At 40.3% G+C, this 105,161-nt stretch overlaps 2 protein-coding genes across 7 annotated transcripts; one reads left to right on the top strand and one right to left on the bottom strand.

Moving 5' to 3' along the window:
- Positions 1–3,423: 3,423 nt before the first annotated feature.
- uprt (uracil phosphoribosyltransferase (FUR1) homolog (S. cerevisiae)) lies at positions 3,424–77,077 on the top strand. Of its 5 annotated transcripts, none has more exons than XM_072270913.1 (7): positions 3,424–3,776; positions 16,060–16,102; positions 16,830–16,899; positions 21,618–21,680; positions 23,746–23,907; positions 24,779–24,877; positions 77,020–77,077. In XM_072270913.1, exons 1-7 carry the CDS (start codon positions 3,568–3,570, stop codon positions 77,058–77,060), a joined length of 687 nt encoding a protein of 228 aa, XP_072127014.1. In that variant the 5' UTR covers positions 3,424–3,567; the 3' UTR covers positions 77,061–77,077. The 5 variants fall into 5 exon arrangements, with proteins under 5 accessions (XP_072127014.1, XP_072127011.1, XP_072127015.1 ...); XM_072270910.1 differs by lacking the exon at positions 77,020–77,077 and adding an exon at positions 73,148–73,290; XM_072270914.1 differs by lacking the exon at positions 77,020–77,077 and adding an exon at positions 60,103–60,137.
- Positions 38,002–93,642, bottom strand: zdhhc15b (zinc finger DHHC-type palmitoyltransferase 15b). Of its 2 annotated transcripts, none has more exons than XM_072270908.1 (12): positions 93,163–93,642; positions 74,343–74,369; positions 60,711–60,805; positions 59,218–59,338; positions 57,863–57,932; positions 55,759–55,791; positions 53,005–53,125; positions 52,167–52,299; positions 50,295–50,421; positions 48,373–48,482; positions 47,711–47,774; positions 38,002–44,215 (listed from the first exon to the last, which is right to left on the bottom strand). In XM_072270908.1, exons 1-11 carry the CDS (start codon positions 93,278–93,280, stop codon positions 47,728–47,730), a joined length of 1,002 nt encoding a protein of 333 aa, XP_072127009.1. In that variant the 5' UTR covers positions 93,281–93,642; the 3' UTR covers positions 38,002–44,215; positions 47,711–47,727. The 2 variants fall into 2 exon arrangements, with proteins under 2 accessions (XP_072127009.1, XP_072127010.1); XM_072270909.1 differs by lacking the exon at positions 93,163–93,642 and adding an exon at positions 81,957–82,083.
- Positions 93,643–105,161: the final 11,519 nt, after the last annotated feature.

Here is a 105,161-nt window from a genome sequence, read left to right as displayed (position 1 = left end):
AACATAACAGTGAACATCTTAACTGAACCAGTCTTAACTTTCTCAGAATTGAAATCACTTTATTATTGCGATACTTTTGTATTTTGTAAAAGTAATTGAGTATTTTTTTTGCCCGTCTTACATCATTCTCTTTTTGTAATTCAAAACTGGATGCGTTTGTAATAGCAACAGGGTCAAAAGCTTGCCATTCTCTTAACTCGTCGTCAGAAGATCTATTATCCATGTGTTTACAGGCACGTTGAATGAATCGGATAATAGGCGCAGTATCGATGTCACAATTTATCAATGCAAGCAGAACTTTTACTTTGTTTCTCCAATAAACAGTATCGCTAAGATTCTGTGACTGTAACTTGTTTTTTTCTCTTTTCCATTCTGCAGTGCTTCAATTATATTCAAACAGCTTTTCAGAAGGAATTATTAAAGTGACGCCAGATATTGTGCTACTCAATATTGTGGATTGGTCAAAATCTTCAGGCAGTAGTTGCTGATTGGATCGTTACATTCATTAACTAGCTCCTTGCAATACTGGATCAAAACTTCGTAATTCCTCATTAAAGCAGTAATTTTAAAATTACATTACCATTATTTAAAGGAAAATCCCAGCTGCTTGGCTACAAAAGCTATGTGTGCGGGAATATTTCAGTTACTGCACAGCCCGGTGCAGCTCAGAGGGAACAATGTTCGCTACCCTAAACAATCATGGACCAGGTATTTGGAGGGTTTAAAAATATCATTGTTTTTTTTTTGGATTGTTTGGTATTCGCTTCCCAAAACAGTATTTCATTCAGGACTTTGTAATAGTAATTCAAAATTTTGTGTCCTTACTTGCAGCAAGAATTTACACACGGAATTAGCATCAGTATTCCAGCATTAATATTAAAATGCACATCCATTAAGACAAAATACGTTATGTGGAAAACATCAACGGTGCAAGATTTTATTAGATTACCACCAAAAGAGAAGAATTTGATAATTGAGTTAACCACAAATATCTCCTTCAAGGAGAACTCCTTGGAAACATCAAAAGCTTTGACAAATTTCTATAGGTGCGCAGTGGAAAGCGTATTGACTGGCTGCATCATGGCCTGGTATGGAAACACCAATGTCTTTGAACAGAAAATCCTACAAAAGGTGGTGGATTCCCCCCAATCCATCGCAGGTAAAGCCCTCCCAACCGTTGAGCACATCTACCTCAAACACTGTCCGAGAAAAGCAGCATCCATTATCAAAGATCCTCACCACCAAGGCCATGCTCTCTTCTCACTGCTGCCGTCAGGTAGAAGGTACATGACCCTCAGGACTCGCACAACTGGGTTCAAGAACAGATTCTATCCCTCAACCATCAGGCTCTTGAGCAAAAGGGGGTAACTACACTATCTTGCCATCCATGCAGATGTTACCACAACCAATGAGCCTGCGGACCCTCACAGCTACCTGGACTATTCCTCTTCGCACCCTGTCTCTTGCAAAAATGCCAACCCCTTCTTGCAATTCCTCCGACTCTGGCGCATCTACTCTCAGGATGAGGCTTTTCATTCCAGGACGAAGGAGATATCTTCCTTTTTTAAAGAAAGGGGCTTCCCATCCTCCACCATCAACTCTGCTCTCAAACGCATCTCTCCCATTTCACGCACATCTGCTCTCACCCCATCCTCCCACCACCCCACTAGGGATAGGGTTTCCCTTGTCCTCACCTACCACCCCACCAGCCTCCAGGTCCAACATATAATTCTCCGTAACTTCTGCCACCTCCAACGGGATCCCACCACCAAGCACATCTTTCCCTCACCCCCCCTTTCTGCTTTCTGCAGGGATCGCTCCCTACGCGACTCCCTTGTCCATTCATCCCCCCATCCCTCCCCACCGATCTCCCTCCTGGCACTTATCCTTGTAAGCGGAACAAGTGCTACACATGCCCTTACACTTCCTCCCTCACCACCACTCAGGGCCCCAGACTGTCCTTCCAGGTGAGGCGACACTTCAGCTGTGAGCCGGCTGGGGTGATATACTGCGTCCAGTGCTCCCGGTGCGGCCTTTTATATATTGGCGAGACCCAACGCAGACTGGGAGACCGTTTTGCTGATAACCTACACTCTGTCCACCAGAGAAAGCAGGATCTCCCAGTGGCCACATATTTTAATTTCACGTCCCATTCCTGTTCTGATCTGTCCATCCACGGCCTTCTCTACTGTCAAGATGAAGCCACACTCAGGTTGGAGGAACAACACCTTGTATTTCGTCTAGGTAGCATCCAACCTGATGGCATGAACATTGACTTCTCTAACTTCCGTTAATGCCCCTCCTCCTCTTCACACCCCATCCCTTATTTATTTACTATTATTTTTTATTTTTCCCCTTTCTCTCTTTTTTCTCCCTTTGTCCCTCTCACTATATCTTCCTCTGGTGCTCCCCTCCCCCTTTCTTTCTCCCTAGGCCTCCCATCCCATGATCCTCTCCCTTCTCCAGCCTTGTATCCCTTTTGCCAATCAACTGTCCAGCTCTTAGCTCCATCCCTCCCCCTCCTGTCTTCTCCTATCATTTTGGATCTCCCCCTCCCACTTTCAAATCTCTTACTATCTCTTTTTTCAGTTAGCCCTGATGAAGGGTCATGGCCCGAAATGTCGACTGTACCTCTTCCTAGAGATGCTGCCTGGCCTGCTGCGTTCCACCACCATTTTTTGTGTGTCACTTGAATTCCCAGCATCTGCAGATTTCCTCGTGTTTGCGATCTCACTTTAAGGACTCTTTATCTAGTTATTTCATGTTCTTGTTATTTATTGCTATTTATTTATATTTGCATTTGCACAGCTATGCACTCCAGTTGATCTTTCATTGATCCTGTTATAGTTACTATTCTATAGATTTGCAGGGTATGCCCGCAGAAAAAAATTGAATCTCAGATTGTATGTGATGACATATATGAACTCTGAAAATAAAATTTACTTTGAACTTTGAAGTCTTCTTGCCCAGATGGTGCTGCACCCAATTGCAACGGCCTATTTAACTCTAAATGTCGATTTTCTGTAATATATTTTATTATTTGTTAATTTATTTGTGGTAATATTACTTGATGTATTGTGTGTATGTGTGTGTGTTTGTGTTATATGTACAGTACTGTGTCGTGCACCTTAATCTGGAAGAAAGTTGTTTAATTTGGCGTATACATGTAGTCGGTTGGTTGACATTAAACTTGAAGTTGAAATTTTCTAATTTTAAGTAAAAGCGGTCTTTCTTGCCTTGATGAAAAGAATCAGCGTAGCGTGAAAGGACACTAAGTAGAATCAAATAAATGAGTGAATACTTAACGCTTTCTCTGTTGGTATTTGGTAAACAAATTTCGTGAAAATGTAAATCAAAAGAAAAAGTGGGAAATAGGGGTGTTGCGGCGGTGAAGAATCAGAAAGGCACCGGCCAGCAGATGGAGCTAGGATATAAAAGGCAGAGTCTGAGATAGCAACGGCAAGAAGTCTGGAGAATTTTTTTCTTCTCTCTCATCTTCGCTGCCATTTGGCTTCATTTCACGGACTGCGGAAGCTGGAGGCATAAGGAGGAGTGGACTGTTGTTCTATGGAAGCTGATTCCCCCCTTTCTAGGATCATGCCTTGCCAAAACACCCAGCAGCAGCAACTCAACAACTCCGAGCGGAACCACACGCTGCCCAAGCAAGTGAGGTTCGCGGCCAGCGTGGAGCCGGAGCCCGAGCCGCTGGGAGCGCAGCTCAAGCTGCTGCCCATGAACGACCAGATCAGGGAGCTGCAGACGATCATCAGAGACAAGTGAGTGGCAATCGAAGGGCCTAGAGGTGGGGGGACGAGACCGGGTGCCGGTGCTGGCGACGTTGGCCTCTTCTCTTTGTGTGCGGAGCCTGGAGGTCCAGGCCTCCACTTCAATGGGGACACCGGCATGAGGAGGGGAATGAGTCACATCCCTGTCTGCAAGATCAAGTTCAACCGAGAGCATGTGTCAAGTGCACAGCAGCCAGTATATTCTCGGGTTGGAAGGCACAGTGTCTTAACTAAGAGAATGAAATGTGTACAGAAATGTTACTTATCTGTTTATTCAACGGATAGTACAAATCGTTCAGTCATATTTTCTTTTTCAATCATTTTATTAGTTTCATAAAATATAAACATAATAATAGTACAAAGTTACTGGGAATACATTGTTATACTTAACATGAGTAATTATAAAACCAAATAGTATTTAATTAACAAAACTCCCAATCATATAGGATACCAATGAATAATACAGAACAAAAAAATCTAGACAAAAATCATGAAAAAAGAAAAAAAATATAACCCCCTCAAAAAAATCTAAACTAAACAGAGTTAATCAACTAAACTAAAAAAAAGACCTGGGCTGTTTTAACATCGTAAAAAATGGAAGAGAAGAAAACCTTAGTGTCGACGACTCTGTTCCTCTCAACCAACACTACAGAGAAGTAAAATAAGTTTGGAAATAGTCAAATTACATCATATGAAAATGCTGCATAAATGGCCTCCAAGTTTTTTTCAAATTTACTGGAAGGGTCATAAACCACACTTCTATTTTTTTCCCAAATTTAAACACAACATAGTTTGTGAAAATCAGTGAAATATAGTATCCAATTCAGCAAAATGGATCTTCTAGCCATTAAAGTAAGAAATGCAATCATCCGACGAGCTGAAGAGGTTACAGTCATATTTTTACATGTTCTTATTTCCGCCTCCGAGCCTAACTGGCCTGATCTAATGCGCACGGCAAGCCGATTTTTACTTTACTGTACAGTACGGGAGGTGTGTTCGCTTACTTCCTGAGGGGCAATTCCCAAATCGTTTGAATAACCCATGTGTCATATAGTGCGGTCACTGGTTTCAAATAGAATAGGAATGCCGGTGGACTTCCGAAGTAAGTCTGCACGTTGTGTTCTAAAAGCGCCGTCCCCGCTATCGGCATGAATTACTTGCAAAAACAACTCGGGGGTAATTCATTCACTTTTATCAAACGAGCCAATTAATGGAGGATATACCTATTTTGCCACTTTCTACCCTCTTCATTGCTGAGGGTTTGCTTAGACCCTGAAAAATCACGAACGCCTCTCTCCAATACTGCACGGGAGCTGGCCCTTCGGCCCCACTTGTACATGCAGACCGGGCTGTCATAAACATTTCCTATGCATGTATCTAACCAAGTGCTTTGTATGGTGGTTGAAATTTGTAACTTTTTCAGTTATTATAAGGTGTGTATGGGGGGGAGGGAGCTGAAGAGTATTATCGGAGGATAAGCCCAGTGGTATGACTTTGTTCTGACTTGAATTCTACGGGGTGCATTTAGGTCAGAGGTCATTTGACAGTGATCCAGAGCAAGAATAAAGTAGTGGTTCTGCTACCATCCAGGCAGAGATGGCTCAAAGCACAAGTGAGAGATCTAAACGGGAAGCAACTGGTTTGAGTGGTGGTTTTACACCAGCTTCTCTTTGGGGAGCTTACACCAGATTTGTGGCAAATAGTTTTCCTCTGCAAGGTTTTGTCTTTGAAACAAAAATGACATACCACCTTAAAAGTTTCTTGAGGCAGTGAATCTGATCAACCATTCTAGTTACCCCCCACACACCCTCTCTATCTATTACTTCTGTTGCTACACTGATAAAACTTCAAACCACTTTTTATTATGCTGTAATATAATATTCCAACTGTATGCACATTTATTCCATATACATTCTTTAACCTCTGGCTTTATTTATAGACAGAGCCTTGAAAAATTAATCAGCCACCACAACTATTTTCACATTTTATTGTTTCATTTTCTATATTTTAAATATATTGAGGTAGGATTTTTTGAGCTAATCTACAAAACATTGGGCATCACGTCAAATCAAAAGAAAAATTCCAAAACCTGTCAATAATTGACTAAAAATGTAAAAAAAGCAATTGAGGCAAAAAATTATTCATCCCCTTTGTAATTACTGCACAACTTTTTTCAGGTGCAATACTGTACATTACCTTACCAACTCACCCACTTTGATGATGCAGAAAATTGGAGGGTCACCTGTTTTCAATGAATTCATGAAAATAAATGCCTCTTTTGTCTAAGGTCCAACAATATTGTAGATTTTCAACAGACCAAACCAAAATGAAGACACAAGATCATTCAAAACAAATCAGGGAAATGATAATAGAGTAGCACAAATCTGGGGAAGGGTAAAAGACCATCTCAAAGTCACTGGACATACCTTGGAGCTCAGTGCAGTCCATTATGGAAAAATGGAAAAAATATGAAACCATAGCCACATTGCCTAGGTCAGGCTGCCCCTCTAAATTTAGTTACCGGAGAAGAATGGCACTTGTAAGAGAAGTTACTGAATTTCTCTTTTTAAAGCAATGAATAGGGGAGACTGCCTTTTGATCGCTGACGGGGTCGCTCTGTTACTGAAAAGGGGAGACTGCCTTTTGATCGCTGACGGGATCGCTCTGTTACTGAAAAGGGGAGACTGCCTTTTGAATCGCTGACGGGATCGCTCTGTGACTGAAGAGGGGAGACTGCCTTTTGAATCGCTGACGGGATCACTCTGCTGCCGCAGAGGGAAAGGCCTACTACTGTGCCCAGCGAATGTTATCTAGGTTTTTGACATTTTGGGTGTGGACTTGGACTGTAGACTCTTTTCAGTCTTGTAGTTTTTGATATTCTGTGTTTTTTGCTTGATCTTTCCAATTTTTTTGTGTGTGGGGAAGGGGATTTGGGGGTTGATGTGCTTGTTCCTTTTTTGTTCATGTTTTATGTGGGGAGGAGGGATTTGGAGGTTGATGATGGTGCTGCTGTCCTTTTGTTTCTTGGTTTTGTGGTTATCTGGAGAAGAATTTCAGAGTTGTATACTGTGATAATAAATGAACCTTTGAATGGACTGTGACGCCAACAGTCACTCTGAGTGAGCTGCTGAAGTCAATGGCTGCAACTGGAGATGAAGTTCATGGCTCCACAATCTCTAAAGGCCTTGCACAAAAAGGCAGAGTGGTAAGGAAGAAGCCCAGGCTTTTAAAAAAAAAAGCATATCCTTGGCCATGAAGACTTTGCAAAGCATCACTTAGAAAATACTTTAAAGATATGGAAGAAAGTTTTGTGGTCATAACTTTTTGGCTGTAACACTGTACATGTGGAATAATCAAATACTGTGCATCAGCCAGGTAACACCATCTCTACTGTAGAGTATGGTGGAGGTAGCATCATGCTATGGGGATGCTTTTCAGCAGCAAGGACTGGAAATCTGGTCAGGATTGATGATGTTACGTAACCGGCAACAATGAATATCAATCGAGACAGGTTATATAAAAACAACCAAACATTTATTAAATGCGGATAAACGATAAAAAAAAACAAACGAAAACTTTAACCGGAAGTTAACTGATATGCAGCCATTCAACAAATCGTCACTTGGCACTGGTTCTTAAAGCGTTAAATGCTAAAACAGTTATTAAAGCGATAAAGTCAGATATAGTTCTTAAAATGGTAAATTCGAAAGTCCAGCAGATTTATACGTTCAATTGAGAGAGACTTCTCTGGAGAAGGATTTCTTCATAGACGCGACTTTCTTGCTGGTTCTGTCCAAAGGATTCACAATGCAGTAAATAAACAGTTTAAAACAACTGACTTTAATTTCTTTTAGAGAGAGCAAACGTTTGCATGAGCTCTTTGCTCTTTTGGCAAGAGTTATCTCGATGCAGGTCGCTACTCCTTCAACGAAGACTCAATAAGGTCGATCCTTTATTAAATTGCCAAACGATGCCGACTCCTCTCAATCCTTCAGTCCTGTACTTTGATAAAGTCTTCACTCTCCCTTCTACTGCTGGAATAGGGTAAATCAGCACATCTAGCCAGAAATTTCCAGTCCAGTAATATTGTATCTTGCAACAGAACGCACAACCGTTTCAAAAATGAAACTGCGTCACAAAAACAAGCACGCAACAGAAACGGAGACACAGCACGTTCTACCTGGAAACCTACAAACTAAAAACTAACTGCGTCATCTGGGGTCTACCCCTATATAGCCATGGTGCACATGTCATCACGTGACCTCACGTCGGTAGGAAAATTACATCAGGTGACCGCCAAAAGACCATTACATCATTCTCACAAAAAAAACCACAGATCTCCTTTAGGCATGTAACAATGGGAAGATGAATGCTGCTAAATACAGGGAGATCCTGAATTTAAAAACCTGCTAGCCTCTGCCAGAAAGCTTAAACTATGGAGGAAGTTCTCCTTTCAGCAGGACAACGACCTAAAACACACTGCCAGTGCAGACATGGAGTGGCTTCAAATGAAGAAAGTTGATGTCCTTGAGTGGCCCAGTCAGAGTCCTGACCTTAATCCAATCGAACGTCTCTGGCAAGATCTCAGGATTGCTGTCCACCACCGCTCCCTAACTAACCTGAAAGAGCTTGAGCAATTTTGCAAGGAGGAATGGGCAAATCTTGCTCCATCTCATCGTACAAAGCTAACAGATGCTTATTCAAAAAGACTACTAGCTGTAATAACAACAAGAGGTGGTTCGAATACGTATTGAGCGAAGGGGGTGAATACTTTTGACTGCTGAATTTTCAGTTTTTGAATGTTTACTTTTTCATGCTTTACAAGTTTCCTTGTTTTCTGGGTTCTGTGGGGAAAAAAGGAACATGTGATTCACAACACACGTCAAAGTTGCTGGTTAGCTGGTTAACTTCTCTAACATTGACTTCTCTAACTTCCGCTAATGCCCCACCTCCCCCTTGTACCCCATCTGTTATTTATTTTTATACACACATTCTTTCTCTCACTCTCCTTTTTCTCCCTCTGTCCCTCTGACTATACCCCTTGCCCATTCTCTGCGTTCCCCCCACGCTTGTCTTTCTCCCTGGGCCTCCTGTCCCATGATCCTCTCATATCCCCTTTGCCAATCACCTGTCCAGCTCTTGGCTCCATTCCTCCCCCTCCTGTCTTCTCCTATTATTTTGGATCTCCCCCTCCCCCTCCCACTTTCAAATCTCTTACTAACTCTTCCTTCAGTTAGTCCTGATGAAGGGTCTCGGCCTGAAACGTCGACTGTACCTCTTCCTAGAGATGCTGCCTGGCCTGCTGTGTTCACCAGCTACTTTGATGTGTGTTGCTTGAATTTCCAGCATCTGCAGAATTCCTGTTGTATGTGATTCACAAAGAAGTTCTCAAGTAAATTAATCAAAATCCCTAGTTATAGTACTCATCTATGTGAACAAAGGATTGGGAGCTGAATACCTTTACAAGGCACTGTAATTCTTTATTCTTTATAATTGTTGAATGTTGTTTTTTATTGCATGTTGTACCAACACAGCAAAGTAAATTCCTAATACATGGAAATGTATATGGTGAACAAAATTGATCCTTGATCCTTGATCCTTTCTACCAATGTTAATTGTAAGCCATAAACTAGTCACTAAAGCCTGAACTGTGCAGAGAGCTGAACATTCTGGATTTAGGCAGAAATTACACTTTAACTGCTGTGTCAGTGCAGAGTGAATTCACAATACACTGGCCTTACAGATATTTTATTGTGACGCTTCTGTGGGATAGTTTTCTGCACAAGTGACACATTTCAATTCTATTCAAATAATTTTGAGTTCCTAAACGAACAGGAAGGCTTTGCAATGGGCAGTTAAAACGTGCCCAACACGTCACTGGCACCAGCCTACCTGCCATCAAGGACACATATACAGAAAAGTGCTGGAAAAAGGCCAAAAATTTCACGAAGGATCCCCCCCCACTTCCCCCTGCCCACTCCTTCCCCCTGCTACTCTTTCCTACTCCCATCAGGGAAGAAGTTGTGCAACATCTACGTCAGGACCACTAGGCTCAAAATCACATGGTTCTCCTAAACTGTTAGGCTGAATAACAACTTCTACACATTAATTGGTCCCAACACCACAGCATACGCATCACCTAGTGTCACTTTATGTGCATGAACTGTCTTGAGATACATAAAGTGTATAAGATAGGTAAGGGTGGATGTTGAACCACTGGAAAATGATGCTGGAGAGGTAGTAATGGGGGACAAGGAAATGGCAGATGAACTGGATAAGTATTTTGCATCAGTCTTCACTGTGGAAGACACTAACAGTATGGTGGATGTTCCAGGTGTCAGGGGTCATGAACTGTGTGAAGTTGCTATAATTGGAGAGAAGGTTCTTGGAAATTGGAAAGGTCTGAAGGTAGTTAAGTCACCTGGACCAGATGGTGTACACCCCAGAGTTCTGAAAGAGCCCACAGTGGCTGAAGATGTCGTGGAGGCATTAGTAACGATTTTTCAAGAATCACTGGATCCTGGAAAGGTTCCAGGAGACTAGAACATTACAAATGTCACTCCACCCCTCAAGAAGGGAGAGAGGCAAAAGAAAGGAAACTATAGGCCAGTTAGTCTGACCACAGTGATTAGGAAGTTGTTGGAATCGTTTATTAAGGATGAGGTTTCAGAATACTTGGAGGCATGTGATAAAATAGGCCATAGTCAGCATGGTTTCCGCAAGGGAAAGTCTTGAAGAAATAACAACCAAGGTTGATGTGGTGTACTTTGATTTTCAGAAAGCCTTTGACAAGGTGCCACAAGTGAGGCTGATTAACAAACTACGAGCCCATGATGTTACAGGAAAGATTCTAGCCTGGATAAAGCAGTGGCTGATTGGCAATGAGTGGGAATAAAGGGAGCCTTTTCTGGCTGGCTGCTGGTGACTGGTGGTGTTCTTCAGGGGTCTGTGTTGGGACCAGTTCTTTTTGTGTTATGTCAGTGCTTTGGATAATGGAATTGATGGCTTTGTTGCAAAGTTTTCAGACAATATGAAGATAAGTGGAGGAGCAGGTAGTTTTGAGGAAGTAGAGAGGCTACAGAAGGACTTGGCCAGATTAGGAGAATGCACAAAGAAACGGCAGATGGAATACAGTCTTGGGAAGTATATGGTCATGCACTTTGATAGAAGAAATGATAGGGTTGACTTTTTTAAAAATGGAAAATGAAAGGGTTGACTATTTTTTAATTGGAAAGAAAATATAAAAAACTTAAGTTGCAAAGGGACTTGGGATTCCTTTTGCAGGATTCCCTAAAGGTTAACTTGCAGGTGAGAATGTGGTGAGGAAGGCAAATGTTAGTATTCATTTCAAGAGGACTTGAATATGAACACAAGGATGTAATGTTGAAATTTTTATAAATAACTGGTGAGGCCTCACTTGGAATATTGTGAGCAGTTTTGGGCCCCTTATCTTAGAAATGATGTGCTGAAACTGGAGAGGGTTCAAAGGAGATTCATGAAAATGATTCCAGGATTGAATGGCTTGCCATATGAAAAATGTTTGATGGCTTTTGGCCTGTATTCGCTGGAATTCAGAAGAATGAAGGGTGATCTCATTGAGACCTATCGAGTGGTGAAAGGCCTTGATAGAGTGGATGTTTCCTTTGGTGGGAGAGTCTAAGACCAGAGGACACAACCTCAGAATAGAGTGGCATCATTTTAGAATGAAGCTGAAGACGTATTTCTTTAGCCAGAGAGTGGTGAATCTGTGGAATTGTTTGTGGAGGCCAAGTCTTTATATTTAAGGCAGAGGTTGATCATTTCTTGATTGGTCGAGGCATGAAGGGACACGGTGAGAAGACAGGGGTTTGGGGCTGAGGGGGAAATTGGATCAGTCATGATGAAATGGTGGAGCAGACTCGATCCATTAACAATCATTATGTTCTCCTTTACACTCGTATACTGAAGAATGACAATAAACAATTTGAATCTAACTTGTATTCATGAGGCTTGGAAGTTAGTTGCTTTTTATAGTACACACCTCTGACAATTCTGTCTAAAAGAACAGGGATTAGCAGCGGCAGCAGACGCAGTAGGATATTCTGGATGGTTTAGTGGGGCCACAGGGAGTGCTATTGTCAACACAGCTCTGGGGACTTGGGTTCAATCTTGACCTCTGATTATGTTGAGTGGAGTTAGCATGTTTGTCCCTGTGACTTCCTGGGTTTTCCCTCCATGCTCCGGTTTCTCTCCCATGTCCCAAAGAGTTGCTGGAAGGTTAACTAGCCCCGTGGTATAGTTGAATGGCAGGAGAAATAGAAGGCGATCGATGGGTAGATGGGGAAAAAAAACAAGTTACAGGGTCGAGGATGGGAATACTCTGAGAGTCAACATTGATTTGGCATCAATGATCTCCTATGTTTTGTAAAAATAGAGAGCCAGATCTGTTTAAACTTTCTTTGCTAATCAGTTAGATCATGGCTCATTCATTTTTCTGTCCAATCCCCATATTGTCTGACTCCCTTGCTGTTAAAATTAGCCTTAAATATAATAAACAACTGGGCATCTGCAGCTGTCTAGAGGGAGAGAATTACTGAAACTTAGAAATCTCTGTGGGAAGAATCTAAGGCCTGTTATCCTAAGACTAAGCTCTAGTCGAGACCTTGAGCTGTTGCAAACAGCTCTTGTGATTTACTATCCATCATTCTCAGAATCTGGGAGACACAAGACTGTAGGTGCTGGAGTCTGGAGCAGCACACAAAGTGCTGGAGGAACTCAGCAGTTCAGGCAGCATCAGTGGACAGTTGGTATCTTGTTGAGAGCATAAGATATAGAACCAGAATTGGGCCATGTTCCCTCTCAGCTCCAATGTCCTGCCTTCTCCCTGTAACCCTTCATGCCCTGACTAATCAAGAATCTATCAACCTTTATATTTTTTTAAGGCAAAGACTTGGCCTCCACAGTCACCTGTGACAACAAGTTCCACACATTCACCACTAGCTAAAGAAATTTCTCCTCATCCCCGTTCTAAAAGGATGCCCCTCTATTTTGAGTCTGTGTCCTCTGGTCCCAGACTCTCCCCACCATAGGAAACATCCTCTCCACATCCACTCCATCAAGGCCTTCCTTTCAACAGTCGATAGGTTTCAATTAGGTCAGCCCCCATTCTTCTGAATTCCAGTGAATATAGGCCTGGAGCCATCAAATGCTCTTTTCTGGATTCTCGGAATCTGTTATGATTCATTAAAATTGCCTCATATTCCTTGACACTCTTTATTGCATGGATAATCTTTTTCTTCCAGAGGACAATCCCTTCATTACAGGAACCAGTCTAATGCATCTATGCTGCAGTAATCCCAAAGCATTTTATTAGTTAGAAACAATCATTTGGAATAGTTCTGAAAGCCATTGACAGATTTGTTTTCACTTAGAGCATTAACATTTGCTGATGCTTTTAAAAATATTGGATTGTTTGTCCTTTAACATTTGAAATAAGCTGCACTCAACAATTATCTTGATTGTAAAGTGGTTTAGGTCTTCGCCCATAAGAAATTGTATTCCACACGCATTGGAAGGTCTCATCTGACATTGTATGCATAAAGGTTAAGTGATCACCTGTTAAGAGTTCTTGTGCGTCACAGTTTGTTGCACTCTCTAAACTCAGTCAGGTTTATTATCCCTGACATATATCGTGAAATTTGTTGTTTTGTGGTGACAGTACAGTGCAATATATAAAAAATTATTACAGGTTACAATAAAAATTAACTGGTGCAGAGGAGGAATAGTGAGCTGGTGTTCATACTGTTCATGGGATGAAATTGTGTGGAAAGAAGTTCAAATTCAGAAAGGATATGATGGCAACACCTAAACATCTTCACATGAGTGAGATAAGACACACTTAAACTTTTTATCACCAGCCTTTTGACATTGACAGGAGCTGAAGAGCGAACATAAAGCTAATATATATATATAGGTGATTTCTAACAACATCAAGGGTGTATTCAACAATTGAGAGTTAGCACCGTGTAAATTGTCCTGCGTAGTTTTTTTAAATATAATGTCTGAGTGCATATAAAAAAAAGCCTGTGAGATGATCTGAAAATGTCAGGAAGCTCCATGAAAGAGCTAATTCGTTCCAAGTCATTTTCAATCCCTTGTTTAATTATGTTATTTTGTGGTTTCAAATAACAAAAAAAATCCTTTTTAATATATCATTTTAATTTTATATGTTCAAAAATTAATGACAAATCTCATAAAGACATAGTGGGCCAGGGTACTACAGGCTGAAATTCTGTCAGCTGGCATTCTGTGGCCTGGTAATTCCCATGGTCCAGATCCATACTAATTAATTCTAATGAAGGTCTTAAAATTAACTAAAATTTGTACTCGTTAGTAGCTAATTAACCTACCAAATCAACTTTTGCAACCTCAGCTGACGTTTACAGATGCTTTGGATTACGGACAATTGCTGGAACTCTCACATGACCTGGGGAAGCATCTGCACTTAGGAGGAACAGGTCTGCTGGGATTCAGGGTAATTTCTGTGGTCTGGCACCAACTGGGTTCCAAGTGTGCTGGACTAGAGAGTTTCAACCTGTAATAGGTTGGTCAGGGGGAAGTTTTTGAGGAGCATCTTAAAGTATGAGATAGCTATGTGGAGAAATTTGGCAAGCAAATTCCAGAGTTTAGGTCCCATGCAGCAGGAAGTACGGTTGTCGGGAGGAGTGGGGTATCAATTGTGCTGGAATTGGAAAAGGTGGAAGTTAGTAGGACTGGGAATTATATGGGTGGGGAGGGCTGAGGTCATGACAGGATTTGCCAGTTCCCAGCTTGAGGAAGTGGGAACTTCCTGAAGTGAGATGGTGTGTCATGGTAGTGTAAAGCTATTACAGTGCCAGCGACCCAGGTTCAATTCCCACCACTGCCTTTAACGAGTTGGTACATTCTCAGATGATCCCGTAGATTTTTTTCCCAGGTGCTCCAATTTCCTCCCACATTCCAAAGGCGTATGGATGAATTAGTAGGTCATGTTTAATTGGTCATGTGTGTAAGTGGATGGCAGGGCTCACTGGGCTGGAAGGTCCATTACCGTGCTATATCTCTAAATAAAATTTTAAATTCAGAATTGGGTTTATTACCACCGGTATGTATCGTGAAATTTGTTATCTTAGCGGCAGCAGTTTAATGCAATATATAATATAAAAGGAAAAAAAAAACAAAATAAAATAATAAATAAATAACTCAATTATATTATACATATATTGAATAGATTAAAAATCATGCAAAAACCCCCAGAAATAATATATATTAAAGTGAGGTAGTGTCCAAGGGCTTAATGTCCATTTGGGAATCGGATGGTAGAGGGGAAGAAGCTGTTCCTGAATCGCTGAGTGTGTGCCTTCAGGCTTCTGTACCTCCTTCCTGATGGTAACTTAATTAAATTAAGTTCTTCTTGTGAGCAGTGACACTTGATCTTCCTGACAAGAAATGGTGAGTGACCCAGAATACATCAGGAAGGGAAAAGAAACTTAAGACCAGATTCAGATCCAAAGTAGATGGAAAAAATGTCTCTTCACTTTGACTCCAATTGCTGAGAGCCATGAGTTCCTCTTGCAAATCTCCTCCTAATTTGACTGTACTTGATAGCCTTAAGAGAATTCATGGCATGGCTGCTGTGTGAATTAGATAATATTGTATTAGTGCAATCCTAAATTGAGATGAGATGAGGTCATTGGCTAATTCTGCCATTGATCAGGTCTTGGGAGACTTGAGAGTGAGAGTGGCTGTTCGCCATGGAGAAAGTGTGGCATTTCCTGGCACTGATAGTCCTCACATTGAAAGGGCAAAGTGCATACAGGAATTGATGTTTGTTTTTGATCCAAACCTATCTCGTGATACATTGCCGTGTAGGCCCTTCCAACCCTTTGAGCCTTGCTGCCCCAGCAACCCCTGACAAACCCGATTAACCCTAACCTAATCATGGGACAATTTACAATGACCAGTTAACCTACCTGGCATGTCTGGACTGTGGGAGGATCCAGAGGAGATAAACACTAATTCCATGGGGAGGATACCCTTGCAGAACAGCGCCAGAATTGAACTCTGAACTTCAGAACTTCCCAAACTGTAACAGCATCGCACTAACTACTTCACTACCATGGTGCCCATTGAAATTGCTTTGCTTTGGCTTGAATTGCAATATAATTTGTTGAAGGGTTAAGGGGATGCACTAAAATAAGATTTGTCTCGGTTTTGCCTACATCTAAAGAGGCTGCTACTTTTCCTTTGTCCCCAGAACAACAAGCAGAGGAGACTTTGTGTTCTGTGCTGATCGCTTGGTGAGTAGAAATATAAAATTAACATAAATTCTGTTTTTTTTTAAAAAAAGAATTAATTCTCCTTGAAGTCCTCAGTTGAGATTCGTAGTAGTAGTAGTCATACTTTATTGATCTCGGGGGAAATTGGTTTTCGTTACAGTTTTTCGTTTCATTACAGAAATTGGTTTCCAAAAAAGAAAGGAGTAGGTGTGGCGATGGTAGAGCGTGGCAGGGCTGTAAGCATAGAGCACTACAGCACAGAAACGGCATTTGACTAATCTAGTACATGCTAGCTTGGTTTTCTGTCTAGTCCCACCTAGCTGCACCTGGCCCGTAGCCCGCCATTACCTCCCTTATCCAAGCTTCCCTTAAATATTGCAATCGAACGCGGGTCTGCCATTGCCGCTGGCAGCTCGTTCCACACTCGCCCTACCCTCTGACTGAAGAAGTTCCCCATCATGTTCATCGTTCACCCTAAACCCTTTGACCCTCATTGTAGTCTTGTTCAACCTGAGCGGAAAAGACCCTGCACCTACTCACCCTACCCATCAGAATCAGCACCTCTGAAATGACAATTTTTTAGATCATGGAATGCCATTTTAAAAACAAAACTGCATTTGACATTTTTCTTTAATGGCCAAGAAATAGGGATTGTTGCTGGATTTGTTTTATAGTCCTGCCGTAAAATGGTCATTAAATCTGTCAATGTAACTCTACGGACAATATCACCTGGAATATTATATTATAGATCAGACTCGTTGTCGAAGAAGGACTGAATCAGCTACCATACACTGAATGTACAGTTACAACTCCAACAGGTATGAAATAAACGTACTGATATAACTTAAATGTTGCCATACTTGGCATGTCTCACTGCTATACTCAACACATACATCTTGGGGCCTAAAATGGGAGACATGCTCAAGGTTCTTTTGTGTGGCTTGCCAATGACTATTTTGGCCATGGCCATGTGCAGCATAGTTTTAGCACCATAGGCGGTGTTGCACATTAATGAATGGGACTTGAACATTTTCACTTGCATGTTGTGTCATCGTTGAGTGCACAGGTAAAGTATCAAGTAAGTATACAAGCAGGTTTGGCCTCTGGTGGGGATTATGGGGAAGAGAGGCCTGTGCTTAGGATTTGTTTGGGTCTCAGATGGGTATTGTTCAGGTTTTGGGGTGGTGAGGAGAAAAGGAGTTGAGGCTAGCACACACAAAATGCTGGAGGAACTCAGCAGGTCAGGCAGCATCTATGGAAAGGAATAAACAGTCGACATTTTGGGCAGAGGCCCTTCTTCAGGATGGAGAGGGAAGGGAGTAGATGCCTGAATAGAAGGGTGTGGCGGTGGGGGTAAGCGGCTAGCTGGAAGGTGATGGGTGAAGCCAGGTGGGTGGGAAAGGTCAAGGGCTGGAGGGTGGACAATAGGAGAAAGGGAAGGAGGAGGGGACCCAGGGGGAAGTAATAGGCAGATGAGAAGATGTGAAAGGTCAAAGTGGGGAATAGAGGAGGGGAGGGGGAGGGGAAATTTGTTTTTACTGGAAGGAGTAATTGATATTCATGCCATCAGGTTGGAGGGTTCAAAGATGGACTACAAAGTGTTGCTCCTCCACCCTGAGGGTAGCTTCATCTTGGGCCAAGAGGAGGCCATCAATTGAGATGTCAGAATGGGAATTGGAATTAAAATGTTTGGAGTCAGGGTGCTGTTGTGAGGATTTGATAGTGCGGGGATGAGTAAGTTACAGATCCCGAGTGGGATTCCAGTTCTAAACTGGGGCCCGCTCTGAAATGGCATTATTAATACAACCTTCGTTGGAGAGCACCCAGTACAGGCAAATTTCAGAACCTGACTCCATTTCCCAGGCAATGCAGAAATCTTGGTAACAGCACAATTAGTTTCTAGAAGTACCTACTAGCTTACTCTTGGAAGCAAATCAGTGCAGAACCCTGACTGGTAAAATGACCACCAGCATCGGGCAAATCTCTCCCTTGTGACTCCTGCAACTACAGAAGTCACCAGCCGGAGGAAATCAATCAACCATTAACCGATAAGTATTGATAAACAATGCCACTGATAGGACTTCTGGATGATTTATGGTTCCTATATTGGAACATCTCTTGCTGATTGTATGGTAACCTCTGGATGTCATCTCTGAAGTAGCAGTTGTGGTGTCATTTCAGAGTTGTTTGCCTTTGGAATTTTCTTTTAAAAAATTATTTTTATTTACTACAAACAAACAAAAAAAAAACAGCACATCTGCAAAAACCACAACCGTAACAAAATCAAATTAAATATTGAGCAGCAAAAGCGAGAAAAATATAAAGGTAAAAGTAAACGTACACAGCAGAGGTTCACCGCACCAGAAAACCTCAGTCCTCACCCCGTGAGAAAGTCCAATACAGGGGCCCATATCCTTTCAAAGATGTCCCCTCTGTCCTCTTTACATAGTCTCAGTCTCTCCAAATGTAAAGTATTTGCCAGTTCTCTCAGCCACAGATCGTACCGTAGGCACAGAGTCCATTTTCCACATTTGCAGGATTAACTTCTTAGCAATCACCATTCCAAACAATACAGCCATTTTTTCATACATATTGGCTGAAGATAGGGAGCTTGTTGCTCCAAGGATGGCTATGAGTGTGTCTGGTTCCCACCACTTCCCAAAAGCCTCAGAGAAACAGTGAAAAATACTTTTCCAGTATGCATAAAGCTTACAACATGACCAGAATGATCGTGACAAGTTACTGTTCACAGGTTTACATCTATTACAAACTGATGAAACATCAGGGTAGAAACTGTGCAACTTTTCTTTGGAATAATGGAGTCTATATATTGTTTTAAACTGTTTAAGTCTGTGTCTGACGTTGAATTTTGACCTGCCTACTTTACTTGCCCCCTAACAAGTCCTTACCAATATAGAAACATAGGAAAACCTGCAGCACAACACAGGCCCTTCAGCCCACAATGCTATGCCGAACATGTACTTACTTTAGAAATTACCTAGGGTTACCCATAGCCCTCTAAGCTCCATCTACCTATCCAAGGATCTCTTAAAAGACCCTGTGGTATCCGCCTCCACCACCGTTACCGGCAGCCCATTCCACGCACTCACCACTCTCTGCGTTTTAAAAACAAAACTTGCTCCTGACGTCTCCTCTGTGCCTACCTCCAGCACCTTAAAACTGCTCTCTCGTGTTAGCCACTTCAGCCCTGAGAAAAAGCTTCTGATTATACACACGATCAATGCCTCTCAATACCAATATATGGTATCCATTGCGACTTGTCCTGCAAGTGTACTTTTGCTGTGGGTCCTGTTTAGCTGTTTAAGCACATAAGTCACCAGACAATGGACGCCACCATCCAAATTGGGTATCCAGTGAATAGGAGTTTACTGAGCTCCATATTGATGCCCAGCTGGGACACAGCAAGAACTTGCTCTGATCAATGTGTTTTACTGCCCTTCATAGTATGGGTAGATTTGCAGGGCGGTTCTTGAAGTGGAAACGGCTTCCTTCAGAGGCTTGGGGTGTGGTGCTGACTGTGCGCTGTCTGAGTGGAGTTATCATACTCTCCCTGCGACTGTAGGTGGCTTTTGAATGCTTCAGATTCCTCTCACGGCCCAGAGGTGAGCTGGTTGGTCAGCTGGACATGTGAGGAGCCACGACCAAAGGTCACAGCTTACTGCGGATCACTAACTCAGTGAAAGACAACCATTGGTTTGCCCGAAACCTGTTGGTCTGGCAGCACGTCGTGGAGGCACGCTGTCGACTGCAGGATGACTTGCTGGGGAATGCGCTGAAGCTTGGTGCAGCGACTGGAAGGGCTCTGGAAAGCACCACAGGCCATGGCTCTTCCACTATTGGAGAGGAAGGACCGGGCTGGATAAGGAAGCCCTTGAATTATTGTAGTAGCATACTATTGGCATGGGGCCACATGAGTGGCACAGTGCTGTTGATTTGTATGAATGTAGTAGAACAGTATGAAAGCATTTACTATGAATGTGAAGAATGAAAAGGCATTGCATGGTTTATTCTTGTAAATATTTTATTATGAAGTTTATTTTGATATATTTAAAAAAAAACATGCTGGGCAAGTTTGAGCTGACTGGAATTCCACCTGCTCCGTGCAGTGTCTTAATTAAGGTGACTTTCGATATTGTAGTGTGTCAAAAAGCATAAAAGGGAAGTTTAGAGAGAATCAGTTTCGGGGAATAGAGAATTAAAGAGAAGGGGGAATGGGACTAATGGGGTTGCTTTCTGGGTGTAACTATCAACTCAATGGGCCAAATGGCCGCCTTTGGTAATGTTATAAGATTTCTTTTAATCCTTCATTCTCCATTTGAGGAATATTAGTAAATTAGAGGAGTTTCATTGAGCAAGTCAGAGATGTTTCATCACAGCCCTCCTGAACACGTTTGAGTCAAAACTTTTAACATGATGGGCTTTGACTAGCTTCCCACTCCTTGTGCAGTCAATTGTAGAGAACAGCAGCAGAGAGCAGAGCTGCTCCTGTGACAGCCAGTGGAAGAAGCTGCTGAATTTAAATATATTTGTAGTGAAATGAGCACCTGCATGTTTCAAAGAACGTAAGAAATAGGAGCAGGAGTCGGCCATCCGGCCCGTCGAGCCTGCCCCGCCATTCAATAAGATCATGGCTGATCTGTCCGTAAACTCAGCTCCGCTTACCTGCCTTTTCCCCATAACCCTTAATTCCCTCACTAGGTAAAAACCTATCTAACTGTATCTTAAATATATTTAGTGAAAGCCTCAACTGCTTCCCTGGGCAGAGAATTCCACAGATTCACCAATCTCTGGGACAAACAGTTTCTCCTCATCTCCGTCCAAAATGTTCTCCCCTGAATCTTGAGGCAATGCCCCCCAGGTCTAGTCTCACCTACCAATGGAAACAACTTTCCTACTTCTGTCTTAGCTATCTCTTTCAAAATTTTGATCCCTTCTCATTCTTCTGAATTCCAGAGAGTATAGTCCCAGGCGACTCAATCTCTCCTCATAAGTTAACCCCTTCATCCCTGGAATCAACCTGGTGAACCTCCTCTGCACTGCCTCCAAAGCCAGTATATCCTTCCTCAAGTATGGAGACCAGAACTGCACACAGTACTCCAGGTGCGGCCTCATTTTATTACATTTATGCATGAACAATGTAACTATGATATTTGTCTACTCCAGACAGCCGCTAAATACAGAAAAGACATCAACTTCCAACCCTTCCCCCCGCCCAGCACAAGAAAGAAAAGAAACAAAACTCTCAAGCCCAAAGTGCCCTCCTCCCCCACAGCAAAAAAAAACCCGGGCCAATAACCATCTGGACTCGCAGAAAAAAGCGGCAATAGTAATAATCCCTGACTGTTTGATTGTCCGAACTAAATATTCTACTTATCCAGTGGAAAATAAGCGGACGTCAAATGATCTGATATCTACTTGCAGCTTGTGAGAATGGTGGCATAAGAGCGGGAAGGACTGTGAGGAATTTGGACGACTTGTGTGGTGCTAACCTCAGTTAATCTTTAATCTTATACAGGCCATAAATATGAAGGAGTGAAGTTTGAGAAAGGAAACTGTGGTGTTAGTATTATGAGAAGTGGTAAGTAATCATTGTCTACAAATTTTTGTCAGCCAGCATCTTGCAGTAGGCAAATATTTTGACATGATGGAGAGGACAATAGCTTGATTGGAGTTGGCTGGGGCAGGAGTAAGGCAATATCGAATATCAGCCTTTCCCCATCCCTCAGTGTGCCTTATACTCTTTTTATCCTTCCTACTTCAGTGCCTGTCGACACGGGGAGAACGTCCAATCTCCTCAGACAGCAGCGGGAACTGGATCCCAAACTTACAGCTGACACAGTAAAGTGTTGCACTAACCGATACACTGTTGTGCTGCCCCCAGCCAAATATGACAGGAATGTTGTCCAGTTTCATTATCCTGATATGCCTGAGAGTCTGTTGGTTCATTACTATATCAAGGAAAATGATTGTGATGTGTTAAGCATTTTTACTGCTGGATCAAAAGATAATTTAACTGGGAATGTTGGTGTGGCTGTTTTTGTGCCAGAATTACAGGTAACAATAAAGGAACATCTTACTAATCATTTATCAGGTTTATACAGCAGAACTGGTTGCAGTCATTTTGGGCTTACACTGGGTGGAGGGAGTTTGTCTTTGCAAAGTTGTAATTCAGATTCTTTATCGGGTTTCACTAGTATTGAAACGGGTCATTCTAGCAGTTGGTCAGATTTACTGCTGGAAGCTCTTTGAACTTTATGTCATATTCAAAGTATTGGTTTACATGCTCTCTTCTTGTGGATCCCTGCACGTAGAGGTGTTGAGGGGAATGAGTGGGCTGATTGGCCAAAAAATCTGTTAAAAGTTCAGCTGTGGATGTAGACCTTCCACTTGGTGAATCAGAAGCCAAGGGGTTGGTGGGGCTAAGAATAGGGGATTATGGCAAGACTTGCAGGATAATGGGCATGAGGGGAGACACCTTTACAGTTTACACAAAACTGTTGGATTGATGGGAGAAGAAGGTAAAACAAGAAGGGAAGGAATTATATTTATTCGATTTAGAATTTGGCATACTATGCTTAATTATTCCTTGTATTTGGAAAACATCACTCTGGGGTGTGTAGGTTTTGTCATCATTATGAAACGGTTGAACACATTTTACAATGTGAAGCATATAAGGTTGAAAGAAAGGAAATGCAGGCAGCACGACTAGCTTTGGGCGTTGATAGTTCTTATTTAAAAACTAAGTTTCGGAAATGACTTTAATTCACAATATTGTCTTTCATTATTTACAATCTTTAGAGCTTTTTGGGGTAATTTTAATTCACATTTGATAAAGAACTAGTAGGGATTTTTATTTCTGAACTCTCTGCACCACACTCCAGTCTAGTTGGTGGTGGTAATCCACCTTTAAGTTGGACTGCCAACCGCCATTAAGAGTCATCAGAAGAAGAGACTCTTATATAAAAGTTAATAAAGTTAAATACTCTTTTAATTAATACTCATTTGATAAAGTAGAGTATTCAAAAATACATGCCACACTGAGGTTCTCCTACCAAGTTCTGCAGTTTGATGTGTAGGGTTAATCTGAAAGGACTCGGAGTTATCGATTCATACAGCATGAAAACAAACCCTTCCACATCAGTCAGCCAAGATCTGTATCAGAGCTAGTCCCATTTGCCTTTGTTTGGCTCGTAACTAGGTGTTCCCAATCTTTGTTATGCCGTAGACCCTTACCATTAACCAAGGGGGTCTGTGACCCCAGGTGGGGAACCCCTGCTCTAAACCTTTTCTATCCATGTGCCTGCCCAATATCTTTGAAATATTGTAATTATACTGTACCTGCCTCTGCAGCTTCCTCTGGCAGCTCACTCTACATACTCACTACTTTTTTTTGTGAAGAAGTTTCCCTTCAGGTCCTTTTAAATCTTTCCCCTCTATATTAAATCTGTATCTTTTAGTTTAGACTCCTCTACACTGGGACTATGACCAATTGCCTTTTTTTTATTCCACCGTTGTTTTCTAATTTACCTCTAAGTTACCCATCTGTAACAATTTCACGCAATGAAAGCTAACCAGAATTCACAACTAACAGTTCAAATGTCTGCAATAGTTGGAACAGAGACTAAATCAGAATGTTCATACAGGTGAAGCCATGGAGCAGGGTTTACGAGATTGTTGTCGATCAATACGCATTGGAAAAATCCTAATCCAAAGTGATGAAGAGACGCAGAGAGCAAAGGTCTACTATGCAAAATTCCCACCAGACATCTACCGCAGAAAGGTGCTTCTAATGTACCCAATATTGAGTAAGTACCATGTGTTTTTTTGAACACTTTGAGAAAGGAAAGATCTATATGGATGAGAAAGCTGGAAATGAGTTTACACCAGGCATGTACTTGGTATAAAATTAAAACCTGTTTGATCCAAATCTGATCTTAAAACTTTTATTTTAAATTCTGACCATAAAACTAGGTCCAGTCGGGTTTGGGTCAGGTACCTGATGTATCACATTGGGGTCACATGCAGCGTGATGATCCTTTTCACAACTAATGATGCTGGGGAAATCAAGATGAGTTGACTGTTCAGATAGATCTAGATTTCATGGGAAAAGATTCCAATTCAGGAATTACTGAAGACTTTGTCATTGATTCTTCATGTTTAGCTATTTTAACTGAATGCAGCATTCCCATATCAACTGTGGATAGTTGCACAACTTGTCTCTGACTTGTATCAGAGAAGCTGTAAGGATGGATTATCCAGTTAGAGGCCTGGATTTTCCTGTCACTAATGAAGGAATGACACAATAAATTTGGTGTCTCTGCCCTGCAATTTGTGGTAATTAGAAACCCAGTTAGTTGCTTCCCAGATCATTCATTATCCTTTCTGCTGCCAATACTTTTTGGAGGTGCAAACATTATGTTGGCCTCAGTTTTGCAAAATAGTACAACCTTAACATTGTTCTTGTGTTTTCACCATTTATTCAAAATAGGTTTATTACTTTACTAGATTACACCAAAAATGTTCGCACTTTGATAGTAATTCCATAAAAATGAGAAACTCTGAGAACTACTGATGATCCAATGGATAATTCACAGCTACAAGGATAAAATGGCCTGGACTGATCTGAGATGAAAATTTCCATTCTGGATAATGGCTGGTCATCTATTTATACTGCAGGCACAGGCAACACAGTTATAGAAGCTGTGAAAGTTCTGATCGAGCACGGAGTGCAGCCAAACCATATAATCCTACTCAGTCTTTTTTCAACTCCACATGGTAAGTAAGAAACAGACTTTAATATTGGGATGTACACACAAACTTTTTTTTTACATAAAAGGTGCAAGAACTAAAAATGTATTTTAAAACTAAAATTACTGTCTCTAAGCATTGTACAATCAGAATGGCTACATGGACTTGTGGCCAGTTTTCTCCTTCACTTTGTTGTAAAAATTTTAAAGATTAGACTTATTTTGTCGCTTGCATATCGAAGCATACAGGGAAATATGTTGTTTGCGTCAGCAACCGACACAATCAAAATATGTGGCAGGAATTACATGCAAATGTCGCCATTCTTGTGGTGCCAGCGTAGCTTCACACAATCTACTAACCCTAACCTATAGGTCTTTGGAAAGTGAGAGGAAACTGGAGCACCCGGAGGGAAACCCACACGGTCATGTACAAACTCCTTACAGACAGCGTCAGGGATTGAATCTCGATAGCTGGCACAGTAGAGCATTACACTAACTGCTATGTTACTGAATCCATCCAGGCAGCCGATGCTAACATGGTCAATTGTGAAGTGCAGCCAAATTTTAATTTTCACTCCTCGGCCGAATAATACAGCCGTACGTTTCCTCTCCAGAGGAAGTAGGAGTGTGCTGGAGTGAATTTGGAAATATCAGGTCTGCAATCCACTGATGTCAAATAGGTTTCCTTAAACTGGTAAAACCCTTTATATTTATACTTCCATTGAGCTGGTGTTTAAAAGTATCTGAGTGGTAGTGTATGCTGGATTATTCTTCACTCAACTTTGGATATCAGGAAAATGTTGCATCAAAATTAATGGATGAAGATTCACTGCAGTTTTCAGGCATGTAAAAACCCTCCGTTTTCTATGTGACCATCAAGCTTTTCCCCTTTAACCCAGTCTTGCTTTGCTCTCCTCTGCTGCTGCCAGCATTTTCCTCTTCATTTGCCAGGTTCCGTTCTTCAGTTATACAGAGGAATGCCATCTTTTCCCATTGTCAATTTAGCATCTCAGCCCCAAAGAAGTATTTCTTGTCCCTTGTATCTGTGTGATCCTGCTTGGCATCCACATGTTCTGTACTATTAGGTTGTTTATAATCAGATTATAATATTTCCCGCTGAAGATTGGGAAAACCCGAGGATAAATCACAATTTTCTTTTCCTTCCCACTCATCATTCATCATCTCAATCCCTTCTAGATTCCCTGAGATGAATATTTTAATACAGCCCTTTGTTACTGACCTGAATCCAAAAGACCTGGATTACTGATCCTGAGGCAAATCCATTACATCCATTGTTGAAATTAAATATGAATAAGTTGCGTTCATAATGATGAATATCAGACTACTTAGTTAAAAACCCAAGTTATTAACTAATGGCTGACAAGGTAGGAAATTGCCATCATTACTATTTAGGCCAGTATGTGACTTCAAACCCACCATTGAAGAGTTTGGCCTTAAGTGCCCTCTGGCTGTTTGGATATTTCATGGCCTTCCAGACCTCATCCAATGGAAGACTATTGAATTGAATTTCTGATCTATGTGATCAATTGTAATTTCCAAATAGTTCCCCCATCCACATTGCTTGGTACCACTTTAGGCAAGTTCAAACATAATTCCTGTATTCTGATATGATCCACCATCCCTCAGTACAAATTTTAAATTCTACCTTCTTGCTATTTCTCACCTTAGAAACCTTTTCCTCTGAACTCCTGGTCCCCCCCCCACCCAACCCCCCACCCCCAATCATTAATTCTGCTGTTTGGAGCAATTGTTTGAATTTCTTGCTCCCCACTCTTTGAAATTTTCTCTTTTTCTGTTAGCTCTAACACCTGTTTAGAAATATTTTGAAACGTAAGCCATATTGCTCAGGTGGGTATTGGGAGTACCTTTTAGCAGCAGCTGCGTTGTGGAATTAGTGTATATGGATTACATATACATCGTTGAAAGTGAGTGCGTTGTTGGTTATGCTGCAATAGTGACACTTGCTTGTTGTCCAGTGTGAATGGCTGCATAGTTTGCTTTTCAAGTACAACACTTAAACACTTGCACTTTGCGCTTGTAACTCCGCAAAGATGTGTAGAATTCTTTATCACCAATAGAACAGAGATTTCCTGTGGTTTTCACAAATTACATTAAAACATCAATTTGGTTTATTATTTTCCCCTATAAAGGTGCAAAATCTATAATAGAAGAATTCCCTGAGATCACAATCTTGGCCACAGAGGTCCATCCAGTGGCACCCACCCACTTTGGACAGAAGTATTTTGGCACGGATTGAAGCGCAGATGGGATCCAAGCAAAATCTTTGAATGCATCGTCACTGCTTCCATGGATAAAGGCCTAGTTTGATTCTAGTAGGTGTGTTTTCCCCCAACCAGCTCCCAACCCTACTCTTTGTGGCAAGACAAAATGACAACTACACATCTGAGAGCATTTGATCTAATTTTTTTTTGCCTCAAGTTCTTTCAAGTTACTTTTATGAGATGTCAGTTCTCTAAAGCACATTCCAATTCCATCATGTTTGCGCTGTGCTTGCATGTGTGCTTTGACATTTATTCATTTCAGCATTATTTATTGTTTGCAGCTAGAAGCAGTGCCTAATTGTAAATTAAACTATAATTAAATGTTTTTTTTTTAAAAAAAAGCATTAAATTGCATTCTAATTATTTTGTGGTTCCCTTGTCCAGTTTTTCTATTTTCCACTTGAGATTATAGTTTCACCTAAGTGTCACTTTTCACTGTAGCTACAGAGTGAACTGGCTGCCTTTCAGGTTATAGACAGGATGGGCAAGTGGAAATCACAAATGATTCCGTTCACAATCTTAGACACACAAGTGCCAAAGGGTCTAGAGGGGCAATTACAATTGCCCTGATCTGTGGAAAGAAGGGGGTAGTCAGTGGTTTACATTAGGACTAAATGTAGTTGCAAGATAGTTAGAAAGACCCACAAAATGCTGTAGGAAAACAGCAGATCAGGTAGCATCTATGAGGAGGAATAAACAGTTGATGTTTTGCCTTGAAGCATTAACTCTTTACTTGTCTCCAGAGTTGCTGCCTGCTGTGTTCCTCCACCATTTTGTGTGTGTGTGTTTGTGTGTTACTCTGGATTTCTTACATCTGCAGAATTTCTTGTGATTACAATGAATGTTTCCTCCTTTTTTTAAAAACTGCAATAATAGAAACCAGACATCAAACCTGGGATCTTTCTAAACATTAAGTGCAGTGCCACAACAGAGCTGCCTCCCAGTCCTAATTGTTCATAATTTTTGCAACTGTGTCTTACCAAGGTACAGCTAAAGTTAGTTAATAATTTATCTACATTTCAGGATATCAGATGAGAAGGCATTGGAGCAGGAGTAATTCCGTGTATATAATCTGCAGTGAATTATATTGCACATTTGTGGCAATGAATTCTACAGATTCACCACCATCTGGCTAAAGAAATTCCTCATCTCTAGTCTAAAGGGACATCCTTCATTTCTGAGGCTGTGCACCCTGGTCCTGAACTTTCCCTGCTATTGGGAACCTCCTCCCCACGTCCACTCTATTTAAGCCTTTCAATATTCGATAGGCTTCAATGAAAGTCCCCCATTCATTCTTCTGAATCCCAGCCTGTATGGGCCCAGTACCAGCAAACACTGCTCGTTCATTAACTCTTTCATTCCTAGGATCATTCTTATAAATCTCCTCTCCAATGCCAGTACATCCTTTTCTCAGATAAGGGGCCAAAAACTACTTTTGTTCCAAGTGTGGTTTGACCAGTGCCTTACAAAGCCTCAGCATTACATCCTTGGATCAGTAAGATTCTCTCAACGTTTACTTGAAAACAGTTCGGCTTTTGTGCAGCAGTGCTATTATTACAGATACTGCCCTGCTGATGGAGCAAGTTGAAACAGCCACTGACAGCTGAGAGCTGAGTTTCCTCCCCATTTTCAGTGGGAACAGCACAAGTAGTGGGAAGTCTGCAGTGACTCTCTGATAATCACTGAGGTCAGTGTCAAAGCACCAATGCATTTGCCTGACTTTGCATTGCTGCGGGACCCTAGTAAGCAGTGCATGAGGAAGAGCAACAACCAGAATCCCCTGCTTGTTCAAAAAATACTTCCTGGAAACTCAGTAGACTAATCATTACTTGTTTTCTTCATGTTTATTTTTCTGCAAAGGCTTATTTCTGTTTTCCTCTTGGGGCTAGACCAGTACTATGTCTTTCCCTGCAGATCATGTTCATTGTAAGATGTCAGATGCTTGACTTCCAGGCATCACATGATATTTCTCAATGACAAGATTACACCCACGCAAAGTAATCTGTACCCACTGCCTTCAGCTTCCTCACTGAGGGATTTGTGCTTCATGTTATTCAATCATCTTTGACTTGGTGCCAAAACCCACTGGCCTGTGGGTCCAGATAGTGGTTGCATGGATAATCTTCTGCGTATGTGTAATGACAATGCTGTTAAGGTATGCAGCAGAGTTATTAAGAGGGTGGTGAAAATGTCAAGCATTATTATGCCCGAATGTTTGTCTCTTGGTGTTTTGGTGGAGAACATGGGCAGGAATCTTGTAAAGGTTGAAGAGATTTTATTATATTTCACCTCCTTTAAAACCCGACACCCACAACAATGGGAGTGCGAAGGAACAGGTACAAGAAATCCACAAGTAATTCAGTTTGGAGGCTACAGGTGAATGAGTTTATAGAAAGATGGATCTGCATGAGAACTGATTGCTTCTTGGCCTGGAATCTTATTATTCTTACTGAATATTCTGAAACATTGTCTTTTTAATTTCACTCTCTTGAATATCACTACCTGCCTAAATCAGAATCAGAATCAGGTTCATTATCACCAGCATGTGACTTGAAATTTGTTAACTTAGCAGCAGCAGTTCAATGCAATACATAATCTAGCAGAGAGGGAAAAAAAATAAACCAGTAAATCAATTATGTATATTGAATAGATTTAAAAAATGTGCAAAAAAAAAAAGAAATATTGTATATTTAAAAATAAAAGTGAGGTAGTGTCCAAAGATTCAATATCCATTTAGGAATCGGATGGCAGAGGGGAAGAAGCTGTTCCTGAATCGCTGATTGTGTGCCTTCAGGCTTCTGTACCTCCTGCCTGATGGTAACAGTGAGAAAAGGCTCACTGGTAACAGTGATCTCCAGCACCCACTGTCCTGGGTGCTGGAGATCCTTAATGGATGCCGCCTTTCTGAGACACTGCTCCCTAAGGATGCCCTGGGTGCTTTGTAGACTAGAACTAAAGATGGAACTGACTAGATTTACAACCTTCTGCAGCTTCTTTCAGTCCTGTGCAGTAGCCTCTCCATACCAGACAGTGATGTAGCCTGTCAGAATGCTCTCCACTGTACAACTATAGAGATTTTTGAGTGTATTTGTTGACATGCCAAATCTCTTCAAACTCCTAATGAAGTATAGCCACTGTCTTGCCTTCTTTATAACTACATCGATATGTTGGGACCAGGTTAGATCCTCAGATCTTGACACCCAGGAACTTGAAGCTGCTTACTCTCTCCACTTCTGATCCCTCTATGAGGATTGGTATGTGTTGCTTCGTCTTACCCTTCCTGAAATCCACAATCAGCTCTTTCATCTTACTGACGTTGAGTGCCAGGTTGTTGCTGCGGCACCACTCCACTAGTTGGCATATCTCACTCCTGTACGCCCTCTCATCACCACCTGAGATTCTACCAGCAATGGTTGTATCATAAGCAAATTTGTAGATGGTATCTGAGCTATGCCTAGCCACACAGTCATGTGTATATAGAGAGTAGAGCAGTGGGCTAAGCACACAGCCCTGAGGTGCGCCAGTGTTGATCATCAGCGAGGAAGAAATGTTATCACCAATCCGCACAGATTGTGGTCTTCTGGTTAGGAAGGTGAGGATCCAATTGCAGAGGGAGGTACAGAGGCCCAGGTTCTGCAACTTCTCAGTCAGGATTGTGGGAATGATGGTATTAAATGCTGAGTTATAGTTGACGAACAGCATCCTGACATAGGTGTTTGTGTTGTCCAGGTGGTCTAAAGCTGTGTGGAGAGCCATTGCGATTGCGTCCGCTGTTGACCTATTGTGGCAATAAGCAAATTGCAATGGGTCCAGGTCCTTGCTCATTTTCTCTTTTCTTGTAAATCCACTATTTCTTCTTCTGTAAGCAGATCCTTGATGGAATATAAACTGAAATGACAATTAGAACACACTCCCAGTGGCCATTCTATTAAGCACAGAAGTGGAGCCCTGTGTGGTCTTCTGCGGTTGTAACCCATCCTCTTCAAGGTTCAACCTGTTGTGCATTCAGAGATGCTCACCACTGATGTAATGTGTGGTTGAGTTACTGTCAGCTTGAACCAGCCTGGCCATTCTCTGACCTCTCATTAAGGCATTTTGCCCACAGAACTGACGCTCACTGGACGTTTTGGTTTTGTTTTCTGGACAATTCTCTGTGAACTTTATTGTGCATAAACATCCTGGGAGATCAGCAGTTTATGAGATACTCAAACCACCCTGTCTAGCACCAATAATTATTCCATGGTCAAAGTCACTTGGAACACAATTTTTCACTATTCTTATGTTTGGTCTGCAACAGCAACTGAACCCTTTGATCAGGTCTGCATGATTTTGTGCATTGGGTTGCTTCGGTAAGATTGGCTGATTAGATATATGCATTAACAAGGTGTACCTAGTAGTCGCTACTGCAGACTTCCCACCTCTCCCGGAAGTTCCGGGAATCTCCCGCATATTAATAGTGGCTCCCTGATGCCCGCAAATTATATACAAAATCACAGAAATCAATTTTTTTGAGAGAGAGAGAGAGAGCAAGCGAGAGTGTGCGAGCGAGAGAGCAAGCGAGAGCGCGAGAGAGTGCGTGAGCGACCACGAGAGAGAGAGAGAGCGCTTGCGCCATGGCAGAATGTTCCAAAAAAAGAAAATATAAAAAGTATGTCACCCCAGACTACACTGAAGTGTACCCCTGCCTAATAGGGGTCAAAAATAATGACAGTGTTGCTCGCTGCACTGTTTGCAACAGTGACTTTTCTATTGCCCATGGTGGGTTAAGACTGTAAAAGACATGTTGAGGTGAGTTTAACAGGTGTCATTCGTTCATTAGTATAGCTAACGTTATTTAAACCAGCTGGCTGGCTGCTAAGGAGCTACTCTATTGCAGACATCCCACCTCTCCCGGAAGTTCTGGGAGTGTCCCGCAAATTGATGGTGCTACCTCCCTGAAATGAGTTTTTGCAGGGTGGGATCTTTGCTACTGAGGATAGCGCAGGACAGACCCTTCATTCCAGCCCATGTTGTGCTCAATTTATTAAACCAATGACTCTGAATCTTATCCCTCTTCCCTGCACGTTGATCATCTCTCTCCCTTCTCTGCATAGTCACATGCCTATCTGAGTCTCTTAAAGACTTCTATGCTATCTGTCTGTACAACCACCTCTAGCAGCGCACTCTATAGTAGTATCCACCACTTTTTGTCGGAAAAGAAATGTTGCCTCACACATCTCTTTGTACTTAAATACATGCCCTTTGGTACTTGTCCTTTCAATCCTGGGGGGTGGGGAAAAAGGATACTGGCTGTTTATTGTATCTATGCTTCACATGGGTTTCTACCCACTCTAAAGAAAACTGCCTTAGCTTTTCCAACCTTTTGTCATAACATATTTATTCAAACCCATCAGCATCCTGGTAAACCTACCTACACCCTCTCTAAAGCCTCCACATCTTTCCTGTAATGAGGTGACCAGAACTGAATGCAATAGTCTAAATAGGGTCAAACCAGAGTTTTATATTGCAGTTACATAATTTCCTGGCTGTTGACTTCATTGTCTTGACTAATGAAGGCAAGCTTATCATATGTCTTCTTTACCACCTATCACTTATAAATTATGTGTGTGTGACAAACAGATATCCCAGTACAGTTTCCTGCAATACATCACAGGATACAGAGCTCCATTCAGAAATAAAGACTATCCACTGCTAATATCTGTTAACTATGGGGAAGCCAATTTTGGATCTAACCAGCCAATTCACTGTAGCTCCTGTGCATCCTAATTTTCTGGATGAGCCTACCAAGTATCTTAGTAGGACCGGGAGGCTGTCTGGTTTTTCTGGATTGGCTTCTTCCTTCCTCCCTCCCTGTGCCCCCCCCCCCGACCCCAGGACACTCATTAGTTATCTGGAGGTCTGGTCCAGAGTGCTTATTCATGCCTTGCATCTGCTTTGCAGGCTCTGCTTCTATTGCTGACTTGCACATCACACCCCGATATAAGAGTTATGTGATTATATACGGATTCAGGAATTCATCACTGTATTCTGGATCCTAAATTGCAGGTAAAGAACTAAATGGAATGTATACCAGCACTAACAAGATATAATCGTAAAATAAATAAACAATTGCATGAAACTAGTTTCATAAAATAAGTAATGGCGGTCATATAAAACTGTATTGCAAATGACTAATTTATGTATAATACCTGCTTTTGTGCATACTGCTGATACTTTCCTAACTTTGATTAAAATAAATTTTTTCAGTAATATAGTGTATCTGATCATTAATTTCCAAGGAAAAACAGTTTAAAGCAGGATGCAATAAACATTTTAATAGCAGCATTTGGGTGTTGAATCTTTTTGAAGAAATTGCTTGATTTTCCCCTAATGATCCTCTTTTCCTTTAAAAACATCTTGTTAAAAACCATTTCTTAAAAGATGATTGAATGCATCTGAGCTCTGTTACATTGATGCCCTCTAGCTAAAGTTACATCTGAATTTCTGAAATCACAAGACTTGACTTGCGCACTGTAGCTGTTGAATTGTCCCTCCTAGTCTTTTTTTAACTCCTCCGATTTCTATTCTATTCACTTTCCACTTGGGACTGATCTTGTTTTTTGACTCTAAAATCATGCAGGCCATCTAGAATACTGGCTTCTACCCAGTTTTCCCTTGTTGATACTTAAAAGGTGCTGTAGATCTTCATTCTACTTTTCCCATTATAATGGTAAGGAGATACTATGTTGGAGTCATAATATTGTTCAATTTAAAACCAAAGGGATTGAAACTATTATTTGCTATGCCATTATAACTGGTGATCTTGCTCTCTAAGCGTTTGTAACATGGTTCAATCTTAATTCCATATTACTCGTGGCAAATATATTTGATTCTCACTCAATAAAAGGCATTAAGAATCCAACACTTCATAAACATCTTTATTGATATAAAGATCTTTATAATAAAATTTTAAGATATCCTAGGAAGTATTAAGAGCGCAGTTAAAGAAAGTCAATGACATGGGCTATAATGAAAAATAATCAGTGCATTTCAACATCTCTGCATCATATAAAACACCAGCGGTTTGCTACTGACTCAACTTTTCTTTATCCCAAAAGCTGGAAGTGCTGAATCATGACTTACAATTTGTTGGACATTGTAGCAAATAAGGAATGCCCTCTACTTCATACGCAGAATTTTAAATCAAAGCCTCGACCCCAAGAGCAATTGAAAAGAATTGTTTATCAGTTAAATTGTGAAAATCATTTTCAAATAATTTGTAAAAACAAAATTCATTGAGTTTTACCGCAATACTTGATCATTTTAATAGAGCAGGTGTAATTAAGGTTCTCTTCAACATGGTACAGGTACAGATATAATGCAAGTACACCAGATGAGTGGAAATTAAATCTCAAGCACAGATGTGAGAAGGCAATGTGCTTTCTTACTGCAGTTGGAACATGGAAATGATAAAGGATGATACTTTGGTCTATCTTCGAACTGGAAAAGAAAGCCCTACTTGTCAGATAGATTTAAATTTTTAAAGCTCCAAAGCTGGCTAAAATACTCTGTGACAAAGTATTGTTTTCTGAATGGCACACAGCTCAAATTATACCATAAAAATACTTTAAATTACTTTCTAGAATCAGAGCAGGCTAGCACTTTACATTTGCTACTTCATTTTTATTACAATTTAGTAAACACACTATATCAGAAAGTTTTCAAGTGTTTTTAGTGTGAAGCAACATCAGCTTAACCACAACCGACGATGTCCTAAAGTACAATGCCTCTTTTTCCTTTTCTTTCTTATAACAACATAATGAAAGTCAAATGAATGTATGTATAGTAAACAAGCAAAAAGCAAAGGAAACCCTACCACCCCATCTCCTTTCCCCTTCCCAGCCCTTCCCTCCCCTCCCCTCACCTCTCCCGTATGTGCTGGTTAGGTCCTACTGCCCCCCACACTTAGTTCAGCTGTCGGTCTCTTCTAAATACAACAGTAATGGTTGCCAAGTGTTTTCAAATTCCTTGAGTCTGTCCTTGATAACGTATCTTATCCTCTGTAGATGCAGAGTATCCATTAATGCAGCCAGCCATTGTCTGAGTGATGGAGTTTCCTCCTTTTTCCAGAACATCAGTATGAGTTTCTTTCCATTAAGTATGCCATAGGTCAGGAGTTGTTGCTGGTTAGCCTGGAATTTATTTGACCTCGCAGAAGTTCCAAAAATTATTAAAATGGGGTCTGGTACTATCTGAACCTTTAGTACCTTCGATAGGACCTCAAGTATTTGCTTCCAATACTCTTGTATCCTGGGACATAAAGCATAACTATGTAACAAATTTGCCTCTGAGGACTTGCATTTCGCACACATTGGGGACACCTCTGGGAATATTTTATGAATCCTTACTTTTGAGTAATGTAGTCTATGTAGGATTTTAAATTGTATTAAACAATGCCTGGCATTGATGGAACAGGAGTTAACATACTCCAAAGCCTCATTCCATATAACCTCCTCTATCTCTGTACCCAACTTCTATTCCCACTCTTTTTTAATATTATCCATTGTTGTATGGCAATTGTTTTGCATGGCATCATACAGACAGGCAATGATGTGTTCTGTCCCTAAACATGATCTTAAATGGTTATCTAATTTATCAGGTTCTGCCCTCTCAAAACCAGAAAGATGTAATCTTGTATAGTGTCTTAGCTGGAGATACCTGGAAAAATGACTCTTTTGCAATCTGAATTTGTCCTGGAGCTGCCGAAATGACACCAAAATCCCTTGTATAAGTCTCCAACGCTGCGTATCCCTAATTCTCGCCATACATCAAAGGCCCCATCTATACATGAGGGGATAAAAGAGGGGTTCGCTGATATAGGTACAAGATAATGTTCTGAGTTTCAAATGCTTCCCCATTTCTCTCCACATCTGTATGGTGCTATGGATAACAGGATTGCCTCTATAACAGGCTTTATTTAACCGAATAGGGGACATAATGATTGTCCCTATGGAATATGGTAGGCAATCCTCACGCTCCATCTCCAACCATCCGGGAAGTACAACTGTATCATCTGTCCAGTATGCTATATGGCTGACGTTAGCAGCCCAGTAATAAAAAATAAAGTTGGGACGTGCCAGCCCCCCACTAGTCTTATTTTTGCAGAGATGCTCTTTCCTAATTCGATGGGCTTTATAATTCCATGTGAAAGGTAGAATAATCGAATCTAATCCTTTAAAAAACGGTTTTGGTAAGATAGAGGGGCAGGTTCTGAAATAGATAGAGCAGTTGGGGAAGAAAAATCATCTTGACTGCATTTACTCTACCCACTAAAGAAATTGGGAGTGTCTTCCAAAATTCTATTTTCTTTTTAATCTTTTCAATTAAAGGGGTAAAATTTGCTTCAAATAGAGAACTATACTTTTTGGTTATTGTACTTCCAAGGTAAGTAAACTTCTCAAGGGTTATTTTGAATGGAAATTGTTTAAGCCCCTCCTGTTCTTCTACTCGGACCGGGAATAATTCAATTTTTACCCCAATTAATCCTATACCCCGAGAAAGTGCCAAATAAGTTGACTATTTCCAGCAAAACTGGAATAGTATTATACGGTTTCGTTACAAACAACAAAACATCGTCCGCATAAAGGGAAATTTTGTTGATAGTATATTCTGTAGTGTACCCATAAATTTTGGGGTGAGAACGTATAGTCTCCGCCAGTGGTTCCAGGGCCAACACAAACAATAAGGGACTTAATGCACAGCCCTGTCTTGTGCCCCTGTGCAAACTGAATGGTTCTGAGAGGGTCTGATTAGGTAGTATTTTAGCACTAGGGTCACTGTACAGTAGATTAATCCAAGTTATAAATTTGTCTCCAAATGTTTTAAGAATGTAAGGAGGATAATACTGGAGTAGCACTTGGCTGTAGCTGTCTTTAAAAGCCTCAATCCACATACTTACATTAGATGAGCATATAAACTTGACACAATGTGTACTGTTTTATTTGCAGATGCTACTCATTGGGATCATCAGGTTGCCTGCAGTCAGACTCTCTGAAGCACTAGCTTGGGGTTGCAGAAGAGGAGGATTGGATGTTGATACTCTCACAACATTTAACTAGTATCTTGAGGCAAATTCTGGAGAATGGGATTAGAAAGGTACTTAAGGGCCAACACAGACAGGGTGGGCCAAATATTGTGTGGGTAAGATTTACATTACAGAGACATTTGGAACTCCAGATAATTATTGCAAATGTTTTAGAAATTTAAATCCCTAACCTACAAATGGGCTCTGCCCAGCAGATGGAACGTAGAAATGTAGAAATATTTGTAATAGGTTCAAACCTAGTGAAAGGAATCAGGCATGGTAACAGCTAAGGTAATTACTTACCTGCATTACAGAAATTATTTAATTTTCCCTATTGATTACTACTATACAGTTCTTGGTAAAAAAACAAATCGGTCATCTTCCAGGTCAACTTCGTTATTACAATGTCATCTTACTTCCAAGAATTTCTCTCTAAAGGGTTTCTCCACTTGTTTTCTACTGGCTGCTTCTACTTCAGGAGATATTGTCACTGTATAAATCTATTAACAAGTCCACTCTTTTAATAAAACCTTTAAAATGTATGCAAATTGTTCTCTACAACCTTGATAATAAATCTGACAACATATTTATGCACAGGCATGGGCACTGTAGCCTCCTTGCCAATTGAGGGCAATAGAGTAAATTGATTGAAGGGGAAAATAGGGGGAAAGGAAGATTGATGATATATCATGATGTATGAAAAATCCTTACATTGAAAAAGGACTTGCTATCAAGCACTCTAAAATTAGTACACATGCAAGTATACAACACATGGATATACATTTCACAAAAATATATTTATCAAGCATATTCATTTAAAACAAACAGTATAAATACAAATTCCTTGTAAAATAATGTTTGCTGCCTTGGACAACTGCTAGACAATTTAATGCACCCTAACAATTTTTAAAAGTAACAAACCAATATGCTGGAAGAACTCAGCAGGTCAAACAACATCTAAGGGAGGAAAGCAATTGTCAACATTTAGGATTGAAACTGTGCATTATTTGTCACCAGCTTTAAAAGTTACTAGTGACTAAAGTCAGTACATAAAGCATTTCTAATGGAATTCAATAATATATTAGGAATAAAGTAACTTTTTTTTGTCATTATCAACTTTTTTTGGGGAAGTATTACTATTTCCAGATAATATCTCTGAGGTAGTTGAGACAAAGTCAAAAATGATATTTAAAAATGTGTACTTGACTTCTTCTGTCAGCAAACCTTTGGTTTGGGTATTGGGTTCCTCTAGAAATGTTACTTTGCAACTTTCACTTGGAGACAGGCTATTTTGTTTCGACGAGACAAACCTCTTCTATATCTTCTATATTTAAGTTGTCTAAAGCAAAATGCTTCAATTGAAAGGAACCGTGATGAATTAACCAAACTAATCCTCTTCCGAGCAGTTAGCCAGTTACATGACTTAGTGGACCCAGACCATGAATCAGATTTTCAATGGCTATATGTACAGAGGTTAACATATTAAAGTGGTTGTTTTAAGGAAATACAAAATAAAAGAAAGTCTCTGAGATGGCTTTAGCAGTGTTAGGAATTTGTCAAGTTTAAACTGTGTTAAATTATAGTTCATTAAATATTAGCTTTTTGTCAAATATACAAAGCATACAGTGAAATGCATTGTTTGCATCAAATCAAATCAGCCAGCATTGTGCTGGACAAGTGTCATCACATTTCCACACCAATACAGTATGCCCACAACTCACTAACCTTAACTGTTTGTCTTTGGAATGTGGGAGAAAATTGGAGTACACCGAAGAAATTCATAGCAGACATGGAGAAAACTTACAAACGCCTTAAGGCAGCAGCATTAAATTGAACCCCAATCGGTGATCCCTGGCACTAAAGTAATATGCTACCATGCTATTCCTTTCATGGTGGTATAATTGAGGGCCCTGGTCATAATATAGCAGGCATGTTGCATTAGTCCTGCCCTCCTGTAGACAAGTAGATCATTGAACCTGCTCTGCCATCCAGAAACATTGTTGAAATGCTATCTCAGCAAGACCTATTGGCATTATCCTCACATCCTCTGAATTCTTGATGTACAAAAATTGTACTTAGTCTCAAGAATTATATGTTCATCCCCTGAAGATCAACAGACTTCTGGCATACACAACTAAAAACTTACAGCCATCTGAGTTAAAATATTTCTCAACTAATTCCAATTGTGCTATTGCTTATTTTAAGATGCTAGCTATTAGTTATAGACACCACAGTTAGGGCAAATATACTCCCAGCAGTGAGATGAAATTCAAGTGATGCATTTTGGGAGGTTAAACCACAGTAGGATATGCACAGTGAAGGGCAGGCTCCTCAGGATTATTGAACAAAGACCTGGAGGTACAAATACCTCGTTCCCTTGAAGTGGCAACAGGGTGGTAAAGGCGGTGTAATGCATGCTTGCCTGTCACACAAGTACAAAAGTTGGCACATCATGTTACAATTGTACATAACGTTGGTTTGACAGCACTGGGATATTGTGTGCAGTTCTAGTTGCAATGCTATTGGAAGAATGTGATTAATCTGGAGAGGGTGCAGAAAAGAATCACAAGGGATATTACCTGGGCCGGAGGGCTGAAGTTATAAGGAGAGACTGGATAGGCTGGGCCATTATGGAGGTTTATAAAATCATAAGGAATATAGAGAGGATAGATAGTAACAGTCTTTTTCTCAAGGTAGCAGAGTCTAACACAAGAATGTATAGGTTTGAAGTTTGATAAGGGGAACAAAACTGCACACAATATGCCAGGATTGTTTTCACCAAGGCCATACATTATTGAAACAATTATTTTCTTATACTTCATGAGGATGACTAGTTCAGCAAGTCATGTGTGTGGAAACTTGCAGTATTCAGTTCTATTACCAACACTTTATAAAATGAAACAGTTTGGGCTGATATATGGTAACATTTGCATGCTTAAGTTCTAAACAAAGATCATCCCAAAAATCTACCACTCCAACACACAATGTCATTGTCCTTATTGAACCTTTGATCACACTTCAAAAACCTATGAGCTATTCTATCCAGAAAGACAAAAACAAAAGCTGGAGAAGTAAAGTTCCTCTGCGTCACACAAAACTGATGAGAGGGGAAATCTACAGTGATCCTCATATCCAAAGAATTAATAGAACATTTCCTAAAAAGTTAAGCAGACAACTAGTAACAAACGCATATAATCTCTTTACATTGTCAGCATCTGCTATACACTTTTACTTGCTTTTCTTTAAAGCTTCAATGCTTGGTGCTGTAAAAAGCACAAATTCAACCTTGTTGATCATAAATTTCTTGAAGCTGGGATATGGATGTAAGGATACTTATTCAATAAGGATAACTTATTCCGTTGGTAATAAAGCAGTTGCTTTATTTTTTAATGTATAATGGACAGCTTCATCCTCCATTCTTTGTAATACACCCTAGCTATGTCTGTTCCTTCATTTTAATTAACCTTTATTTTTCCATTAGAAACTAGATAAAAATGACGTCTTTCCATTTTTAAATTGGGTTCCTGGGATTCATTTTGAGAATATAGATATTCTTGTAAGTTCTAAGAGTCATTAGTTGAATTTTACAACTTCTCCAACAATACAACAAAAAATGCCTGACTGGCTTAATGGGGACATATTGATTGGTTTCTCCAGTGTAAAGCTATTAGTAACAGAGGCATAATACTTAAATTACTGGAGATGTGTAGAAATGCTACTTATAAACCAGTAATGATAATTTTTAAGCAAGGAATGATTTTAGTTTACCAATATAAAGGTTTCTATTTTGGATTGATATTTATTATGTAAAGCAGTTGGTATTTCATTCTTAATATTCTTGTTATTAAGAACTAAATTAAACAGGAAATCTTCTGAGCAGAGAGCATGAAAGGTAGAAAGCGAGTCAGAGAATGATAGAGAGAGAGAACATCTCATGTGGTGTTTATGTTCAATCTTCCAGTCAGTATCCATTTGAATCACTTGGAAGTTTGGGGTATTTGAAGGATAATAAGGTGCAGATAAAGAAACAGAAAATAATAGCTTTCATCAAGTTATTAATGCAGTATTTTATTGTTCTTACTATAAACCAAGAATACATTCTGACCTTACCTTGGTTACTGTTGTCTATAAAGCTGCAAGGGAACTAATGGATGAAAATAAACATCCTGATTATCTGTTTTATTATAGGAACAATTGTATTTTACTTTATAACCCATTTCATAAAGATATTATAGAAGGCAACGAGTACTGTACACAATGTTGTCAATTTATAATGGAATTTATAGTGAAATGCCCTAGTTCTGTCATATAGGAAAATAATATAGGTAATACATTATTAGAGTGGGATATTTCATCTTTGATAGAAACTGTATTTATATCAACCTTAAAATGAATGGGGCTTATTTTAGACAAGTATTTTTAATTGTGATATATTAACTACCAATAAATTTCTCACTAATCTTGAGATTTATCAATTGAAATTGCACTTTTATCTCCACTTGTATTTCTCCATACAAGATTTCTAAAAATATTCCTACTGTGCACATTCTTAACAGTTAAAATATATGCTACTTCTTTTAAGTGGGGCTTGGCGAATGATTGTGAAACTAAAAGTAAACTACATTAAATTATGTGTACCTGTCAGGTTAATAATCAAACTTGCGAAAGCTTAGTACATTTATCAAAACTTGAAACACTAGAAATCAGACTTCAATTTTCAATGGCAGGATTTATGATTGTATCTGAAGCTGTCATTTTACTGTAGCAAATCAAGATTATTGAACAAATTCTCGGAAATAAACTCACAATTTATTCTACTTTGTTGAACTTATTTTTGTTTTTAAATATTTCTTGTTATAATGTCTCATTGTACAAAGACATTTCTTCACTTTACAAAATATTTACAACATAGCTAATACTTGCGATTTGGTCACTGATTAGGATATAACAGTGGTTTAATTTAGAAAATGAAAGCTCTTCTATATGTCTGCAGAGCACCTTTAGTAAGTTTGACAAAAAGAGCATTTATAGGATCTGAAAAATACCAGGGCTTTCCTATAGTGGGCAGCGCGCTATGAAACACATTTTGAATTCAAATTCATTCTTGAATTCTAATTCAAATTCAAACTCATTACTTTAACTGCAATTTGCTTTATATTGAAAGGGCTTAGAGGATATGTTATTGACAGATAACAAGTACCACCAGTTTTCAAACAATTTTTACAAAACTAAAGTTTTCATTATCATGTCCCTATTGCAACCCTGGGTATCCAAAGTGAATTATTCAATTCAGATTGGCCTGTAGCAGAAGCTACAAAAAGGGCAACGCTGTAATTATAGAGTGCTTTTCCCATCCTCATGACATCCCAAAGGCTTTTCAAACATGAAGTTACTTTACAAATGTAAGAAACAAAGCCAATAAGTTGCATGCAGCTCAGTCCCACAAAAGAAATAAATATAATCTCTTTTAAGGACTGGCTGAGAGATATGTTGCAAAGGATAAAAGGAAAATACCTTAAAGGTGTATTTCATTAAATATGAATGTTATCGATACTTGTTAAGAATACTTTAAGCAAGACAAGTGAATACACTAAATCCCATGGAAGTATACAACATAATTGTCTTTTTTTTACTGTTTTGTATCTCTGAAAATAATCTGTATCTCTGTGGATTAATATCCTTGAATTATTATCCCTTAGTATTCCTAGAGATGTTTGAGTCACTGTTTTGGCCTCAGCAACAGGCCCAGGAGCCTAGTCAGAAAATATCTAGAAATTAAAGTTCATGAAACTGAAAAGCCCCATTATGAGAACATGTTTCAAAAGCAGAACCTATAGAAGGATGTTGCACATCGTCAGAATAATACCCATTGTATTATGGGTCAGGCCACTGAGGGAATGCATCTGTATGCAAACAGAAAATCATCCATGAGAAATTGCACGTTCCAATGTAAACACCTATGTCAAGAGTTAATTTTTAACCTGAATGAAAATACAATTTAAATAAATAAACTGGTAGAAAACTCTCAATTATGGGTTGTACAGGGAGGTAGAAGATGATATTTTGGAGGTGGATTCATACTACAGGTTAAAAACACACACTGAAAAACAGTTTTTTGGATGCAGAGAAAGATCAGGAGAATTTTTACGGTAGACTTTTGTTGGTCATTTCTTTTGCTCAAAATTAAAATTAGTGCCATGGAATGATAATGAAAACTGGACCTGATATTATGCTGTGATGTGAAAGGCATGTGTACATTAAATAAGAAACAATTAAATTTTCCTAAGGTTCAAGAATAACTGAAACTTTGAGCAGATACTGCTTTACCAATCTTTGGTCCCTCGTTGGAGTAATATTATATTTAATTTTAATTCTGAGGGTAAATTAGTTTTTAAAAATATGTACATCACATTACAAACATATAAAAAAGAACTTGCTAAATTCAAGAATCTTTTAAACATATTTAAAAAACATTTAAAAAGATGACCTGGTTTGAAATGACTTAATTCATATAAACACAGTAAATAATCAATCCATTGCTCTTTTGTTCAAACACATGGTTGAACAGATATTGCAGAATTTTCCACTTGACAGTTCGATATTTGTACCTTACCCCTGCAACTTTAGTGCAAGGGACACTTCTGTTTAGCACTTTGCCCTAATGAGTTAAATACAACTTGTCAATGTTAAATTAATTGCAATATTAGTTTCAGATATTTGATAGAGTCTCATTCACACGCACATTATTTACATACAAGTTCCTGCTCATGGGTATTAAGATAGTAAGTGAATTTACAACAGTCCCCTATCATTCCTCCACTATCCCAGGAAAATGCAGTTGTTCATGAACCAAAGTCTAAATGTACGTTATGTAATGAGAGGATCTTCAGTAGACTGTAAGGCATGTAATACCCAGTTCCATCTCATTTATTGATGATCTTTAGGGATCCTTGGTTCTCATATTTTCATATTAAATAATACTGTGGCACCTGGGATTAACCTGAAAAAAAGGCAATAACTAACATCAAGAATAGGTAAAGTCATTTTTAATAAAGTATTTTCAATTAATAGCCTTAAGAAGCTGTCTTTTTTTTAAGTAAAAATGGAGGGAACTGCTTGATTAATAAATAAATCAAAAGCATTTTAGCCTTGTTTATGGCAAGGTTCACATATCAATGCTCAGTTGGAATTAATTGACGAATAGATGTAATCAGAACATGAAGCAGCAGAATTTTCATAGATGACTTTAACATTAAAATGTACTCCATATTCTTCTTCAAGAACTTTTCCCCTTATCACTGTTCATGGAAGTACAGTCAGATACTAAGGTACAACAGAGTGGACACAGGCATCAATTAAATGGCTATGCTTCTTCTAAATTAAGTTGGTACAGTGATGATGGCTATTAAGCCATCCTGGCATTATTTAATAGCCAAATAGGTGTTTGACAAGCAATAAAGGGGTGGTGCTGTATAATGGCCTTGGTTGCTCAATTAAGAATCTTTAATTCAAACTGAAAACATCAACTTTTATGAAACACACATCAAAGTTGCTGGTGAACGCAGCAGGCCAGGTAGCATCTCTAGGAAGAGGTGCAGTCGACGTTTCAGGCCGAGACCCTTCGTCAGGACTAACTGAAGGAAGAGTGAGTAAGGGATTTGAAAGTTGGAGGGGGAGGAGGAGATCCAAAATGATAGGAGAAGACAGGAGGGGGAGGGATGGAGCCAAGAGCTGGACAGGTGATTGGCAAAAGGGGATACGACAGGATCATGGGACAGGAGGTCCGGGAAGAAAGACGGGGGGGGGACCCAGAGGATGGGCAAGAGGTATATTCAGAGGGACAGAGGGAGAAAAAGGAGAGTGAGAGAAAGAATGTGTGCATAAAAATAAGTAACAGATGGGGTACGAGGGGGAGGTGGGGCCTAGCAGAAGTTAGAGAAGTCGATGTTCATGCCATCAGGTTGGAGGCTATCCAGACGGAATATAAGGTGTTGTTCCTCCAACCTGAGTGTGGCTTCATCTTAACAGTAGAGGAGGCCGTGGATAGACATGTCAGAATGGGAATGGGATGTGGAATTAAAATGTGTGGCCACTGGGAGATCCTGCTTTCTCTGGCGGACAGAGCATAAATGTTCAGCAAAGCGGTCTCCCAGTCTGCGTCGGGTCTCGCCAATATATAGAAGGCCACATCGGGAGCACTGGACGCAGTATATCACCCCAGTCGACTCAGAGGTGAAGTGTTGCCTCACCTGGAAGGACTGTTTGGGGCCCTGAATGGTGGTAAGGGAGGAAGTGTAAGGGCATGTGTAGCACTTGTTCCGCTTACACGGATAAGTGCCAGGAGGGAGATCAGTGGGGAGGGATGGGGGAGACGAATGGACAAGGGAGTTGCGTAGGGAGCGATCCCTGCTGAATGCAGAGAGGTGGGGGGAGGGAAAGATGTGCTTAGTGGTGGGATCCCGTTGGAGGTGGTGGAAGTTACGGAGAATAATATGTTGGACCCGGAGGCTGGTGGGGTGGTAGGTGAGGACCAGGGGAACCCTATTCCTAGTGGGGTGGCAGGAGGATGGAGTGAGAGCAGATGTACGTGAAATGGGGGAGATGCGTTTAAGAGCAGGGTTGATAGTGGAGGAAGGGAAGCCCCTTTCTTTAAAAAATGAAGACATCTCCCTCGTCCTAGAATGAAAAGCCTCATCCTGAGAGCAGATGCGGCGGAGACGGAGGAATTGCGAGAAGGGGGTGGCGTTTTTGCAAGAGACAGGGTGAGAAGAGGAATAGTCCAGATAGCTGTGAGAGTCAGTAGGCTTATAGTAGACATCAGTGGATAAGCTGTCTCCAAAGACAGAGACAGAAAGATCTAGAAAGGGGAGGGAGGTGTCGGAAATGGACCAGGTAAACTTGAGGGCAGGGTGAAAGTTGGAGGCAAAGTTAATAAAGTCAACGAGTTCTGCATGCGTGCAGGAAGCAGCGCCAATGCAGTCGTTGATGTAGCGAAGGAAAAGTGGGGGACAGATACCAGAATAGGCACGGAACATAGATTGTTCCACAAACCCAACAAAAAGGCAGGCATAGCAAGGACCCATACGGGTGCCCACAGCTACACCTTTAGTTTGGAGGAAGTGGGAGGAGCCAAAGGAGACTACTATAAGCCTACTGACTCTCACAGCCATCTGGACTATTCCTCTTCTCACCCTGTCTCTTGCAAAAACGCCATCCCCTTCTCGCAATTCCTCTGTCTCCGCCGCATCTGCTCTCAGGATGGGGCTTTTCATTCTGGGACAAGGGAGATGTCTTCCTTTTTTAAAGAAAGGGGCTTCCCTTCCTCCACTGTCAACTCTGCTCTTAAATGCATCTCCCCCATTTCACGTACATCTGCTCTCACTCCATCCTCCTGCCACCCCACTAGGAATAGGGTTCCCCTGGTCCTCACCTACCACCCCACCAGCCTCCGGGTCCAACATATTATTCTCCATAACTTCTGCCACCTCCAACGGGATCCCACCACTAAGCACATCTTTCCCTCCCCACCTCTCTCTGCATTCCGCAGGGATCGCTCCCTACGCAACTCCCTTGTCCATTCGTCCCTCCCATCCCTCCCCACTGATCTCCCTCCTGGCACTTATCCGTGTAAGCGGAACAAGTGCTACACATGCCCTTACACTTCCTCCCTTACCACCATTCAGGGCCCCAAACAGTCCTTCCAGGTGAGGCAACACTTCATCTGTGAGTCGACTGGGGTGATATACTGCGTCCGGTGCTCCCGATGTGGCCTTTTATATATTGGCGAGACCCGACGCAGACTGGGAGCCCGCTTTGCTGAACATCTACGCTCTGTCCGCCAGAGAAAGCAGGATCTCCAGTGGCCACACATTTTAATTCCACATCCCATCCCCATTCTGACATGTCTATCCATGGCCTCCTCTACTGTAAAGATGAAGCCACACTCAGGTTGGAGGAACAACACCTTATATTCCGTCTGGGTAGCCTCCAACCTGATGGCATGAACATCAACTTCTCTAACTTCCGCTAATGCCCCACCTCCCCCTCGTACCCCATCTGTTACTTATTTTTATGCACACATTCTTTCTCTCACTCTCCTTTTTCTCCCTCTGTCCCTCTGAATATACCTCTTGCCCATGCTCTGGGTCCCCCCCCTCTTGTCTTTCTTCCCGGACCTCCTGTCCCATGATCCTCTCGTATCCCCCTTTGCCAATCACCTGTCTAGCTCTTGGCTCCATCCCTCCCCCTCCTGTCTTCTCCTATCATTTTGGATCTCCCCCTCCCCTCCAACTTTCAAATCCCTTACTCACTCTTCCTTCAGTTAGTCCTGACGAAGGGTCTCGGCCTGAAACGTCGACTGCACCTCTTCCTAGAGATGCTGCCTGGCCTGCTGCGTTCACCAGCAACTTTGATGTGTGCTAGTTGAACTTATGTTTTTTTTGTTGCTATACAAATAAATGGAAACTGAACAGTGAAAATGGGCTCAGATACTTACGTGGGAGCAAAGATCAGCTAGCTCTCCATTTCTACAGTCACAGAGGTGTTTCCACTTGTAGTTGCTGACAGAAGATAAAGTGACGTTTTAGAAAACATCTGAGTCATTTCCAAAAAAAAAGTGATTTTCTTTTTTCTATAGTTAGGAATATTAGAAGCACAATCCAGTCAAATTAGACAACTTCCTTGTTTATTTGGTTGTAGGAGGGAGGCAGTGGAAGAGAGAGGAGCAAAGGAAGATACAGAATACTCAAGCAGAAAATATATGGGGGGAGTAGGGGAGAGAGTAAGAGTAAATGGCAAACACAATTTCTATTTCGCAATCCAGTGATACAGATGGATACTTCAAATATTCCCAACATATTAACACCTTCATACTTACTATGAGGTGAAATGAAACCCATATTAGAACTACCACCTTCTGATTTACCCCTGAACCTAGTACAGAATACAATGGTCGTGATTTTTCCCAACAGATGAAGATTTAACAATGATGACACTGTTCTAATCTTGTTTAATATGAGATGTCTATCAGCAAATAAATTTTGTGGGCCAGCATGTCTTAAACCCAATTACAATAAACAACCCATCTTTATTGAAGTATACTCATCTGACTCAAAAAGGCTCATTTCTGTCACTAAAGCATAAGATTGACTGACTTACCGTAGTAGTCAACATCCGAATCTCCCTCATCCCAGTGCTCATTGTTGGAGAGAAGTGGATTGTGACTCTCTGACTGCGACTTCATGGGGAAAAAGTGTCCATCTCCAATACTAAAAATAAAGATTTCAAAAGTATCATTTGACCTATAATGATTTAATGTGGTGATCAGCAGCAACAGAGTGGCACAGTGATACTAATGACACCTTTGTGAAGTTTGAACATTCTCCCTGTGACTGCATAAAGCCCCCCAGATGCTTTGGTGCCCTCACCTCATTCCAAAGATGTACTGGTTGTTAGGCTCATTAGCAACTGTAAAAGTTTGGATTCTGGGGGAAAAAGGGGGGAAATGAGATCCGTAGGATTGCTTTGAGAGCTGGAATAGAGCCCATAAGCTCAATGGTCTCCATCTATCAGGTAAGGAAATACAGATAAGAAAAATGAGTGGCATGGTAGCTAGTGCCTAGCTTTACAGTGCCAGCAAATGGGGATCAATTCCAACCGCTGTCTGTAAGGGATTGGAACATTCTCCACATAACCGCATGCGTTTCCGGGCGTTCTGGTTTCCTCCCACATTCCAAAAGTGTATTGCTAGTAAGTTGTGGACATGATATGTTGGTGTTGGAAGCATGGTGGGCTACCCCAGCAAATCCTTGGACTGTGGGGGTCACTGAAGCAAACAACGCTTTTCACTGTATGTTTTGAAGTACATGTGACAAATAAAGCTAATCTTCAATGCTGCTTTGACTCGGTGATCTGGACTGTATTCAGGGACTCATCTTCGAACCTGGATGGGTATGCTGCAGTTGTTACCGACTTCATTAAAACCTGTGTGGATGAGTGTGTGTCTACAAAGACTTACTGTACATTCCCAAACCAAAAGCCATGAATGAACCAGGAGGTACGTCATCTTCTGAAGTCTAGATCTATGGCATTCAAGTCTGGTGACATAGGTCTGTACCAGAAAACCAGGTATGACTTACAGAGGGCTATTTCAAGGGCAAAGAGACAACTTTGAACGAGGTCAGAAGTGACATTGGATGTACGACAACTCTGGCAGTGTTTGCAAGACATTACTTCCTGTAAAGTGAAACCCAATAGCATGAATGGCAGCGATGCTTCACTACCAGATGAACTCAACACCTTCTATGCCAGCTTTGAAAGGGAGAATATAACTGCAGCTGTGAAGATCCCTGCTGCACCCAGTGACCCTGTGATCTCTGTCTCAGAGGTCTTTAAAGAGGGTGAACCCTTGCAAGGTGAAAGGCCCCGACAGAGTATCTGGTAAGGTTCTGAAAACTTGTGCCAACAAGCTGGCCGGAGTATTCAAGGGCATTTTCAACCTCTCACTGCTATGGGTGGGTTCCCACTTATTTCAAAAAGGCAACAATTATACCAGTGCCTAAGAAGAAGAATGTGAACTCCCTTAACTGTGGAGAGCATTCTAACAGGCTGCATCACTGTCTGGTATTGGGGGTGGGGGGGTGGGGGTGCTACACAGGACTGAAAGAAACCGCAGAGGGTCATAAATTTAGTCGGCTCCATCTTGGGTACTAGCCTACAAAGTACCCAGGACATTTTCAAGGAGCAGTGTCTCAGAAAAGCTCGTCCATTATTAAGGACCCCATTACCCAGGGCATACCCTTTTCTCATTGTTACCATCAGGTAGCAGGTACAGAAGCCTTCTGAAGGCCCACACTCAGCGATTTAGGAACAGCTTCTTCCCCTCCGCCATCTGATTCCTGAATGGACATTGAACCCGTGAACACCACCTCACTTTTTTGTTAATACATATTATTTGTTTTGCATGATTTTTAATCTATTCAATATACATATACTGCAGTTTATTTATTTTTTTCTTATTTAAAATTTTCCACACAGTTACAAAGGCACATCAGTGCTGAGAGTCCAAATGGGTAGAGTACCTGGTAAAAATAGGTAGCAGCCAATACTTTTTTTCTGGACCAAATACATGCTCTAAATTTTTCCTCATGCCAAGGTTGTAACCATTTTTATCTGGACCATGCTGAAATATTGGTGCTGAGAAGGCCTCTGGAAAGAAAAAAAAAGAAATATTTTAACAAATCCACAGAATTGTTTCACATTCAAGAACAATCTGATCATTACTTCTTTGAAGGATCAGCTAGATATTTACAGAAAGCTAGTTAGAAAATTGCTCAGTGCATGCAGCATTTCTGTTCATGCTAAAGTGCAATATTTAGTTACTTTCTATGCCGCTATTTTTAGAGTCAAGGAAAAATATAGCACAGAAATAAACCAATTGGCCCATCTAGTCTGCACCGAACCATTTAAACTGCCTACTTTCATCAACCTGCACTGGGACCACAGCCCTCCATACGCCTACCATCTATGTACCTATCCAAACTTCTCTTAAGCACTGAGTTTGAGCTTGCATGCAACACTTATGCTGGCAGCTCGTTCCACAATCTCATGTCCCCCTGAGTAGAGAAATTTCCCCTCATGTTCCCCTTGAACTTTTCATCTTTCACCCCTAACCCATGACCTCTAGTTGTAGACAACTCAGTGGGAAAAGCCAGTATGCATTTACCCTATCTATACCCCTCATAATTTTGTATACCTCTCAGTCTTCTATGTTCCTGACCTATTTAATCTTGCCTTATAACTCAGGTCCTTCAGAACTGGCAACACCCTTATAGGTTTTCTCTGTACACCACTTTCTTCATGTTGGACTGTCATTTGACTCACAATTTCTAAAATGTTTATTTTATGCTTCTTGCACACAGCTTATTTCTCAGCCTGGATCTCAAGCTTCCAGATTCCACACCCAGTGTTATGAAACTGACCATTTGGTTTTTAATGCTTGCACTGTTGGCTGCTCCTCACAATGTTTCTTCCTCCTTTCCCGCACCCAGTTAATTTAAATGAATGCTAACATTTTGGGAAGTCACTGTTCATAAAGACAACCTAAATGGCACGAGTTCTCTGATACGGAAGTATTTTTTTTGTTGAGGACTAGTTCATTTTGAGTTTGGAGAAGTGTTACTGGAGGCTGACTCATAAAGCAGAAGACAAAACACAGTTCAAATATTGCACATTATGGGCAATTTTTATGAGCTTATAAAAGGATCAAGACCTAACCAACACTATTCCTTATGAAAATATTTGAATAACCGTTTGGTTTAATAGAATGAGCCGAGTGCATCTGCATTAAAATACTGTATTTTGTAGTAGTATGGATTAAAATGAAGTAGAAACAGCAAACTGATAATCCTTCTGTTATATTTGTCCAATGAAAACGATCCTCAGGTAGGACATATACAAGTACTGTCACAACAGCTGCAACATCTGCTTCTATTTATTGAACACCTTTAACAGAATATCATGGCATGCCATAAATATTAGAACAGATGCTATGGCTTGATGAAATCTGTAGATCTGTAAGAGTGTCTCCAAGGAGAGAAAAGAGGGATGGTGGACGGAAGGAATGTATGGACTCATCAGCTTAAGGCATAGCCATAATGATCTGGATGTGCAAAAATTCAGAATATGAGTACAGATATCTTGAGGGGATGCAATACTGGAGGAGACCACCAAGAATGACTGGCATAACCATTGAGCCTATCAGGACAGAGAAGCTGCAAGTTAAAACTCCACAGACATGCCCACAGCAGAAACCCAGGCTCTCCCTTCTCCCCCCGCCCTCTTCTTCAATGCCCCTAAGTAATCCACAGCATCAAACATCCAGACCTGAATTTTAAATCCACTCATCCATTCCTTAATAATTGCAAACAAGTGATATGTTGCTGAAGTCTTACCTAATGTAGATCTGTTTAAACTGACCAGCCAACAATGGTAGCTAAGGAGGAACATGAGGCTCAGGAAGAACATGACAGCCACGAAAAGAAGAAAGAGAACATGGAATTTTGCAGGACCATCGGGAAGACCACCCTGTCAGGAAAATAAGAGCCAATGAACTATCACTGAGCAAGAACACAGCAAACTTGTGATTTTCAAAGCAATTTTCAAAGCAATCGTTGTTCTGAGCCATGTAGACAATAACAAAGATACATGATATAATTTTATATATAAACTTCAGAGCTGAGATGATCCAAACTCTAATTTGAAGTTCATGTGATTTAAGTAATCTTAAAATGGTCACTACTTTACACCTATCCATCAGTTGTTATGCTCCTGAATAGGAAATGTGATGGGGAGGATAGTTAGCCCAAACTCCACACCTGATCACTATAAAGTGAATATCTTCAGAGGAATAAATAGATTGAAAAAGACTGACATAGGACAGTGGTCGTCTGTGATACCATCAAAGACCCAATAGCTTGCTAGCACTCACTTTAGGCCCTGATGAAAAGTTGCCACCACAGTCCGGTTCCACCAGTCTCAGTACTAATTAGAAATGCATGCTAACTAGGTATGATACCTTCGAGAAATGACAAGGAAGGTGCAAGGAAATAAACCGAGACTACATACATGTTAACTAAAACATTGTTGTAGTGGAGATTTTCAACAAGCAATCAAATATTGTTTGTGTACCTCGAACCAACTAAAGTAACTATTGAACTGACAATCCATATCCAGATTTCATTTGTGCATGTTTCATATTTTGAGTGAGGATACATGCAAACTGGAAGTTACCGTCCAAAACATGATGAAATATTGCAGAACAGTGGCAGCAACAAACAACGAATACAGCATGGAATATCCCAGAAAGAGCAGAAAAAATTTGTAGTTTGAAAATCCAATACAGTTGTTCACCCTAGAGAGAAAGAAAACTATTAGAACAAAGCCTTTGTTTATATAATAAATAACAACTGGGATTTAAATTCCATTTTCACAACCTCATAACATAACCAATAAATTATTTTTGAAATCACAGTTGTCCAGTAGGATTCCACAGATTTCAGTAAAATGATGATCAGATAACACTTTTTGCCAGTGATAGAACCATAGAACACTACAGCACAGAAAACAGGCCATTTGGCCCTTCTAGTCTGTGCCAAACCTTCATTCTGCTAGTCCCATTGACCTGCACCCAATCCATAACCCTCCAGACCTCTCCCATCCATGTACCTATCCAATTCATTCTCCAAACTTAAGAGTGAGCCCGCATTTACCACATCAGATGGCAGCTCGTTCCACACTCCCACCACTCTCTGAGTGAAGAAGTTCTCCCTAAATCTTTCCCCTTTCACCCAAAAGCCATGTCCTCTCGTATTTATCTCTCCTAATCTAAGTGAAAAGTGTCTACTCGCACTTACTCTGTCTATACCCCTCATAATTTTGTAAACCTCTATCAAATCTCCCCTCATTCTTCTACGCTCCAAGGAATAAAGTCCTAACCTGTTCAATCTTTCCCTGTAACTCAACTCCTGAAGACCCGCCAACATCTTAGTAAATCTTCTCTGCACTCTTTCAATCTTACTGATATCCTTCCTACAGTTAGGTGACCAGAACTGCACACATATATTCCAAATTTGGCCTCACCAATGTCTTATACAACCTTGCCATAACATCCCAACTCCTATACTCAATACTTTGATTTATGAATGCCAGGATGCCAAAAACCTTCTTTACAACCCTGTCTACCTGTGACGCCACTTTCAAGGAATTATGTATCTGAACTCCCAGATCTCTTTGTTCCTCCGCACTCCTCAGTGCCCTACCACCTACTGTGTATGTCCTACCTTGATTTGTCCTTCCAAAATGCAATACCTCACACTTGTCTGCATTAAATTCCATCTGCCATTTTCTGGCCCATTTTTCCAGTTGGTCCAGATCCCTCTGCAAGCTTTGAAATGCGTCCTTGCTGTCCACAACGCCTCCAATCTTAGTGTCATCAGCAAACTTGCTAATCCAATTTACCACATTATCATTGGGGGACCAATTTTGTCCCTTACTATCCTTTTACTCTTAATATACTTGTAGAAACCCTTCGGGTTTACCTTCACATTATCTGCCAAAGCAACCTCATGTCTTCTTTTTGTCTTCCTGATTTTCTAATTCAGTATTTTCTTACATTTCTATACTCTTCAAGTACCTCATTTGTTCCCTGTTGCCTACATCTGCTATACAACTCTCTCTTTTGCTTAACCAGATCGCCAATATCGCTGGAAAACCAAGGTTCCCTATGCCTGTTAACTTTGCCTTTAATCCTGGCAGGACCATGCAAACTCTGCACTCTCAAAATTTCGCCTTTGAAGGTTTTCCACTTACTGAACAAATTCTTGCCAGAAAACAACTTATCCCAATCAACTCTTCCTAGATTCTTTCTCACTTCCACAAAATTGGCCTTTCTCCAATTTAGAATCAGTGACCAGACCTCAGTTCGAGGACCAGACCTATCCTTATCCATAATTAACTTGAAACTAATTACATTATTGTCACTGGACCCAAAATGTTCGCTTACACATACTTCTGTCACCTGACCTGTCTGGTTCCCTAATAGGAGATCAAGTTTTGCATCCTCTCTTGTTGGTTCCTCTATATATTGATTTACAAACATAGAAAACTTTCCTGAACACATTTGACAAACTCCAAGCCATCCAGCCCTTTTACAGTGTGGGAGTCCCAGTCAATATGATACCGGATGAAATATTTATAAATAAAAGGCTCCAGGGCAAATTCCTTTGTTTTTTAGAACCGTAGTTTCATGAAATCTTTTATGCCTAATTGAAAGGAAAGATGGATCTTGTTTAACATCCTATAAGAAACACGCATCTGCTGCAGTGCAGCAATTGTTCTTACTGCCCTGAAGGTTATGGGCTGAGTTTCTTGAGTGGTACATGAATCTGTTATCTATTAAATAGGAGGCAAGTCTGACTGAATCTATCATGCAGGACTCTACAGTTGCTCTTGTACTAAGATAAAAATGTAAAAATTTTCCAAGCCATTAATATTCTTTTTCACCCCCCCCCAAAAAAAAATTGGAGCATGTCAATGCTAAGGAAGGTTATTACTGAACAGATAAACTTTCAGGGAAGTAAACTGCAACTGAAGATCTACTTAACTATAAATTGTCCTGTTTTATGGGACAAAAATGAAACTAATTATAAATTAAGGAATTTTGAAATACTGAATGGATATTAATTTATCTAAAACTCTTTTTAATTCTGCAGATGAAAAGTTCTAGGTCACAATGACTAATGAACAGTAACCAACTACAAGTTTATTTCAACAGGATTTTCAATATTAAAGATGAGAAACCAGACAATTAAGAAATCGTCTGGCATTATCTGAATTCACACTAGAAATCTTACACTGTGTCTCTGTCCACTCTATAATGAAACCGCAAATTATGTTATGTGTGAATTAATGACTTGATTATAAAAAGTTTTATGACTTGATTACACTTGTTGCCTAGTGCTTGGTTAAATATCAGATTTGACCTACCAAGGACAGTGATGGTCCATTTTCAATACACACCTAAAAACAAAACAAAGAAATCCGTTAGTAATAAATAATAACCATTTAAAAAGTAAACCTCAGGTACTTCCAGGAGAATTTTGGCTGGTCTTCAACATCAATTTACAAACCCTTTAGCATTGTTGAAACTCAAGGTACTTCACAGAAGTGTTAGCAAACTAAATTTGACAAATCTGCATTGGAGCTACAGGCTGGTTAGTGAGATAAAATTTAAGGTGTTTCTTAAAAATAGGAGAGATAAGGATATGGAAAAGTTTGGTTTGGGAATTCTAGGGTTAGGATTCAGGCAGTTGAAATCACTGCTGCAAATATCCAAGCAATTAAATGATAACGTTTAAATGGTCAGAACTGGAGTTTAAACATGTGGGAGAAAGGGAAAATATGAAATACAATTATTCAAGATAGACTGTAGTTAGCCAACGATTAATCCGGGAATCTGTCCAACCAGCTAAATAATTTCAGTCTATGTTTCAACCTAGATAATGTGAACATTAATTATTTACACATTTCAAATTGCAGGTTATGGGTTAGAAGAGAAAATGATTTTTAAAAAACTGATCTGTGGAAAGAGAAAAAGAAATTGCAGGCCAGATTATTCTGGACCTGGTTCATATCTAGATCCATTGCCCACTGTATCCATGAATAATTTTCCTAATGACTGGACGAACCTCCGTACTTGACAGGTATCTGGTGAGGAAGTCAAGTAGCATATTCCAAGTCCCTGACAGCCTTAATGGTCATCAGTAGACTTCAAAGCTTTTTAAAATATTTCTGGCTTGCAGAAACATTTAAACAAGTCAAAAAGGGGATTAGAACATTCAGGGAATTAAAACATTATTTTGGTAACTAAATGTAAAAAATATAATTAACTGCACATTAAAATCAAATAATTAGAAATATTAACGTTAAAAAACATTGATGTTTTATCAAAGACATTGAAATGGAAGTCTCTGTAAACACAACAGTTCTCTATGCTGTAAAGATACAAGCTGGATGCAGAGTGCAACCAGTGCATTTCTTGGTACTGTAACTCACTGCTCCACTGTTGAGTGTAAGAAAAAATGTGCCAATATCTAAACCCCAGCACACCCTCACCTTCTGCTTTTCATTATACACTTGGGAAATCTGGTGGACTAAAGAGTGAACAGCTGACAGCTGGTGATTTCTTCTGAAACTCTTGGCTATAAATCGGTGGCTTTGTGCCAGCGTTTCAGATCTATGATCTTTAACTGACCTTCCATGTATATGAGGATCAGGCAGAAAAATAGCATTTTGATAGGTAAGCAATGACCTTGTCAAATGGTGAGTAGGCTCAAGGGACTGTGTGACCTATTCTTCCTCCTGCTTCTTACACTCTAAGCTGTTCAACAGTGCTCTGAAAGTAAGCACGTGAACATTTGTGTGACAAGAGAACTGATGTATTGTTTTAACTATTGCTTATTCCACTATTTTATGCACCAAATAATAAAAAAACTGTCATTTTAAATTGCTATGCTTAGATATCTGTTCAAAGTAGGATTGAATGCATTATTGTATTCTTGATCCCTTGAAACTTGCATTCTCAGTTTTTGAAATTAGATCATTGCCATATTCACTTGTACTAAACTTACTTTCCCTTCATTGCATAAAAGGAATGAATTTTGTCAGATTCACATAGAAGACTGTCTAATGACAGCATTTCAGTTACTTCAGCAAAATGCATTAAGGGGCAAGCAACTCATTAAATATAGCTTTACAAATGTAGCTCTGCTGCAGTTGGTATACAGAAGTGCTGATGTGAAAATCAAAGACCAAAGGTATAGTCAGCATTACATTCTCCAGCAGGGGAGAAACCATGTTACTAACTATGTACTGATACCATGAATATTTAACTCTGCAGGTGAGAAATCTGTTCATTGTATACAAGTAATATCATAGAATTTCACTGCATTCAAATCAAGAATAGGATATATATTAGAATTCATTGAATCCAATCTACATATATGATCATTTGTACAAGAACATTGTTCATTTAAATCAATCTAGTTGCTTCATTTTAGATTTCTTTAATTAAAAGATCTGAACTGCATACGTGTCACAGATGGAGCAGTGATGACAACGATCAGGCTTAATCAGTTGGCACCGGTCACAGTATCGGATGGCTAATGAAAAGAAGAAGGATTAGTATCACTCTCCTGCAATTTTAGTGCTTAGATGAAGAACTTTCTAAATCAAAAGTTTCTTGGAAAACTTCTTCCTTTTTAAACTTTTAGTATATAACAGGATTCAGTTGCATAACATAGGTCTATAAATTTAGAAATAAAACATTTCAACAGCTGTAAAGGGTGGTCAATGTTACAGCATCAAACAACATAAAAGGCCACCAGGCTAGTAATTGATAAGACAAAATCAATACTGTCATTTTCAGCTGAAATACACCACAATAAACCTATTACTGTTCAGCAGAGTGCCTGCACTGTGGACGAACAAGGGTGAACAGTATACGTGCAGGATAATGCCCCTTTTTGGAGTCTGTATGCATTCGAATTGTAATGACATTGTAACATAACCTCCTTTCCACCATGGTGCAGAGGGACTTTGAAGTTTTCATGCAAGACTCCCAGCAGGTTAATCTATAGATTGAGTCTGTGGTAAAGGCAGCAAATATAATGTTGGCATTTATTTCAAGAGGAGTAGAAATTAAAAGCAAGGAGATAATGCTGAAGCTTTATAAGACACTGGTCAGGCCGCACTTGGAGTACTGTTAACAGTTTTGGGCCCCATATCTCAGAAAGGATGTGTCGCCATTGGAGAGAATCCAGAGCATGTTCACGAGGATGATTCTGGGATTCAAGTGGTTAACATATGAGGAGCATTTGGCAGCTATGGTCCTGTACTCACTGGAATTTAGAAGCTTGCGAAGGGATCTCATTGAAACCTACCAAATGTTGAAAGGACTAGATAGTGTGGATGTGGAGGGGATGTTTCTTATGGTGGTAGTATCCAGAACTAGAGGGTACAGCCTTAAAATTGAGGGGCAACCTTTTAGAACAGAGGTAAGTTGAAATTTTTTTTAGTCAGAGAGTGGTGAATCTGTGGAATGCTCTGCCACAGAGTGCGATGGAGGCCAAGCCCATGGTGAAAGTTGATAGCTTCCTGATCGCTCAGAGCATCAAAGGATATGGCGAGAAGGCAGGTGTATGGGGTTGGTGTGATCCGGGATCAGCCACGATGAAATGGCAGAGCAGGCTCGATGGACTGAATGGCCTAATTCTGCTCCTATGTCTTATGGCCTAGCACTAAGTTATTTCTTCCCTCTTCTCACTATTAGTCAAATTAATTATTTTCTCAAAAGGGGTCAGCTTTTGCTACTGATTTAGTGCACTTACTTTATGTTTGTTTTTCAAACATGAAACATTACAGATGTGTGATATTGGATTCTCATACCTCCGGATGCAGTCTTGGTGTACACTGGTAATGTTTTAGCCACATCCAATAGAATTTGCTTTTGCACCTCAGGATTTTCTTCTCGCTCATATCTCTCTCTGTCAGCTCTGGTCAATTGAAACTACAAGCACATGGAAAATATAACAAAGTTCCATTAACAAGAGTGTGCAAGAATGTTGCATTAAAAAAAGAGCTAATTTTGTGGTGCAGCAAGAAGAATGAATGTTATGTCGTATTATGATATAACAGGAAGTCAGAAGTAAATGGCAATAATAATATCAGGGTTTACCATCAAGACCAGTCTCTCAAAACTCATTAGAAGATGGAATAAATTTTAATACCCTAATGCAAAAAAGTTACACCTCACAGTATGTGGTTTTAATATAGCAATTGTATTTTTGCATTACTTATTGCCATTTTAAAAACTAGAGTTATGGCATTTTAGTACTGTGTGTTGTTCAACAACTAGCTGATTTGAACACTATACTTGAAACCTGGCTGAAAGTATTAAGATGCTAAACAGTTTTAACTGTCAGGAGGCTTTGCCTTTAAACAGGTATGTTGACAGTTAACTCATGAACTCCAGAACCTAGGCTCTACTGAAAACTGGCTACCTTCCTAGATCTAAAGGCAGAAGGTCGAACTTTGACTTATTAAACAAAGAGTCTGTTACTGAGTAAGGTGGATGCAAATAACCCAATGAGATTATTTTGTAGAAGAATGGAAGAGATACCTTCATTGCCAATATTAATCCATCATTCAACATTAATTAGAATTATTTGCTGTTTTTCTCTGTGTTTCTCATGTGGCAATTTGCTGTTGATTTCCTATAATAGACACAAAACTTGAACACAGTAAGATAAAGAATTTTGGATCATTCTGCAGGGGAAATGAAACTCCGATAGAAACGGAAGGTGGAGAAAATTCAGTGGTGGAGAAAGTGGAACAGAATAAATTCAAGAACCTTAGACTTATACACCTCCTGCAAAATTCTACGAATCCCTACAACATTATGGAGATAGATTCCAAGTGACTAGTTTTTATAAATCATTTAACTGTGCTGCAAGCAGCTTTAACAGATCAACCCCCATTTTCAATGATATTTTCCTTTGCTTATAAATTCATCCACCAATTTTGTTAGATTTCTCAGTCATTTATAGTCTCTAGCTCAAACAGATTATTGCCGAATAGGTACATTCTTGCCTAAGCTGTTCAAAACAAACCGCACAGAAGGAGCTCAATTAGCTTTTTCTCTCAATGGTTTTGATGCTTCTTCAACAGATGTACCGAATCAGTATCCAACAACACTCGAGGGAATGTAACAATACACCCTACAATTCTCTACTCTGTTTGAGAGTTCTTGGGGTACCAAGATGCTCTGTAGAGCAAGTATGATCCATCAGCTTTACATAAACCACGATGATGAAGTTAAACATGACACCGAACTTTTTACACAAGATCAATCAATGCTCACTTAAGTCAAAATGAATTACCTTTCGAGAAGGCTGTGCTGGTTCTGTAAAAATAGCTTTGCAATAGGTCCACACAAACAGCACAAAAAATAAATGAAATATCACAAGATATGCAGCTGTAATATAACAAAAAAATGGATCAGGTAAAGCCAAAATGGTTTCATTTTTAAAACAGATAAATAATAACATTTGCATTTTAGAAAAAACAAGTGCATCTAAATTAACTAACAAACGCTTATATTTGCAAGGTTTAGACATTCAGCTTTGTCTTCCAAACAGACAAGGACAATGCAGTAAAGCTGATGACAATCCTATAAATGAGCAGATAACAGCTAGATGGTAAAAACACAGACCACTGGCTAAAAACATGGATCAGTGAAGACTGATGTAGAAAGACTTCAAGGTGGCACAATGGCGCAGTTTGCGGATCGCTGCAGACCTGAGTTCAATGCTGACCTCGAGTGATGTCTATGTGGAACTTGCACGTTCTCTGCATGACTGCATGGGTTCCACTCCCCATACAGGCTGCTCTGATTTCCTCCTATATCCCAAAGGTCTGCAGGTTGGCAAGTTAATTGGCTATTGTAGATTTCCAATTTTTCTGATGAAGATGAATAGTAGTCTCTGCAGGTAGATGATGAGAATGTGGGGGGCATAAAATTAAAGTTAATGTAGGATTAACGTAAACATGTCGTTGATGGCGAGCACAGACTTGGTGGGCCAAAGAACCCATTCTGCCCTGTATGCCTCTATGATTCACTTATTACAATAGTTGAAATTGAAAATGCTTTTTCCTTAGTCGTTTAATTATATTAAGTCTTATCAGAGAGTGACTACACCTTCAGCTAAGAGAGTCATTTTTGTCCTAGATTATGTTTCAGTGATACTTAAATTTATTAATTCTGCCAGCACATCATGCCCTCCATTTTAAGCAGTAAGTGATGTGATACGGCTAGAGGTGAATGCTGAGTTCAAATCAGAAGCTAAATAATCCAAAATAGGATGGTTTCAAAAGTTGAATGTTTCTTTTCTATTTCAATATGTTCTTTGGGTATGCCCTACCAGCAGCCTTGGTTTTAAACTAGCTCCCATGTAGCTAACTTGACTGATTCCCTATTTAAATTGTTAGATTACCATTAATTTGCACTGTTCAGGAAATTTTTGTGGCAAAACCATTAAATACTATGAAATCTTTTAAATTTAGAACCCTAATGGCAAATAGTTGAGACTTTTTAGCAACAGCTAGGTAACAAAACACAGGATACTACCAGACTGTTGCACTGTCAAGGTTTCAAATAAACAAACTGCTTAATATGGATTATTTCTTGACATTCATTTAATATTCCTTAACCGAAACTATTCTAGATGCTGAAGAAACAAGTAACATAATTTCTGTTATTAAAATATAAACATGCAATACATGCAAATTCAGTACAAGGTCCTTATTAATATTTTTGATTTCAAACCAAAGAAAACTATTTACAAATCTTTATTATTAGCAAGCTCCAAAGCAATTAAAATAAAAGGTAATATTTTGAAGTTTACTAATGGGGACAATTTTTTAAAAAAATTATCGACATCTGGGTATGGCCAGCAAGGCTGGCACACCCATTTCCAACCAGGTTTGCTGACAATCTTTTGCCAATGAGAATTTCACAAGTGTTGAAACAACACAAAGCCATGACAGATTTTGTTTCTTCACATAGCTCACTATTTCAGGAAAATTGCCAAATGGAACCTTGTATTTATGGTGTACAAGGATTGTCGTGAAATAAAACAGCCAAAATATTTTGCAACATTTGTACTTGGGCAAAAAAAATCTCTCACATTTTAATAATCTAATATTAATTTCTGTATAAAGACTGAAATATATTTGGAGTGAAAATCAAACATTAATATTATAAACTCACTACACATGGCCAATTTGGAAGTTGATACACATTTTGAGAGCAGACACTTCCTCTGCAGATAGCAATGTTATTCCTGATCTGACTGCGCTTAACCCAGGCACTAGAAACTTATATGAAAAAAATATGAAACATTTGATCCATTTCTTATCTCAAAAAGTATGAAAAATAATTATCTAAGGAACAGTAAACATTATGCTACCCTCTCCATGATTATTATAGCAAGAATTTTATAGCAATTCTTTAAAGAACTGGGTTTCCATCCCTCCACTATTGATGCTGCCTTAACTATGATTGAATATTGAATTTCTCTTGTCCTTACCTACCACTCCATCAACACATTATGTTCTGAAACTTCCGCATCTCCAAAGGATCCTACCTTTTCCTCCCACTCCCTGCTTTCTACAGGAATCACTCTCTTAGTGGTTCCCTTGGCCATTCATCCCTCCCCACTAATCTCCCTCCCGACACTTATCCCTGCAAGCAGCTTAAGTGCTACACCTCTCTCCCTCACCTCCATTCAGGGCCTCAGGCAGTCGTTCCAGGTGAGGCAACACTTCACCTGTGAATCTGCTGGGGTCGTCTGTTGTGTCTGGTGCTCCCAATGTGACCTCCTCTACACTGATGAGACTCGCTGTTTTTTCAGCTTAAACCACTTCAAAAAGGGTTGATAGCTATAACTTATAAACGGATATTGAATTTACGAATGATATCTAATGATAAAATTAAACATGCTTGGGAATTGGAAGTTCATGAGTCATTCTCAGATAATCAACGGAGTAAAATTCTTCATTTGGTTAATAGCTCATCTATTTGTGCCCGTCATTCCTTGATACAGTTCAAGATAGTGCATCGGGCCCACATGTCAAAGGATAAACTAGCACGTATTTTTTCCAAGATCAATCCTATTTGTGACAGATGTAATAATGAGGTGGCCACTTTAACTCATATGTTTTTGTCTTGTATAAAGCTAGACAATTTTTGGAGAGATGTTTTAAAAACATTATCAAAAGTCTTGGATCTGGACCTACAACCTAATTTACTTACGGCAATATTTGGGATTACCCCATCGAAACCAGGAAATATTCCTGTTTCTGCTCAACGTATGATAGCCTTTTCAACTTTATAGGCTAGGAGAGCCATTTTACTGAAGTGGAACGATTCTAATCTACCTACTATCTTTTATTGGCTTTCCTCCATTATGTCTTGTTTAAGTTTAGAGAAAATAAGAAGGAAGACATTTGATACAGCCTTTAAATTTGAGCAAATCTGGCGACCTTTTATTCAATATTTTCATTTGATTTGATTTATTACTCTTCTGATTTTTTTTCGAAGTTTTAGATTTGATTAGAAAGTCTTTCTTTTTTTTTTGGTTGTATCCTCAGAATGGACTGCCCAGTCCCTTTTTTCTGTATAGTGTAGTGGTTTTTTTTTCCTTCATTTAAAATTCAAAGTTTTTTCTTTCCTCTTCATGAACTGATAAGAGGAGAATTAGCTGTTTTTTTTAAATTATACATTATATACTAGCTTAACACTATGTTTGACTTTGATAATGTCTATTTTAATCTCTGTATTGTTATTGATATATATATATATATATATTTGAGATAATTCTCTTGTTTGTATTTATGTTCCTTCTAAATCAATAAAAAGATTAATAAAGAAAGAAAGAGACTCGCCATAAATTCGAGGACTGCTGCTTTGAGCACCTCTGCACCATTCACCACAAGCAGGACTACCTGGTGGCCAAACATTTTAATTCCTGTTCCAACATGTCAGTCCATGGTCTCCTTCTGTGGCAGTATGAGGCCACCCTAGGGTGGAGGAGCAACACCTTATATTCCGTCTGGGTAATTGATACCTCCTTCAAAAAAACAAATTCCCCCCCCCCCACCATTCTTTACAGCTAGCCTCCTTCACCTTCCCCCACGTTTTTATTCTGGCATCTTTTCCCCTTTCTCAGCCCAAAACGTCAACTATCTTGTCATTTCCATAGATGCTGCTGGCTGAGTTCATCCAGCATTTTGTGTGTGTTGCTTTTGATTTCCAGCAGCTGCAAACTTTATGATTTTGAGAGAAAACTTGCTTGCAATATCAAAAACAAGCAGAAATGGTTTCTGTGGACGCCTACAAAAGGAGGGAAATAAGTCTGACACCACTGGAGAATTATCCCTGCTGGTGAATTAATACAAGGAAATAAAGAAATGGCATTATGTTAAATCAGTTTTTTTTTGCATCAGTCTTCACAGCAGGGGACTCTGCAAATATCCCCAGCAGGTGGGATAAATTCAAATAAAGGGAGGAATTGTAAACATCTCAATCACAAGGATCATAGTACAGTATTGGAGAAACTAAGGGGCCTATGGTTACACAAATGAAAGGGATCCAGTGGTCTGCACACAAGAATTTTAAAGGAAATGGTGACAGAGACAGCAGACTCATTGGTTGAAAATTTTCAAAACTCACTGAATTCCAGGAGAGCATCAGATAATTTTAAAAACAGCTGGAGGGATGTAACTAGTGGTGTACCCCAGGGGATCAGTTCTTGGCATTTGATTGTTTACAAATTAGATTAATGACATGGAGGAAATGAAATATAGTATTTCCAAGTTTACAGATGATATTAGAATCAGTGAAATGGTATGTTGTGATGAGGTAAGTGTGATTCTGCAAGGTACGTTAATAGATTGAGTGACTGGACAAAAACATGTCAAATGGAGTTTAATGTGGGGAAGTGTGAGGTCATGCACTTTGGTAAGAGGAATTAAAAAGCTGGGTTATTGTCTAAATGGAGAGAGATTGCAAAATCAGTGAAATCCAGAGCCGTCTATATTTTCTCCTGCATGAATCACATAAAGTTAGCAGGCAGGTCCGACCAGTAGTGAAGGGGCAAACTGCATTTTGGCCTTTCTTACAAACTGGTTGGAGTTTAAATTGGGTGGTTTAGTTATAGTTGTATACTATAGAGTGTTGATGATGCTACACCTGAAATATTGTGCATTGCTTTCGCTCCCTTACCTAAAAAAAAATGATATAGTCAAAAGAGATTTAGTAGATTAATTCCGGGGATGAGAGGATTGTCCTTGCGACAGAGGCTGGACTATTTGGGTCTGTATTGCATGGAGTTCACAAAAATTGAGGGGACTACGTTAAGCATACAAGATGCTAACTGGGGTTAACAGGATAGATGCTGAGATTTCTGGAATGCCCTGCCTGTGAGGATGCTGGAGGGCAGATCATTAAATATATTTAAGGTAGAAGTAGATGAATATTTGAAAGATGGAGTGTTAAAGGTAACTGGTACAGAAGACAAGTCAAAATCAACATAGAACAGCCATGATTACATTGAGACCATAAGACACAGGAGCAGAATTAGGCCACTTAGGCCATAACCTTTGCCACCTTTCTAATTAAGAACCTATCAAACTCCGCTTTAAATATACCCAATAACTTGGCATCCACTGCCATTTGTGACAATAAGTTCCACAGATTCGCCACCTTTCAGCAGGTGTAGGCCAGCTGACCTCTCCAGCCTGGGCCACCCACCTTTCACTTACTGAAAGAAGAGCCACATTTGAGAAGTCTCCTGGCCAACTCCTGCTTCAATTCTCCTGCAGTCTGAAGTTATACTTTTATTCAATTACATTATTTTTAAAGTTACAATACTGAAAGGGGAAAGAAGACAGTGAAACCTAAGAGGAAGTGAACAGATTAAAAGGAATAATCAAGGAGTGGCTATCTACTTGTGACATCACTTTCAAGGAATAATGGATCTATGTTCCCAGATCCCTCTGTTCTACCACACTCCTCAGTGCCCTGCTCACCATGTAAGGCCTACCCTGGTTGTTTCTCCCAAACTGCAACATTTCATATGTCTGCATTAAATTCCATCTGCCACTTATCAACCCATTTTTCCAGCTGGTCCACATCCTGCTGCAAGCTTTGATAATCTTCCTCGTTGTCCACTGCACCACCAATCTTGGTGTTATCCACAAATCTGCTGATCCAGTTTACCATGTTATCATCCAGATCATTAATATTGATGACAAACAACAATGGACACGGCGCAGATCCCTGCGGCACACCACTTGTCACAGGCCTCCAGTCAGAGAAGCAACCATCTACTACCACTCTCTGACTTCTTCCATGAAGCCAATTTACTATCTTATCTTGAATATCAAGCAACTGAACTTTCTTGATCAACCTCCCAAGTGAGTCCTTGTCAAACACCTTGCTAAAGTCCATGTAGACAACATCCACTACCTTGCCTTCATCAACTTTCCTGGTAACTTCCTCAAAAGCTCTATTAGGTTGGTTTGACATGACTTATCACACACAAAGTCATGTTGATTATCCCTAATCAGACACAGTCTATCCAAATAGTTATATATCCAGTCTCTTAGAATACCTTCCAATAACTTTCTCACTACTTATGTCAAGCTCACTATTCTATAATTTCCTGGATTACTCTTAGAACCTTTCTTAAACAACAGAACAACATTAGCTATCCTCCAATCCTCTGACACTTCACCTGTGGCTAAGGATGATTTGTATCTCTCTACCATTAATGGTGGGTCCATAGCAATCTTCTGACAATTAACTAAATAATTATTACAAGATGTATTTGAGTTATTTAGTTTTTATTAACACAAGAGATTCTGCAGACATTGGAAATCCAGAGCAACACAAAAAATGCTGGAGGAACTCAGGCAGCATCTACGGAGAGGAATAAACAGTTGATGTTTCAGGCCAAGACCCTTCATGAAGACAGGATAAACAGGGGAAGAAGCCACAATAAAGAAATGGGGGGGGGGTGAGGGGAAGAGGAGGGAATAGAAGCTGGCAATAGGTGAAAACAGGGGAAAGGGTATGAAGTGAGAAGCTGGGAGTTAGTAGGTGGAAAAGTTAAAGAGCTGAAGAAAAGGAAGTTGATAAGTGAGGGGAGTAGAACATGGGAGAAAAGGAAGGAAGAAAGGACAGCAGGGGCCAGTGATGAGAAGGGGAAAAAGGAGAGCCAGAATGGGGAATAGGAAAAGAGAGAAAGGGAGGAGGGAGAAATTACCAGGAGTTCATGCTGTTCATGTTTGGAGGCTACCCAGATGGAATATGTGGTATTGCTCCTCCAACTTGAGAGTGGCGCTGTTGTAGGCATAGAGGCAGCCATGGACCAATATGTGGGAATGGAAAGCAGAATTAAAACGGGTGGACACCAGGAAAACCCACCTTTTGTGGCTGACAGTGTTAAAGGGCTCGACTAAGTGATGCACAGATCAACATCAGGTCTCAAAAACGTAGAGGAGGCCACACTGGGAGTACCGGATAGTTTTGAGTGAAAGGATCTTGTTGATGATGATGGATGTTATGAAGGATGATGTGCAGGACAGGGAGGCTCATGGGGTTGTAGGTAAGGACAAGGAGTACTCGATCCCTAATATGGCAGTAGGAAGATGCAGTGAGGGTGGATGTCTGGGAAATGGAGGAGATGAGAGCAAGGCAGCATTGACATTAGAGGAAGGGAATCACCATTCTTTGAAGAAAGAGGACTTCTCAGATATTCTGGAATGGAAAGACTCCTCCTGAGAACAGATGCAGTGGAGACAGAGGAACTGAGAAAGGGAATAGCATTTTTACAAGTGACAAGGTGGGAACAGGCATAGTCTAGATAGCTGTGAGAGTCAACGTTCAAAGTAAATGTATTACCATAGTACATATACGTCACCATATACAACCCTGAGATTCATTTTCTTGTGAGCATACTCAATAAATCCAACAACCATAATAGAATCAATTTAAGACTGCTCCAATAGGGCAGACAACTAGTGTGCAAAAGACAACAAACTGTGCAAATACAAAAAGAAAAAGAGTAATAATAATAATAATAATAAATAAACAATAAATATCAAAAATATGAGATAAAGAGTCTCTGAAAGTGAGTCCTTAGGTTGTGAAAGCATCTCAATAATGGGGCAAGTGATATTGAGTGAAGTTAACCCCATTAGCTCAAGAGCCTGATGGTTGAGTGACAATAACAGTTCCTGAACCTGGCGAAGTAAGTCCTGAGGCTTCTGTACCTTCTTCCTGATGGCAGCAGCAAGAAGAGGGCATGACCTGAGTAGTGGGTGTTCCTTTAGATAGTTGCTGCTTTCCTGCAACAACATTCCATGTAGATATGCTCAATGGTGAGGAGGGCTTTACGCATGATGGACTGGGATGTATCCACTACTTTTTGTAGGATTTTCCGTTCAAAGGCTTTGGTGTTCCCACACCAGGCTGTGATGGAGCCAGTCAATACAGCTCCACCACACATCTACAGAAGTTCATTAAAAGTTTTAGATGTCATGCCAAATCTTCGCCAACTTCTAAGGAAGTAGAGGTGCTGCTGTGCTTTCTCAGTCATTGCACTTACGTGTTGGGCCCAGGACAGTTCCTCTGAAACGATAACACTGAGGAATTTAGTGCTGCTGACACTCTCCACCGATGATCCCCCGATGAGGACTGGCTCATGGACCTCTAGTTTCCTACTCTTGAAGTCAACCATCAGCTCCACAGTCTTGCTGACATTGAGTGAGAAGTTGTTGTGTGGGCACCACTCAGCCAGATTTTCAATCTCCTTGATTCATCACCACCTTAAATTCGGCCTTCGACAGTGGCATCATCAGCAAACTTGAAAATGGCATTGGAGCTGTGATTAGCCACACTGTCATAAGTGTAAATCAAGTACAGCAGGGGGCTAAGCACACAGCCTTATGGTGCACCTGTGCTGATGGCAATTGTGAAGCAGATATTGTTGCCAATCCGAACTGACTGAGGTCTGTAAGTGAGGGAATTGAGGATCCAATTGCACAAGGAGGTATATTGAGGCCAAGGTCTTAAAGCTTATTGATTAGAGTCAGTAGGTTTAAAAAATATATCACTACACAGTCTGTCTCCGGAGATCAAGAAAGGGGAGAGAGGTATTGAGATGAATCAAGTAAATTTAAGGGCAGGGTGGAAGTTGGAGCAAAGTTAATGAAATTGATGAGCTCAGCATGGGTGCAGGAAGCAGTCAAAGTAGCGTAGAAAGAGCTGGGGAACATTACCAGTGAAGGCTTGAAACATGGACAGGTAGCTGACAAAAAAGACGGGTATAGCTGTAGCCCATCCAGATGCCCACAGCTACACCTTGGGTTTTGAGAAAGTGGGAGGACACGAAAGAGAAATTTTTGACAGTGAGAACCAGTTCCACCAAAATGCAGAAGAGTGGTGGTGAAAGGGAGATGGTCTGTTGTCAAGAAAAATGCAGAGAGCTTTAGGGCCATCCTGATAGGGTTAGAAGTGTATAGGGACTGGACATCCATAGTGAAGATGAGGCGATCAGGGACAGGTATCTTAAAGTGTGTATGAAGTGTAAAGAATATAGGTAGGAAGGTACTGAACCAAAGTAGTCTGGAAATCCAGAGCAACACACAAAGGGGAATTCAGCAGGTCAGGCAGCAACTATGAAAATAAATAAACAGTTGATGTTTCAGGCTGAGATCCTTCATCAAGACTGGAAAGGAAGGGGAAAAGATGCCAGAATAAGAAGGCAGGAGGAGGAGAAGAAGAACAATCTAGAAGCTGATAAGTGAAGCCAGGTGGGTAGAAAAGGTAAATGGCTGAAAAAGATGGTATCTGATGGGTGAGGAGAGTGGACCATGGGAGAAAGGGAAGAAGAATAGGTACCAGGAGGAGGCAATGGGCAGGTGGGGAGAAGGGGTTAGAGGCCAGAGTGGTGAATAGAAGAACAGGGAAGGAGGGAGGGGATTCAAAAAAAGAGGTAAAAATTACTGGAAGGAGAAATCAATGTTCATGCCATCAGGTTGGAGGCTACCCTACCCTAAGTGGTTTCTCCTCCACCCTGAGAGTGGTCTCATTAAGGCCATGGACTGAGATGTCAGAACAGGAATGGGAATAGAAATTAAACTGGTTGCCCAATGGGAAGTTCAATTTTTTTGGTGGATGGAGTAGAGGAGCTTGACAAAGCAGTCCCCCAATTTAAGTTGGGTCTCTCCAATCTACAGGAAGCCACATTGGGAGCACCAGATAAAACAAATGACCCCAACAGATTCGCTGGTGATATATTGCTTCACCTGGGTGGGAGGAGGTGAATGGGCAGATGTAGCATTTCTCTCGCTTGCAGGGATATGTGCTAGGAGGAAATTAGTGGGGAGTGATGAATGGACAAGGGAAACACAGAGGGAGCGATCCAGGCAGAAAGTGAAGGGTAGTGAGGAAGTAAAGTTGTACTTGGTGGCAGGTTCCCATTGAAGATGGTGGAGGTTATGGAGAATAATGTGTTGGGTAAGGAAGCTCATGGGGTGGTAGGTGAAGACAAGAAGAACTTTATCCCTGTTGAATTGGTGGAAAGAAGGCATGAGCACAGATATCTGAGAAATGGAGGAGATGTGGGTGAGGATAGCATCAATGGTAGAGGAAAAGAAATACTGTTCCTTGAAGAAAGAGAACATCTCTGATGTCCTGGAAAGCAAAGCCTCATCCTGGGAACAGATGAGATGGAGACGAAGGAGCTGAGAATAGAGGTGTCTGAAGTGGATCAAGTGAATTTAAGAGCAGGGTGGAAGTGGAAGCAATATTAATGAAATTGATCAGCTCAGCACGGGTGCATGAAGCAGCACTGATGTAGTTGTCAATGTAGTGCAGAAAGAGTTGGGGAGAATTACCAGGGAAGGTTTGGAACATGGACTGTTCCCAATACCCAGTGAAAAGGCAGACATAGCTGGGGCCAATGCAGGTGCCAATGCATGTTTGCAAAAGGAACATGATGGAGACTAATTGTGCAACCATCACTTACACAATAAACACAAAATAGATATTTTGTTTTGCAAATTAATTGGTCTCACAGTAATCACTGTTTAGTAAAGTGTCTAAAGAAATGTGATCAGAATGTAATCCCCAAACCATAGCCCAATATTCATATTTTCTTTCCATTTTGGTTACCAATGTGATCAACCTCTTTGTGTCCATCTAAGAGCCATGTAGTGTTTGAATCACTCGAATAATCTGAAGCATTCTCTATCAGTGCCACCACTTTCAAGACATGATTTCTCTTAACTGACAAAACATTACACAAGGCCATAAAAATAATAGAAACAGAGGTACATTATTTAGCCCTCATGTCCACTCTACTGTGCAATAAAATCACAGCTGATTTTCTACCTCAGTGCCACTTTCCTGCATTAACCCTGTCTATGAAAAACTATCAAAATCTTTCTTGAATATATTCAGTGGCCGTGCCTCCACTGCCCTCAAAGGGAGTGGATTCTCAAGATTAACTACCTCTTGCTGAAGATAGCTTTGCTCACCTGTTTCCTGAATAGTCACTTCCTTATTTTGAGACTGTAAACATTGGCTCTAGATGTCTCAGATAAAGCAAACATCAACATCTGCGCTTTAAGAATTTTGAACATTTCGATGAAATTAATCTTTAATCTTCTAAACTCAGTAGAGTACAGGCCCACTCCTCTTACTATCTCATCACGTGACAACTCTTCCATTCCAGATCTTTTTGGCCTTGGCATATTCTAGTTCTATAACAGTTGCATCTTTCATCTCAGCAAGCATCAGGCATCCTTCTAACACAAATTTGCAATACACTCACCCAGTTCCTCCACCTGACCCCTGTCAATCGTGTAGCTTTTGTTCACCACTCCACTGGATTTACTAACACCTCTTTTGGTCACCTTCCTAACTTCCATTCCTATTTTCTACTCAGGTTTTTTCCCTTATGTGAGAAGCATTGCATGTTAGCATCTTGTTTTTATTTCAATGTTCCAACAAAATAAAGCCAAAAGGAAAAATAATCTTTAAATATTTATTACATTTTCTGTCATGACACAGTGCATTCCTATGACCATGTAAAACTTACCTATTAAGCATAAACAGATCTTTTGGGGACAAGGAGTTTAGTCTTTGCTTTCATCTCTGGAACTGAAATCTGAATATAGCTTTAGATATTTCTTGGCCAATTATCTGCAAGAATTCTCCATGAAATGAGTTTGTGCCTCAACTTGGTAACTGTATTCCCTCAATTTGCCACTAATGGACATTACCCTTCAGAAAAGCCAAAATAAATGGAAATGTCAAAAGAAAAAGCAATAAATGTTTCTTCTGAACATTGGGATAAACCAAATGCAAAATGGAATCCAGCAAACTTCAGAATGTCCGGACCGTATATTGGACTAGAAAGATTGAAACTGGGTGCTTCAGATGAAAAACAGTTAACTCTCCTGAAATAACATCCCTCCTTTGATGAGCTCCTCAAAATTGAATTATGTGAGTTGATTGAAAGAGAAATCAGTTGATCTGGAGGTTTCTAACTTGCAGCTTTTATTTTTGGAGCATAATGAAATGGATTTGCTTATCACAAATGCTGGTGAAATCTGCAGAGTTGTCAAAAAGGATGTGAAAAAATAATTTCAGTTTAAAAAACTAACAAACGTCTGTCTTTAAAAATTCAATAGCAATAATACTTAAATAAATGAAATAATTAAAATATCCCATTTTACTTAATAGGTCGCAAAGTGAAATGTTTCGGCACTGAAAGGGAGCCCAGAGTGAATATTTCAAGTCTGATGATCAATCTTACAAGTTATTTAATAAAATTCAAGTATTTATCTTATCTTTGCCTCAGGGGAAATTAAGTATGGAGGGTAAATTCAGAGTATCGATTTTATCAACAATAAAGAAGTGGGTACAACACAAAGAGTCAAAAGGTCTCCTTCTGTGGTTTGAATTTCTATGATTATGATGCAATGAATGTGAATTATCAGACAAAGCAATTGCTTAGCATATCTTAGAAAGGGAGGCAGGAGTCTGGGTTGGATTGGGAAGATAAAGGAGTTGTGGGGAACAGGACAGAATGCATTAACAAATCAAAGACTTGCCTAAAGGGTGGAGATATGCATTTCTTACATGTTTTTCCATGGTAAAAAAAAAACAAACTTTTTACTTATCATTTCCAAGTCCCTCAAATAAATACTGCATTTCTGGGCTTTTACGTAAAATACTAAATTTGTACTGAATGCTTAAACTTTACAACCTGAAATATCACTAATTCATAGCCAGCTGGCTGATTAGTATTAACAATGTTTTAAGGTCTTGACCTTTGCACATGAACATAAGCAAATTACAGACATCCCACCCTGCAAAAACTTGTTTCAGGGAGGTAGCACCATCAATTTGCGGGAGACTCCCGGAACTTCCGGGAGAGGTGGGATGTCTGCAATAGAGTAGCTCCTTAGCAGCTCGCCAGCTAGTTTAAATAACGTTAGCTATGCTAATGAATGAATGACACCTGTTAAACTCACCTCAACACTTCTTTTACAGTCTTAACCCTTCATGGGCAATAGAACAGTCACTGTTGCAAACAATGCAGTGAGCAACACTATCATTATTTTTTACCCCTATTAGGCAGGGGTACACTTTAGTGTAGTCTGGAGTGATGTACATTTTATATTTTCTTTTTTTGGAACACTCTGCCATGGTACGCTCTCTCTCTCTCTCAAAAAAAAAATCGATTTCCGGGATATTGTATATAATTTGCGGGAATCAGGGAGCCACTATCAATATGTGGGAGACTCCCGGAACTTCCAGGAGAGGTGGGATGTCTGAAATTATATTGACCTATTGAAAATGGTGAAACATATTAGCCGTTCATTGGAAAAGCAAGTTCGTTAAAAGATTAGAAAGATCCAAATCAGAGCCTTACCTTTTTCCATACCATTACGGACAGTAACTGTAAAAGAAGAATGAACAAGATTTTAAAGGAAGGAACATTCAAAATGCACAGAAGTATTTATCATTTACAGTATAAATAGATACTTTGATTTGTAAGGTAGAGACTTCAAAATGATTTTTGCTGCTTTTGAAAACTATTCAACGAAAATTACTGTGGTAGCATGAGCTGCTTACTTTATCACTATAAAGTCAGTCAAAGGACATTTATTATCAAAGTATGTATGCAGTATATAACCCTGAGATTCGTCTTCCCCCATGCTCCTTAAAGAAGATCTTCAATTTCTTCTTAAGTATTATGATTAACCCCACTTCAGGAGGTACTATATTACACAGTCTAATAATTTGTTGCAAAAAAAATCTGCAGATGAAGTTTTTTATAAGTAGCAGCAAAATCAACATATTTATTTTAGGACATGTTTAAAAAAATCATACAGTTAATTTCTTAATTGACTCCAGGTCATTTGATCTTTACTAGAATTCAGCCCAAAATAACATCACTAATGGTTTACAAAAATAGGTAGAAAATATCAAATGCAAATTTGATGTTACTCAGTTCTCTGAAAACGATGAGAGACTTATTTTAGCAAAAAAAGCAGCCTCACTGGAGATGACTGCTTGTGGCTGTTCCTGCAGCATGCATGAGTGTAAATTCCCCTGTGATTAGATTAGGGTTAATCAGGTTTGTTTGGGGGGGGGGGGTTGCTGGGGCAGCAAAGCTCGAAGGGCCAGAAGGGCCTATTCCGTACTGTATCACTACATAAAGTACGTTGCTGGTCAACTTTACTCAATACTAAGTAGCAATTACCACAAATCTGTGTGCCTATATTAGAACACAGGAATATGATGTTGTGCCAAACTATACTAATTCCTTATGCCACAGAATGCCCATATCCCTCTATTCTTTGCACCTTCATGTGCTTAAGAGCCTCTTAAATGCTCTGTCACATTTGTCTCCCTCACCACCCTTGGCACCAAATTTCAAGCACCCACAAAAAAAACCTGCCCTGCACATTTCCTTTGAAATTACCCCATTTCAACTTGAATGCAAGCTGTCTAGTATTAGACATTGCAACCTGGGAACTTTACCTATGCCTCTCAATCTTACAAACTACTATCAGGTCTCCCATCAGCCCCCACCACTTCAGAGAAAACAACCCAAGTTTGTTTAACCTTTCCTCATAGCACATGCAGTACAATCCAGGCAGTATCCTGGTAAACCTCTTTTGCACTCTCTCCAAAGCCCCCACACCCTCCAGTTTAAATATACCCAATGATCTGGCCTCCTCAGATATCTGTGGCAATGAATTCCTCAGATTCAACGTTCTTCATCTTTCCTTTTTAATGGAATGTACTGTCCTGTACTCTGTACAATTGGTCTTTAAACACCCTCCACGTTTCAGATGTGGACTTGCTATTCCCGATTAACCCTCCCTAGTACCTCCTAATACTTTAAGAATTTGCCCTACTCCAGTTTATTTCTCTCCCGCAAAGTCCTTACTTATCATTATTTACAGATATCTTAATACTTAAACATTTGTAGTCACTTCTCCCTAAATGCTCTTCCACTCAAGGATTTGTCATCTGGCCAAGCTCATTACCTAACACCAGGTCCAGGCAGGCCCTTCTCTTGTTGGTCTATCTAAACGCACTCAAATGTAGGACATGCAGGACATGCCCTCTTCTCATTACTACCAGCAGAGAGGAGGTACTGGAACCAGGAAAAAGCAAACTCAATGTTTTTAGGAACAGCTTCCTCCCCTCAGCCATCAGATTTCTGAAAGGCCCATGAATTCACGAACACTACCACTTTTGCACTATTTATTTTATTGTAATATTGATTATCAGATGGTGATGAGAGAGCATACAGGAGCGAGATACACCAGCTAATTGAGTGGTGTCGAAGCAACAACCTTGCACTCGACGTCAGTAAGACCAAAGAGCTGATTGTGAACTTCAGGAAGGGCAAAACGAGGGAACTCAAACTAATCATCATAGAGGGATCAGAAGTGGTGAGAGTGCGCAAGATCAAGTTCCTGGGTATCAGTATTTCTGAGGACCCAAGCTAGACACAACATATTGATGCATCTATAAAGAAGGCGAGATACTAGCCATATTTCATTAGGAGTTTGAGTTGATTTCGTTTGTCACCTAAAACACTCGAAAACCTTGAAAGATGTACTGTGGAGAGCATTGTGACTGGCTGCATCATCGTCTGGTATGGGGGTTGGGGCTACTGCATAGGATTGAAGTAGGCTGCAGAAAGTTGTAAAATTAATCAGCTCTATCATGGGTACTAGCCTCTGTAGTATCCAAGACATCTTCAAGAATATGCCCTCTTCTCATTGTTACCATCAGAAAGGAGGTACAGGAGCCTGAAGACACAAACTCAGCAATTCAGGGACAGCTTCTTCCCCTCTGCCATCTGATTTCTAAGTGGACATTGAAACCAGGAACACTGCCTCAATAGTTTTTTTTAAATTTCTGTTTTTGTACTACTTATTGTAACTATTTATGATACATATAATTACTGTAATTCAGTTTTTTAAAAAATCTATATTATCATGTATGGCATTGTCACAAACCTGCCACAAAGTTAACAAATTTCACGACATACGCCAGTGATATTAAACCTGGTTTTTACTCTGCAGATTCTGGAATTGTTCATGCAGATGGAGAGCAACACACATGACCCTACTCTTAGTATGGAGAGTATGGAGAGACAACACGGGGAATAAGTAATCTATTAAACCGGCACTGTTTGATGTGAAAACGCTGTCAATGGTAATAAAAAATGAGATATCAAAACAGTTAGAAAATAATAAAATGATTTTAGCAAAGCTGATAGATTTATGAAATATTTGATTAATCTACAGGAGTGATGTATCTTTACAGTAGATGAAGAGGAACCAGTGGATGTGGTACACTTGGAATTAAGCTTTCAATCATACTCCACACAAAAAAATTAGTAAAAAAATCTCAAGTTCATGGATTTTTTTGGGGTGGAGTGGTCACACACTAGGTTGTACGGAGAGTTGGTTGACAGATAGAAAGCAGGGTGCGGATAAATGGATTCTTCTCAAATTAGCAGCCTATAAAGATATGGGTATTGCAGGGTGAAGTGCTTGGTTCTTACTATTCACAATGTATATTAACAATTTGCCTGAAAGAGTCCAAATATAATAATTTTGGTATTCTTTATCCTGGAGGGCTGCAGTGACTCAATCTGTGCAAGTCTGGAAGTCAAGACCCAAAGTTCAAAGCCATGAACTTTGTGGTGTAACAAAATCTGAAATTGGAAGCCCAATGCCTGCAAGTCTAAGAGTTCGGGTGAAGGACTGGAGGCCCAGAGGCAACCTGTCCTGGGGTTGGAGGTCTGTCTATGTCTGCATGTGTGAGGGAGGGTGGTAAAGAGACTTATTTTGCCTTTGTTGTCTTGTTGTTGTTGCTTGTCTTGTTCTGCTGAACTCTGTGGACATGCTATGTTCACACTTGAATGTCAGGTGACATCCTTACATGTGTTGGTTGTTAATGTAAATGATGGATTTCACTGTTTGTTTTGATAAATAAATTAATCTGAATTTGATATACATTCAAAACAATGTTTGATAAATTTACAGATATTAGAGGAAACCAAGGATATGAAGATAGAACAAGGACTGAATGCTGAAGCAGGCTCAAGAAGCCAAATAGCCCACTCCTGTTCCTATTTCTACATTACAATCTTACGTTAACCTGTCTAATTGGTCTCTTCTTCAAGCTCAATTTAATTTGTTAGTTCTAGGGTAGAATCTCCTTTGCAGAATAACTGGGAATTTCTTATAAACACAGAACTTCCCCTGACATCGCACTTCCTAAGAATAAAGGGACCCTTACTAATAGGATTGAATGGCCCAAACCCAAGTTCAGTACTTCTCTTCTAGATTGTTTTATGTTAGCGATTGACAAACTGATTAAATAAAAACATAAAAAGACTGAAAAAATTGATACATTACTATAGACCTTGATAACCATTGAGTTGATTTAGTTTGGCTTTGACTACAAGTATCTCGGGTCAAGAATGATGAGTTTGGAGAAGGACATAAAGATACAGAAGGCGCTGGCGTGCAGGGCTATGAATGACATGAAGGAAATCTGGAAGTCGAACTTGACCAGAGGGCTTAAAAAGAGGATTTTCATAGCAGTCATAGAGTCCATTCTCATGTACGGATGCGAGACGTGGACACTAAGACGATGCGAAAGTCACTAGATGGTTGCTATACACGAATGCTCCGGATGGCTCTTGACGTGAGTTGGCAACAGCACATGACGAACGTCGAGCTCTATAACAACCTACCGATGCTCATCACTAAAATCGAGGCGAGAAGACTGCAACTAGCGGGGCACTGTCTACGCCACCCCGAGCTACCTGCCAGCCTAGTCATCATCTGGGAGCCCAAGCACGAGAGAATGAACCCTGGGCGCCCTCCTAAGACTATGGTCAACATGCTCCTAGAAGACAGCGGCACGGCTAATGTAGATGAACCGAACACACTGATGAAGGAGAGGGAGAAGTGGAGAGTCCGTCATAGTGCCCGATGCTGGCCCCCTAGGCCTGAGTCGACGTAGTAGTAGTAGTTGATAACCATCTGTGATCACTGGCTTCCATCCTATTGCACATGACTATGTGGCTCAGCATGGCTCAAATACCATCTACAAATTTGCTGACAGTACAACCATTGTTGGTAGAATCTCAGGTGGTGACGAGAGGGCGTACAGGAGTGAGATATGCCAACTAGTGGAATGGTGACGCAGCAACAACCTGGCACTCAACATCAGTAAGATGAAAGAGCTGATTGTGGACTTCAGGAAGGGTAAGACGAAGGAACACATACCAATCCTCATAGAGGGATCAGAAGTGGAGAGAGTGAGCAGCTTCAAGTTCCTGGGCATCAAGATCTCTGTGGATCTAACCTGGTCCCAACATATTGATGTAGTCATAAAGAAGGCAAGACAGCGGCTATACTTTATTAAGAGTTTGAAGCGATTTGGCATGTCAACAAATACACTCAAAAACTTCTATAGTAGTATACATGGAGAGCATTCTGACAGGCTGCATCACTGTCTGGTATGGAGGAGCTACTGCACAGGACCGAAAGAAGCTTCAGACGGTTGCAAATCTAGTCAGCTCCATCTTGGGCACTTGCCTGCAAAGTACCCAGGACATCATTAGGGAGCGGTGCCTCAGAAAGGCAGCATCCATTATTAAAGACCTCCAGCACCCAGGGCATGCACTTTTCTCAGTGTTACCATCAGGTAGGAGATACAAAAGCCTGAAGGCACACACTCAGCAATTCAGGAATAGCTTCTTCCCTTCTGCCATCTGATTCCTGACTGGACATTGAATCTTTGGTCACTACCTCACTTTTTTTAATGTACAGTATTTCTGTTTTTGCACATTTTTTAATAATCTATTCAATATACATAATTGATTTACTTGTTTATTTATTATGTTGTACTTACTTTTTTTCTTCTCTCGCTGCTAGATTATGTATCGCATTGAACTGCTGCTGCTAAGTTAACAAATTTCACGTCACATGTTGGTGATAATAAACCTGATTCTGATTAGTTGGGTCAATGAGCTGGATCACCCATTCCTCAAAGCATTTTGATGAAATATGATGTGAAGATAGACAGAACTCTTCATAGTCCTTTGATTTATAAAGAAAATGCTGTTGCTCATTGTGAGAAGCTATAGAGAAAAATTATTGTGAACACAGAATATCATACAAAGAAATCATACTGCCAACAGTTAACAGAATATCAGCAAAAAGCCAAAGAATACTGAGCTTTTCAGGATCTAATGTGATTAACACACAAGCAAAAGCTTCTGCTTTAACTCTGGCACTAGCAGATTTGTGCTTTTACTCACATAATGGCTAATTTACTGGAAATATTATATACTGTCTGATATTTCGTCAAGTTTCTGTTTCAACAGTTAACCTTTTATGACACCCAAAGCAAAGATTACTTGTGTTAGAAATGTTGCTGTGTCTTAGTTTAATCTTGAAATTAAGAAGAAAATGTCAAGTAGACCTTCTAATTTTGAGTTCATTTCAAAGCAGTTAGAAAGCCAACACGCAGGCAGGTTTCCTGCACAATCAGAAAGAGAATAATGGTGAAATAACAACAAGAGACGCACACAAAACACACACCTTTGTGAACATTCCATTCACAACCAGCTGGGCAGTAAGCATGCAAACATTGACCTAACAGCTGAATTCAGAAGCAAGACAAGATTGCCCTTGACAATAATGCAGTCTTTGACTGTGTAAGCCGTCAAGTAACCGTGGTAAAATCACAGCCGATAGGCATCAAGGAGAAAGCACTCCAAAGGCTGGAGTCACTCATCTCAACAAAACAGATAACTGTTGAGTCAATTATCCTTGACCTAGACTATCACTTCCCCCTCAGTTCTATCTAGTTAATAGATAAATGAATAAAATAACACACTGTAACTGTAAAGATAAAAAAAAAAGCAGTTGCTGGAAATTGGAAATGAAAGGAATCCTTGAAAAACCAGAAGGTCAGGTAATTTCAATGAAGACAGGAAAACTAATATAAAGGGTGGATGACATTGCATTAGAACTTGCTAGTGTTAATACAGCAGGAAAAGTTGGTTATTTGAAATTATTCAATTCAATACTAAGTACCAAGAACTGCTTAGAATGAAAACATGGTGGTGTTCCTTGCATTTATATTGGAGTTTGTAGTAGAGGAAACAATGGAGTGGATGGAGTGGTAACTGGAAGCTCAGGTTATCCTTGCTGCCTGAACACAGGTATTTGGCAAAGTGGTCATCCAGTCTATATCCAGTTTCCTCAACAGAAAAGAAACCAAATCCTGTGCACCTTATGCAATACACTCAATTAAAAGAAGCTCAAGTGAACTGTTTTTTTTCACCTGGAAGGCAGAATAACAGTTTGGCATGGACTAGATGGGCCAAAGGGCCTGTTTCTGTGCTGTAGTATTCTTTGACTCAATAACCATTTGGATGAACACACTGGATTTCCTTGTTCTTCTCATTTTAAGCATGGAGCTTCTTCCCAAGCTCTAATGATGCAAAAATTATTTTGCAACTGTTGCAAGTTTCCCTCTGGTTGCAAGAAAGGTCCTTGCCACGTCTAACTCCAAAGATGACTTTACTTTTCTCCATAGCTGATCCCTGTTTGCTTCACATCACCTTTGTCATTGAGTTTTGTGCCACACAGTACCAAAAAATTTTTCCAAGTTAGATATGTGCTGCAACAAGCTAAGAAAACAACTCAGTGATGATAGGGAAAGAACGTTTAAAGAAAATGTAATTTAACCTGATTAAGCTGTGATAAAAACTGAAAGGGCAGCAAGTCTTAAAACAATACTCCCAGGGAATGCAGAGCAGTGCTAGTGCAAAGGACAGATTGACCTTCAACTATCATTCTACAAAAAACTGAGAAGTAAGCATACATAAAATGCTTCAACTGTGGAAGCAAAGAATGGAAGCAAGAAGAATCCATACATAGAACAGTGGTGGTCATTAACTCTTATCAATTTATATTTCTATTGTTACCTTCTCTTTCTCTTCATTACTTCCCCATTTTTTCATATATTGGCTTGCCCCTCAGATTTGGTGAAGAATAATACAGGATATGTTACGTTGACCTCTTCTTCCACACTGCTGTATATTTTTAGTATTTTTCAGTCTTGTTTCTGATTTTGAAGAAGAAATTTTACCTTACATCCTTATTTGAAATTAACCATAGTTTAAAAAATATGAAAATACTGAAATTTACTCCTAATGCTGAAAACCTTTTAAAATCAAGAGCAGTTATAATTCCAGATAGACAGCTTCAGACTAAAAGAGAAACAAGAAGCTTATGCATATATTATCAACTACTGAGCTTCTCCAAAAAATTATATATCTTGTTACAGAATGCTAAAATTCAGAGGCAATGTGCTGTTACAGAATCCATTAGGCTAAGACTCCTAGGGGTTATTGGCAGATTTTGGATTAAATTACAGCAAGGTTATGTCATGGCTCTTTAGAGTCCCTGTGGAATATAACTGGAACGCATCCTGGAAGAGGATCGAACTCCATATGAAACACAAGCAATTGCATTGCAATTACCCTCACCAACCCTAGGGAATACGGAACATGTCAATTTCTTTTAATGATACAAATTTGAGCCAAATTTCCAATATCACATGAAGTAAAGACTGAACTGATAACACCTGGCACTGCTGCTTGCAGAAAAGCATAAAAGTTAGTTGGCCACCAATGCATCCCTTATGATTTGAGGTGATTTGAAATAGTTCACTTCATTGGCAAAGTTGCTTTCCTGCCAGAGACTGTTCAACATGGAGTTTATCATCACCTACACTGATGATGCCAGCTACATTATGACCTAGGAGCAGAATATGAAGCTTGAGATCTAGTCAGAATTGTAGTGATTGAAATTGCATGCTCAAGAGAACATAAGTGATTGAATGCAGACATCTAACCTCATTGACAGATCTCAATCAGTAAGGACTGGTAACAATATTGAATTGACTTTATTTCTTACACCCTTACACCTTTTACATGAGTAAAAATCTTTACGTTACACCTCTGTCTAAATGTGTAATGTGCAATCATAGTAATTTATAATAAATGGAACAGTCAATGCAACATAGAAATTCACTTAAATCAGCGTGAGTTAATCAGTTTGATGGCCTGGTGAAGAAGCTGTCCTGGAGCCTGTTGGCCCTGGCTTTTGTGCTGTAGTACTGTTTTCCGTATGGTAGCAGCTGGAATAGATTGTGGTTGGGGTGATATGGGTCCCCAATGATCCTTTGGGCCCTTTTTTCACACCTGTCTTTGTAAATGTCCTGGATCATGGCAAGTTCACAACTAAAGAAGCGCAGGGCTGTCTGCATCACCCTCTGCAGAACCACGTGAAGTCCTCGGTGATGTGGATGCCGAGGAACTTAAAGCTGTTTACCCTCTCAACCCCAGATCCATTGATGTCAATAGGGGTTAGCCCATCTCCATTCCTCTGTAATCCAGATCCTTTGTTTTTGCGACATTGAGGGAGAGGTTGTCTCCTTGACACCACTGTGTCAGAGAGATAACCTCTTCCCTGTAGGCCACCCCACTATTGTTTGAGATTAGGCCAATCAATGTAGTGTCGTCACCAAATTGCTCATCACTGACCTTTCTCTACTCCCTAAACACATGTGACTGTGGCGAAGTACAACTCCAATGCCATATACAAATATATGACACCAGTGTTGTTGAACGAATCACAGGAGGTAATGAGTCAAAAGTCAACAGCAAGATAGGATACCTGTTTGAGAGGTCCTGTAACAATATCCCTCTCGCTCAATATCAATAAAATGGAAGAACTGATTGTTGACTTCAGGGAAGGGAAGGAGGACGAACATGTGCCAGTCTACATTGGTGGATCAGCACTGGAGAGTGTCAGCAGCTTTAAATCCCTGGGCATTATCAGACTGGATGACCTGTCCACGGCCCAGCACATGGATGCAATCAAAAGGAAGACATGCCAGCATCTTTACTTTCTTAGAAGGTTAAGTAGGTTCGGCTTGTCACTGAACACACTAACAAACTTCTGCAGAAGTACTTTTGAAAGTATCCTGACTGGTTGAACAATGATCAAATGCACAAAAAAAGCAAGAAACTGCAGAGTAGTGGATTCCGCCCAATGCATCAATGCACATCCTTCACAACCACTGAAAACATTTACATAAGATGCTGCATCAAGAAGATAACATTGATTAAAGAACCCCATCATACAGGTCATCCCATCTTCTTGCAATTTCCAACAAGAGGTTACAGATCTCCCTGAAATTCAGAACAGCCTGAACTCCCACACCACCAGGTTCAAGAACATCTATCTCCCTTCAACCATTTGGTTCCTGAACTAATCTGTACAATCTTATTCACTACTTCACTATAGTAACATGTTGTATTTTGCAAAAAAAAATGAACTTGTTCTAATTGGGTTTGTTTTTGTTTAATTTTTGCTTAATTTGTTTCTATTATGAATTTTGTGTCTAACGCTTTGTGCCTCTGATGTTACTGCAAGTAAGCTTTTCATGATTTTGAGAAGGTTTGAGGAAGGTGGCAGAATTAAAGAGGGTTGAAGCAATGGAATGATTTGAAGGTGAGTGAGAAATACAGAACGAAAGCACTATGGAACAGGAGTCAGTGCAGGTCAGCAAACCCGGAAGTGGAACAGTGGAATTTTGGCTACAAACCACTAAATTTTCGATGAGTTAGTTTACATAGAGCGGAAGATAGAAGGCCAGCAGGAGCAGCACCATAGGAGTAGTCACAGATTTAGGTAATAAAGCCAAAGTTGAGGAATTCAGTGGTTGAAACCGGGGCCCGGTGAAGTAAAATTTGATCTAAAAGGAGGAGGCAATCAGAAGCTCAATTCAAAGCTGTCCAAGCAAGGTTATGACCCAAGTAACCTCAGACAATAGCCAAGGAGGGTGAAGAAGTTGATGATTAAAATTTGGACACTATGACCTTCTACTTATTCCACCCATGACAAGCATAGTAAATCAGATACAGTAGTGAAGAGAGGTGATAATAAGCTAGAGCTTGATGACATCAGTATATAAGCAGAAACTGACTTGCTTTATTTTTAAATTTAGAGATACAGTGTGGAACAGGCCCACCAATTTAACCCTAGCCTAATCACAGGGCAATTTACAATGGCCAATTGAACAGCTAACCAGTATGTGTTTGGACTGTGCCGATGAGAAATGGGAAGCACCAGGTATAGATCCATGTCAGACACCAGAGGTAACAGTATAGCAGAGGATAACTGATCCATTGCAAATCTCTGGCTACAAATACAAGAATGGAAAGAAGGATGGGGAATGTCTGCACCAAGTCAATGGAAGTGAGATGTTGCATGCTGATGGCATGATTAATTATGTCAAAGGTTGCAAGCAGGGCAGTATGAAATAGGAAGGAAAATTTAGCACATTTCCCTTAGGATGACATGTGATTTGACAAATACAAGATATGAATTGTAAAAAAACAACACGTTAGTCAAATGATTTCAAAGCAGCTATGGAAGTGACTGTAATAAATCTCATGTATCTTTAAAACTCAAGCCCTCCAGTCCTTGCAACTTCCTTGTGAACCTTTTCTGCACCCACTCCATGTTAATCACAATCAAAGCCATTAGAAGGTTTTGCATGTGCAGTCTTTAAAGAATAATACTCAGACAGTTCACAAAATGCGTAATTACCAGAGAACTAAGCTTATACAAAAGTGATGAAATTAAATATTTCCCTGGACCAGATTCATCTAGAGGTACTTACTTCCTGTTCTGACTGGCAACGTACAAAATAAAGCTCAGGAAGCAACAAGAATCTAAGAGCTTTGATAACAAATTATCGACATAAAACATTAACTCTTTCAACAAAGGCAGGTTGACCTACTAAATAATTCCACAGCTTCTTGTTTTTCATTTCCATTTTTCACAGGAGAAACAGAGGGAAAATGTGTGATAATTTAAAGATTTAAGAACGCGATAAATTTAGAACATTACTTGTGGTTAAACCAAGCCTGTAGATTAAAGCTGCATTTAGACAAATACGGAGTACTAGGAGGAAGCAGTTCTCAACTCAGCTTGATTAGACACGAGAAAGTACAGAATCGGGGAAGAATTACAACAGAAAAGGAGAACATTTGGTCCATCATGTCCCTGTCAGTTGATAAAATATTCTGTAGGTTATAGATTAAAGACAAAGTTATCCTTCTACCGCCCTTTCAGAGAGCAAATTCTGAATCCCTAACACCTTTTGGGTGAAACATTTTTTCCCCATTTATTTTTAAATTTTGGGGCATGATAAAGGTGTGCGTTTTCATATCAGAATCAGATTTATTATTACCGGCAAGTGTCGTGAAATTTGTTAACTTGGCAGCAGCAGTACAATACAATAATATAGAAGGAATAAAAAATAAATTACTGTATATGTATATTGAATAGATTAAAAATCGTGCAAAAACAGAAACAATATATATTCAAAAAGTGAGGTAGTGTTCGCAGGCTCAATGTCTATTTAAGAATCTGATGGCAGAGGGGAAGAAGCTGTTCCCGAATTGCTGAGTGTGTGCCTTCAGGCTTCTGTACCTCCTACCTGATGGTAACAGTGAGAAAAGAGAAAAAGGTATGTCCTGGGTATATTTCTGTTACTGTGAATAGCTAAGCGAGTAAAAGATGAACTGATCTCCAACAGACATAAAGTTAAAGATGACACATTTCTTTAATATCTTAAGCAAAAAAACTTCTTTATTTCCATCTTTTACAATTTCAAAATAACAAAAAAAGGAAAAGGGCCCAAAGCAAAAGTTTGGGGACGCTGCATGGCAGTACTTAGTAACACCCCCTTTGGCAAGTATCACAGCTTGGGAATGCTTTCTGTAGCCAGCTAAGAGTCTTTGAATTCTTGTTTGGGGGATTTTCGCCCATTCTTCCTTGCAAAAAGCTTCTAGTTCTGTGAGATTCTTGGGCCGTCTTGCATGCACTGCTCTTTTGAGGTCTGTGCCCAGATTCTGGATGATGTTTAGGTCAGGGGACTGTCAGGGCCATGGCAATACCTTCAGCTTGCGCCTCTTGAGGTAGTCCATTGTGGATTTTCAGGTGTGTTTAGGTTCATTATCCTGTTTGTAGAAGCCATCCTCTTTTTATCTTCGTTTTTTTTTACAAACGGTGTAATGGTTGCTTCCAGAATTTGCCGGTATTTGATTGAATTCATTCTTCACTCTACCAGTAAATGTTCCCCGTGCCACTGGCTGCAACACAAGCCCAAAGCATGATCGATCCACCCCCGTACTTAACAGTTGGAGAGGTGTTCTTTTCATGAAATTCTACACCCTTTTTTCTCCAAACAAACCTTTGCTCTTTGCGGCCAAAAAGTTCTAGTTTAATTTCATCAGTCCACAGGACTTGTTTCCAAAATACATTCAATTCAAAGATTCAAGATTCAGAAAACTTTGTCATTCTAACCATACATCAGCTCTGCAGGGCAGAATGAGACAGCGTTTCCCAGGAGCAGTGCAATCATAACATAACAAATGCAACACTAAATAATAAGCATAACAATAAATAGTAAAACACAACAGCCACATGTCAGTTAAAATCAATTTATAAGTGTCCAGTGCAAGTTAAAAGTGTCCAAAGCAGAATCGGGTAGAGCAGCCTGTCTGACTGCCTATGGGAGGAAGCTGTTTAGTAGCCTTGTGGTTTTAGTTTTGATGCTCCTGTAACGTTTGCCTGATGGCAGAAGAATAAACAGTTCATTGAGAAACATTCACGTTTTCTATCTTCTTATAGCCTTCTCCTGCTTTGTGCACATCATTTATTTTAATTTTCAGAGTGCTGGACAGTTGCTTAGAGGAGCCCATGGCTGCTGATTGTTGGGCTAAGGTTTGAGGAGGCAGGGTATTTATAAAGCTTTGAAATTTGCATCACCTGGCCTTTCCTAACGATGACTGTGAACAAGCCATAGCCCTAACAAGCTAATTAAGGTCTGAGACCTCGGTAAAAGTTATCTGAGAGCTCAAATGTCTTGGGGTGCCCAAACATTTGCATAGTGCTCCTTTCCTTTTTTTCCACTCTAAAATTGTACAAAACACAAATAATACACTAATCTTGCTTAAAATGTTGAAAAGAATGTTTCATCTTTAACTTTATGGCTTTTGGAGATCAGTTCATTTTCTACTCACTTAACTAATCACAGTAACAGAGATTTTGACCGGGGTGCCCAAACTTTTGCATGCCACTGTATATACTTACACACACACACACACACACACACATATATAAAACTTGGTCATATGATTGACAGGAAGAATGTCAATGTATTTGTTAGGGTGGACACAAAATTGAAAATGGAATTCAATTCAGACTATCAGAATCAGAATCAGGTTTAATATCACCGGCATGTGTCGTGAAATGTGTCAACTTTGTGGCAGCAGTACAATGAAACACATGATAATATAGAAAAAACTGAATTACAGTGAATATATACAAATAGTTAATTAGTACAAAAACAGAAATAATAAAGTAGTGAGGTAGTATTCATGGGATCACTATCCATTTAGAAATTGGATGGCAGAGGGGAAGAACTTGTTCCTGAATCACTGACTGCATGCCTTTAGGTTTCTGTACCTCCTTCCTGACGGTAAGAATGAAAAGAGGGCATGTCCTTGGTGGTGGGGGTCCTTAATGATGGGCGAAGCCTTTTTAAGGCACTGCTCCCTGAGGATGTGTTGGATACTACAGAAGCTAGTACCCATGATGGAGCTTATTAGTTCTACAACTCTCTGCAGCTTACTTTGATCCTGTGCAGTAGCAACACCCACCCACCCATACCAGATGGTGATGAGCCAGTTAAAATGCTCTCCACAGTGCATCCGTAGAAATTTGCGAGAGTTTTAGGTGACATACCAAATCTCCTCAGCCCCCTAATGAAACATAGCTGCTGTCTTGCCTTCTTTATAGCTGCATCGATATGTTGAGACCAGAGAAGTATGAGATAAGGCATGGGATAAGGCAATAAGAGAATATAGAACACGAGATGAAAATGACAGGTGCAGAGAAATAGGAGGTGGTTGCAGTGTATGTCCACAGATCCTTAAAGATAGCAAGAAAGCTTGGAATGAGTTAGATAAGTCAGACAGAATCCTTTCTTCTAATAGCTTTGGTGGTGAATATAACAGCAGGAAGGTTATGTAAGAACTGTAATCACAAGTTTAGCCGCAGCTTGAATATTGGCCAGAACTTTGACCACCACAATACAGAAAAGAATAAGCCAATTTACCAAGATGCTGTTGCGCCACTGACCGTGCACCAGACCTTAAGAGGGATATTGCCAGGAATAGATCATTTTAGGTACAGGGAAGCATTAGAGAGACTGGTGTTATTTTCTTTGGATCAGGCGAGCCCAACTGTCACTTTTGTAAAATACAATAAAGTAGAAGGGGCCTATTTACTCTTAGGACATCATTTTCTTCAGCAAAGTAACCAAACAGCATAGATTTAAGATAATTTGTAGGAATAGAAGAAGAGAAAGAAACAATATTTCATCTAGAGGGTGTAATTGCTAATGTGGAATGGTGGTAGAACCAGAAACCTTCAGCAGATTTATAAAGAAGCTAGGTGAGTATTTGAAGAGCTATAACCTTCAGAGTTATTGATCTGGTGCCAAAATGCGAGGTTTGGCTGGGCAGCTTTCTTCAATTGGCAGAGATGCAATGCACCTAATAGCCTCCTCCTGTATCAAAACTTTTCTATGATTTAATTTTTTCATCTAATTCTCTTACCTGCTACTGTAAATTATATCCTCTCCTCTTTGACCCTCCTGCCGAAAAGTATATGCCCTATTTATTAAGGCCTCTCACAACTTTAGACCTCAATTAATCCCCTTCATCCCCCTTTTCCAAAGGATACAACATCAGTCTATCTCATCACCCCTTGCAAATTATATCTTCTAGTACTGTTATATCATAATAAATCTCCCTAGCAACTGTCTACTGCAATGTCTTGTTTTCCTGTAATGCATAACCAGAATTCTAGGCATTATTCTAACTGTGATTTACTTACTATTGTATATACTTGTAGTATAAATTTTTTATTCTCTCATTCTGTGTCTTGACTAATAATGGAAAGCATTCAATATGGCCTTTTTAACTACCTCATTGACCTCTCCAACTAACTTTAATTATCTTTGGCATACTCAGCAATGTCCCTCTATTCCTCTCGACATGCTTCCTTTTTAAGTGTTAATTGCTTTGCAGAACTTGCCCAACTAGATTACCTCACACTTCTCTGCAAAATTAACAAAGCCATCAATATCATTCTCCTGCAGCCTAAAGTTTCATTCTTCCCTATTAAACCACAGCGCCAATTAATGTATCCCTGAAATCGTTTTTAACCATGTTCCCTTATAGTTCAATTTACTTTACTAGTGTATATTACAAACATAACACAGTCATGTGGAACTCCACTGAATTTCAAAAAACAGCCATCAATCATGACCTTTTGCTTTTTGGTGTTGAGCCAGTTTTGAATCCAATTTTTTCTTTTCTTTGGATCACAAGTTCAAGTTTACTGTCATTTGATTGTACATGTATAAAACAAAACAACATTTCCTCAGATCACGATGCACCCACAAAACATGTATCACGCACAGCATATAAAGCAAAATATTACCTCAAATAGTTAATAAAATGTAATTCAAAGTGCATGTAGCGTGCAGTACAGATAAACTGTCAACAGTTTGCTGTCCTAGTGACAAGACCTCGGTGGTGGCAGAGTTTTCATTAGTCTCACAGGAAGCTGTTACCCAGTCTGGCATTCCTAGTCCTGATGCTTCTCTAACTCCTTCTTGAAGGTAGTAAATCAAAGAAATAATGAGATGGGTGGTAGGGATCCTCAACAATGCTTTGGGTCCTTTGTATACAGCACTCCTGGTAAATGTCACAAAGTTTTGACCAGCCTGCCAGTAGATGACATGAAACACACTGCCCTCATTTTTCAATCTTCCTAAAAATTCGGGTTATCAGACATGACCTCCCATTGCAAATCCATGTTGATTGCCTTTGATTAATCCATGCCTTTCTAAATGAAGGTGTAAACTCTCCCTCAGATTTAAGTCTAATAATTCAGCCAGCCCACGAAATAAACCCAACTAACATGTGATTACATGGTAAATAATAATATCATACAGCTCTCCACTTCTCAGGGACCTCCCCTTTGGTCAGGAAGGATTGGAACTTCCACAATTTCCTCCCTTGCTTCTTTTAACATCCTAGAATAGATTTTCTTGAATGAAAACAGACTACAGACTTTTGAAAATGGTAATGTTTCCATTTTCAAAGGTGCTAAACTTCTTAATATTAACTCTTACTACATTACTTCATCTAATATTTCACTTGTTCTTTTTAATTACAACATCTGTCCTTGTTGCAAAGTATTCCTTCTGAACCTTATCGTTGTCTTCTGCCTCTAAAATAAATTACCTTTTGTTCCCTAATAAGTTCTGTTCCATCCTCAGTTATCCTCTTAGGCTTTATGTCTTTAGCTCTTTTAATTTTATTTTTACTTGCCAAAATCTTGCATGCCATTTTTTGGTTCCTTAATTTCATTGTTACCCCTTGAGTGCTCTGCATCTGGTTTAAGCTTCCCCTTTTTGTCTTGTTTTACTTCCTGTGCACCTGATCAGCAGAGTCTGAGATAAGATAGTGCCACCTTTTTCCTGTGAATATATTGTCATAATCCTCTGAATCTTTTTCATGAATTCTCCACCCTATTGTCCTGACACTAATTTACCTTTAAGAAACGGAGACAATCCACATTCCAACCTTGTAGTACCTGTATTTGCTTTCTCTCTCAGAAGCATTGCTGCTACTTTGTATTTTCCCAAACCAATGCTAAATATAAATAGGATTATGATACCATCATAAGAATGATCTATCACTGATACAGCTTCTATTTGCTCAACTTCATTCTCTAAAACAGTATCTTTAAAATTCCCCTGCTTCCACCCACAACTGTTTGTTGAGTTTTGCTGTATGCCAGAAAAAATGCCCTGAGCATCCTCTCATATCCATTATATTATTAGATTAAGAACTGAATTGATCTTTGGGAACTTTCTTGCTCATGATTCTGTACCATCTAAGTTATTACAAATGATTGCTAATTTCAAAATACATAACCACTGTATTAGGAAAAGGCCTAATTCTGTTGAAATCACCACTGTTAACAAGCAGTATATGCATTCCTGATGGCATCAAATGACTTAACCTATGATTTAGCAGACATCTCTGTAATTTGACCTTTCATATTGGTTAGAATTCAAACTCTGTCTTTAAGACCCCTGCCCCCAAAGTGGAAATTAAACAGTTAAAAAAACATGGATAATAGTTGTACAGTTATTATTCAATGTAAATATTATAAATCCAAAATATTCTTAAAATTTACAGGTTTTGAAGTAACATGTTTCAATCAGCAAGTTTCAATGTGAAGATCAGAACTTAAGATGAAACTGAATCCAAACAACAGGAATTCTGTTGCTGGTGAACGCAGCAGGCCAGGCAGCATCTGTAGGAAGAGGTGCAGTTGACGTTTCAGGCCGAGACACTTCGTCAGGACGAAGTTGCTTCACCAGCAACTTTGATGTGTATTGCTTGAAACTGAATCCACTACTTTCAGAAACCAAGCAGCTGTGTCACAGAAAGAAACTACCAGGTGGAAAAAGAGGAAAAGACCCAAAACACCCACAAAAGCCTCCTTCAAAAAAGGCAATATTCCCACTGACTCTGAGCCCATGAAGTCACATTCAAGGATGGCAGCCAGAATTTTGTTCATACATCAACTGCACACACAGAAACCCTGCAAAGCATTTACCTTCCCCTTGATACACCTCCTGCCACACCTGTCGAAGTCTGCAAGTCCCACATCAGGCACCTCAGAGCCTACTGATCAGGACTAGTTACAAATCCTCCTTGATCCTAAGGGTCTGCCCAAGACAGAAGGACACATATTCTCTAGCTATATATTTAAAGTAGAGCATCAGGATGGTTTCCTAGTCAGCAATACTCCTATTCTGACAGCTTCTTGAAGGCCCAAACACTTGGTACGGTCTGAGCTATGATACTAACAGACCCTTTGACTGCTGTAGCCCACTGGATACAGCCAATGACATATTTTCTCTCTCAGCACCAGTTTCAAAATAAAAGAGCTACTTACAGACACACAGCTCGAATACATAGGCGTAGTAAGACCAAAGCACCACCATGGAGATGATGAGCACTGGTATCCAAGCCAACAGCCGCTGACAGCACCAAAGCCCTCGCGATATCGCCATTTTCCCACCCGGCCTATCGGCCGGTCCCCTCGACCCTCTGCTTCACCGATCCCGGCAGACTGGTTTCGGTTGCCTCCGGCACAGCGCCAGCTCGCTTCGGCTGTTTCCGGAAAAATGCCGGCTGCCCCAGATGTTTCGGAATCGCCGCCACTTCGGGTATTTCCGGAATAGGGTCGCTCCTCCCCGCTACTTCGGAAGATTTCGGAGCCTTTCGACTATTTCCGTTTCATCGATAGCTATTGATCCTCGAAAATAATACCGCAGATGCTGGAATCTAAACCAAAAAAAAAGAAATGCCGGAAGAAGTGGGAGGAAGGGTGGCTGAAATATTGACTGGTTTCTCTTTCCAAAAATGCTGCTTGATTGGCTTCAGCTTTCAGCATTTCTCTTTTCCATTCATTAATATTCGATTTCTGTCGGTAATTTGTAAGGGAGAGGGAATATCGAAACTTTCCGCAAGTCTTTGGCAACTTCCGTGTGGTGCAATGCAAAAAGAACATCAAGGAACAGCAGAGGGCTCTAAATTACAGTACTGTATATATCTCCGCGTCGCAGGTTAATGTAATATATCTGCAGATTTTCTCTTGTTTGTTAATTTAATGCAGGTTACTTTAGAACATACAGTCACTATTGAATTAATACAATGTAGAATCCTGTAGCTGCACACCATCTAGTACAAGATACATATTTTAAAGAAAGATATTAGCTAGTCATGGTAGACCTAAATGTTGCAATATCATAGAACAGAACAGCACAGTACAGGTACAGGCCCCTCTACCCACAATGTTGAATCAAAATAATTAAAACGATGATACCAAATCCTTTCTGCCTGCATGTGGTGGCCTAAATCCCTCCATTCTGTTTCCTATCTCAGGGCCTCTTAAAAGCTTCTGTGGTGTCAGCCTCTATCACCACCTAGGCACCCACAACTCTGTGTAAAAAAAAACCTATACATCCCTTTTGAACTCGCCCCGTCATAAATGCCTGCTCTCTAGGATCAAGAATGGAGGTTGAAGCTCTTTTTTGTCGTGCTTTTATAACAACACATGGAAGCCCTTTGTTACAAAAAAAAATCAACGACAGATGTGAGTGATGATAAACCTGATTCTGATATGGCTCTTTGTTGTGGACTGAGAGTGGAAGGTGGCAGGGAGAGGGGAATCATGGTTGGGAAAAGGTGAACGGGGAGGGGTAGGAGCAGGAAGCACCAGAGAGACATTCTGTAATGATCAATAAATCAATTGTTTATATATCACCCCCTGACCTTGGCACTCCTTCTCTACCACCTGTCCCACACCCCTCCTGTGGTGCTCCACTTTCACTATTCCCAACATCCTTTGCTCCCACCAGATTTACTAACTCGCTCTCCGCTCCACATTTGACAAATACAGTACTGTGCAAAAGTCATGGGCACCCTAGCTACAACCACAGTTGTATGTACCTAAGCCATTGCACAGTGCTGTGCATATAATTATATTTCCTTTATTACTCTTTGTCATTTTCTATCCGATGTCCAATGCTTTAGGCCATGTCATTCTGAGACTAATTTCTGGGAGGAATGGCCGCCTCTATTGTTTCTCCTTGTTTCTAAGCGGGTTGCATTTGTCCCTTCATATTGTAGGAAGTTGAAAGAGAACATTGTTGTCCTGTTATTTTACCTGTAGCTCCTGGTTATAGCACAATGAAGTGTATAGGTACTGGGTGGGGTGGGGGGTGGGGGGTGGGGGAGGTTACCAGTACGTGGAAGAACTATTTGTAGTACAAGTGAATGAATATTCTACCATTCTATGATGAAGTGAATTGGTGAACCAATGATCCCATTGTGCCACACAAAGTGAATTATCTACCAATAGGCCAGGCAGCATCTCTAGGAAGAGGTACAGTCAACATTTCAGGCCGAGAACCTTCGTCAGGAGGGTCTTGAGGAAGGGTCTCGGCCTGAAACGTCGACTGTACCTCTTCCTAGAGATGCTGCCTGGCCAGCTGCGTTCACCAGCAACTTTGATGTGTATTGCTTGAATTTCCAGCATCTGCAGAATTCCTCTTGTTTGCGTATATACCAATAGGTTACCCCATTGTTCAAATGGAACAGGTTGGTCTACTTGCCACACTAGTGCAGTGTTGGCTACTTGGCATATCATTAAAGATGTTCAAAGTTCAAAGTTTAAAGTACATTTATTATCAAAGTATGTATACCATATACAACTTCGAGATTCGTCTCCCTACAGGTAGTTGCAAAACAAAGAAACCCGATAGAACCCATTAAAAAAATGACTGTCAAACGCCGAGTGTGCAGAAGAAAAAAACAAATCGTGCAAACAATAAAAGTAAGCAAACAACATTCGGAACTGAAGTTTACGAAAGCGAGTTCGCAGACGTGAAGCCAGCAGCAAGCGCATTCAGGAGCACATTAATGGCAGGCCACAGCCTCAGTTCATTGCACAGGTGAGTAATCCTTACGGAGCAGTGAGCTAAACCAGCCCCTCCCTTGCCTCCGGCCCTGACACCCTGACCTCATTGTGCAATTTATTGACATTTCATTGTTGTTCCAAAAACTGAAATACTCAACTTTCTTTCCCTGGCATTCTGAAATTTATCAAAATAATAACCATGAGTTCCCAGAAGGAGTTCAATGGGGCAACCTGATTGTTTTCTACCATAAATATCATGCCTCCTTTGTTAATCCTGTGTACATCATAGTGTCAACCGCTAACCCTAGGAACTACCAGCAGCTTCATTACATATTGCAATAAAAACCATATGTAAATTATTAATAACAAAAATGCAATAGAATCTCTCCCATGGTAGTACTAAATTCTTGTCATGCCACATATTTCTTTCTAAATTAGCTGCATTAATTACAGCATACAACAATGTACTATTTTTCATGAAATGACTCTACTTCAGTCTAAAATATGTTTTCAGATAATGCTCCAAATAACATCCTCAGTTGTCAGTGTTTTTAATCTTTCTCTATACAGCAGGCTGTTGAGTTACTATACATGCAAAACAACCTGATTCTGAGAGACAATGACCATATTATGAGACAAATGCAGAGAAAATGAATTTACAGATATAAGTAGATTGATAGTAAAATAGATCATTTAATATTGTATGTATATGTCACATTTTGAATAATGGTACCTATTATCTTGGTGAATGAACTGGTTTTCAGCTGTTGCTTTAGATGAAGTGTTCAAAATGGAAATATTATTAATGTTACTCTCTTGATATTTTCCTTCTCTCCTATCCCTCCTATTTGTCATAATTTATGTTTTATGACCTCAGCTCATTACTTTTCTTATCTGTTATTGCCATTGTAATGTTGACACACATAACTGCTGATTGCCCAGCCATGTCCCATAAATGCATAAATAATTTACTTCAGTGATCTGTTGTGGTTTAAACCCTCCCCACCACTGAGCACATTTACACTGAGCGCTGTCACAGGAAAGCAGCGTCCATCATCAAGGACCCCCACCACCCAGATCATGCTCCTTTCTCGCTGCTGTCATTAGCAAAAAGGTGCAAGAGCCTCAGGACCCACACCGCCAGGTTCAGGAACAGTTGTTACCCCTCAACATCAAGCTCTTGAACGAGTGAGTTTAATTTCACTCAACTTCATTCGCCTCATCATTAAACTATTCCCACAACCTATGGACTCACTTTCAAGGACCCTTCATCTCATGTTCTCAATATATTTATTGCTTATTTATTTACGAATGTTTTTTTTCTCTCTTTGCACAGTTTGTTGTCTTTTGCACATTGGTTGTTTGTCCATCCTGTTGAGTGTGGTCTTTCATTGACTTTCTTATAGTTCTTGGATTTACTGAGTATGCCCAGAAGAAAACAAATCTCAAGGTGACGTATATGCACTTTGATAATAAATATACTTTGAACTTCATTAGTGGGTTAATGTATAAAATATTTGGGGGAAAAATCACTGACCTTCAAATGAGAATATAAGACATTGGTTTTAAATCTTATCCAAAAGGCAATGCCTCCAATAATATTGTACTTTACTAATACCAACCATCCTTTGCCAAAGCCACATTCTCTCTATGAGAATCTTATCTAACACACCAGCCTCATTTATCTGTCCCCAGAACTTTGGGTCTATTATGACAGACCATAGTGCACTTTTCATTACACCATTTCAGGTAATAGAAATTCAGCCTTACAGAATTCGCAAATCATTGCCAAAATATTTGAGCTACAGAATGAAGTTTTGCCTTCATGGAATTTATGCACAAAAACAAACACAAAATAAGAACTGAACAAGTTTACCAAGGATAATGATTGCAGCCTGCCAGTTCACAGCAGAAGGCCACTTAAGAGATTTGCTTTAGAAATTGACAAGGCAGTTCATTTATCAACACTTTATCAAACAATGTAACATGATTTCTAGCTAATCAAATCAGTGCCCTTCTCTTTTGCCTGCAATTAAATCAGATTTTCCTTGCCTATTAAAATTTGCAGATGTATTACTGTTGGGAGAAAAAATTCCCGTAGAAAAGCATATCAGCCTATAACACGGAATTCAATAGGTAAAAGCATGGAAAAGAATGATAGATAGTTTTCTAGGAAAGCCCTGTCTCTGTAGCACAGGAGTGCACGGTACCTCCAAGATCTCTGATTGTACTGAGTTATCTCATGATCCCCCAAATAACACCTCCACTTCCTGATCTGACAGCAATGAAAGCGATAACTGAAATCAGATAAAGGAAAGATGATGGACAGATGGAGCATTGAGGAGGAGGTAGGACACCCAGAAGGTGTAGTGTAAATGGGGCAGCAAGGTGGCATGCCTGAATGACTATCGACCTGTGGCTCTGACGTCAATTGCTATGAAGTGCTTCAAGAGATTGGTTATGGCACACATCAACCACAGCCTACCAGTCAACCTCGACGCTTTGCAATTCGCCTACCGGAGCAACAGGTCAATGGCAGATGCCATCTCTCTGGCCCTACATTCCTCCTTAGAACACCTGGAGAATAAAAACGCTTACGTAAGGCTCCTTTTCATTGACTACAGCTCAGCCTTTAATACCATCATTCCAAATAAACTGATTCCTAAGCTCCGGAACCTGGGCCTTAGCTCTCAGATCTGCAGCTGGATCTTCAACTTCCTCACAGACAGGACCCAGGCTGTAAAAATAGGGGACAAACTCTCCTCTACAATGACTCTGAGCACCAGTGCCCCACAAGGCTGTGTACTCAGCCCCCTGCTGTACTTACTGTACACCCATGATTGTGTAGCCGAGTTTCCATCAAACTCAATATATAGGTTTGCTGATGACATAACAATTGTAGGCCATATCTCTAGTAATGATGAGTTTGAGTACAGAGAGGAAATTAAGAACCTGGTGGCATGGTGCGAAGACAATAACCTATCCCTCAACATCAGCAAGACAAAGGAATTGATTGTTGGCTTCAGAAGGAGTAGCGAACCGCATGACCCAATTTACATCGGTGGTGCGCAAGTGGAACAGGTCAAAAGCTTTAAGTTCCTTGGGGTCAATATCACAAATGATCTGACTTGGTCCAACCAAGCAGAGTTCACTGCCAAGAAGGCCCACCAGCGCCTTTACTTCCTGAGAAAACTAAAGAAATTTGGCCTGTCCCCTAAAACCCTCACAAATTTTTACAGGTGCACTGTAGAAAGCATTCTTCTAGGGTGCATCACAACCTGGTATGGAAGTTGTCCTGTCCAAGACTGAAAGAAGCTGCAGAAGATCGTGAACACGGCACAGCACATCACACAAACCAATCTTCTGTCCTTGGACTCACTTTACACCGCACGTTGTCGGAGCAGTGCTGCAAGGATAATCAAGGACAGGACCCACCCAGCCAACACACTTTTCGTCCCTCTTCCCTCCAGGAGAAGGCTCAGGAGCTTGAAGACTTGTACGGCCAAATTTGGGAACAGCTTCTTTCCAACTGTGATAAGACTGCTGAACGGATCCTGACCCAGATCTGGGCCGTACCCTCCAAATATCCAGACCAGCCTCTCGGTTTTTTTGCACTACCTTACTTTCCATTTTTCTATTTTATATTTATGATTTATAATTTAAATTTTTAATATTTACTAATTATTACTATTTTTAATATTTAATATTTGTAATCCAGGGATTGGGAAGTGCAGAATCAAATATCGCTGTGATGATTGTATGTTCTAGTATCAATTGTTTGGCAACAATAAAGTATAAAGTATAAAGTACAGTGGTTAACACAACACTTTACAGTACCAGCAACCCAGGTTCATTTCGCACTGTTGCCAGAAAGAAATTTAGTACATTCTCCCCATGACCACATGGGTTTCCCCTGGGTGCTCTGGTTTCCTCCCACAGTTCAAAGATGTACCAAATGGTAGGACAATTGGGCATTGTAAATTGTCTTGTGGTTAGGCCAGGATTAAATCGGGGGATTGTTGGGTTGTGTGGCTTGAAGGGCTGGAAGGGCCCACTCTGCTCTGGGTCTCAATAAGTAAACAATAGGCAACTGGAACTAAGAGGGGGAGAGGAGAGCCTGGGTGGATCCGAAGGAGAGAGAAAGAGCACAGCGAATGTAGACCATCTGAAATAGAAAGATTCTAAGTTCATATGATTGGATTGTAGAATACCCAGGCAGAATATGTTCTATTTCTATATTCATTTATTCTATATATGTTCTATATCTTTTAGTTTATGCTTAGCCTTACCCTGACAGTGAGGAATGAAGAGATTAGATATGGCAAAGTTATTTACCATGGTAGGGGAGTCTAGGACAAGAGGGCACGACTTCAGGATTGAAGGACGTCCATTTAGAACAGGGATACGGAGAAATTACTTCAGTCAGAAGGTGGTTAATCTGCAGAATTTGCTGCCATGAGCAGCTGTGGAGGCCATGTCATTGGGTGCATTTAAGGAAGAGATAGATAGTTCCTTGATTATCCAGGGCATCAAAGGGTATGGGGAGAAGGCAGGGGAGTGGGGATGACTGGGAGAATTGGATCAGCTCATGATTGAATGGTGGAGCAGACTTGATGGGCCAAATGGCCTACTTCTGCTCCTATATCTTATGGTCTTATGGACAGTGAGGAATGCCAAGGACAGACTGGTTAATGTGGGAATGGGAAGGGGAGTTGAACTGAATGGGAACTGCGACCAGAGTGCAGGCTTTCTGCAAAAGTGTGACCTCGCCAGAGCTTGTTCTCACTGATGTAGAAGAGGTCACATTGAGAGCATTGAATTCAGTTGATAAGGTTGGAAGAGGTGCACTTGGATAACCATCAGTAACTAGGGCATGATTGCTAGTAATGTTGCCTGGGAGAAGACTTTAGTTCACTTAGCCCTCTAATGAATTTGTAGGATTTTGCAGTAGTTTCTTTCTAGTTCATTAAGTTTCCTGCTGTAGGCAGTCCAGGTCACAGAATGGTATTCTATTTATTTTATTTAGAGATACAGCATGATAACAGCCCAAATAGCTTGAGTCACCCAATTACACCAATGTGACTAATTAATCTACTAACCCGCACACCTTTGGAATGTGGGAGGAAACTGGAACACCTGGAGGAAACCTACCTGGTTATGGAGAGAACGTACAAATTTCTTACGGTGTCAGAGATGAACTCGGATTTCTGGTGCTGTAATAGCATTATGCTAACCGCCTCACCACCATGCCACACGGTAGTGAGTTCAGAGATCACGGCAGCTTGGTAGACCATGATCTTGGTCATTGAGTACCTAGTTGAGAAAAGGCTGCATTGAAGTTGGTGATGACAGTCAACATCAGTTCCACCCTTCACCAAGGGGTAGGTCTCAATGTATAGTAATTATAAACATTACTTCTGTAAACAGACGCAGAGTTTCTGTTTATAGTCAGGCAGGAAGATGTCGAAGAAGCTTTAATTGCTTGTTCTTGAGGTATAAGGTGCATGAGCTTCTTTACAAAACAAAAGGCAGTAATTCGTCAGATTTTATAAGAAGAATCATAATAAATCCCTAGTTACTGTTCAGAGCTATGTTACCTTCTCATAGCTACCATCAAGCAGGAAACACAGAAACCTGAAGCCTCACACTATCAGGTGCAAGAACAGCTCCTTCCATTCAACTACATGGTTCTTGAAGCACATCCTCAACCATTACAGACCATGACCCCTTTGAACTACAATGGATATCGTTCTTCTTTTGTTCAAATTGTTCCCTTTCATGCAACAAAGAATCTATTTTGAATGGTTCTCTAAAAACATAACCTTTTTTAAAAGAACCATTTTTAACAAGCAATACACACAAAAGGTCTCCGGCAGTGAGTCTGGCTCTGTGGCTCAGGAGGGAAGCGGGGCGGAGCAGAGTGCAGTAGTGATAGGGGATTCCATAGTTAGAGGAGCTGATCAGAAGGTTCTGTGGACGTGAAAAAGAATCCCGATGGTGCTTTGCCTCCCTGTTGCCAGGGGCAGGATGTCTCAGATCAGGTTCACAGCATTCTTAAGGGGGGGGGGGGGGGTGAGCAGCCAGAAGTCATGGTACATATTGGGACCAATGATATAGGTGGGAAAAGTGAGGAGGTCCTGAAGAGAGAATATAAGAAGTTAGGTTGAAAGGTACAAAACAGGACCTCCAGCGTAATAATCTCTGGATTGCTGCCTGTGCCATGTGCCATTGAGGGTAAGAATAGGATGATTTTGCAGTTGAATGCATAACTAAGGAATTGATGCTAGGGGGCAGAGCATCAGATTTCTGGATCATTGGGATCTCTTCTGGGGAAGGTATGGTCTGTACAAAAAGGAGAGGTTACACCTGAACTTGAGGGGGACAAATATCCTTGTGGGCAGGTTTGCTAGAGCTGTTGGGGAGGGTTTAAATTAATATGGCAGAGGGATGCAAACCAGAATGATTGGGTTGAGAATGGGGCAGTTGGTATATGTTGATGCAGCATGTAGTGAGACTATGAGGAAGCACAGGCAGATGAGAGAGTCCATTCAGGGCCCCAAACAATCCTTCCAGGTGAGGCAACACATCATCTGCATATCTGCTGCAGCCATCTGTTGTGTCTGGTGCTCCTGAAGTGGTCTCCCTCTACATTGATGAGGCCCGCTGTAAATTGGGGGACTGCTTTTTGAACACCTCTGTTCCATCTGCCAAAAGTGGAACTTCCCAATGCCAAATATTTTAATTCTGATTCTCATTCAGGTTCTGACATGTCGGTCCATCACCTCCTCACGTATCAAGATGAAGCCACCCTCAGAGTGGAGGAGTAACACCTTATATTCTGCCTGGGTAACCTCCAATCTGATAGTATATAAGTTTCTCTTCCCAGTAAAAAAAAAATCCCTACCCCTTCCCCTCTTCTTCTATTCCCCACTCTGGCCTCTTGCCTCTTCTCACCTGCCTATCACCTCCCCCTGATTTCCCTCATCCTTTCCTTTCTCATATGTTCCACTCTCCTTTCAGATTCCTTCCTCTCCAGCCTTTTACCTTTCATACCCACTTGGCTTCACCTTTCACCTTCCAGCTGTCCTCCTTCCCCTCCCCCCACCATTTTATTCTGGTGTCTTCTCCTTTCCTTTCCAGTCCTGAAGAAGGATCTTGGCCCGAAACATCGACTGTTTATTTATTTCCATCCATGCTGCCTGGCCTGCTGAGTTCCTCCAGCATTTTGAGAGTGCTGCTTTGGATTTCCCATATCTGAAGAATTTCTCATGAGTATATGGAATAATATAGCTGATCTTGTAGTGCAATTAGAGATCGACAGGTGCAATGTTTTGGGCATCAATGAGTCATGGCTGACAGCTCATAGTTGGGAGCTTAACACCCAAGGATACACATTGTACTGTAAGGACAAGGCAGGTAGGTGGAGGAGGTGGGGAGCTGCTGTTAGTAAAAAAAAAATGAAATCTAATCTGTTGTAATGTGAGTGTAATTAAAAGTAAGTTAATACTAATTAGGATATCAGCCGGGGGGGGGGGGGGGTGGGGGGTGGGGGGTCTACTTCCGGTTTTTGTTCTTCCGGTGGCTGTCGGTACATAGTGTCTCCGCCATGCCGTACGGGTTGTGAAACCCTCTGTATATACGTAATGTTTTGAATTTCGAGATAAAGTTGTTCCTTTGGCATGAAGTTGTTGAGTGCGCCTTTTTCAAAGTAGGTTACCACATATTTTTGGCGACGAGGTGAACTGATTTTGTGAGCGTGTTGGCACGTTTTCCGAACGGGAGCTTTTGCGTTCAGTATGGCTGCATTTGGAACTATCTGTGAATTCCTGGAAGAAGCCAAGGACTGGCTGGAGTATGAGGAAAGGTTGGGACACTTTTTCTATGCTAATGGAATTATGGAGGAGGCTAAGGAGCACTCTATTCTCCTGAATGTGTGCGGAGCAAAGACTTACAAGCTAATAAGGAATTTAGCCGCACCGTGGAAACCGGGGAAAATTCCATTTGACGAACTGGTGAAACACGTGGGGAACCACTTCAATCCAAAACCTTCTGTGACAGTCCAACAGTGCAAGTTTCACACAGCCGTTTGAGGAAGCCAGGTCAATCTGTGGCTAATTTTATGGCCGAGCTTCAGCAGCTGTCGGAGCATTGTGATTTCGGAGCGGTCTTCCAACACCGTGATAGATTGGTATGCGGCATTAATAATGACGGCATACAATGCCGCCTGTTAGGGGAGACCCCACCGTCGACTTTCAAGAAAGCCTTAGAGATTGCCCAAGGCATGAAGGTGGCTGCTAGTCATGTTAAGGATATCGGGTTGCAGTCAGCGGCAGTGCACCAAGTCAGGAGGGAGACTGGTAAACAGGCAAAGCGGGTGGAATGTTTCCGGTGTGGAGGGACGCACTATGCAAATGATTGCAAATTCGAAGACACTGTCCGCCATGCTTGTAGCAAAAAGGGACACTTAGCTAAAAAGTGCAGAAGTTCAAAGGGTAAGATTAAGCCTGGGCAGAGGGAAGCTCAACAGGCTCAGGCAGCCACACACCATCTAGAAGAAGCAGAAGAAGAGGCAGCATGTGCCTACAACATGTTTACAGTGGAAACAGATGAGGAACCACCTGAACCATATTATGCCACAGTCACTGTCAGGGGAAAGGACATTAAGTTTGAGATTGATTCAGGGGCTACTGCATCGGTCATTAGTGAGGAGACCTACAGGAGGACATGGGGGTCCAACCTGCCTCCCGTTAGACCATCAAAGCTCAAACTTAGGACCTGTACGGGGCAGCCCATACCTCATTTAGGGGTGTCATATGTGGACATTTCAGCTGGGGGTCAGAAGGCGGAAGCCAGGCTAGTGATAGCTAAGGGCAGGGGACCCAGTCTTTTGGGTCGCGATTGGCTTCGCAAAATCCAGCTAAACTTAAGTAAATTAAGTATGCACACACGATGGAGGACATTCTGCAGCGGTACAGTGACGTTTTTGGGGACGAGCTGAGAACACTGAAGTGCGTGACAGTGAAACTCCATGTCAACCCTGAGGTTACACCACCAGCTCCTTTGCACCCATGGGAGTAGCCAGACCACCCCTGGTCAAAGCTACATTTGGACTTTGCTGGTCCTTTTATGGGGCAGACGTTTCTTGTCATGGTAGATGCACATCCTAAATGCATCGAAGCTCACATCATGAGCAACATCACAGCCCCCTCAACCATAGACAAACTCAGTCCATGGGCTGCCTGACACTCTGGTCACTGATAATGGCCCGACGTTCACTAGTGAGCTGTTCAGTGAGTTCATGCGGCAGAATGGCATTCGTCACATTCGGACGGCCCCTTTCCACCCAGCCTCAAATGGTTTGGCTGAGCAGGCTGTTCAGGCAGTGAAGGCAGGCCTGAAGCGGATGACGGGGACTCCCTTAGCATGCGGCTTTCACGTTTCTTGTTTAAATACTGCCTCACGCCCCAGGC

The sequence above is a fragment of the Mobula birostris genome, chromosome 10 (assembly GCF_030028105.1).
Source record: "Mobula birostris isolate sMobBir1 chromosome 10, sMobBir1.hap1, whole genome shotgun sequence".
Classification (NCBI taxonomy): domain Eukaryota; kingdom Metazoa; phylum Chordata; class Chondrichthyes; order Myliobatiformes; family Myliobatidae; genus Mobula; species Mobula birostris.
Note: the sequence above shows the minus strand (reverse complement) of the source record. Positions and strands in the feature narration are given on the sequence as shown.

Bases quoted from the DNA above. Each gene is read 5' to 3' on its own strand.
- uprt (XM_072270910.1), top strand. From the start codon at position 3,568: ATGGAAGCTGATTCCCCCCTTTCTAGGATCATGCCTTGCCAAAACACC. The intron at 3,777-16,059 runs GTGAGTGGCAAT...CTTTGTCCCCAG, and splicing joins CAGACGATCATCAGAGACAA to AACAACAAGCAGAGGAGACT. The intron at 21,681-23,745 runs GTAAGTAATCAT...ATGTTCATACAG, and splicing joins TGTTAGTATTATGAGAAGTG to GTGAAGCCATGGAGCAGGGT.
- zdhhc15b (XM_072270908.1), bottom strand. From the start codon at position 93,280: ATGGCGATATCGCGAGGGCTTTGGTGCTGTCAGCGGCTGTTGGCTTGG. The intron at 60,806-74,342 runs GTAAGGCTCTGA...GTTATATTACAG, and splicing joins CCGTAATGGTATGGAAAAAG to CTGCATATCTTGTGATATTT. The intron at 57,933-59,217 runs GTATGAGAATCC...TCTTTTCATTAG, and splicing joins CACCAAGACTGCATCCGGAG to CCATCCGATACTGTGACCGG.